At 38.8% G+C, this 144,179-nt stretch overlaps 5 protein-coding genes across 11 annotated transcripts; 1 reads left to right on the top strand and 4 right to left on the bottom strand.

Annotated features, from left to right (window-relative positions):
* Nucleotides 1-8,175: 8,175 nt before the first annotated feature.
* On the top strand, nucleotides 8,176-19,500 carry dixdc1a (DIX domain containing 1a). The gene is made up of 15 exons (XM_062419436.1): nucleotides 8,176-8,198; nucleotides 12,806-12,945; nucleotides 13,050-13,195; nucleotides 13,905-13,994; nucleotides 14,242-14,295; nucleotides 14,396-14,446; nucleotides 15,605-15,709; nucleotides 15,832-15,885; nucleotides 15,978-16,070; nucleotides 16,928-17,005; nucleotides 17,810-17,971; nucleotides 18,112-18,178; nucleotides 18,368-18,476; nucleotides 18,737-18,845; nucleotides 19,103-19,500. Exons 1-15 carry the CDS (start codon nucleotides 8,176-8,178, stop codon nucleotides 19,184-19,186), a joined length of 1,365 nt encoding a protein of 454 aa, XP_062275420.1. The 3' UTR covers nucleotides 19,187-19,500.
* An 820-nt stretch (nucleotides 19,501-20,320) lies between these two features.
* Nucleotides 20,321-22,269, bottom strand: pih1d2 (PIH1 domain containing 2). The gene is made up of 5 exons (XM_062419670.1): nucleotides 22,087-22,269; nucleotides 21,321-21,447; nucleotides 20,998-21,237; nucleotides 20,589-20,863; nucleotides 20,321-20,455 (listed from the first exon to the last, which is right to left on the bottom strand). The coding sequence occupies exons 1-5, from the start codon at nucleotides 22,267-22,269 to the stop codon at nucleotides 20,321-20,323; spliced, it is 960 nt and encodes a 319-aa protein (XP_062275654.1).
* A 909-nt stretch (nucleotides 22,270-23,178) lies between these two features.
* Nucleotides 23,179-34,663, bottom strand: tmprss5 (transmembrane serine protease 5). The gene is made up of 16 exons (XM_062419864.1): nucleotides 34,492-34,663; nucleotides 32,784-33,002; nucleotides 31,652-31,808; nucleotides 30,085-30,220; nucleotides 29,097-29,235; nucleotides 28,397-28,477; nucleotides 27,313-27,426; nucleotides 26,791-26,926; nucleotides 26,432-26,545; nucleotides 26,281-26,324; nucleotides 25,942-26,104; nucleotides 25,612-25,796; nucleotides 24,383-24,481; nucleotides 24,116-24,258; nucleotides 23,821-23,973; nucleotides 23,179-23,187 (listed from the first exon to the last, which is right to left on the bottom strand). The coding sequence occupies exons 1-16, from the start codon at nucleotides 34,661-34,663 to the stop codon at nucleotides 23,179-23,181; spliced, it is 2,064 nt and encodes a 687-aa protein (XP_062275848.1).
* Nucleotides 34,664-38,018: 3,355 nt separating this feature from the next.
* Nucleotides 38,019-59,754, bottom strand: zbtb16b (zinc finger and BTB domain containing 16b). Its single transcript, XM_062419604.1, has 7 exons — nucleotides 59,653-59,754; nucleotides 57,196-58,468; nucleotides 54,553-54,650; nucleotides 52,153-52,239; nucleotides 43,052-43,222; nucleotides 41,767-41,934; nucleotides 38,019-40,835 (listed from the first exon to the last, which is right to left on the bottom strand). Exons 2-7 carry the CDS (start codon nucleotides 58,371-58,373, stop codon nucleotides 40,606-40,608), a joined length of 1,932 nt encoding a protein of 643 aa, XP_062275588.1. The 5' UTR covers nucleotides 58,374-58,468; nucleotides 59,653-59,754; the 3' UTR covers nucleotides 38,019-40,605.
* Nucleotides 59,755-63,576: 3,822 nt separating this feature from the next.
* On the bottom strand, nucleotides 63,577-143,712 carry ncam1b (neural cell adhesion molecule 1b). Of its 7 annotated transcripts, XM_062419714.1 has the most exons (21): nucleotides 143,456-143,712; nucleotides 103,983-104,057; nucleotides 103,052-103,261; nucleotides 101,465-101,608; nucleotides 97,786-97,923; nucleotides 97,304-97,421; nucleotides 95,896-96,056; nucleotides 93,720-93,862; nucleotides 92,514-92,537; nucleotides 85,548-85,577; nucleotides 80,421-80,571; nucleotides 80,030-80,217; nucleotides 79,580-79,676; nucleotides 78,075-78,245; nucleotides 77,464-77,592; nucleotides 74,197-74,321; nucleotides 73,592-73,772; nucleotides 71,093-71,291; nucleotides 69,868-69,984; nucleotides 68,069-69,115; nucleotides 63,577-65,375 (listed from the first exon to the last, which is right to left on the bottom strand). In XM_062419714.1, the coding sequence occupies exons 1-21, from the start codon at nucleotides 143,505-143,507 to the stop codon at nucleotides 65,255-65,257; spliced, it is 3,621 nt and encodes a 1,206-aa protein (XP_062275698.1). In that variant the 5' UTR covers nucleotides 143,508-143,712; the 3' UTR covers nucleotides 63,577-65,254. The 7 variants fall into 7 exon arrangements, with proteins under 7 accessions (XP_062275698.1, XP_062275703.1, XP_062275701.1 ...); XM_062419719.1 differs by lacking the exon at nucleotides 68,069-69,115; XM_062419717.1 differs by lacking the exon at nucleotides 85,548-85,577.
* Between the last annotated feature and the right edge of the window lie 467 nt (nucleotides 143,713-144,179).

Here is a 144,179-nt window from a genome sequence, read left to right as displayed (position 1 = left end):
GGTTCACCATAGACATGTTGGGTAATGTCAGGTTCAGGCAACCTAAAACATCATAAATATCAGACAAAGGAAGACAAGACACAGCGTTAGAGTTATTTACTTGCAAGGACAACGGACAGAGATACGCTCCAGTTACCTCCAACCCGCTCTGAAAGCGTATCTGTCCGAACCCTGTCTTTTTATTCCACAACAAGGGAGTTTCCTAGTTACATTACAGTTGTTGCTCTAACGAGGGGATTTCACACTGAAACAACGTAGTTATGATAATATGTTTGCATATACACATGAACATTCTAGCCATTTCTCGACATCGCCCTGGAAACCAGTTATTATTAGGTTTCGGTCAATATTGCGGTCAGGCTGCAGTTCCTCTTTTGATATTGTGGTTGGGCTGTAGTTCCTCTTTTGATATCGCGGTTGAGTCATCGACCTGCAGTTACGTCAGCCAGGTGTAACTTCCTGAAAAACACTTCAAAACACACACACAACTCTTGCACAAGATAATAACACCTTTAGAAAGTATAAAGACAAAATATGAGATAACATATATACAATTATTCCAACAGGTAATATAAAGAGAAAATGAAAATCCTACCCCAATACCCACATGTAAATCAGAAATGTAAATCAGTCTACAAAAAATGTAATAAAAAACCCAAAGAGGCAGACATATTCTAGATCGGTGTGTCTTCAACAACAATGTTGGCATGTCATCACATGATTCATGCCTTTTTTCCAAAAAAAAAATTAAATTAACATTTATATTATATAGGTCTTTTTTTAATAAAAAATATTTCATGTGCAGTTGGTCGAGTGGTTAGAGCACATGCCATATGCTGCTAAATAAAGGCGTCCATACCATGCCAACAAAATCTTTAAAAAATTAAATAATAATATTTCATGTTATTGACCAAAATTGTAGTTTGTAAATTGAGTAGTTTAACTACAAAAAATGACCCAAAAAGTAGTTGAAATACTTGACGCAGCACAACATATGAATGTAGTTTAACTAACAGCAAGTTACAGCTAATTGTAGTTAAGCTATGTAGTTCAACTACATGTAGTTTAAGTCTCCCCAACACTGCCTCTCCTCTGCTCTTCCTACTCATACTCTATCAGACTCGATCATTTTAGTGGGCCATAATGCAGGATCGCTGAAATTAAATGTCTGATCAGTCTCTGATCCTTCCTGCTCAGACTATCTGACGGGGTAGCGAGCCCTCCCGCTCCACTGTGACTCTCTCTCTCTTCTCTCTCACCGGTAGCTTGACTCTGTCCCTCCGTTGCGGAGCAGCTCTCCCGCATCACTCTCTCTGTCACCTGACTGCAGCTGGATCTCTCTCCTCTCTGACGGAGCTACCAAACTCAACTGTTTCTGTCAAAGATAACGTGTTGTGTCAGGCTTTTATACACGCTAATGGACGTTAACATTAGAGCTGACCTGTTAGGTTACGTTACAAGGCTGTCGGTAAACGTTGGCTGCGCTGTTTCTTACCTTGCTCTACGTTGACTTTACTAGTTCCAGCTTCACCGTCACCACCTTTTTTAAAATATTTGTTTAGAAAATCTCTAAGGCCTCTATTTTCTTTTTCTTCTCTTCTTCTCTTTTCTTTACTTTTCTGAGCACCGGACTTGGGCTGACCGGACATTTTTAGCGTACTGAACTTCAAATGACAACATCAAAGTTTGATCAGTGGCCAAACCATTTTTGTGTTGGGGGGGGGGGGGGGGGGTTTCCTTGACCACTATTTCAAGAGCGATTAGGGAGAAAACAATTAAAAGCTTTTATGTAACTCAAATATTACAATTCTTTTCCACAAATAGGCCTATTTTGAAAAAAATATTCCATAATTTAATGTGGGCCCAGTTCTGGGCCCCCCCCTATCCTGGGCCCGGGACAACAGACCCGTTTGTCCCCCCCTATCGGCGGGCGTGATTGGCTCAACAGTCCGCCAATCATTAGGCTAAAGGCGGATAAAAGTATAAGAATATTTAAACTGCAAGTTTTTAAATGCAAAATTAATGAAGTTATAGTCTATTATTTGTGGGATATGAAACATTTAAATGACAATCAAGAAGTTTGTCTGCATTAAATAGAATATTTAACAAGCATGGCCACTACCTGATACATTTTTACATTTCTTACAACATAAGGTCAGGCTTCATTATACAGAAGTACTAAAAGCTACCCAATTAGCCACATTTTATATTTGCATTGAATCAATCACGAGTACCCAATAATGAATGCTGTAATGCTGCAGGTCACACTGAGAGTCAACAAGTTCATGCAGGTCTCAAAAGACCTTGATACTTTTCTCCAGAGTTGGCAGATCAAACTAGAGCTGAGAAAGAGCAGGAGACTCCCTCAGGGAGACCATGTTGGCCTTTTTCTGCTTGATGTGTGAGTATTTTGCTCTTTAGCCGTGACTAACAAGCAGAAAGTGACTTTGATATTCTGTAGGCTTATTACTGTGAAATTGTTTTGGAGTCTATCAGCTTGCTATAGGTCAAATGCAGTTCACAGGATTAATAACTTAACATTCTTGTATGCATAAACTTAATTCCATAATAACGAGGTGTAATTAGCTGTAATGGTAAACTACATTTTTAAAACAGGGGAAAACAACATGACAAATTAACTTTAGCACAAAAAACTGTTTGCTTGTAACTGTTAAGCATAAAAAGTGGCTGTAGCTTAATACACCTTTGTAGTTGTCAGAATGTACAAAGTCAACAAACTGAGAACAGGTACTGTGAGATTATATATAGAATCAGTGTATGGGCCCCAATGAGGTCCAATACACAAGGTACATGTAAATGTAAACACCACAGTTTGAAAGTTGTTCCAAGTCTCTTTTTAAAGAAAAGGTAATACTTTATCGATCAACAGAGGGGGAAATCACATTATAGCAGTGCAGAAAACAAGGATAAAGATAACAAGTAGAAGTAACAAACACAACAAAATAAAAAGTCAGGTATACTAATGTATACTAGGCTGCATCACCTGACTTGTGGGTTGTAAAAATAGAAAAATGGTGCAAAATATGTGCAGAACTAATGATTCTGGTAGCTATGGGTAATTATTATATGTTATATAGATGATGTAATTAATAAAAAAATAATTACATATGCAATAGTGTTATCTACATGTGTATAGATGCAGTACTATTCAATAGTCCAGAAACCAACCGCACTTCACTAACTTGAAAGAAAAATTGTACATATTTACACATATACACATCCACATACATACATACATGCAGTATATGAATACATACACACACACACACACACACACACACACACACACACACACACAGCTCATATACATAAGACCTAACCCTGCTTCTCCTTCAAATAAAATTAAATGTATACAATTAAATAAAATATTACAATAATCTTAAGGTTTATGGTTCGTTTATGGTTAAAATTACATTTTTAAATTAACATGATAAATATAACAAAAACATGCACTCATTTCCCTCATGTCTAATCTTTGTGCTTCGTGCATGTCTGTACATGTCTGGGCTTGACATTTCTCTGACCCATCTAAAGCAGAAGCACCATGCGCTGCTTAGTTCCCCACATAGTCCTCACCCACATGATCAGCCATCAACCCTGTAAATATCCAAAGGAAACTGGATTAAAATGGTAATTATCAACATAAAGTATAGACTGTATGTGGAAAGATGGAACATTTTGTACCAGCTAACCCAGTATTTATTTAAAAGGCTTTGGCCTAGTTAGAGCACATTGTCAGTTATACAGTATCAGCCAATATTTTAGAGGCACACCTTTAATGAAGAGTAAATGGTAGCCTAATTAGGCCTAGCTGTAATAATGAGTGGTAGTCTAATTGGTTACATGTTCCATATTATCACTGGCTCAGAAGGCGATTGTGTACCCCTTTCATTGGAGAATACGTTTTAATATCCTGTGGGAATCAAAATATTATTTTATCTGCGTATATAAGGTTAATTTGTCTGACTGCCTCTCAGATAGCTTCACCATACAGTTGCATCTAAAGCTAATACCAAATGTTTTAAACAGACAGAGCAGATAGTACATTTTAATGAGGTAATAAGTTAGATAAGGTCTTGGTTTATGTGAAAAGCCGAAGAGGTGGCTATTATTGAATGTTGTTAGTTTCTCCTCATCCGCTTATTTTCAAGATGTTTGATGATTATATGATGGTGGGAGAGAGGAGGGTTTTAGCCAAACTGTCCTCCATCATGGACAACGCCTCTCACCCTCTGCATCAGACTGTGAAGGCCTTAAGCAGCTCCTTCAGCGACAGATTAATACACCCCAAGTGTATTAATTAAGTCTAACCCTAACCCTAACCCTTCCGCAGGTCCTTCATTCCAACTGCAGTCACACTGAACAATGCTGCACTATAGTTGCACTTTAGGGTCCTTTTTTTAGTTTTTAATTTTATTGTTGTATACATCTGTTTTTGTTTGTTTTTTTAGCAATGCATTTTCCCCACTGTGGGATCAATAAATGTATCTTTATCTTTATCTTTATTACTGGCCTGCCAATTTCCTCTGAGACCAATAACTGATCGCAGCCTCTGACAAGAATTAGGAGATTGATCCAAACCAATGTAGAGTTAACAAGATAAACACATAAAACATTTTATTTTGTTTTTTTATTTTCTCACAACATATCAGTGGTTCTTGCAGCTTGTTTGACTCTCTGAAATCTAACCTTATTTGAAGCAATTACAGGATGTCATATACAAGTTCTGATGCTTGGAGAACTGCACTGTTGAAAACAATGTAAAACAACAAGCATGAAAGTTACAGAAAGTTCCTCGAACATCTTATGAGGAAAATATTTTCATTTTATAGAGCATTTAACAGCTCTGTCAAGGAGGTTATGTTAGCTTTCATATTGTAATAGGCAGAATATATTCAAAACATGTTAACAGATTTGAGTGAGATTTGATGGAAAGATTTTGGTCCAGAATATAAATCCTGGTGTAGATCCAGTTTATTTTTTATTTTTTTTACTTTTCACTATCTTTTCAGTAAGTTTTGCACTTAGTTCAATGGGGGAAAAAAATCTGTTTTTAAGAAAACAATAATATACAGGAAGAAAGAGATTTATGGGCTTTGACTGTTTTCTAGGTTCATATTCTTGTTTTTAAACAAAATATATATTTTACTACAGATGTTATTGAATTTCACAATAGTTTATTGTAAAGTGTAGCAGATTTATGATTAGAGTAACTGACTTTGAATCATTTTTCACTCTGTCCACACAAACAAAAAGATAAACAGTTGCCAACTTTTTTCTTAAATTGCATTTGATAACTAAAATGGATTGAATTCCCAGGGACAAAATCTTATCAGTCCACAGTGTTTATCTGTTTGAAGGTCACTGAAATACAGAGAGATTGGTAACTCTTGTTTCAGAGCAGCCACAATAATAATTTACAATCAGAATCCACCTTGACCATGCAGACAATCTGTCCTATTTTAGTAATTCATATGCTTTACAAATTGGCAGAGTACACGCTGCCCCTGTGGCAAACTGACTCTTCTCACCTCCTTGTTCCCTGGAGGTGGAATGACTTTCCCACCACACTTTGAACAGCAAAGTCACTCCCCATATATCATCCTCCATGAACGGAATATTTTCTGCTTAAGACACATTTTGTTTCGCATTCTCAGTTACACATCTTGGTCTGGCACATCTTCATTTTCTGCTTGTTCTATAGCTGAATTTGTCCTTGTCTTTAAAACTTTAAAACTTCAAAGCAGCTCTAAAAAGAGTTTTATATTAGTGTATGAAGGCTGTTAGGGTTAGGATAAAAATGTTCAAGATGATACTAACTTTGCTAAACTGATACAGTAGCCTCACCAGCAGCTCTTACTCATCTTAAGTTTCGTTTGAGTTTAGTAATACATTCCTAATCTTCAAAACCACCAAATACCATATTATTTTTCTTTATATCTTCCTGATAGACCTTATTTTACTGTTCCCAGGAATAAGCATAGTCAAATTTCCCTTTTTCCTGTTTTCACTTTTGCAAATTCAACCATCTCTTCTACAATCAAAGTGCTGGACAGTCGAAGTACTGTTTAACATACAGTATTCATTTTTGGGATCCACAGTGGGTATAATTATAGATTCAGAAAAGGCTACTTGGCATTGGAGGATTCAGGCTGTGTGAGAGCCAAGACCGAAAAAATATAAATGGCACCTGAAAATGGGCCGCCATCAGCAGAGAAAAACGATGCATGTTTAGTAAAAAGGCTACATTAATATTTTATAGAGCTATAGATTCAGAATATACTCTTCACTTCTTTGTGTGGCCTGATGTGGTTTTTGCATTAAAAAAAGTTTGATTGGAAATTCTTAAGATGACATATACCCCTTTTACCTCATCAAAAATCAAGAATCTCTGAATAGGGAAATACTTTTGTTTTTCAAAAGCTAAACCACTGACATGTCTGCTACTCCACTGAAAAGTACATTCTTAGTGTATGTGCACTAGTGGCTTTATGTGATTTTTGGTAACCACAGAGAAACTTTCCACTTTCACCAGATGAATTTGCAAACAGCCTTCTAGTGTAAACTGTGTACATACATCCTTCTGCACAGTGAAGCTCAAACATCCAAGTGAAGTAACAATGAGAAAATCACATTTTTGAGTTAAAGGGGACTTTAATATACACATAATAAACAACATAATAAACACACATTCATGTTTGAACTTTCACATTCAGTGTGGCAGCCTTGCCTTTCCCACAGTACATGCTTTGCAAATGCTGATTTATCTTGGTGGTCTACATACATTTTCAGCTCATTCATGCATGTGTTGATGGTGCTCATACAGAATTTAAGACACTGTAAGATTTCTATGGGCAGAACTGCATGCTGCCACATAGAGACTGTATTTCACATTCTTGCTGATGACACCAACAACATTTCTAACAGCTTAATGACAGTATTCTCAGCCAAAACGCCTTTCAAAAGAGTACTTAACAGTAGCAGCGCATCTCATATAAAACCTTTTGTTTCTGTTCCCTGCTGCTTATATCATGAAAATGACACTATCGAATTTTGGTTTAGTCTGATGGCTTTAATGTTTTTGTGCATTATCTAAAGAATATGTTTTTTTTCTTAGTTTCTTTTATAGTTGCAGTGAAAATGGCTATTCTTTGCACACAGTACACTATGAATAATGTGAAGCGAGCTGTTCTTACAGGCTAATGTGTGAATTCTATCAAAACCATAACCCAGTTGCTTGTTTCTTTGCTAAGATTGTGCAAATATAACATTAACCTTAACCTATCATATGTTTCAGCATGTGTGTTATGCTGTTGTGCAACCCTGTGATTTTGTCAACAAAAAATACCTTTACCTTTACTTATTTCCATGTCTCTTTTGAGTCCATATGTTCAGAATTGTTTCTCATTTCAGCTGCAGTGATATAGAGTACACAAAAAAAGGGGAAGGAAAGGGAAGGAGAAGGAACACATCTCCCTCCTCCTTGTGAAAGGAGAGAGCACAGGGGAAAGGAGGGAGGAGGAATGAAGGACGGGGGGAGGGTAAACACACCCAGACAGAGCCATGTCTGACATCCTCACGCACTGAAAGAAGGAAGGACTGATACAAAGCCAGTGCGACAAAGCAGAAGAGAAAGAGGGAGGGAGGGAGGGCAGAGGGAATAAATGCAAAAAAGGCCGGCAGAGAAGAAAGGGAGAAAAAGATGCACAAGAGCTGCATCAGTTCTTGTCCGCAAGGAACAAAAAACATTGTGTTCTTGAATGGGAGCTGGTGAGCTCAGCCACAAGGCGAGTGCAATGAGAAACCAGGCAGATTTCAGTCGCTGGTGTTACTGAGCACCAATCCTCTCCCCCTCTGTCTCTCCCTGCCAGCTCGGACTGAGCCTTGGTATGATTTGGGGAATGGTTGAGGGCTTTTGTTTGGGATTCGGAGCTTTATGTTTTAGGAATATGCTACTGGAGAGGATTTGAACATGCTGTTATTTCTGATTGAACACAGTGTGCGACGTGGAGACTCCTCTGGTTGCTGCTTTCAGGGTTGCTCCCCTCCCTGCTGCCTCTGGCTGTGTTTGGGCTATGGTCCTGACTGAGAAGCAGGGCATCACCCAGATGCGGGGCTCCGAGTGTGTGGGAGGTTAAGCCTGTAAGCACCAGCATGGGAGCCAAACAGATGAAATGGTAAGATCTGTTTTATTATTATTATTATTTGAACATTACATCAACCCAGGTGGCTGTTTTAGTCAACAATGCATGTGTGCAGCTGTGGCAGAGATACAATATGGGCCTACAGTCAATTCAGCCCAGCAGGAATCTATATCATCTTTATCTGCATATGATGTCTCAATCAAATGCATTTCTCCATAACAACATGCCTTTCATAGCCAAACTGTGCAGTTTATTGTTCAGTGTTTACAGTGCAGTAGGTGTGGGTGTGTCCCTGTGTCTGTGTCTGTGTGAGCAGAGCTGCTATTGCCTAGCAACCATTGTCTCACTTCCATTACCAGCTCTTCCATTTCATGATTCGGACAAAGATTTTACATTTTATTTGAATACCGATGTGTTTTTTCTGCAGTTAGATAAGGTTGTGAACATACTGTATAAAAAAACACCTTTTCCTAGATTTGGTAGCCTATTTGACAGACAAAGCAGTTACAGGCCACTATATTTAACTAACTGCTTTAAATTAAACACTAATTAAAAGGTTACTTCTAGTTGAAAGTATAGACTTTCTATGATGATAAATAGTGGTGAAATAAGTACATACTAATAAGATCCGACATTTAAGTTAAAGTACCAATACCACAATGTAAAAACATAATTTAAAAATGTACTCATTCTGCAGGAAATGGTTGCTGTGGTTGATAGATTATTATACATTACATTATTAGATTACTCATACCGATGACTTTGTGTGTAAGTAGCTTTTTAGTGTTGTGGCTGGTTGAGGTGGAGTTAATTTTAACTATTTTATTTACAGTTTAGTCTAGTGGTTCCCAACCTCGGGTCAGGCCTCTCCAAAGGGTCACAAAATAAATCTGAGAGGTTGAGAGATTGGATGGAAAATAATAAAAACTGGTTTACAGACCCAGTAAAAATCAATAATAACTTGGGTGCTTTGTACGCCTTTCTATATACATCAGAGGTAAGTTATGACACCCAATCCTGCTCTAGCTTTTTTGATCTCAGTGCCCCTTTATCTTTATCCAAGCTCCATAAAGCTCTTCTGTCAATGAATAAAAGAAAGTCACCAGGCTTAACCGGTTTACCTCCAGAATTTTACTTAACCTTCTGACCACAGATAGGACCTCTCTTGCTGGATATGATTATCTCTGCTATTTCAAAGAGTTCAGTCTCTATAAACAATAACACAACCACTATATATTTAAAATTAATTAAATTATGGGCCACTCTCATTACTGAATACCGATATAAAGCTATATGCCAAAGTGCTAGCCTCTTAATTTGAACCATACCTGAATTCTCTAATTCATGAAGCTCAAACTGTTTTTTATCAGGTTATCACTGTGATTCAGAACATCAAATACTAAGAAGTGTCTATCTACCCTTCAATTGTAAACATTGTAAAAACAAGTCCGATGAACTTATGACAGATGTAGAAGCAGATTTACAAGAAAGGAAAACTCTCCTGTTATTGTTTTACTCTCGCATCTCTATTATTCAAATGAATGTGCTCCAAACAACTTTCTTAGCTTAATGATACCTTTACCACCACCTACAGACCACTGGAAAAAACACAATCTTTCAACTTCTGTAGGTTTGTACAGGGGAATAAAAACCCAGACTTAAACTGTCAATTCTCCAAAGACAAGAAGGCAAAGGGGGATATGGTGTACCTAACTTCCACTAATATCATCGGTCATTTGTAGTTTGCCCTGTCTTCAAATGGTTAAATCCTGCTTGTAATGTGTATTGGAGGCCAATAGATGAGAACATGGTGCAGTCTGACAGGTTACCAGATCTGATCTACTCCAACATTTCACTAAAACAATCAAGAAAGAAAGTTCGCTCAATTATTACTGAAGTAATCTCCACCTGGAATCTTGCCGAAAAGCACTGCATAATTATGTCTAACTGGCATCTTCACTCTCCCATTTTTCACGACAATAACCTCCAACTGGGAAGCTAACCAATTTCATTCATTCAATGGAGCAGTAAAGAGGTGCACACTCTCTGTGACATTTATGCTTCTGCAGGCCTTCAAGACATCCAGAAACATTTCAATCTACAATACCTGGCACATCTTTTTCTATCTCCAATTCCTCACAGTCATGTGTACTTAAGGTGTGCCTTGGAACATACCTCTCTCCACACATCTGTTTCATACAGTTCATACACCTCTCCAGCTCCAACCTAAATTGGAAACTAGTCTGGCAGAATACACAACTATCTTCCAGGAACCTCAACCATATCATTTTATTTTCATACACATAACATATTTCACCCCCTGCACACTGCATAAAATGAAAGCTTTACCATCAAACTCCACCCTCTTCACTCAAAATGCAATGGGTACATTTTTTCAAATGGCGTGTGAGTGAGCAGGGGTTATAGAGTTGTGAAAGAGGGTTTCAGAGATGCTATCAAGCATATTGTCCAAAGCAATTCCTCTCTTGCCAGAAGTCATGTTACTTCATGACAGCTCCAACTTGGAACTCTGTGTTAAGCAGAGACATCTGTGGCTAGCTGGGCTAACGGCTGACAAGAGAGTATTAGCTTTTAGATGGAAAGCTCCAAAGCTCTGTCAGTATGCAAATATGACTTCTTGACTTCATAGACAAGCATGGAGCACTGGGCTGCTCTGATCTATCAACTTGTAACCCCAACCCTATAAAATCATGTTTAAATGCCACTTACAAAAGATTTACACAAAAAGGAAAATAATGAAAACAAAATGATGTGCACAAATTTATAAAATATTTTATTTTTATGTTTAACTTTTTTTCCCCATTCTTTGCTCTTTTGCTTTTTATTTTAAACCCTTCAAGCCTCAAACACATTTTTCAATCAAACAACCTTTGAATGTATTTTTAAGGGGTCACAACCCAAAAATATTGGTTTGATCTTTAACAGTGTATCACATTTTATAAAATTATATGTTTTTTTAATGTAAGATTAATCTGCAAAGTATCAAGTAAACTGTCAGATAAATGTAGTGGAGTAAAAAGTATAGTATTTTTTCCTACTTAGTACTTATTTAGTGGTAAGTAGTATTTAGTGGAGTAAATGTACAAAGTTACATTACAGTAGATTATGTTAATCTTTTGCACTGGAGTTCATCTCGTACAAATCCCAGGCCTTAATCTTTGGTTTATGGTCCAAACGTATGTATGTATGTGTACTTCTGGTGCAACAAATCAACAGTGAGCATCCAAAAATATTTTGTGGGAGTTTATTGAACTGTTGCACCCTGAGACAACGATTGAAGGTATCTTGATAATGTCATCATCTGCAATGACAAGATTAGTTGGAAGCAGCTGTTTTGATACCGTTTGGAGAAACACTTTGGGGTAATCACACTAGCATCTGATAAGACGCTCAAGTTCATGTTTTTTTATGTGACCTGGTGCAACTACGCTCTCTGAGAGGCTGGAAGGAAATATCTATCTGAAGTTTCTTAGTGTGGTGAATGTAGTCAGATCATTTTAATGTAATTAAACTCCCTTTAAATTAAAATTTTAATTATATATTTTCTACTTTTTTAAACCTGCTAGCGGCAGCTATATGGATGACTGTTGTCCATTCTACCACTTTGGTCCAGAAATATCTCATAAACTACTGCTGAAATGTGGTACAGATTCCCACAGTGCCCAAATGATATTTCCTGTTGACTTTTGTGATTCACTGACATTTCCTCTGCGTGATCATAGTGTCGGTTGTGATATTAGCTTGTGCTGAGTAACACAATTAGATAAGCAGAAAATCTCATCGGCTACCATCTAAATCTTACTGCTTATGTAAGGGGGGGGGGGGGGGGGGGGGGGGGGGCATGCTTGACTGTGCTAATGCAATCCCTTGGGACATTCTTTGGTCACTTTGGTCAACACTGTTTTATCCCACAGTTAAGTCCACAGTTTATTTTTTCCCATCTTAGTTTTTTAGCCCAAGGAGCAGGATGATGAATTATGATTCTTTATATTCCTTCCCTAAAATAGAGTCTGTTTCCTCAGACTCAGGCTTTTTTCCCCCATATAGACAAAGAGGGAAAAAGAAGGAATCCCCTGCTAAAGGACCATGCATAATGCCATAGGTCACAGGTCAGAATAGCTATATCCTATTTCTGCAAATACAGCAGAGTGAAGATGAACCTCGGGCTGCAGAAGATGCCCTGCGATCACACAAAACACATATTGTTACAAACTGCAAGAAAACCAGTCATTCAGAAAGCGAAGGAGCATTATGTCTTGAAATTATGGCCGGAGGGGAAGCAAACTATGTAAAGAATTTCCTGTGTGAGAATGACAGAGTTGCATACATTCTTGTTCCTTTCTGGAACAGGTTTAAATCTTTCTCTATGGCAGCTCTTTGATGATATTTTACTAGTAAAGTAGCCTGTGATGCACCGCAGTCCTATGGGCATTATGTCTTTAAAAATGGATAAGGTTTAAAATACTTAGCCTCTCCATGGGATTAATTCACGTGTTTGTACTCCTTGGGGAGTTTACAGTCTATATGTCCATTTTATGTAGCAAGGTTTATTTACTGCCGTTCATTTGGCAGAAGATGCAAACACACCCATTCCATCCTGTGCCTACCATCTGTTTCAGTCTCAGCTCAGCCAGTCCTGCTCACTCCCCCAAAGAGGAGTATGTTATCACACAGTCCAGTGACATCCTTAAAGAAGAAACAGTCCATGATCAGTCTGAGGATGACAAATCTGAGCTGACAGAGAAGAAATCTGTCACAGGTTGGTTGGCTGCACATCAACTTTTTTACAGCAAGATTATATGCAATTAATCCCTCTCAAAAACTGCTCATGCCTCATCTCCCCTGTCTCTCTCTCCACCTCAGAGGAGGTATCTCTCTGTGGATTGTGTCCCTCCCTCGGGCATGATGTGCAAGAGGAAGAGAAGTCCTGGGCGGAGCAGCTGGATGCCCACCAGGATCAGCTGGAGAGGGAAATGCAGGAAGCCAGGAGGATGGTGTTCCGCCTTCAGGTAACTGGTAATGACACACTTAAGAAAGAGAGCTGATGTAGGTTGGATAAACCGAAACGTGATCTAATAATTATTTCCATTCCACAGTAACTGAGACATTGTCCTTGTTTTCAAGTAATATAAAAAGACAAAATATTGACAGTTATGGAGTCATCTCTTGTGTTCATGGTTATTTAGTCATGCTAGTGGTGCACACACTGTCTGGTACTTAACATAGATGTGTGATGTGACATACACAATTAATCGTTCCTGCCCAGTACACACTGTCTGTTATGCACTAAATATGTCCAAACACATTACAGTATTTTTGTTAAGCTGATGAGTTCTATCTGTTTGACTTTCTGGGATATGGATTAGTTAGTCACATATTTAATTTTTGAATTATTTACTGATGATTAGTTTTTTTTAGTTTTCTGCTCATACTGTATTATGTATGTGTTAGGGTAGGTGAGAGGAAGAAATGTGTGTATGTGTGTGTATGTGTGTGTGTGTGTGTGTGTGTACTCCTACAGGTTTTTCAATTTGATTCAGTTCAGTTTAGTCATATTCACTGGCCTGATCAACTAAAATGGGACGAATGTTGTGTACCCAAGTATGAAAATACAAAACTGCTGTATTTACAAATACAAATACAGAATGAAGTCTGGCTTCTCTGCCATGTATGTTTAAATATGACTAAGTGTGTGTATCTATATCTGTTTATCTTCAGACTTTACTGCTCAATGGCTCCCTCCCTGAAGAGGACCAGGATGGATCAGTGAGCTTCGGAGATAACCGGGCTAACGCTGAACAGCAGCTGGTACAGTGCCCTCTCTCTGCTAACTCAAGAAAACAACAGTTGTTCGCCACTCTGTGTGAAGTGTCAGTGCCAGCCCTTCTGTTGTGATGATGTTTACAGCTATCACTCATCTTGAGAGTGGCTATTGTAGAGCACAAATGAATCTCTCTGATCTGCTAGCCCGCTGTCATGCAGGCCCGCTTCCTCCTTTGCGTACTGACATTTTTCCATTCTCTAATTACGCTGCTCATACCCTCTCCCTTTGAAGGTTCTAATCCGCAGTCGCCTGGACCAAAGCATGGAGGAAGCCCTTGATCTCAAGGTACAGTAAGTAAATGTAATTAGGTTTTTAAATAGATGAGCTGCAATACAACCGAAGGGTCCCTTTCTCTAATGTCTCTCTTCATTTGTGCCGCTCTTAGAGGGAACTCCTGAGACACAAACAGGAGGCACGCCACATTCAGGCCATCAAGGTAAACCTCTTACTCTAAATGTGTCCTTTGAGTGTAAATTAACATGGATTAAAGGATATAATTCAATATTCCACTTCTGTGCCATCCCAAACTGATGATTCTGCACTTTGTATCATGCACAATATTCTGTATATATTTTAATTTCTTTACAAAGATAATAAAGTTAAGAGTGGATGTATGTTGTCAATAAGGCAGGTGGTTGCAGTTAGAGCCCGGCTCATAACTGGATTTTTGGGGCCGATGCTGATACTGATCATAGGGAGTAAAATAATTCTGATATCAGCCAATAATGTTATATGTCACTGATTCTTGAGGATTTGGATAAAATTGAAAAAAAAAAAAATATTAAGAAATATATACTTATATATTTATAGAACTAATTCCATAGCAATGAAGTAATCTTTCGGTGCAACCTACTGACTTTCTAATTTGTTCTAGTTTTTCCTGTCATCACTTTTTGTCAACATAGTCAGACACAATAAAAAGCTAATTATTCCTATTTATTTGGTCTGATACAGATGGTCTTAACCTCTCTCTTATTGAAATAATAACAAACTTACAGGACCTTGTTTGACCTGATTTCATTTATCAGATGTTCAGAATGGAAAGGGTGTCCTCAGGAATATAACTGACCATAGTTGCCTGATTTTATTGTTTATGTTTTAAATATTTGACAGTGTTGCCAAAACTTGGGACACATTTTTGGCAACCACAAAATTAAAGTAAATAATTGAAAATGAACAGATTTTAGTTTTTAATGCTTTTTTCAATTTACTCTTTCATCTGTTATATATATTATACATTTTAAATAATTTCTTCACAGTTTCATATCAAATGATAATATATTGTCTGAGGACACATGCTTTTGTGGGTACTGGCCTTGCATATAATCAAATAATTTATAGCAGTAGGACTGTGTATGTGGGATATATATACAGTATACAGTATATATATATATATATATATATATATATATATATATATATATATATATATATATATATATATATATATATATATATATATATATACATAGTATATACAGTATATATATATATATATATATATATATATATATCTCGGTTGGGCTCTAGTTGCAGTGTATCTGTATTCAGGTCTTCTCTGGACGTGGCTTTGATCTCCCCTTTTTCTCATTAGGATGCTCTGCAGCAACGCCTGGCAGTGCAGGAGGATGCCGTGCTGCAGCTAAAGCAGGAACTACTGAGGAACAACATGGCCAAAGATCAGCTGGAAGGGGAAAATGTGAGACAAGTGATGATTTCCGTTTGACATGATAAAATATTTGACCTGCTTGACCCACGGTTGCAGTTTATACGAGAGCAATACAACAGTCATATATATCACGCTGATTTATCTGTTTGCAGGTAGAGCTCAAACAGAAGTTGAGTGAACGGAACAAATTACTCAGTGAATATGAGGTATTGTCTTTTATTATTTACACCTCAGTGCTTTCTTCAGATACATGCATGCATATGCAGATTCATATCATCCATCCTTCTTGTCACAATAGCAGCAACTTGGGAGGAAGGACAGAATACTGCAGCAGCAGCAACAAAAGCTTGATGAAGCTCAGCACAAAGCACATGAAGTCAGCTTTGGACGGGTATGAATGAGGATATGATTTAAGTATTTCTATAATATATGTTTGAATGTATATCGTATATTATAATTAAATAAGACTATATCCATAGGGCACTCAGTTACAAAGTGCTTCACATAAGGCAGCAAATTAAAATCAACAAATTGTAATCAAAAGGGAAACTTTGAGGCAACAAAAACACTAACTGGACAGGAATAAAACAGGTCACGCCAGTTCCAGTAATGTAAGGTAAAATAAATGATGACACAATTTAAATAAAATCAATCCAAAACTTGTCTATATAACATATTAATGCATAGGGCTGATGATATTTTTTTGTTATTGTCAACAAATCACAAGAAAATATCAAAACTAACAATGTGTTTGTTCCTCTCTCAATACTGTTTGACTTCCCCAGCCTGTCTGTGACTCTCAGCCCCAGGCTTACTGAGAAAATAAATCTGTAAATACAGGATGTGAAAAAATATATAGTAATTAAGTAGGGGACTATTTTTAGACACATAAAAATACACGTTTGGTGCCTTAGTATTTATAGCAGCAGGATTGTGTATGTGGGATCAATAAACTACAGCCTCCATATTCATGGTGATAAAAGAACATGTCACCCAGTGCAACTGAGCATTGATGTGTTTTTAATGGGTTTTGGACAACAATGAAACTTAATAGCAGAGGGGAATAAGCTTTACAAGGCCATGGCTACACAGGCAATACTTTTTAAAAGAATCAATATATTTATCTTTTCATGTCACTTGTGTATAATAAGAAAATTATAGGTTATTACCAGGCTTATCTTTTAAAACATGAGATTGATTCTTCCAGCTTTGTGTGCATATTTACATGTACTGTTGTCCATTTGACAGTCATTCAGGAGTGAAAGCAGTGGTTACAGTAACTCAGTGACTTCAACATCTCCTCCAGCATTCCAGCACAGTGCTCCAGTATGTAGACATACCCTTTTTATGTCCCGCTTTTGCAATAATACAATAATTTGCTGTTTAATGTGTTGATTTTAATGTTTGATGAACAGAAGCTTATTTCTGCCAAGAAAATAATAAAAAGTAGACCGGGAGGGGGATGCATAATGAAACAAAATACTCAATATTACAGTATGAGCTGCTAAGTCAGAATTATGAGATAATTTATGAACATTTTGATGAACAAAGTTAAAGTTATACTAGGTCAAACGAAAATTGTAATAAGTTAAAATTATGTGATAAATAAAATGTCTGATTTCTAAGTCAAAATCATGAGAGCTTAAGTCAAAATTATAAGATACTAGAACAAATTCATAAAACACTAAATTGAAATAATAAAATATTAATCATAATTGTGACTTACTAGAATTCATAATTCAGTACTTTGCTCCTTTTTTTGTCTTTGATCATTTTTAGCTGTTTTCAAAGCCATCTTGCCCCTTTTGATAGGATGAATAATAGAGGGGAAAATCTGAATACTTTGTAAAAACATGAATCAAAAGTATTAAATTTAAAGTACAAGTCAAAATACTTAGGGAATAAGATGCATAAGATACAAAACAATAAAATCAGTATTTCAGATTTTTGACTTGGTGTGTCACAATTCTATTTCAGTATCTTTCTTCTTCTATAATTCTTTAGGCTCACCATAAGTATTTTTATTTTATCATGTATAACTTTTTTGCTCCCTCTTTTATTGGCGGAAATAGGCTTCCATACTTATTAGCTTGATATGAACTGTATGATCATCCTGATGCTGTGTCATAGGGAGAAGAGCTGCAGCTGGTCAGGGAGGCCCTGCGTAGTTTGAGGGACAGTTTTTCTGGCCACGACCCCCAACATCACACCCTGGACACTCTGGAGCAGGGTGTGTCCAGTCTCATGGACCGCTTACACACTTTTGACACCCAACGCAGACAGGACAAAGGGGTAAATAAGCACACAAAAACACACGAATCATGTCAGAGTACATTTAAAAAGTAGCAACACATCTGTCACCTGATAAATGATGAGTCAACAACAAATGACACTCTCAATTGTTTATCATGAGGAATTGGTTCTTCTTCTAGGAGGAATTTAGATCACCAGGGCGCAGAGCCAACTCGACAGACCGTGACTCCTGGCCACCAAGCTCAAGTGAGACAGACAAAATCCCTGTTTTGTTTAGGATTTGTCATCCTCTGCACCATCTCAAGTCTGCCTGCTAAATCAAATTGTGCTGTTAAGTTACACTGCTATGTAAGAGGGTCATTATTGGCTGTGAATCTAGAGCCATTTTCGACTCTTGTGAAAAACTGTGTTTGCTATTTTCATAATCATTTCCAGAAATGGCACACTCTCACAGCAGCCCGGGGTTGGATACCGCCGTCTACACTAAAGTGCTCTACTTCACTGATCGCTCACTTACTCCGTTTCTTATTAACATCCCAAAAAGGTGAAAATAAAAACACTACATGTTGGATATATAAAACAGTGTATGTATTTGTTCCCTCACTGTAGCATGCATGATTTTTAAGCAAATTGTTGTTTGAGTTAGAGCTGCACACTGAGAGCGCATGGTTGGATTCATGCATGACCAGAGCTATAAATGCTTCAGTGGCTTTGCTGGGTAAATGTTTATCCTAGAAAAACCTAATGTCTGTGTGGGTGTATGTGTGAGTAAATCTGCACATGACTGACTGTGTGCTCTTATAGGCTGGGTGAGGTGACACTGCGAGACTTCAAGGCTGCTGTGGACAGACAAGGCAGTTTTAGATACCACTTCAAGGCCCTCGACCCAGAGTTTGGCACAGTGAAAGAGGAGGTAGGCGTGTAAAATTATAGCCCCTGCTTCTTTTCACATCAGCTTCATGAGGGGGAAATATAAATAGGCAGTTATAGAATATAATATGCTAATAATAGCTCTGCCTGCTCTCTACTTCAAAACACTGCAGGTGTACTGATCTCCGTCCTAGAGAGTTTGATAATACTGAGTAGTCATTTTTAGCTCCCATCCGGACCTTTGTACATTATAGATCTGAGTCTTTCTTGGATATGTAAATGCTGGATGTTGCTGTGCAGGTTTTCAAGGATGGTGCAGTCGTTCCTGGCTGGGAAGGAAAGATTGTAGCGTGGGTGGAGGAGGACCACGGAGAGAGGAGGTAGAATCTGAAAAACCAGAGATCACCACTACAAACCTCAACTGCGCCCACTGAAAATACTTGTGACTCCACAATAAAGAATACTTATAATATAATCAACTGGGACCAATGGCTATAATACAATTTCAATATTTAAAAAAATGTGAATGTTTCATAAAGAATTTGACTTGACACTGGTATCACTTTTTTGAAGGAATGCATATTAGGCATTGTTTGCAACTCTTAATTTAATATGTGGGACTTGGAAATAATGGTCAGTAATGTGATACTTGAAAAAGAAAGTTAAAGGTGATTCACAATAAATAATCCATTATAAGATGTGCTCTAAAAAATCTGTAATAAATGCATTGTATGCAAACCTTAAAAATAAAAAAAGTGTTTACTGACATTTTTCACAAGTTCCAGATTGCCAAATAGTGATGTTTGTTGTTCTGCATCAATTTTGATGTTTTAATAAACATGAAGTATTGCATGAATCATTTTGTTGTCAATTATTCCACAGGCACATGGTAACGACATAGTACACCAGCTCCAAGCCATTACACCTCCACTCATACACCCACACATTAATAACCAAAGCCCACTGATTGCCATTAAAGTCAATTATTATTATTATTTATTATGTTTTGCATTAAGAATTAAATGTGCTGTTGTAGATCAACCAACAGCACAAAGAGACACTGTGACAAATTCATTTCAGAATAACATTCAGGTTTTGGAAATGGACCAGTTCACAGAGGAGCTTGTTTATTGTTATACAGGAAGAGCACGAGTTCCTCCATGTGTTCACAAGGTCTCAGATTTAAGATTGAAGAATTGTAGTTTGTTTTCGTTATTTACTTGAAGGTATTTTTAGTAGCAGAAGTGTCACAAAGAAAGATCAAGGTCCATCTGAAGAAAAGCATGTAGCTCAATATATCACTGCTGGATGTTTCAATAAACTGCATCTAAGGGAGCTACAGTGTGCTGACCTTCATCTTTCTTTGTTACATTGTTTCTTTGGTGCAGTGCCTGTTTGAAGTTTACTGGATGTGCACGTCTATAGTGTGTTTGGATAGTAACAGAAGTGTCATTAGCCTGATCATAGCTGGGGGGCTGAGCTACAGTTTAATTGGCTTTCTGCAAATCAGATGAAATGTCATAAAATATCCACTTTTAAAGTAAGTTTTCGTTTCTTCTTGTTAAATATGGCGGCTGCACTGTCTTCATTTACAGTATTTGGGAACTCCAAAAGCAAAAAGTAGACATCCTCCACTTCCAATAAGACATCGTCCTGTGTAGAAAAATACATTTAACACATTATAACACTCACAATAGTATTTTTTATGACTTCCAACAATGAACAGACACACATTGGACATTCATTATAAACTCTTTTCTGTTCAATAGAGTGTGTATCTGCTAACCTTGGAAATTCTCAGCTGGCACTCTGACATGGAGCTAACCTTTGGCAGCTCTATTGTCAGCTCCACGATGCGAGGAACTCCCGCTGTATCAGTCTTCACCTCCAGCTGGAACTCTGGCTTCTGAGGCTGCTCAAATGTAGTGGAAATGACCTGGATCAAACCCTTCTTTTTGTGCTCCGCAGGTCGAGAGAAAATTTGTGCTGCCGGGTCTTTGTCTTGTTTCTCTGAGCGTAGAGAGGAGATCTGCTGCAGGAGGGCAGCTGACGTTTGACAGACTGTGAAAAGGAACATTATGGATTATTAAAAAATCTGGTAGACGGTGAAAGATGATACACCTGCAGCAGCAAAGAAAAGTAGCTAAAATAAAAAGGACTTAGCAGTTTATCAGGGTATTGGCTTTTTACTCTACCTGTTTCTGGTTGTTTGGCTGTGTTAGGCCTCTGCTGAAACCCAAGGCGGCGGTATAAGTCATCCAGGCTACTTTTTGGGCTATGGCTGATCACGGTGTACTGGTGCGATAACCTGAACCCATGCTGCTGCTGGGCAAGGCTCAGTGCCAGCAGATAAAGCTGGTTCATCTCTGTTTTGTCTCTCTTACTTTCCTGCAGCACTGAGGCGTTTAATGCCACATCCAACACAGCGTACCAGCCTGCAAAACACCAACTTATTTCAATATTGTGTCACACAAAGGGCATTTCTGTAGTTTGTGATACGGGCAGCTTTGTGTTTTACCCTGACCTTTATCTGTGTCTGTTTCCAGTTTTCCTGCACACACAGGTAAAGGCTTGCTGGGATCCTGACATGCAGGCACTCGTTTCCAGCTGCATATGTTAATGTAAAGCAACCCTTTCTGTGGTTCCTGTTGAGGAAACAGATGTAAAAATGTCAAAACAAAAATCACTTTTACAGTATAAACGGATAAAGGTACAATAGCTAGAGATACAGGTGTGAAAACTTTACCATATGTGGTGAAACTCAGATGACAGAAAATCAATTGTAACAGTTTTGGTAATCACTCTATCATTTAAGTAACTGTTTAAGAAATAAATGGCATAAAAATATCATAAACCTTCCTTATGATGGACATATGTCTGTATTGTTGACATATGTATATGTCAACAATACTGCATTTGGTTTTGTGCTTATGAGGTCCTGGTGTTACTCCAGATTCTGATTCTGAACTTAAACACTGTGGTGCTACTAAATGTGGCGGGTCCATATTGATTGATTTTTTTTATTTTGGATGCTGAAATCAGAAATCAGATTACATGATGCTAGAGGATTAATTGCTTGCAGCATCAGTTTAAATGATATTCCACTTTGGGTCTCTGACTTGTTGGGTAACAGAATTTGGTGTAACACCTGTCGTGCACCTAAACAGAACGGGGCCTTCATTCATGAGACACACCTGTGCCCTGGAACTGTGCATGCAGGCATGTGTAGCTTCAGTGAGTTGAACTAGTTAACAGTTAACAAAGTTAAGAGTGACTATACGTACCAGTACGTCAGTGCACAGACAGGAGTGGAGCTCAGGCGGTGCACTATATTCAGCTCCTTCCTTCATCTGTTTCTCAATGAACGTGTGGTAGGCTTCTGGCTCATTCTCACAAAGATCGTCCAGCATGGACACAAACTGATTGACCTGCTGTAAAACATCCCCTGTACTGCCAGTGAAGGACATCTTAAGATGACTGTTAAATCCAACACTATCTTGGCTACTTAGCTGCCTGACAAGAACGCCAAATATCAAGAAAAATAATAAAGTTTGTGAGTTGAAGTTAGAGAGCGAGCCTGTCAACAGTGTTGCTGTTTAAAGAGACGCTAGCATATTAATGTTTGTAAAGCAATAGCACTGAAAATAAGACAAACTAGTGAATTCCTTCTAAATTAAAGTTAGAACTAACGCTGCTTTGCTAATGTTGTCAGTTGCTATGGAAACTAGGTGAATGGAAACGTCACGCATACGCCTCCTAGCGGTGAGGATGAGAACTGCATGTGTATCTTTATCAACATAGTTATTATAGTATTGATGAAACTTTTTTATGATTTAGTAAACTTTATCTGTTTGAAATAATAGAAGGTAACTCTAAATTGAATTTCTAGCTGTATATTACTTAAAAAAGACTACATTTCATATTCAAAGCAAATTTACAGGTATAAAGCCTAACTTCCTGGTGTTAAGGGTCCAACAATACATTGATTCATGTGGAAAATCTTTATAGGACTTGTAACTCCCCCTAGCTCATTTTGTATGTTTTTATTTACTTCTGCAAACTGAAAGATTCATATTTTCACATTCTGTATTTGATCATTCTGTTTTTTTTAATGTCAGTGAAGAAAAAGAAGAAAAAAAAGAAGATCTACAACTCCATAATGACACTGGACAAAGTGTTATAAGAGCCATAATTTATATTTGATACATGAAAAATACAACGTAAAAATGCGTTTTGATGTCTCCAGCCTCCCTTTGTGTATACATGATATAACGGACATTTAGAGTAAAAATATTGACTATTTTAGTATTTAAAAGTTATTTTTATGTTTATGTAATAAGTAGCATCCTCTGCTTGTGGTGCTTCATGATCCTTCGTCAGTAATTCTGCAAAGAGAAATCAAAATGATTAACAATCACTGAACAAGTCCAATTATATTACATTATTCGGTTTCCAATTCCTTACTTGTTAATTCCTTACTGATAATGGTGGGCTATGAAATTAATTAAGGCTCTCTGACATTTTTGACAAAAAAAAATATTGTTATGTTTCAGTTAATTAAAAGAGGCAATATCTCAATTTTAAAATAAAATGACAAGTAATTGCACATTTTACTTGCATAGTAGAAATGCATTATCAGTCAAATATAAACTTTAAAGTATTCATTAGGTTGCAAAATGGCCCCTGTCAGAGTGTTATTTTATATCATAAGATATATTATTATATGTTGATAAATTGTAATGTTGTTGCTGATTGAGGAGGAGCTCATTTTATATACTTTATATACTGTTTGGTTAACATTGCATTACATTTTATTAGGTGAACATATGTTTAGTATGTATCTTGATCTGCAAAATATCAAGAATCTAGCTGTTGGGTGGATGTATTGGCCTAAAAAGCACAATAGTTCCTTCTGAAATGTAGTCGAGTAGAAGTATTAAGTAGCATCAACAGTAAATACTTAAAGAAGTAACTTAAAATTGTACATAGGTGCGGTATCTGAGTAAAAGTGTGTGTACCTCAATCATTTCATAGATCCAGCCCAAGAATTCAGCCACTTTGGTGTATACCCCTGGATGGTTGGGCTCAGCGCAGCCTGTCCCCCAGCTGACGACCCCCACTAGCCTCCATATGTTGTCATCCTGGCAAACCAGAGGACCCCCACTGTCTCCCTGGAGAGGTAAATATAGATGATGAAGGTGACACACTGACCCAGCTTTCATTATGGCAATGTTTCACAGTAAACAGCTCACAGAAGGTAGGATCAATCTTTAAAACGTCGATACAAGGTGCTGTTCAAAACAAGAATCTGACCTGACATGCATCCACTTTTCCTTCTGTGTATCCTGCACAAAGCATCCGCGGCGTGATCTCTCCATTGTACATGCAGGAGCTGTTACACTTCTTTGAGCTTATTATGGGAACCGGTGCCTCTTTCAAGGTATCAGGTGAGTGAACTGAGATAGAAATCACACATGTAAGGGCTGCTCAGTAAATACTCTTGGTACACGCTGTCATGATGTGTGAATGAGACTGGCAGCCGATGTTAATTTGTTTTAGAGCAGTGCAGTAGAGTCTTACCTCCATCAGGCTGTGTGTATCCCCATCCAGAGATCCAGCACTGTGTACCTCCTGGAAGATCATAGTCGTACTGAGGCAAACACACAGGCCGAATTGTGTCTAGTTAAAGGGGGAAAAGGGAGACATAGACATACAGTACTAAGTTATTTTTTTCTGTTTTAGTTTGTCTTGTGATAGATTCACAACTAACTGACTGTTGACTGACTGTTTATGTTGCAAGTGTGCATTTCAATGCTGTGTACAGAATTTGTGCCCTTCGATGTTGTGGTTTCAGAGTGGGATTGTACCATTGCTGTTATGGTGCAACATCGGCAGCATCATGTTTGCATACGTTTGATAGAAAGTGTCAATTACATATTATTGTTCATTGTTGCAGCAGAAATTCCTACTCACGACAGACCTGGAGCCAGCTTCTGTTAGCAAGTTTAAATGTAGCCTTGTTACAACCTAACTTTTTGCCAATTTACAGATGACTTAATTAAAACACAGTGCATCACACAAACTAGCTCATAGAGATGACTTGTTACTAAATATTTACACCTGTCAGCTGCCATGAGTACTGTAGCTGATTTTAATATTGTAAGAGGTTAGGTGGAATATGGTTGACATGTGACAGGTCAGTAGATCAAAATCATGTCAGTGACAGTTGTATACTATCATTTACAAAAATAACACAACATATTTCAAATTGAAAACCATTTTACTAATAACTGTCTGGTTATTAGACTGGTTATTCCTATAAGGTCTGGCAGTTCATTTTGATATTTAGTTTGGCCCCAAAAACTGTTATCTTGGGAAAATACTGCTTTTGATGCTCTAGTGATTTCCTGTTTACATACAGTAGATTGCTTTTGCATTCCTACCACATTCCTAAAATGATGCAACCCATTTAAGTTTAGTAAACTAAAAAACTAAACATTTAGGGATGACTTTACACACAGATAGTAGTGTAGTGAAGGATATTATTATATATATTATAGATAATAGTGAGGGATTTATAAATAACTGGTGCTGCCCAGTCCTGGGAATGATTGCTCATACTTATAAAAAATATTTCTATGCATATACAAGAAGGAGGATAATACTCTTGTGGTGCTCTGTTTGGGGCTTGTTTGCTTAAAAGCGTCAGTACAAGAAAGTAAAGTGCTAAATTGAGGTCATACATTTGGGGATTTCTCTGTTTTAGAGTGCTTTGTTTGCAGAGTTTTCAAGGAGGCTTCCAGACTGACCTGAGAAATTCAGCGGAGTCCGCAGTTTCATCAGGGCTATATCGCTGTCGTGGCTCCTGTGGTTGTAGTTCTTGTTGTAGATGATCTTCTCCACAGCGTATCCCGTGTGCTGAGCCATTTTAGCAGAGCTACGTGTCACAATGCCAGCGTAGACCACCCAGCTAGATACCTGAGGTAGCCTGTAGCTGACATTTGAAGAAAAGAAAGAGGGGACAGGATCACAGAGAATTGTCATCTGTCCTGTGTGGTGCAGCTGTTAATGACTGATTATTCTCCTATGTGAAGTCTGTAACCTCTGACCTTTAGTGCTGAGAAGGTCAGCAGTCTTACTTGTGCACACAATGGGCAGCTGTGATGACCCATTGACTGGTGATGATGGAGCCTCCACAGGTGTGGCGGTTGCTGTAGTAGAGGCTGACCTGCCATGGCCACCTGCCCAGCGTGGCCTCCACTCCCCCGATTATCCTGGGCAGCTTCGCTCTTGTCCCACACTCTACACAGAGATCCATTCATCAAAAAAGAATTGAACTGGTCATAAAGTGCAGCGGAAAAGTGCTGTCATTCACTCTCTGCTATTGAAAACAAGCTTTTTCTCAAGAATGATCTAGAAACTACAGGATTTGGTGTTAGGTGCAAGGACAAACATAAAGTGAAGTTTAATTTGCTTACCAAAACATTGCAAAGCGATAACCTTCCCTGTGATACAGCTCCCCCTAAATGAAAATAAATCGGGTAACTAATGATGCATAATTAATGTGTTAGTAGCCACAGTTTCCTCTGCATCATTATGAATATGATGTCCTCAGACAAATTGCTTTACCTGAACTGCCACATATTTTCCAGATTGCTCTTGTGTTCTGAGGTAATTTGTATGAAGCCATCAGTATAGTTTGGCCCAATATCAGTTAGATTCACTCCTTTATGCTCGGTCAGTCTGTAAGGAGAAAAATATGCAGAATGGCTGGGAGTGAGTATTAAGATAATTCAGACTCATAACGTGTGAAGCAAGATTGTAAATGAGGTATTAGCAGATTGTAAATACGCCAAGCAATCAACCTTGGCAGAGAAGGCTAATATTATACTGTAAGTTAGTAAGTGGGCCCATGAGTTTCAATCTATGTTAGAAGCTAGTGCAACAGGGAGGTGGTATGTGTGATCCTGTAAGGAGTGCAGACACACCTCAGATATCCCAGCTGTCTGCAGACCAGTGTTCCCAGTGAAGAGTTCCACCTCTCGTAGCACACCGGCAGCCAGGTGGGCAGCTTCCCCAGCTGGATCTCCAGGAGGGAGTTCTCCGGGCTGATTCTGTAAAACACTGAACCTGATTGATTGAAAATCCCTCCAGAGTCAAGCTCTCAGTCAAACAGTAATGAACGAGCCTCTTCTAAGAGTGGGAAATGATTAGGAAAAACGACGAGTATCTATGCTAATGTAGTTGGTACAAACAGATCATTATGTGTGATGTTTTCATGTCACTCAATGGGCATCTCTCAAGAGTGAGCAAAAGGCAACAGGAAGCAGCTGTCGAATGATAATTCTGCGACTGGTGAACTCAAAATCACTTCAGAGGTGAACTATGACCCGATGTGATGAATTGCATAACAATGAGCAACCACACAATCCTTCTCTGCTTGTTAATTCATGAAACAATGAAATAAAGCCTGCCTCCAATAAACACCAAAGACGAGAGGTAACACAGACCTTTCCTGGGGTCAGAGATAGAAATCTCCTCTGTCACATTGCAGAAGGACGTCTCCTTAGCGTCTCCAAGTCCCACTGGACTCTGAGAGGAGGAAGGCCTCAGTAGCAGTTTGACTAAATGTGGTAAAGACAAACTGTAGTTAATGAGGCGGTCAATCAGCAGCAAAAACACGTTCACGGTTAATATTTCCAGAATTAGTACACAGAACAGGCAAACGCTGTCTGGTAGAGCAATAAAATATTATGATGCAGAAGAGGAAAGTAATGAAATATTTTCATAGCTGGCAGTGCTGTTGTTTAGGAAAAAAAGAAAAGCTCAACATGATTTATGTATTTGTTTTTTGCCCATTTCCTCTGAGGGTACTGCAGCAATTTATTAGTATACGTCAGCGAAATTTGGGGGCATGTGAGATTAAAACAAGAATGCTCAAAATCAATGCAGCATCAATACAGCAAAGGACAAGATATCCCAACATTTGGTGTGCAGTGCTGCCTGTACGAAGTATCCATTTTGATGTGGTCCTTAAAAATATTTTGATGAGCAGGATCTTCATTTTTGAAGGCACATGCACAAAGCTTTGGTGATGTTGAATGAAAAGTTATGAATTATTTTGCACCCAATAAAGATTTCACTGAAGTACAAATGGGTATAATGTATCATTAAATATTAAAACTAATTTCAATACTTAAATACCAATATGTTAGCAGATATTGGCTTATTGCAGATATATCTGTATCACCAGAAATTGCAGTACCACAAATGACATTCATGATGATTAGTGAAGTTAAGTTTGAGATCATTTAGAAACAGTATCAGTCAGATCACTGATACATTTTTATTAACTGTAAAACAGTCCTCCTCAGACTTCTTTTAGAAACTAATTGAGATAATCAAGAATATATTCATGTGCCTTTCATCTGCAAATATAGTTTTTAAACTCTCAATCAGCCTCAATCGTCAGTATCAGTCAGACTCTGTGTAGAGCAGAACTGACCTGAAAATGCACAGAAGTCAGACTAGTTGTAACTTTGCACATCGGTTTCCAGTCGGTTTAGTCATTCTTTCTCAGACACAATGACTCACCTAGAAACCAGACACCTACAGCTAAGCCTCCCAGGAGTCCAACCGCACACAATGCTGCCAGGAGCCTCACCAACCTGTGAGCTAAATCAATGACAAAAACTGGAATTAATGTTGTCTGATCTCAGATATGAGCTCAGTACAATTATTAAATGTCAACTCTTACATATATAGTACATTGACAAACAGCAGAGAGGAGTAAGTAATAAGCTATATCCTACACATGCACAATACTTTTAACAGTTGAAACAGTGTTGCTGTACTTCTTATCACTGCAGACGGTTTGATTGGCAACACTGGATCTACTAATCTCCCATATTTAGTCTCTATAAGCAGTATATAAACATTTAATATGTTTTTAAATAACACAATGTGATTTTAAGCATATATAAGGACATGTTAAGTGTTTATTAATAATGTATTATTTAAATCTCCTATGAAGACATATTTCATAATATTACGCCTGTGTGTTACCATATTGTCATTCATTATCTGCTTACAACTCCATAATAGTGCAATAAACCATTTAGTAAATGTTTAAATACTGCCTATAAATGCTAAATTGAGGCGCTTAAAGTAAAGGGTTTTGAGGATATCATCTTTATTGTTAGGGTATTATGTTTCTGCAGCATTTTTGCAGTAATAAAGCAAGATTGTTGTTGTAGTCAGAGGTTTAATGCCACTCATCATCACTCAAGCTTACTGTGAGTCGTAGAATGAATCCCTTTTAACCAGCTCTGCACTCCCTTGGCCTCTTCAACTCCTGCTGTTTTCTCTGAGTGAAAAGATTGACTGACAGCCGCCGGGTTCTCAATCACTGATAAAGTGTCTCCATCAAGACTCTGTAAGAATTACAACGGGCATGTCAGACCTCATTCACTCCTTGTTCTTACTGATGAAGTTTTGGCAAGTTTGCTTACTTGGGATAAAAGCTACCTGCTGAGCATCTGCTCCTCAACAACAGAGCGCTTGTCAGGCTCTGTTGGATTTAATTAGAAGCACTGTAATACTGGATATTAGCTGTCACTGACCAGTCCAGATGTATGGAGCTGTCAGAGCTGTAGGTGTATACAGATGTGTCACATCACCAACGTGAATGAGGCATAATTAGCGAGCTGAAACCTCAGCATGTATGTGTTGCATCTTGTTTGATATGTTGCCTGTTACCACTTCTCAGAAATGTTTTATCATTCTGGACTGAAAGTGTGTTTGTTAGGCAAACTCTCTCAAAGAGCAGCTGTTTCCATAAGCAACATATTGAGAGTATTATGTTAATTATAACAAACCTCTCTATAGACAGAAGATGCAGACTTGGTATAATACAATTACAGTACAAAATCCATCTAAATAAAAGCCATACCATCTGCTCTCTTGTATTATTGTAGCACTTAAGTGTAGCTAAACATGTCATTTTAACCACTGGAATTAGCATTAGTGCAAAAGCAAAGTAGAAATGTAGTACAGCTTTACAGAATTAGATCATAAAAGTGCACATGGGGTATAAAAATATTATACATGAAGGGAAACTATTGTGATAACTGCCAGCACTACATGTGTAAACAGCATCTGTTTCTGTAGATTGTGAGGGTGCAAGTGAAGGTGACAATGTGAGACAAGTGTTTTTCTAAGAGGTGCATACAGCAGACAGATGGAGCAAGGTGTAGAGAATATTTAGTGGTCTCGTCTCTTACCATGTTTTCCTTGTGTGCTGTGCTGAGGAAAAGGCAGCGGTGTCCGGGCTCATCTGTAGGCCTGTGCCTGAGGTAGAGAGGTCTGTCCCGCTCACAGTTGGTGCACCATTTAACAGAATGCAACTCTGGATTTTCCCTTCACAAAGAGACAATGAGGTCAGCAGCGGTGCAGAGAATGAGGCTGTTGTTTGTCCAGGGGGGTCATGGGGCCTGTGGAAGCAAGCTGAACCAGGTCTTTGTAGGGGGGGAGCATCTCCAGAGATACCTCCAAGCTGACTATTGAGAGGACACCGGGTGTTGCTAGGTAACACTTTTTACCTGTGCCAAAAGATTGTCCGTTTTCACCCAAGACTCGTTATTACCTGACAGTTTGTAGGTGCTGAGAAAAGGTCATTATTGCAAATTGTTGAAAAGTCTCATATCATGTCAATGCCTGTCATTTGGAATCCAAAGCTATCGTCTCTCAACACTCAAGAACAAAATGAAGTCTGCTCTATCTGCCCGCTGACAGATGAGACTTTCTCTTCTCCCTTCACTTTTTCAGCCAGCACACACACTGTTTCTGTCAAAACATTATTTCTGTATTTCAAATATCCCCCCCCCCCGCAGTTAGTACAGATGCATTGGTGACCTGAGTAGTTCAGAAATGAATGAGTTACTCTTAAAATAGTGAGAATAACTGACAACTCAGACAATGAAGAGTGGGATTTGAAAACAGTGGGAAGAAAGCTTGAACTCAGAGATAGGAGATCAAAGCTTGTCGTCACTTCACTTCTCAGAAGAAACATTGAGATTTTATTGAAAAAGAATAACTAATTTGATTCTTATTTAAGTATCTCCCATATGTGTGGTGTGGGATTAATTAGGAGTCCAGGTGAAGGGAACAACTGCCAGGAAGAAAAATTCCTCCTCATCTGACCGCCAAAGCCAAATCCAAATCCAAGAAATGGCCGGAGATCTATTTGGCTCATCTAACAGGTGTCATATGGAATTATTTAGAAATCAAACACAGAGGAATGAGCATTACAGCAGTGGTGTAATTTGCATGCGATGGGGAAACAGCCGAAATTCATATCACCGGAGTACTGAGGTTAATAATGTTTGATAATATTAGCTTTGTGCTGAATTGTTGTGCTGCAGGGGCAAAGTCAAGTCAAGTCAATTTCATTTATAGAGCGCCAAATCATAATATAAGTTATCTTAGGGCACTTTTCATAAAGAGCAGGTCTAGACTGCAGAAATATCTGCAGAAAGCACCAGGGGGAGAGAGGAGAGAGACGAGAAAGCACAAAACTACAAGAGAGAGAAGATGCTGAGTCAGTAACATGCATTAATGGAACATGAATGCGTACAGATGGAGATGGAAAGGAGGAGAGAGGAGCTCAGTGCCTCCTGGGAAGTCCCCCCGGCAGTCTAGGCCTTGTAGCATAACTAGGAGCTAGTCTAAGCCTGGGTCTACCCAACTATAAACTTTATCAAAAAGGAAAGTTTTAAGCCTGCTCTTAAACGTAGAGTCCCCTCTCTACGTTTACCTGTCCTCCAAACCCAAACTAGAAAAAGGTCTTACAGGAGAGGAGCCTGATAGCTGAAGGCTCTGCCTCCCGTTCTACTTTTACAGACTGTAGGAACCACAAGTAAGCCTGTGTACAGGGAGCGCAGTGTTGTAGTGGGGTAATAGGGTGCTATGAGTTCTTTAAAATATGATGGTGACTCACCATCAAAGGCTTTGTAGATGAGGAGAAGGATTTTACTCATTGAAGAACATAGCTGCTTGTTTGGTAATTCTCACAGGGATTTGATGTCTCCCTCTTCTGGTGACATTAGTATCTGATCAGTTATTCCACAAAATGATTTATTCCTCATGTGTCTTGGATGCATATTTGTTTTCGTGGCATAAGTTATCATATAAACAATGAACCAAGTTAGTTTCACAACAATTTTCTCTTGTTTTCTTTGTTTTGTTTCCTTTTTTTGACAAAATGAACAAAACAACATTGTGAAGCAACATGGTGCTTCATGATTTTTAATACCATCTCCACTTAATCTGGTCCTCAGTTGAAAGGAAGTGTTCATGAATAAGAGGCATTTTACAACCGGTTGCCAGCTTATCAGGTACATCTACAGTGGTTTTAATGAATGCAATCTAATTCAACAGACTATAAATCAAACCTTCATGAAGGTTCAGTATTTAGAGAGGTATTGATTCATCGTGGTCATTTTAGATGCTGCAGTATGGGGGCTTTTTAAGTGTGTTTTATTGTATTTAGCACCGAAACAATTTGTAGATTAATCAATTAGCTGATCAACAGAAAATGAACCAACTACACTTTGATAATCAAGCAAGCGTTTACAAAATTATTCAAGCAAAAATGACAGATGTTCTCTGTTTCCAGCTCAAATGTGGGGATTTGTTTCTTTTCTCTGTTGTATGTCATTATAAAGTGAATATATTTGGGTTTTGTACTGTTGATCAGACAGAGTTACACATTTGAGAATGTAATTTGGGGCTTCTGCTCATTAATCAATAAATGACCACACTTGTGCCTCATGTTGATCTTTTGATCAGAAATGTAAATCTCATCAGTAAATCCCCCCCAACGTGACCACTACAATATCAGTCTGTCACCTTGCATGGGAGGGGGTCGGGGGGGATCACAGACTCCCCAGTGTGAGCTACATTCATTGATTTATTCATGTACCACAGTCTGAGGCTTCACTGTGAGGAGACTGGCTGCTGCCCAGTTTGGAGCTGCATCTATGTCTCTCTGCTCTGAGGGGGAAGCACTCTCCCCGTTTGGTGTAGAGAGATTTGATCATCAGCTCCACTCTTATCTCAGCCATAACTATGTGTGCCTCTTTCAGTGTCCAAACATCAGATGCGGTCTCTCGGTCCCCGCGCATAAATCCCACTGTAGGTTCTAACAACAGAGAAGAGGGAAGCTTCTTTTAGAGCTTGGCGGTTTTGCCTTGATAGTTTTTTGCCAAAGTCCAGCCCACCAAGGCATTTAAAACGGACTCACTGATGTGAGGGATATGAGAGTTTTGCCAGTGATGCTGTTGGCCGCAGTTTTCCAGCAGAGATAGCCATTAAAGGCTGGACTGCCCACAGATCCAGAAAGAGCAGAGTGGAGTGGACCATCCAAATGTAGTGGTTCTCAATGTTTTTTATCTGAAGAACCCCCATAAAACAAGAAACTCTTAATTACACAAACAATCTGTTCATACAAGACTGAGGGGTCCTGGAACTGACAATGTTTATGCTTGGTCTGAAGAGGAGGAGCATGTAGCTCGAAACATCGCTTACCTGGTTATTCCATTAAACCTGTATTTGAAAAGGGAGATACAGTAGGCAGACTTTCTTCTTTCTTTGATACTTTTGATCCTTTTGCACTTTTGTTTCTTTTGGTCTTGGCACCTGGTTTAAGTTTTGTTCTGGGATGTGCATGTCTACCACACACCATTTTCATGGTTTTCATGAGTTGGTTTGATCGTGTTTGAGTGGCAGAAGAAGGACATTTCAACCATTTATTCATTACTTTTTTCCATCTTTTCCCACTTTGCTGCCTGCTTGCTAACTAGTTTTCTTGCACTCTAAATCGCAGCCTGCAATGTTACATCTCAGGTTGATGGAGGTTGGTTGCTGGTAGTGTATTGATTGGTGCAACTATAAATATATTATAGTAACACAGCCCCACACCAATTTGTTAATGTATTGTATTTGTGTGTTATTTGGCAACTGCAGAAGTACATCCAGAGGAAGGAAATCACTATAATGTAAATAAAAAGCTCGCCCCAACATCAAAATGTAAATAAAAGTTGGAAGTTATAATTCCCAGTTTATTGACAGGTGTTTTGATAATGTAGACAATTTACAAGAAATGAATTGAAGTTATAAATATTTCCTGCTGCAGTTATATTTGTAAACAAAGCAATGAAATACAAAATGTTTATTTTTCATTCAAATATTTCTGTTGGATTTTCAGAACATAAATTTGCAAAATGAAAATATTACAGATTTAAGTGACACTAGCCTATACAGAAATATGTGATATCATAAAAGAAGGATGTCCTGTTGTTAGGATCAAGAACCCCACCACACACGTTTAAGATATTAATTAATTAAAACTCCAGCTGCATACCTGATGGTAAAATGCTTAGTTTGATTTCTTCACTATGATTATACATCAAATTATTGAGTTAGAAACAAATGACTGATTGGACCTTTTTAACTTTGCCAGAGCATGGCAGAGGCTGTTGGCCCTGCTTGTGTGCAGTGTCATAACACAGTCATGTTTTGAAGAAGTGAAGCACATTGAAATCTGTCCAGGTCATGATGCAGCAGAGGGTGAGGGCAGAACCCACTGATCTATGCCCCCTCTATCACAACACACACTCTCTCATACACACCAGGCCTCCTCTCATCTGTGCTCCAATGACTGTGCTGATCTGCTGGCTGCCAGTTGAGCTCTGCCTTCTGTAGAGCAGTAAATCCTCTGTGCACGAGCCATGCCTGCAATCTGGGCTGGATGTCAACTGTGGTCGCATACTGCCCTCTGGTGGCCGACTTGAAGACTTTCATTTTAGCATTTGGTGAGAATAACCTTGCAGTGAAGACAAAATATTATCGGAATTCATTTTCTGTAAATATTTAGCAATCCCACATTCACACATAAGTTTGAAGTATAAAATATTATGTTTACTTGCTACTTGACATATAGACATTTACCTCCTTTATCATATGGAACAAGTTGTAGTTATTATTGGAGGCCAGAGTGGATGAAAACACGTGAAAGGTCACAGAAAAGCACCTGTGGCTTTTACAGAGTTGTTATAAATCTTTGACAGCTACTTTAATTAGAACATGTCAGTGTGCTGCTTTCAGTAATTACAAGACACAATATTTGAGACAGGTCTGAACATGAGTATGCCCCTCATCACAGCCACTAACCGGTATACAGTTGTGTCTGTATTGAAAGTGGCAGGATGAATAAATAGCTGTCATGTATGTGTTTGTGTCTTGTCTTGTACAGGCTAATGATAGCGAGTGTGGGTAAGAGCAGAGCTGCTCCCCACCAGATGGTGGGTAATGTGGTTTGCTTTAGCTGCCCACCACGCTCACTCTAATTAAACAGAAGAGATTACATACACTGGCTCCCACTCAATCTGCTCCTCCACTGAGCGTGGCCTTGGACTGAAGGCGGGGTGGAGGGGTGACAGAGGTGATCGTCTGTTTTGTCAGAGTACTCAGAGATCACATATTTGCTACAATGCTGAATTCATTCATCAGTATTGAAATTAAAGTTGGAGAAGGCTTCATACTAGACTGACAACTCAAATGAAAACATTTAAAAGCTTTTCCCACACTTTTTTTTTTTTTAACGACTGCTGTTGATTCTCTAAATACCCTTGAGCAAGGCACTCAACCCCCATCTGCTCTGGCTATAAGTTCAGTGGTGAACAACATCTGATATTGGATCTACTGTAAAGCTCTGAGGTAATGGAGGAACCAGAGAGCTTTGGAAATAGTTATCAAGCAATTAATTAACTGACTGATAAGCATAAAAAAAAAACTGTAAACAGGAATTAAATTGGATCATCCAATTAATATTAATTAGCATTGAATGAATGAATAAACCTGTCATTTATACAGTTATTTAAAACGATGGAAAAATAGATTGATCCTTGATAAATTTTGATTTCACAAATACACAACAGCTGCTGAAGAAGTAATTAAAAAGTGTTTTCTCTTCTTTCATTGCAAGTTTAATTCACAGATTCATCAGCTTCCTTTTCTCTTTGCCTGCTCTCTTATCAGTGAAGAAGCACTCCAGAGTCCTTGTGGTGTAAAACTTTATGTGCAGTCATACCTATCTCATGTTTTTAATCACGTCTCATTTTCTATCACCTAAACTTGGGAATGGTCCACGTTTCTTTGAAGGTGATTGAGATAAATCACATCTTCTGTGTTTACACTACCAACAAGTTCAGGAGTTTGACTTTTGTGGCCTCATCCTGCACCTGCTGTATTCTTCTATATTCCTTATGACAATGGTTCCCAGCAGTTTTGGGTTGACTTCTTTTTAAAGTTTATTTAATGTGTGATCTGTGAGTGATTTTACCTTGTCAATAATCTCTGAAGAGCTAAAACTAAAAAGAAACATTAAAAAACACATAATTTTATGTAGCACAAATCTATTTTTGTCCCTTGTTGATTACCTTGTGAACCCTTAGATTGACTCGGCGACCTTTTGGAGCAGGGTACCAATCCCCAAATTGGGAAACACTGCCTTATGTTTCACTGCTGTATAAACAGTAAAGTGTTCAAGAGCATTCAGGTGACCTGATTAATTTACTGAATCTCATTTTGTGCATCAGCAAGAGTTCTCTTATATTATCTCAATAGCATTTACACATATACTCACAATGTTAAGGCTGTTGTTCGGTGGGAAATGAGTTTAGCAGAGAAAAATTGAATGTAGTCATAAACTGCAGCTATAATGAATCTTAAATTATCCCTGTGGCGAAACTGAGTGAGCTGAAAAAACACAGAGTGCTAGAAAACAAGAGAGTGTGATCATTGCAGAGAGAAACTGTAAACACTGCAGGCTGGAGTTTAACTGATGGGATTGAAGTCATATAGCTAGAAAATAGATTACACAATAAAACACTCGATGTGCTCAGAGGCGACTTTATGGGAATGATGGAAAGCGAAGGAATGTGTTGCATTGGAACGATAACCTGTTCAATCCCAAAGGCATTAGGCAAACATAAAAAGCCAATATCACAAAAATGTACAGTAAATGTTACCAGGACTTATAATTAAGAGGTCTGACTGTGATTCAGCAGTCTCACTTTCACTGTGTGCGGGGAGCATTGGCAGACCTGATAGACTGATCCTTAGCTCCTTCCACATCTGGCCAGCTGTGGCCCTGGCAGGGAGCCATCAGAGGTCATTGCAGAGCCTGGAGTCATTCCAGCTGTTTGCAAGTAGCCCAGATGACACATAAACTCTATAAACAGCTTAAGACTGTGAAGGTTTGTGGCAGGAGCCAATAAACCGGTAAGAGGGATCAGCAGCAATGTCCCTGCGCTGTAAAAGAGAAATGTTGAGGTTGAATCAGGAGTTACACCATACAGCTACCATGGGAAGGGGGTGGGGGGTATTTCTGCAGATCAGAGGGTACATGGAAAGATTGTAGAGTAGCTGAACTAATCCAAATGAACAGAAATTACAATTAAACATTAAAAAAAAAAAAATCTACATATTGAGTCAGCTGTAACATCTGAACACATGTTGTGGCTGAGTGTGTGTGAAAACTAGTTACCAAGTGAGTAATGAGTTTAAATAGCCTAAAGTAAACAGCTAAATGTTTAGAATATAAGGTAAATAGTTCAAATAGAAAGTCTATGAATGTAAAAATAAAATAACAAAATGGTTAAAATAGAAAGCTAAAAGTTGTATAAATGGTAAAAACTTAAACTAGTGAATAAATGATTAAACTTAAAATAACCTAAAAGTAATGAATGAGAAGTTGAAATCATTGCACTTTTATATAATCGGTAGGTCTCGCCTCACTCATACAGACTGAGGACAATCTCCAAATTTTTGTTCTTAAACTGGGTGGAAATAATTAGAAAAAATCCTGCATTGCAGAACCAATCCAAAGGGGGGGGGGGGGGGGGTCCTTGACAAAATGTAAGGGGTATAGCCGTCGTTCAAGCAACTGCTGTGCATTTAGAAATCCTCAGACTTCAGTATGCGGAGATCTCTGATTGTCTGATATCACTAGACCAGTGTTGATGAATAAGTTCTTGTCCTAAAAGTGAGTTCATGATTAAATTAACAGACACCAGAAACAGTCGGCAAATGAGACAGAATGCATAAAATAGTAAATTGTTTTATTCTTTTTTTTTTTTAACCATGCCACCGAACACTGACGCATACAGAGTTGTGCCTGAATCCACACTGAGAAAACACTTTCACACACTGTGTTACAAAGCTGTAATGAAGAGGGATTTTTACTGCACACATGGCAAGAAGAACAACCCTGATTGGATACCAGGTCGAGCTTTGATCTGGCCCTGAGGTAGACAGACATTGACATAATCTAAACAATGCTAATCACATCCTTCTAGGACACATCAAATAAAAGGACATCTGCATTATCACAACATAGAGAGATCAAAGAAAAAACCCTTTTCAAACAAAAGTGCTCTATTTCTTTTGGTCCACCGAGGAAATCCATTTATAGTGCATGTTCATGTAGAATAGATACAGTGAATGTGCGTCCTCATGGCACTGAGTGTTGTTGGCTACTTAAGAGGGCATCGGTAATGCCCGCAGATGCCAAGATTAGTTATACACACTGTTTTCATCCAAAGATCTCAGTCCATTGTCACTTTGAAGGGAACAATTTGAGGCAAGCGTGTACTTTTACATCAAAATTGCTTGGAACTTGCATCAGAGAATCAGCCACTATCACAGTATTTTGCTTCCAGTTGCAATGTTCAGACAAGTGGATCTACATGGCAGTCTATCTTTAACTAAGTAACAATAAACAAACACCCAGAAACAACTACCAATAGCACAGACCCATGTACTCAAGCACATCAAGGCTCTACTTATAAAAGAGGCACAAGGGAGGGATCTTAATCAAATCAGAGACTTATAAAACACACACATTAAGATGTTTCTCAAATAATACCAAATGTAAACAGATAGCAAATTACTGTAATACAAAAATACAACATGTTTAACTCTATAAGGCCTGTGTTAGGCTCACATACGGGAATAACATACCATGACAGTTTGTACATTACAGCTACACTACGACTGACAATAACCTGCTCATAGTGATTCAATGTCAGAATTTTCTTTTCATGTTTTGTAAAAAACAAAAAACAAAAACAACAACTTCTCCATGTTTTCTTCAATTTTCTCCTAGAAAATTCTGATTGGGATTTTATAAGACATCTATATATAGTTAATGATAAAAAACTACACTTAAAAGCCATGTCGAGGCTCTTCGCATTTTTTACATACTGTTTGACCATTTAAATTATGAAGGTGTTTGTTAGAAAATTAAAACTACTCATGACTGAATTTGCAGTAGGTTTTTTTTTCTTTTTTTAAACAAACAGTGAAACGTGTGGAGAGGTAGAGCTCGCTCTACAAGAAATCATCCCAAGAGACACTGACTGCGTGATGATAATCAGCACATATTTGGTAACAAATAAACAACATATAAATAGCAAAACCTATTGCATTGCAAGAGAAACGCAAACTGTGAGCCAGCTACCTCGAAACAAATAACACCCACTGCAAGAAAGACAAGGCAATTAATGAGATCAAGCTTATGAGGTCAAAACGTGGCAGCCATTCAAGTAAAACATGCAGAAAATAAACATGTCCAAAATAAAAACCCAACAGGAGAAAAAAAACAAAAAGTCACAGGAAATAACGAGAGAAAATGTTGCAAAGTTCAGCCAATCAAGCCTTCATGGAATTATTTTCAGCATTTACTGCACAATCAAAGAAGATGACTCAGGTTTCCTGATGGTTTAGCAATCAATAAAAAGGCTCCTGCTACACATACAGGTCAGCAGTGGCAGCCATTGTGGTATTGATTTTTAACCACAGTGGATCCATTACAGATACAGTTATTATCAAAACTGTGTGTGTGTGTGTGTGTGTGTGTGTGTGTGTATGTTTGTGTGCACAAGGACTGAAACAAGTCATCAGGCTACTAAATGTCAACATTTTTTGTAATTTATTCCTCGTTTTTTCAGGGAAAAATGCCAAATTAACAACTATTTTGATAACTGACAAATCATTTTGTGGCAGTTTTTTTTTTAAAGATAGTACCAAATATTCAGTAGTTCTCGCATCTTAAATGTGAATATTTTCTGGTTCCTTTATCCTTGTGTGATAGTAAAGTGAAAAGCTTTGGGCTGTGGACTGTCAGGACAAAACAAAACGTGAGGTTGCATTTTGCATTTTGAGAAGCAATGATGGACATTTTTGCACCACTTTCTGACATTTTTATGGGCCAAACAACTGATCGATTAATCAAGAAAATAATCAACAGATTAATTGATAATGAAAGTGAGTTGCAGCCCTAATTTGCCGCTCTCTTAATGTAAAGTGAATCTCTTTGGGCTGGACTGTTGGTCCACAAAAAACAAGTTATATGAGATGTCATAATGTCACAATGTGACTACTCTTTGACATTTTTCAGACTAAACATTTAATCAATAGTAAAAATAATCAATAATGACAGTAATTGCTTGTTGCAGCCCTAGTATGTACACACATTTGTATCATGCTTACATGTCTTTGTTGTCAGGTAAAAACCTTGTATCTACCAGATTGACAACTTCCCACAATGCATTTTTCAGTTTATCTTAAAAGAAACTAAATTATTATTATTTTTTAACCCATACAGACATTACAAGGTTTTCATCCAACACTGACTTTGTGTGTGCGTGTGTGTGACACTGTGCATGAGGTCCAAGTCCTGCTCAGACGTAACAGACGTACAGGTAAGTCTTTTCTATCCTCCAGTCCGCCGGCACATCCTCTGGTTTGTGGCCCTTCATGTGCTTCTGCATGGCGGCCAGGCTTGGGCAGAAGTCCTGGCAGATGGTGCACTGGTACGGAGACGCTCCGTTGTGAGTGCGCAGGTGCTTGATCATAGCCGAGTAGTCTCTGGACCGCTGGTGACACAGCTTACACTCGAATGGCTTCTCACCTGAAAAATACAACGACACAGCATTAACCTTGTTGACCTGAAGCCAGAGGCCCGCCAGATGAAACAGGATTCACCTGTATTTCAGTCCACTGTACTTGTTGCGGTATTGAGTTTTGTGTGTGTGTGTGTGTGTTTGTGTGTGTGTGTGTGTGTGTGTGTGCGCACTTGCCTGTTCTCTAGAATTAGACCTATATCAGTTTGCCACAGTGTCATCCACCACAAATACAGAGGAGGTTTCTCTCTGACCTCAGTGACATCAAATAACAGTCAATAAAATGTAGCTGAAGAGGAAATTTGACTTGTTTAAATTACTAAGAATTTAATTGAATTGTTTAATAGTAGTTAATATAAAATAATTCAATATAAAGGCATTCAGTGGTTAGGATTTATTCAGTCTAGGTTTAATTAGATTTTAAGGACATTCCTTAAAATGCAGCCTCAATTTACCACAGAAAAAAACAGAAATGTTGACATTGGAAAACTTAACTACCAATTTTTGTCCATTTATGCTTGAAAATATTAAACAATAAATTAATGATCAAAATTGTTGCTAAGATCAATTAATCTACTAATCGTTGCTGCTCAAATTCTACTTTATATTTTACTTACTGTCAACAGTCCCATGAAAACACAAAAACTGTCAATGTTTTCTGACTTTCCTACACTGTGTGTCCATGTCCAATGTTATATTTTCACAAGGCCTCAATAACTTCTTAAACAGCTGAGCTTTGTAGTTTTTCCTCAAATATTAGGAGAAACAAAATTAGGAGATGCACTTGTATTGTGTAGCTGTGGATTAATACACACTCCAGGTGATTACAGCAACAGAATGGTGTACATGGGATTGTCTCAAAGTAAACATCAATGCCCATGTTCATAATAATGAGGTAACATGTCACCCAGTGCGACAATTTCCTCTGACTTCTCTCACCTGTATGTACACGGTAGTGTGTCTCTAGCTGGTGTTTGAGGCTGAACCTCTTCCCACAGCCGTTGCATTCATAAGGCTTCTCTCCTGTGTGTATGCGTTTATGGCCCCTTAGCGTTCCATCGTCTCTGAAACAGCTCCCGCAGAATTCACACTCAAACGGGTGATCGCCTGAAAACACAGTCATGTCACAACAGCAGCCACAACAACACCAACACAACCCATTATCTCATGAGAGGCATTTAAGGCTAACTCTCTCCTTGGCTTGACATGGTATGGTGTATATGTAGCTGCATAGGTCAAGCTGAAACAGAGCCCTCTTTTTGCACATGCATATCAAGCAGGGGAATAATGTGCTCTCAGATGTTGCAAATGTTATGACATGAAGACACTCCTCTTGGCTGTCTGCTAATAGCTAATAAAAGTCCTCTAAGGCATGTGCTGCTCTGTTCTCTATACTGTAGTTAATCTATTTCTCTCCTAGGCTGAGGGTTTGACTCATCTCCAATGACCTATGTGCCTCATTATCTCAGTGTCCACAGCAACAGTCAAGTCAGAGGATACATTGCTCTCCTCATTACAGGCCGATTCTCCCCAATCCCCCACCCCACTGTGGAGCAGATGACATTTACAAAATGTTACTTCCAAGCAGAATGGCATACAAACAAGATACGCTGCCATGGCCAAAACTCCCTTCACTTCTGTCTCTTCACATCAATTATGTATTTCTCCTGTCTAGACATCAAGCCGTCCTGACAGCTGGGAGTGTTATTTAAGGTAAAAGAAGAAAGGGGGACATCTTTTCAGTAAATAGCTCTCCGTCTCCTGCGGCACTAAGACTCACCCTCGGTAGAACACACAGACAAGTCATTTCCATTTGCTTTTCCTTCAATATTTATTTGGGTTTCCTCTATCATTTTGGGTGAACCACACTAGACCTGACAGCTGTGAATTGCAGAAGCCCAAAGGCTGTCTAAGAACCCAAAATATAAACAGGATGAAATTGCCCAAATTATGCACCGGCCATAACGGTACAGTGCTGTCATCAGAGAGGTGAGTCATCTCATAGAGAAGGAAAAAGGGGGATGGGAGAAGATGCATGCAAATCAACTCAAACCTTAAAGCCAATAACCTGAGGAATTTAACCCAAATACAAAAATAAATACAGCTGCTTTTGTCTTCAAAGATGGCTCTGGCTTATCCACGATTTTGACACTACATGTCGATATTAAATGACAGGGGATAACACTATAAACAAGCGTGATGGTGCAAATGGACTGACTCTTACCCGAATGAGAGCGCAAGTGTCGTTTGAGTGTGGTGTGGCTTGGGAAGGGGCGCTCACAGTGGCTACAGATGTAGCTGTGCATGCCTGCATGGACCTCCATGTGCTGCTGCAGGGCCTTCTGGGTCTGGAAGCGCTTTGCACACAGCAGACAGAACACCGCCATGTCAGTCCCTGGAGAATGCACAAGACACAGACGCACAGTTATTTTAGTACCATACACAGAAAGGGCCTTAAGTGGGGAAACTGGGTCACTTCAACTTTTGTGTGAGTCCTCTGAGGGAAAAGCTTCTTTCAAAGAGCAAGTGCCTCTACCTAAACTAACTCCCCTAAAAGCCCAGAGGCACTTTCAACTGTGAGTCTTTATACGTTCTATTTTAAACCATGAAAGTCATTGTTTTCTTTAAGAATTTCCCACACAATGCACAGCATGTCAATCACACAATCAATGGCTCCTTCCTGGTGTGTTAGATGTGTAATTATTCTCTTCATTCCCCATCAGGAGTCAGCTCCAGCCTGTGAAGTCCTCTGTCTCTGTGCTTAAAGAGCGGCTGATAGTAGCTCCACCCCAAATGATGCCTACACTATGCGCTCTGTGCAGAATGTTAAGTAGTGATATCAAGCCATTAAAGGCAGGACTGCAGGAAAAAACACAATCCAGTTTAATCCTGTGTGTGACCTGGCATCTCTTTGGGGCTGCTTTCCTGTTGCACAGAGTGTGGAGAGGAATACAGATAGGGAGTCGCTGGCAGGGTAGTTTAAGTCAAAATGGCTATGTGAAGAAGATACATTGGCTGTCATACAGTCAACACTTGTGTACGCCAGCACTTAAATCCGTTCTGGCATTCTCACCGATGCAAATTCATATGTGTGGTAAAACTGAGGGACTGGTTAATCAGTCGCATTGGACATAATGTGCATGTCCTGGAGAGTAAGGCTTTAATGTGAGATTATGAGGTCCTTATTTCTCTGTCTGCTCAGGTTGCAGATCATTTACAATGCTTGCAGGTCCCATTGCTCCTGACTCAGATTCAATCAGACATCTCCAGCGGAGGATCATTAGTAAACAGAGGACCGTGCCAGCACTTCATTGGAATTCAAGTGGGGTTGCTGTGTCGCATTTAAAATGCAGTCTGATGAGGTCCACTAAATCAAATCATTTGTTACTGTTATTGAAGTGCCTTGAGGCAACTGGCAATTAAATTGGAATTAACGCAGGGAAAGGGATACAGCACACTCATACTAAGAGGGAAGAGTGTCAGACACTTGCTTTAGGTTCAATCAAGTTAACAGACAAGCCTGTTCAAAGTAGAAAGAAAGAGAAACAAATCAAGTAAATTCACAATTTTAAATTAAATTAGATTCAACTTTATTGTCATTGTGCAGAGTACAGGTGAAAAACCCAATGAAATGCAGTTAGCATCCAACCAGAAGTGCAAAAATATAGAATTATTTACAGATGAGTGCAGAGAAAAGTGAGTGCAAAAGTATAAATGATGCTATATCTTCCAATATGTACAGTGACGGGCAATGAAGAGTTTCATTATACAAATGTTAGGTATGTAAATATTTTAAATATGTATATACAGAGGAGAAGTGGACAGAGTTAGAGAATAGGTTGTATACAGCATGTACAGCATATGTACATTTGGTTAAGTATACAGAGTGTAACAGTATATGTTGGTTATACAGCAACATTATTTGAACAGTGTTGAGGTTCAGACTGTGCAAAATATGATTAGTGCAAATTACATGTTCATTAAAGTACTTTAAACATTAATGAGTGCAATGATGGTATTAAAGTGGTGGTGTGGAGTTTAGTAGGGTCACAGCCTCAGGGAAGAAGCTCTTTCTGAGCCTACTGGTGCAGGAGAAGAGGCTCCTGTAACGCCTGCCAGGTGGGAGGAGGGTGAAAAGTCCATGGATGAGAGACATCCTTGATGATGTTTCTCATCCTGCCCAGGCAGTGCTTGTGATTAATCTTCTGGATGGTAAGTAACTGGGTGCTAGTGATGCGTTGGGCAGTTTTCAGCACCTGCTGGAGTGCTTTCTGGTCTGATGCAGAGCAATTGCCAAAGTACACTGAGATGGAGTCCCACGGTAGTCTGGGACAAGTTTTCTTAAGGCTCCATAGGAAGTAAAGGTGCTGTTTTTGACGGAAAAGATTAGGGACCAGGTGAGATCATCAGAAATGTGGATGCCAAGAAACTTGAAGCTTGACAATCACAAAGCATGGCTCCCAAACTGCTGAAGTCCACGATGTGCGCCTTGATCATCTGGGTGTTAAGTGCCATTTTGTTGTCAGCACACCACACAGTCAGATGCTAAACCTCATCCCTGTAGGTCGTCTCATTGTCATCTCTAATCAGACCTACCACCGTGATGTCATCTGCAAACTTGACTAAGGTGTGTGAGCCGTAGACAGGAACGCAGTCATTGATGAACAAGGAATACAGAAGAGGGCTCGGCACGCGGCCTTGTGGTACGCCAGTATTCAGTGTGATAGTGGAGGAGGAGAAGTTGTCTTTTATTTAGAGAGTTTAGAGTCCAGTTGCAGAGGGATGTGCGCATACCAAGCTGGCTAAGCTCAGAGACAAGCTTGGAGTGGATCACAGTGTTAAATGCTGCACTGAAGTCAATGAACAGCATTCTGACTTAATAGTAGTGACTGTCCAGGTGCGTCAGGGCAGAGTGCAGTGCTATGGATCCTCTGTTGAGCTGTTGCAGCGGTAGGCAAACTGGTGTGGGTCCAGTGTAGGAAGCAGACAGGATTTCAAGTGTGAAAGTTTGAGGGATAAATAAAAAATATCCACTGTGTTGTTTTCTAATCCACATGTTAAAATTTGCTCAAACAAAGCAAGACACATTTCACAGATAAGTACAATTTGACAGACACAAAAAGCCTCTTCTTTTGAAATGACCGTGCTCCTTTCTGAACAGTTTTGAAATTTCCCCCCAAAACAGACTAATAGATCATTCGTAATTATTAACAGAATGACGATGGGATCAAAGACATTCCCTGATCTTAACAATCCTACAGAGAGGCGATCCAGTGGAATGAACTGCACCTGTTCACAGGCTTTGGCCTGTGGACTTTGACACAAAGGGCACACAATGAGGTTCAGGCCCTCATTGACCAAACCCATTAGTCATAGGCTCCTCATGCAACTCCTACAATCCCTGCCTTTATGCTGTCACCTAATGACCAAAGACCTTTCTCACCCACGGATCCCAATATTTTAGCTGAAGACAAAAGACCCTCCATTCTCAACGCCTCTGCGCCCTCCCCACTCCCCTTATCCGCTGACCATACAGGAAATCCTTTTACTGTCTAACCAGCTTTACTTTCTGCCTGAGTCATACCTAACTAATGCCTGCTCACAATGTACTGTGCAACAGTGAAGTCTGGATAATGATGTATCTAAAAATGGCTAAAGACATTTAAGAAGCACAAAATGCAGTCTTTGCATGAACTGTGATGTAGATCCTTGATCCACTTTAACTAGTTTCTCTTGCAATATTTGCTGCAGACAGCAGGGGGAGTACTTTCTGTTCCAAAGTGTCCAGACTGGTCACAGTCACTTGACGTGCAGGCAGAGGAGAGCCCTCAACCAACTGAATAACACAGTGTCCAACTTGTAGATACTTCAAAGCTACTTTTTTATTATTTTCTCTCCACACGCTCCTTATTAACAATCATATATATTCAAAATGCATTTCAGTGCCACCTGCACACTTTCTTCTCAAAGTTTAACATCCTGGCTTCTTTGTGAAGGTAAATTGTTACTCCCTGGCACACTCGCAGAAACTCACAGATCTGTAGCCTGATCCTTCTGTCACCAACAATACTGAAAGTTGAGTAAAGAAATATGACAAATATTCTGTCACAGGAATCTCACTCTTGATCTCGGGTTGACACACGATGACAGCAGCTCAACAGTTATTTTCATTTTATTCTGCGCAGCCGAAGCTGAAAATAAAAATAACAAATAATATCTTGAAGTGTAAACAAAAACCTTCGGAGGCAGGGAGGTGTTTGTATGTGTTAGTGGTGGCATTTCGCCTTGATGCGCCCTGATAACTTTTTTAAACAAAAAGGATTTGCAGTTGTAGAGTTTTCCAGTAAGCAGTAAGTGAGTGAAGAGGAGCTTCTTTGTGAGAGAATAAGCCCTAAAGTTGGCTGTCATTGCCCCCTGCTTTCTCACCCTTAACCAGACAATGGGCTTGGGATTTGGGTTTTAAGGCACAGGATGACCCCCTGACCCTTGGCCCTCAATGGGGTAAATACCATGTAATCAATGGTATTCCTCAAAGGCTGGAGAGTTGACTGAGCATTGTGTCTTGTGGGAGAGAGCCTTAACAGTGAGAATAATGATTTACTCTCAGGCAATCCTCCCATGAGCCAGAAAAATATAAACATTTTACTGCGTGCATTACATTATTGAACTGCATGTCACAGTTAGATTAGTAATTGAGAATGGTTTGCAGTTGTTGTGTATTTCAGCATATCTCCACTAAGACGGTGTGTATGCTCATGTGATTTAACAGGTCTGCCTTCATACATCTGCCACTTATTCAGTTCAACTGAGGTGGGAGCCAGCCAGGCTCTCACGCTGCCTAAGAAACAAAACCATGTGTCCAGGCAACCAGATAGGATCATGGTCCTTGTTGGGGTGAAGTGTTCAAGCTAATCCCTTCATTCACAAATAACCGCAGCCTGTTTCTTTTCAAGCCGCAAACAAAAGTTTTCCCACCCTGAGAATCTGGGAGTAAACCCACCGCAAATTGAACAAGAGATTGTATTCAGTGACAACCGCAAATCTGTATAATTTCTTCTGTGTTCATCTTAACTTCAGTGTAGGGAGCCCACCAATTAAACTGATTGATTTGTGAATCATTTCTTTTTATATCTGCTAAATTATATGCAAACAAAACTTCTAATTTTAATGAGTATTTTGCAAACAATTGGCCTTTTCTTAATAAATATTAGCAGAATTTGATCTATTAAGGAGTTTGTTTCAGTAAGTTGTGAATGACAGCCAAGTCAAAGCTTATTGAATCCACTGCTGCTATTGAATGGGAAAAGGGATATAAGGCAGTTAATAATATTACATCATGGGCGATCATGTCTACCAGTTAGAAAATGCGATGTGAAGACATTAACTACAAAATATGTCCTAAGGCCTTGCTCAGCGTATATACAGTGATCTGCTGGCTCAATGATTCACCTAGTTAAACATACACAGTCATGCAGGCTACATTATGTGCTAGACCTCACATGACCCTGTGCATTCATGCTCCTACTGTATGCGTTCATGTAGACAGCTCCCTATAAATGTGACGGCTCTAGAGGCACGCACGCACGCGCACACACACACACACAAACACACACACTAGAGTACCTTAAACAACCCCGGGTGTTCATCAGTAGACTGCTAATCTACCTGAGTGAGGAACAACCGACTCAATAATTAATGCAACAAGAGATACGTTGCTCGTGTTTAACCACCATTCCATGGACCGGTTCATTGAGGTCACGCTCGGTTTCAGCCGCTTCGATTCCTAGAATGTTTACAATATTTTGTATATCTTACTGTATTTCACTCCATGTGAAGTGACAGTGGCTCAGCAGAGCTTTGTGTATCATGACAGTCAGTGCAAATAAATACTGGGGGGCACAATGGCCAAATGGAGCGCCATTCATTTCAGTTTAAGGCTTGTATGAATTACAACTGGGTATTAAACAAGAGGGTGCAGTGTGATGACGGACATGCAATTAGGCAAGCTAAAAGGTCTGCTTTAAGAGGGTTGCATTATAAAGCCCAGGCTTTATCTGAATGGACTACAGCACTGTTTAATTAGGGCTCGGACAGAAGGTAATATTATTCACTTGATGAAGCAGCCTATAATGTGTGGAAACAGTGCAGCTGCTGTGTGTACACAAAGCCAGCACTCTTATGGCCTTTGCCTTTAAGGCAAGGTGGCAAAATGGTCAGCCAGCATGGTTTGAAGCATATACATTTGATATCTGTGTGTGCTGTAGATAAGCTTCAGTCTTGGGTTTTCCAAAAATTGAAAGCTTGGTGCCCCAGAGCTTCGACTTGCTCTGATGAAACAAACCCCTTTGTTGTGAGAGCAGTTCGGAGACAGATCCATTCTTTTATTTTGGGCACTGGCAAGTAGGTCAGAGGAGACTATGACAGTGCTGTAGTGAGGAGTAAACAGCAGCACATGATGTTGTTTTCCTCTCACTCCTGGCATCCAACACCAACAGCAATCCTCTTGCCTTCAGGAAGTCCTCACATACCCCCGACCCCCATCCCTTCCCACAGTCCACTCCGCCCCCAACTCCCCCACCCTCCCCTTCTCTCTTTGATCTCAAACTTCAGCAACCCACGGCCGTTCACCTCTGACATATCAAAATGGCTAAAGAGAGTTTCAATGTAAACTAGTCTTGCAGCCAGTGTTACCAAATTGCTTCAGAGTAAGGTCTTCCAAAAGTAGTATTATTTTCCCTCCAGAGGAGGTGGACAGCAGTGTTGCAGCTGCTGAGGTCTGACAAGTGTTAATCTGCTAAGAGGAAACTCATTTGGCTCACTGGTTATGCCACATGGCAAATTAATGCTGTGGCTGTACCATCGGCACTGAACACTAAAAGGCCACCATGTGTTTTAGTAGAAGTAAAATACAGGTGATAGTTATTACATTTAAATCTTTGCATGGAGTTGGAGAAATGTCATTATTTCCTCACATAACCTTGACACAACTGATTAAATTACTTGTAGCTCATGTCATAGCCTGTGAAGGCTACAATAAAAGTCACTAAAAAATAAGGTTCATGCGTCACAGCAGACTAAGCTGAGACCATGACAAAACGAGAGAGTAATGCCCTCCTGTACCCTGCACTGGATACACTGCCAAGCTGAAACTGAGCTCTGGGTGTTTACAACTCGGGGAGATGAGGGTAGAAACTTCTGGGCATCGTTAACACCCCTCCATGTCCACGTCCATTAACTATTCATACTGTGTGTGCCAGCTGGAGTTACAGTTACATGCCAATGCTCCTGAGAGGGTTATCACCTTTCTCTGACAGTTGCAGAAAAGGTGTGGACTCAGACACTGTCAGGCATATGTACCGTGTGACAACACAGCTTTTTTTTTCATGGTTAGAGGTTTGAGTCGAACACTGGTTCTTAAAGGGTAGGATCACAATTTTTCAAAGTGTGTCATAAGATTACTCTATTAACTCCACAGGGACACTGCAGGCACTTGTGTGGACATTTGAAACAGGTTTTGCTTGCTTTAATCATTCCTCCTGTCCACACACAAAATATCCCTTCAATGTTAGTGACGGAGGACTAAAGCTGCAGTCCTCCTGCGCAAAACTGTATTCAAAAGTTTATCTGACGTTAATATCAGGCTTCAGCTGTCTAATTTTTTTTCTTTTTTGTTATTATCCTGCACTGCAGCTCAACTGGGAAACACTGTCCACAGAGAAAAAGAGATAACTTTATTCTAAAAATACTTTAGAAGATATCCACTTGACATACTTGCACAGAACGGTACTTTACTAATAAAGTTGTTAGCAATTTTTAAAATTAATTTAGTCTTTAGATCAGTACTACGTTGCTTGGTTGGTTACCAGCCTGTTGTTATTATGTTATTATATGTCACTGAAGCATTTTTTTTGCTAAAGCTTTCTTTCAGTTATCAGGTGTTAAACACTTCACAGGAGGGGTCATTCCTTATTAATCGAAGAGCTTGAAACACAAATCATATTAGCAGAGATTATACACAGACCTTAAACTACTTATTTTAACGTTGGCACACATCCAGACAACCACAAGAGGTCTTTATATTCATGTTTATGAATGATTACTGATACATTGATGTATACTGGTTTATGTGAGCTTGTGTGGTGGGATTTAGCATGGTTTTTTTTTTACATGTTTTTTTTTTTTTTTTTAACATGTTTTTATTATATTTTATGTATAATATGTTCAAGTCTGCAAGTGGTCTGTTTCACCTGACCCCAAGAAAAATGTTCACTCTGATTATAAATTAAGTTGTTGTTGCATTCATTATTTATAACCTGTGATGAAGTCATTACTGAGAACTTACAAACTCTTTATAGGTCTGCTTTAATTATAAGGTGACAACAAAAGTAATAATAGCAGTAATAGTAGTAGTAAATAATACTAATAGAAGCAATACTCTTACAGTAGTACCATTAATAGTACCAATACTGATTTATTTGCCTTGGCTTTTTAAAAATTATTATAGATTTTATTAATGGGTTAATGCTTCCTTTTTTTCTATACTGCCCTGTCTGTCTATATCTGTCTGTCTGTCTTTCTTTCTATCTCCTTGTTCTTTTATCCTTCATGTAAGGCCCTTTGTAACCTTAATTTTGGAAATCACTATATAAATAACATTTTCTTGCTACTAATAATATAGAAGTTTGAGTTTTAGACATTTTTTTGAAAAATGAAAATGACTTCAGCTCCTCAGGCAGGTTTTTTTCCTAAATTCTAAAGAGCCCAAATTGAAATCTCTAAATCCCCGTCCAGGTTTGTACAGCCAAGAGAACACAACTTTTTACGAAAACAAAATTTGGATTCATTCTGATGCCAACTGTTAATGCCACACATATTCTGTACAAGAAAAGGCAGTGATATACATTTTCTTCATCTGAAATCAATGCAAAAGACAAAAGGTGTTCATCTTGTTGTTGACTGTGTGAGTGTGAGGTAAATAATTCCACAGCCGGACGTGAGGATAGTATGTCTGTGAAACTGTAATGCTGGCACTCTAAAGCTACGGCTGTAACAAAGTGGCATGCAGTGCGTCTGGATGCCAAGAGATATTAGTGAGTGATATTATCAACAGAGAGGTGGGAGGCCACCTCCCTGTTGATAAATTATGGAGCATCATGACAGGAACAGTTTAACCCAGCCAGCATGACGAGCAAGTTAAGACCCACGATCACAAGTCCAGTAGTCACAGCTTGTTCAACAGCTCAATGCATGCTGCCCAGGTTAAACGTGTGCATGTGCGTGTGTGTGTAAGGAGTGTTAATGCATGCATACATGTTTGTAAAATACCTGTGTGTGTTTGCCTGTGGGCTTCCAGAGCATCCTCTGAGGAGAATGTTGCTCCACACTGATCACACACCAGCGCCTCTGCAGGAGCTGTAGATAAAATCAAATTTATAAGACGGTATCTTGATCAGACAGTTAACACAAACATGTGTGTTTTGTAATTGCATAGTATGTCAGTTAATCTAGCATTTAAAGAAACACTGGGGGGGAGGGAGGGGGCAACAAGAGAGGAACAAAGGCACCCTATTTCAAAAGTCACCAAAGAGCTTCGCTTGTCACACACTTGTGCTTTTCAGGTGTTAACGCAAGGAAGCAAATGCACACAGTACAATGGAGCGGAGGAAACCGCCATAAAAACACAACTCAGGACAAACAAAGGCACCAGACAGGGTGCAACAGCCCTTCTTCTTGACAAAAAAGAGCTGAGCTGAAGAGTTTTATTTACCGTGCCCTGTTATCAGTCTCTGAACAGTGAGCAGACTGTCTGCCTGAGAGGCCACAGAAGGACTGGGTGTTCTCTCTACAGCAGACGCTTCCTGCCTGCGGCACATCCCTTTATCAAAAAAGCACTTCAGAGTCAACACCCCAAATCCCATCGCATACACTGTAACTACAGTTCCCAGTTCACCTTTGGAATGCCCTTGTCTATTCTGATGAAGACATGAAAGACACAAGTATGCATACTGCTTGCAGAAATGCTCATCCTTGTTCTGCACTCACCTCACACCTGCACAGACAGACACATAGGACAGATATGCATGCACACACACACACACATTCTCTCACACAGTCACACACGCGCGCGCACACACACACACACACACACACACACAGCTGTTTGGATGTGGGTTGGCTCTCACAGAGATGTAAATCGGTTGCAGATCCATACTGGCCCAGGGCTCATTCACTGATCTATTTTCTGCTCAGCTGGCTTTAAATGAAGTTAAAATGACTCATTAAAACACCCACAAGCTTTGGGAACTCTGAGCGCTACAGCCTAAATGTGGTCCTCTTTCAACTCTTATGATGCCTCTATACACAGACACTGTGCCACTGTTCCCAGTGTTGCACACAAATAACAAAAAAAGCCCCAATCTGTTCATTTCTGAAAACAACAATTTTTGAAAACAAACTGTTACTGTTTTGGAACGGCGCATTTTGTTACACGGAGCAAAAATAAAACTTGGTAGAGAGTAGTTTATATAGTGGTAACACTACAGCAGTGTTTTAGATCCTGATGTTGTGTGACGCTGTCCAGTGTGGTGTGTTGTGTTGTGTGAGATTGTGTGATAAGGGAAGAAGAGAACATAGTGCATTGTCTTGTGCAGTCAAAGGCACGGAGTGTGCTCTCATCCATAAACCATCAAACTGTCTCCAGACGCGGCTGCAATCGTCCTCCATCAAAACACTTTGTCTGGCATACCAAAATAAGAGCCAGCATCGAGCTGAATACCAAATCAGCCCATTAGAGCAGTGGAGCACTCGCTCCTTAGCAACCAGCGGGATCTAAGGCTGCTATACCGAAATACACAGTGACAAAGAAATGAGATCCACATCTCTTTTTTGTAGTATTATGGGTTGACACATTGGGATGTTGAGAGTTTATGCAAAAAATTCAAATTAGGTTAAAGGTACTGCTGTTGTAGATGTCACTGCCAATTGAAAATCAAAGCGTGTTGTCGAGGTCTGAGAGCAATCCAAGACAGTGTGTGTGGTTTTAGGGTTATTCAGGGGGTATACAAGAGCCAAAAGGGACGACTCAGGTGAAGTGCTTTGTAAGTTTAAAGAAGCAGATTCTCTCTCATCTGTCAGCAGGATGTCATTCCCGAACAATCCTCAGAGAAACAGGCAGACAGGACAGGGACCTCGCCTTGTCTATACACATTTTCCAACTGAGGTTTCTGTTTCTGTTTTAGTTTCATTTTTAGTCCCTGATCCCCCCCCCCCCTGCTCCTCTTTCTCTATTTTGGATAAAGTAGCTGGGAGAGCAGTCAGGTCTGATTAAGTCTGCATTTGGGTACAGTGTGTTCCTGGACACACATCTGCGAGCGAGCCATCACACACGCTTCGGAACACTGGCAGAACACCCAGGCCTGCCGGCAGCTGATGATGTCATCACTCAGAAGGGGCAGAGCTGGCGAGCTGCCAGTGTCTCTCCGAAAAAACACAGAAACGATTCAATGGAGAGAGACTAGAGAGAGACAGAGAGGAGAAGAGAGGAGAGGGAGGGAGAGGTACACAGACCTAAGCATGGAAAAGAAAGCATGATCCAAGTATTCGGAGCAGCACTAACTGGTAGGAGGAGGGGTTGTAGTATGAACAGGTGCATTTGAAAGGCCGACTATCAAGAGACTTCATAAGCACTGAATACTGTGAGATGAGAGTGTGTGAGTTACTAAGTACCTGTGTGAGACAGCATGTGCATCCTTAGACGCATGCTGTCCTGGAAGTGTTTGCCACAGTATTCGCAGCCATGGCCCTTCTCCTCATTATGCAGCCTCCTGTGGAAAGACAAACACTAATGTGAGCGCGTTAACAGCGAGAAGAACACAGGCAGCACACTTCTGATAATAAAACTATCTAATTTCTGCGCCTTTTCTGTAAGGTCTCCCAAACCCAGAAGCATCATTGTCCTCGTAACAAGAGGAGCATGTTTTAATTCCGGCAAGAATCCCTCGCTGAATGCAACATCATTAGTGTAAGAGGCCCTTGGAGTTGTGAATCACAACGCATGAATGCTAAAAGAACACAGACAATAGGATATCTGGCTAATTTCAGAGTGCAGACATACGCGTGCCTCCACCCGCCAGCAATGCAAGACACTGGGCGCACACACACACACACACACTCACGCACACACACAACAAATACATGCACACAAACTCACATCCTACCGTAACATGCACGCACGCACGCACGCACACACACACACACACACACACACACACACACACACGCTTCTCCTGTAACAGCAATGAAAAGGAGAAAAGAAGATGATTCGCTCAAGCTCAGCCGGCAGCAAAACCTATCATATCATATCACAGACATTCAAGCATGCAAGGCATCTGTACTGTTATCCTTATATCACCCCGCTAACAGCAGAGCAAATGGCCTAAAAAGACTCCTGTTAAACACACTCTGTGGTCAACATAAATTAGTCCTGAATTGTACTTTAACACACATGAAACCAGTGACCAACATTCAAATATTAATGGAATAAATCATTTTGGAACTGCCTGCACAGGAGGTTGATTTGATTTGACTGAATTTGATGACGACAATTTACTTGAACATTTATTTGAGACTTGAAAAGCTTCTATTTTGAGAATCCCGATTGCCCGGCAGTGTAAGGTGTGAACTATGATGTCCTTACTGCCTGTCATCTGTCTTTCTCTCTGCAAAATGTCCTTTTTTCTCTCCACTATTAACTATTTAATAAAAGTAAAAAATACCACAAATACTAAAAAAGCTCTCTTCCTAAAAAGTATCATTTTAATAATAATTTTAATGATACTGACATGTCGGAATAAAAACATTCTCCAAAATGCTGACTTTCCCCTCTATAAAGAATATTATTTATATTAGAGGTTTCAGCATTTTGTCTGCCAAAAAGATACGTTTACAGGATAAACGTGGCCATTAAACATTCCCTAAAATAGTTTAATCTCGTATCGACCATTTTATAGCATCGCCTTCCAAAACTTTGGAAAACAATTTATACATTTCAATTTATACATTTTAAAAAAAGAAATTAAGAAAATAAAAAGTTGTTGTTTTGTTTTTTTAATCTGTTGAATTTCTAAACTTTTCAATACTAAAGCAGAGCCAGGAGATCGTCCTCTAACAACACTACAAAATGTCAATCTGCACAGCAGGTGTATGCTCAGTGACCTGGTTACAGACCTACAGCAACTATTACATCCTCAAGCAATGCCACCAATGCAGCTCTTGCAACCTGTGGACATCAACCTGTCTCCATGAGTGAGCAACGCGCATCACTAAATATCCCACAGGAAGCTTTGTTTCACCAGGCGGTTTCTCAACTCACAACTCTGGAGTGGCACGAGGCTGAAATGTCAGTCACAGGCGTGGATGGGGAGAAAAGGCTGGAGGTTGATGCTGAGATAGTAATCACGGGTTAGCATATTAGGATTGGGGACTCACAGATTGTCTTGTTGCTAATGATTAGTGATGAGTCAAACAGTGCCAAGCACGCACAATTAGAAACATCTGCAATCAAGTTAATGAGAGTTGTCATTGAGCTAGTTGCTAAGTTTTTGCGTGCAGTGACAAAATATGAATTGACAAGCTTATAAATAAAGGGAAAAGTAAACAAAAACAACAGAAGCAGAAGTTATCTATCATCTAGCTGAAGCGTCCAGCCTGGTCCCTGCTGAGCGGTTCCTCTCTGCTGCTGCAGAGGAATGCATATCAAATAGGCTGAGAGACAGCCTGTTGTGTGAGGCACACTTCTGCACAAGTAATCAAACAGAATTTAGAAAAATAAGGCTTTGTAAATAACAGCGTTATGCGACACCAAGGCCTCTTTATATCAAATCCCTCACAAAGACCCGATTCAAAACTTCCCAAGACATCTCACTGTTAAGACATGAGTGCAGGTGTCCCTGAGAAGAAATTAACATATTTGCTGTTGCTCCCTCCAGCTTTTAACTCTCATCACAGTACAAGAAAGAACATCCTAAAAACCAAGAGACAGTTCAATTTAAGAGACACATGCTTTTCTTGAAAGCATAATTAACTACTTAGCTAATATTCAACATACAACACACACGCACCTGCACATCCCTCACATATTTTATCAGACATGAGACGTGTTTGTCAGTAAAAATGTTGAGCATCGAATGCAGCAGGGGTTTTTTTTGGTTTTTTTCCAGCAAAATGTTACTGAGACTAAAATTGAGGCTCCTTAACCTGTAATTGGATTTTGTACTTTAATTTGATAATATAGCATAGTAAAATAGATTTCAAATATAATACAAGAAAATGTTAAAAATGCGTATTTGCTGGATGTTTCGTGCGTCTTACCTGTGCTGCTCCATGGCCTGTCTGCTGTGCAGCTGAAGCCCACATTCACCACAACACTGCTGGCTTTGAGCCTGGCTCTCGTGCCTCATCCCGGCTGCAAACTGGCCCAGCCTGCTGAGGAGCTCCCTATGCAGCAAGCCTTGGTGCAGCAGGCCGCTGTAGGCCCTCGGGTCAAGTGGCACACCCAGGGACGGGGTCACTGACACAGACACTGGCATCATCCCCTCCCCTGTGTGGTTGGAGGGCACAGAGTATATGGAGGCCAGATGTTTCTCAGCAATCCCGGGGAAAGAGTCAAGACTGTTTCCCAACACTTGTGCTCCGTCCTCCGGGCCTGTGTGCAGCTCTCGGGCGCTGGTGATCACGCTGCTTCTCAGAGGTGTACCCGGGCCTTCGTCTCTGGGCTGATCTGACATGCAGCTTCCATCCCCTGCACTGGAGGACCTGCCCTCACAGCCGTTGGCATCATCCACCTGCATGCTCTCTGACTTTATACTTCTGGCAGGATCCAGGGATGAGGCCTGGGATAACTCTGCACTGGGGTGCTGAGGCTGCTGGGAACTCTCCATGTTGACCTCTGTGTCCAGCTTGGGGCTTGATTCAGGAGCCGCGTCCCGCTCTACACCGGGAGAGCTCCTCTCCGTCATGTGGTACAGCGCCAGGTGGTGTAGGGCAGTGGGAGTGGTGCGGATGGGTCCATCCTGTATGGAATGCTTCTTGGACATCAACATGTGCCTCCAGTGCCTGGCCCGGCTGTGGTCACTGTGGTCTCCGGAGCTGTGATTCCTCACCGACACCTCCTCGCTCTCCTCGGCCTGGATGGTCTCCAGCACCTTCAGACACTGCTCCTCCAGGTACTCTATCTCCAGGATCTCAGCAGCATACAGCAGGTCATCCAGATCCTCCGCTGTGGCCTGGAGGGAGGCGGTGTAGGCGTACTCTAGGATCTGCTGGAAGGTTTTGGGGGACAGGAAGTCCAGTGCGTAGCGCAGGCTGCTGCGGTGGAACAAGATCTCGAACATTTTGCTGGTGCAGGCCAGGACGGTGCGATGCGCCGGGAACTCCTGGCCGTCCACCGTGATGATGACATCACACAAGGTGCCGGTCAGACGCATCTGATTGGCCTTCTGCAGAAGCGTGCTGGGGTGAGTGGGATTGTGGAGCTGGAGCACACCCATGTTTGTCAGATCCGTATCCACTCGCACCTTTGCTGATCCCACGCATGAGGTGTGGCTTTCCTGCCTGCTTCACTTGCCTTCAGCTGGTTGTAGGTCTGTGGGTGGATGGAGGGTAGAGGGTCATTAGTGCCTGCCTTACTCACAGTGTGATTTAAAAGGCAGTTAATTACACCCCAATGTACACTTGAACTAATGGTCAATCAATGAAATATTTTTTAAAAGCACTCAAACCACAAATATCAAATCATTTCATGAAATGTAAAGCTTTAAGTGATGTCTTCTGAGGTTTTTATTTCATGCAGCCTACATGTTTGTTTTTTCGAATTAAGGAGCAAACAGCAAACAACAGGTCGATAAGCGCAAAGCAACAGTTTCCATTGCAGGTGATTAGTCTGAGGTCTCGTTGAGAGCGGTCACGTCGCTGTAATAACGTCTGCATACTGAGAGGTGACGGTTCAATTTATCAAGCTCCTCACACACGCACACTCTCTCTCTCTCTCTCACACGCACACACATCGATGCCCTCAACAGGTAGGCTTGCTATTAACAGACGCCTTGCAGGGCTGATTAGTTAATTTAAGCTGCGCACGTTCATGATTAGATGTGTTAAAGACAATTAAGCCGCTCTGGCTGAAAATACCCCAAATAAGTTATCAAACTATCAAATTGATGAAAGCGTGAAAATGAAGCGCATTCCAAGCTCGGATGCGGGGTTTTTTCACTACATATAAGAGCGTAAATGGTAATCAGGATGATGATTAGGCTCTATATAATCTTTATTGTTGCAGGACCACTCAGCAGCACCTCGAGTGATGCTGGCGGGCTGCATCCTCAACTATCCGCAACATCAGAGCGCATCAGGTGCAGACGCACAAATCCACCTTTAATATCCTGACACATTGCGACAAATGAATGCCCACAACACGTGTTATTTACTGCCTGCACGCTGTTAGAGGAGACGCGTCCCGCCACAAAACAAAAGAGCCAATTTATCCAAAATAGTCACAAGAATGTGACGGTGAACTGAACAAGCTGCGATCCAGTCTGAGCTCAATCAAGTTTATAAAAATCCCAAATCAGGCTGCGGGCAAACTTGGGTGCATTTCAACATGTCTATTGTAAATGGAAAATTATAATAACCCGTCATCAAACTGGTATTTATCTCTAATTAATTATCACAATTAGTCTGAGGATGAAAAGTAGTTGATCGGAGCAGAAATGTCTGACAGAAAATATGAGCAGAGATGAGAAAAGTAGAGACTGTCACAGCTTCTCTTACCTCTTGTTTTCTAACGTCCTCCGCTGATTATCCAGGCAACATCATGGTTACACATTTCACAGTACCCGCTCCAAACTCAGTCCTGCTCCGAGTAAGCAAATCATCACCCGGGCAAGACAGTGAAGCCCACAGGGGGAAAGCGAAACTTCCGGATACCTCTTTCAAAATAAGACTTAAAAAAAAAAAAACACGTGTTGAAAGGTTGAACAGAGATTGAGGAGTGATTTAGCCCATATATGAAGTGAAATAAGCTATAAAATAAATGAAGTAAGCGATTTGAGGGAGGATGAGGTGAGTGGGCGATCCCTCCAATCCATCCCCTAGTAGCAAAGAGAGTGCTGGAGCAGAGGGAATATTAAGTTGAATATGTAAGTCCAGTCCTCATTGATCCTTTATCTGATGGAGGTTCGTGTAAGTTAAAATCTATGACCCCGGCCATGGCTCTGAAATATCAGTAGCCTAACTGTGCTATGTATTGATAAATCCATGGCGCTATCCATGGTGCTAAAGTAGCAGACGGATTTGTAATTGTGTCTTTTCTTCTCAGTCCTCTGTTTCTGTAAGTTCTGTCTTAAATCTATAATATTATCGTAACTATGTACTATAAACACTCAATTCAATACTTCAGTGTACCCTGTAATCTATAGGTTAGTGTCACCTTCATGATCAAAATGACAAATAGCACCATGTAGTCGTGGAAGAGCAAGTGGATGATAGAGAAACACTGCTATTTGTAAATGTTCCTATAATAATTCTATAATACTTCTACGATCATTCAGTCACTGCTGCTGAAAATAAGACCAAGCCCCCTCTAATTAAATAGTTTAGGGAACACATGACTACAGACATTTTTACTATAGATGTTTGGTGTAACCTTTGAGTGGAGCAGGTGATATGACACACCTACATCGTGCTCAGCTGCCACAGTTACATACGTCATGGTAAAGTTTATACCGTTAAAACTACAGTGTGGTTTGAAAAATAGTTGCTTAGTCCACGTGTGGTTAAAACAAATTGATCTACACAAAATATGCAGAATATGTATTTAGAGTAATAGCAGTTCTATTACATCAAAATTGCAATTATAATGTCAAGATTAAGCCTATATGATGGTCCTGCAGCCCCTGGGTAAGGATTGGGCCACCCCCTCTTGTACAAATCACCTACTGATTATGTTGCAACCAAAATTAAGGATTTACAGCTGAGTGTTTTTAAATCACGATGCCTGATGTTGCCAATTAACCCAGTTCAATGAGGATAACAGACTAGTCAAAATACATCAGTCAATAATATTAATTTTATACTGATATGCTGTTGTAGTGTTTGTGCTGGATGATTAGCTTCTGGCAGAATATTTCTGCAATGAAAGGTTAGTTGTGACAATATGTACCTTTTCCGAATTCTATGTGATCAAATCTGTATTAACAAATCCTAAAGGATGCACGAGCGTAACAGATCATGTTAAAAATAGTTAAATCTTCTTTGGCGAAGGTTTAATGAATCACACTTTGACACCTTTTGTCAAATCTCTAACTTGGGATTCATCCTAAAACTCTTTTGTGTTACTCATCTTCATTTTGTTTTACTACATACAAGTTTACTAGGCTGAAACTGAAAATTCAGTTTTAACTCACCAATAGTTTCAGGTTTAACATGTTTCACATTTATTCCAATTTATTAGCTCTGTCAGTTGCAAAGCACTTTTACAAAACCTATCTAGAAACTAAAAATGATACCAATTATGGAAACCAAAACTATTGAGAAATAAACTGAAATGGGACACATTTTTCTTTAGAGTCACCAAAAATGTGGGTGGGCATTCTTGGTGTGCAAGCAACTCTGAACAAGTGGGGGGAGGGGAGCATGAGTGATGTAACTCAGATTTGTAACAGAATACTTAAATGCTACAACTGGACTCCTACTTCCCATCTGCTATTATCGTAGTTATTATTGTTAGGTGTTAGGACCCTTGACAGGATTTTTGAAATATGGATGCTCTGGCATCCTGGTGGTCCCAGTGGTTTAAAAAAAAAAACACTGATCGTGTGGTTCAAATCTGTCTGGCACTTTTGTCGCAGCTCACTCCTCTCTCTTTGTTTCCTGTCAGCTCTCTACACTCTCTATTAAAGGCCAAAAATATCGGAGTGAAAAGAGAAATGAGTCCACCTACTGCACCTTTCACTTAAAGTAAATTTGTTAAATTGTTTTGCTGTATGTTTTATTTTTTTGTGAAAGTCTAAATTACTGAATTCTTGTGAGTGAATATTGTTGGTTACAAAAACGTATTAAATGTATTCAGTGAGAGATTTTGATCCAACCCACCTGTCAATAAGAATTTCTGGTCTCCAAGACTCAGTAAGTAACCTGAATCTTTTAATCAATAGACAGAAAATTATTTGCCAACTATTTTGATAATCAATGAACTATTTAATTTCATTGTTTAAGAAAAAATACTAACATTTGCTGGTGCCAGTTTATTAAATGTGAATATTTCGATTTTTTTTGGGCATCTGTGGTATTTAACTGAATATCTTTGAGTTGTTTTTCACAATGACTCTGACATTTTAAAGACCAAATGATTAATACAGAAATTAAAAACTGATTGATAGATAATGAAAATAATTGATTTGCAGCCCTAGAATCACCCTTAACATATCAATTGTGTAGGGGGTAAAGTCCATGTCTGCGAAAACCTCAAATTTCCAGAAAACATTGACACTGAGCACATGATCTCGGTGTCCTCGGTTGTTGCCAAGTCTCTGTATGGCTGTTGTACTGCACATCTATCAAGTCTTCATCTAAACCACTTGTTGTTGTTGTTATTTTTACCGTTTTGCTTGGAAGGCCACATGAACTAACATCCGGTATGACGGTGTCTGCCTGCTGTTGACTTGACCGGCTGCAGATCATCGCCGGGGCGACGTCACGGCTCTGAATGATCGCCCTCTGCTCCTAGTCTCTCCATCAGAGCTGCAATCAGAGACATCTACAGGGCATCTCAACTACTGACAGCCTATGAGGTTAGGACCAGTTTGTCGCCCTGGAATAAGAAGCAGAAACTGATTAATTCAGCGGGTATAAAGGTCAAATCAGTTTGCATTTATTATGCCACTGAATAGAGAGAGGGGGGCGGGGGGGATAAAATTGGGTAAGAGTGAAACAGGATGCCATGCCGGGTCACTGCTGGCCGCGGTGGTTGTTGACACTCTGTTGACACAGCACCGGTGTGCGGGCTCATGTCACATCAGGGCTGAAAATATCAAACCCTCACTGGCACGTAGTATTTTGACATCCAAGCCTGGAAGTATTAACTTTACTCCAGCACAAACATGCCTTATGTAACACGTGTTTATTTTCTCTCCTGTCTATCTGAACAAGTAGCCCAGGGAATTTCCAGCCCCACTGTAACCTGTTTGCTCTGTAACCTTTCTGTAAATAGTCCTGTGTGTCCATGACATGGCGAAAACAAAAGAGGGAACCCATAAATAAGTATGTACTGCCATCTAGTGTTTAAAATATGTCATTACATGCTTTGAATCTAAGACAGGACAGTTGGTTTGAGAAAAAAAGGAGTAATTGAGACTAATGACAAAATGGGCCAGGACAAAATTAGATTCGGAAACCATTTTTTATTCTGTAAATGGGTTAGCACTCAGACTGTACACAACAGATATTTTCTGAGTTTGACCCAATAAAACCAAAAGGAGCATCCAGAGACAAGGGAGCAGGGTGGTCTTGTAACAGTTGTGGAGTACAAGGTGAGTAAAGCTTGTTTTTTTTTGTTAAGATGCACCTTAAATCTGTTTTCAGTTCTCTTGACACTACATCTGTTATCTAAAGCTTTTAGAAAATACATTTGTTCTCCTTTTTCAGGTCGACCACCCTGCTTCCCGCCAATGGTGTCCTGAACTTATCAAGCAGTCCCTCTTGGTGAGTTTTTTTTTTTTTTTTTTTTAATACAAAAGACAAAAACTGAAAAAAGAAAATTCAAAAGCCACATTACAGAACACTTGAATAACAACTGGGGAGAGAAATAAAAACAATGTGTAGTTTATGCCAGAACCAGCCCCAAAGACACTCAAATCTTAAATCAATATGAGAGCGATTTGCCCCAAACAGACACAGGCACATCTATCTGCCCTGTAGTTATACGTAATGAGGTACTGACTGAATTCATGCCAAGGCTCAAAACACCTTCCTTCACTATAGCTGGCAATATATAGTGCTGTGACCCGAGACGGACAGTTTAATACACTACACGTGTTATAATGACCACATTAGTCCATTTATTGTACTTTTCTTCTAATAATACAATTTTTTTTTTTTTTTTTAAAGGTATCAGCTAAAGCTCTCACGACAAAGCTATGCAGATTATCATAGAAACTGATGACAGGACAATCTACTGACACACAAGCACAGTGCACAAGCCTGCAGGCAGGAATTGAAAATAAATCTTTGTAGTTTTTAAATAGTACAAAAACGCTTTTTAGAGTTTTTATTTATTTTTTTGCTTAAAAAGCACAACTCAAAGTATGAAGCCAGACCTTTGATCTGCTTAAATGTGAGGAAGAAATGATAGCTTTCATAGTTGTTGCCCTCAAACAAATAGGTGGTGTATATTTAGCTCAAGATCAGATGACATTCGCTTGATTCACGGTTCTTCAACCCTTGGCTAAGAATCAGCAGTTCTGCTGGCATTTTTTGTCTTTCTGTGAATGTTTGTGTTCAATGAGTTGCCTTTTTTTTCTTTCTTTTTTCACTAAATACATTTTTAATGATGAACATTTTTAAGTAACATTGTGGTAAGGCAGTGACAGAGTATATTTGATCATATAATGAGCCAAATCAGATCTAATCGTGCACACTGTCGAGGTGTTGTTGGATTCTCTGTCACTCTTTCCTCCTGCAGCTGGCTGTGGGTTAATCCTGTATTTTAATAACCATAACAAATATGGTTATAATCCAAACACTGAACTTGGGCCTGTGTTTAATCACTGCCAGCATAACTGTGAGAGATTAAACATCCCTGTAACAGACAATAAACCTTGTTAACAGAACTTCACAACCACTTGCAGGTCATACATGCAGAACAAGCTATTTAATGGGACAAGCCCAAAAACTAAGAACTCAAACAAAAAAAATGCAAACAGTTTTACATTTGAACAGTCGAACATGAAAATAAGAAAAATAATTTCTATATATATATGTATATATATATTTAGTCTTTTTTTTGTTGTTTTACATTTCTCATAATAATCCAATGTTTGTGTGCAACCGCAATTCAAACTATAAGCACAGTAAAAGTAATTTCATATATTCACCAAGCGATCGTTATATTAAGAGATTGTTCTTAATTATCGTGACTGGTTAAATAAAACAATAAAAAAATAAAATAAATCTCTTATGAGCTAAAGATAAACTCCTCGGGTGTAGTAAACATTTCATGAATGAAACCACAGTCGTAGTGCGCTCTAACCAATCAACAAGTGTGTGTTGTTTTGAATATGTAGTTAAGGGCACTGGAAATCAAAACTCTTGCAGTGTTTCTCTCGCTTTTGCTGCTGCAAAATGTTTTGGATCAGGCTGGGGTTCCCCCGGCCCATCATGCTTTGCTCTCGTTGGTATTTGTCTGTATGACACTGTTGCGTTCTGCAGCGATCTCCGTTAGGGCGTTTGTTAATCCTGCCTCCTCCATTTTGCCTTTCTCATCAGAAAAAATGCTCCTGAAATGGAAAAGGGGGATGGAAAATTGCAAAATTAGAAATGTGTTCATCTGTGGAAAGAAAATACAAAATCAGTTTGGTTGAACATAATGTTAACCATTTATTCTTAATGACATCTTCACCCAATATGTAAGAAGACACTACGTATGTAGATGTTTTCTTGCATATTTCTTCACCACCTTTACAACAGTCAGATAAAATTCAACAGACAGATAATGACGTACCATATAATTCTTCCTGTATCAGACTAGCTTTTCTAATCTACAAACTATTTAGAAAATATTGTTGAATCAGTTTAGTTCAACTTCAAAGAGACTATGATCAGACAGTGAATGAGCCCATGGTTGGTGTTGTGTGATATCAACGTTCATGTGAGAGCAGTGAAGCAGTTTGTACATCCTGCCTGCAGCTCCTCTCCTCTCTTCAGAGCAGGAAAACACCGTCTAGTCTCTGCTTGTTCTCTTTAGTAGAGCTGCAGAGTTGGTGAGGATTTAGGCAACACTCAGAAGCATATAAACTACTGCCTGAGTAAGAGACAAAACATTTTTCATTAAAATGAAGCCCATTTCAGACATCGAATACATAACATGGCTGCCTTTACCTGTCTTAAAGTGACGGCTCTTTGTCATTCAGACAGATGTAAGTGTTCGTTACAGCTTTATTTAGACATGACAGGACCTCTGAGCCACCATGCTTATTTGACACCGGGGACCAGATGCATAAATCTCTGTGTAGATTCATGACTAAAACTGTGTGAACGCATTATTTTTGTCACATTTATAAAACCATGTGTACTCTTATGCGTATGCCTGTTTTAAAAAATCTCAGTCATTGAGGAACTGGGCGCATGTGCACAAGCCCTAAACCCTAAACAAGCCATATCATATTATGTATAGTTTATTCTTTATATTTTGCTATTTTAGTATGTATAGTTTGTTTTTCTTATATTCTTATTCTTTATATCCTTATACTATATGTTGTTATTGTCACTGTATCGTCACTATGTGTCTTTGTAATGCTGCTGCTACACTGTAATTTCCCAGCTTGGGATCAATAAAGTATATCTATCTATCTATCTATCTATCTATCTATCTATCTATCTATCTATCTATCTATCTATCTATCTATCTATCTATCTATCTATCTATCTATCTATCTATCTATCTATCAGTTCGCCGCCTGCTCCAGCAGTATGTTCACCTGTCAATGAACCAACAGGAAAGAAGAAGTGCTGTTTCACTGATTGTGTTGCATTAGCAAACAGCTGTCATGACGTGTGACCTTACACATGGATGTGAGGCTCTTTATAACATCCACATCAATAATTAATCACATGGACGTGTAAACCATCATCGACAGTGATAACTCAGAAATGTAATCAATGATTACTTTTTCATATCTAAACTGACTTAACAAGATAAAAAAAGAATATTAACAGCAAAATAAAATGTGGACTCCTATGTAAATTCAAAGAATACTAAAGTAACTCATGCAAAAGTAACTAATCAATGTTATAAATGCACCTTTTAATTGGCATTTTATGAATCTGTATGCTGCTGGTTATCAACCTAAACAAACCTTAACAATGTTTTACTAAAATATTCTCTCTCACCTTTTAACTCACCTCCACCTGATCACTTAAACCTCAGATCAGTTTAGAAAAAATACATGTACGCCTCGTCTGCGTGAATTCTGCACATTCTGTATTTATAACTACCAGTTCATGTGTGGGAAAAGGCGTACGCATGGTTTTTGTGTGTTCGCATTGTTTATGCATGTGGCCCCAGATGAACAAGAAGGAGTGGTGGCATCGCTGAGTTTTATCAAGGAGGAAGATGTTTTCTATTCTCTCACAAAATCAAGTTGCATTTTGCTGCTGAAACCTCAACTAATGACTAACATCATTCATAATTTATTAGAAAGTGAATTCTGCTGCTTGTTTCATATTTGTCTGACAGTGACCAATTATAGAATGACAATAAGTTAATTGTAATTGTTTTTTTCTTGATATTCAATATTTCATCACAAAGTTGCATGAGAGATAATAAAAAATATAGAGAGGGAGACTTTTGTTGTTTTTGCCCCACAACATGAAGGACATTTTTATAGATAGATCTAACATGAGTTTTTTTTAAATTGCCTCATTTCAGTGTTTCCTGGTTTATTGATGACAAATGATAAATTCATGCTGTTGTGCTCTTTAAAAGGAGGAACAAGACATGCATTCAGTCTATCTCTCTATTTTTAACTTGGTGCTGCTGACGCCTTAATGTTACTCAGATGGCATTCAAATCTGTGCAGTGATGGATGTTTAAAAGAAATCTAACTATGTCCAATCAAGCAAGATTGTCGTTGTGACTTTTAACCTTATTCAGTCACCGACATGTAAAATTGCCGGCACATCTGTATAATGTCTGAAAGGGGCTCAATTATTCTCGTGAGGAATGTTGTAAAAGTAAAAACCCCGAAAATGGAGAGCTGTCACACACACACAAGCATAAAAACAGGACACATCACTCCTCTATCACGATCCACAACATATTACTAATTGTCCCAATGTCATTACCACAATTTACCATTACAATATTTCATATTGTGTGGTCAATGGCAAGATGCGGTGGTGAATGAATGGGCATACAAGATACACACACACACACACTCACACACAGATAAACCTCTAGAGGGAGCCGTACTCATCGTTGACAGGAGGAGCAGTCTTGGCCAGAGTCTCTGATGCCTCCAGAACTGGGTCTGAGGGGGGGAGGTCTGCTCCATCACCGTTGGGCAGAGAGGGGGCAGAGGGTGGACTGTCTAATCTAATGAGGTATTCGGTGGACAGAGAGGGTCTTTCTGTCCCGTTAGTCAGCTCTAAATTGAAATCATTTTTGGGCCCCATGTTAGTGAGGAAGTCATACTTGTCTGACGGGAGATCATTCGAGAGCGGGGCCTCAACACTAGCAGGGGCAGGAGATGAAAAAAAAGGGGTGGCAGGTAGAGGACAGGGGACGCCTGCAACTAGAGGAGTAGTATCTTTGGCAGTAGATATGTTTGTGTCCACATTTTGGTCAGCAGGTTTGGTAATATCAAAGGCAGTAAGGCTGCACCCACTGAGATATGGGGCAGTGGTTTTTAAATCATGGTCTAGTTTTGGAGTGGCAGTGGTTGCTATAGTGGAGGCAGTTTGTGCTGGTGTGCTGATCTCTAAGGCTGCAGTGTCTGGCTGCGTGGGAAGCTTGGTGACCGGCGGGCTCGGAGCAGGTTTCTTGGTGGTTACCGTGGGGGAGGGAGCAGGGGAAGATGCAGCGAGTGGCGATACAGGGGGGCTACCTTTAGCTTTCAAAGCTGCAAGTTTAGGAGAGTGTCTACGCTTAGGTGGAATTGGCGTACCAGATTTTTGAGATTCAGTCTGTTCAAGACTGAAAGGAGGAGAGGAAATTTTCTCCTGCTCTTCCGGGGAGTTACTTCCTCTTTGTTCTACTAACGGGGCCATTTTAGCTTCGACGGCGGAGGTGGAGATGAGGGGAGTCGGCGGGGCCGTGTTTGACTCTGGGGTCGGCGCTGGGGCCGATATGGGGCTGGGTGAGGGGTCGTTGGCCGGGGTAGACAGGCTACAAGTGAGGGTAGTGGTCTCGCTAGAGGGGCTGTCCTGAGCGGGGTCAATTGTTGCAGTGGCTGTGTCAGAGTTGGTGGCTACGGAGGAGAGGGTGTCCAGTGCCAGAGCAGCAGTGTAAGCCGCCAGCCTGAGAGAAGCAGGGAGAGAACAGAGACACACAGACTAGACACCAGGGTGACTGTGACAGAGGAAGGGTGGCTCGGACGAGCATGCAGAGGGATTAGTTTGATTTAAAAATTCACACAAACAGACAAAGCAACTTAAAAACAGCAACTATTAAGCCTAGTGAGAAAAAGAGAAAGAAAATAGGGCGTCATGCTGTGAGTGAAGGATACATCCCATACACACACCAACATGGAGTACACTGACTAGGAAAACTAATGTACTAAAAAGCACCAGTCTTCCTGCAGAAAACTACAGCACCACGCAGAACCACCTATGAGGGTTAAACAGTACCAGTGACAATCTCATGTAATCTAATATTTCCAGGCTGCTGATATGAGAGATGGCTTGCTGAGGTTGTCAAATGACCTTATATGAGTTGACCACACTCAAGAGGACAAAAGTCTTTCTGTGTCTTTGACTGGTATTGCTTCAACCTTGATATAATGAGACAGAAAATCTCCAAAGGCTGGAGAGTAAACACAAAGTGCAGTAATCCCTCTGAAAGGGAATAAAAACAAAGCAACACAGTTCAGTGGACTCCACTCAAGAATGACCTGAACTTTTCAAATAAATCAAATTAGTGTATAACTGAGGGCCAAATTTTGTCCTGTTGAAAAACACGGTAATTATTCTTTGAAGTGGAGTGCAAAGTACAACAGCTAAAAAGACTTGAGCAGTAAAAAGGCTGTGTGCTGTATGCCAGCGTTCACTCACTCTGGCTCTGTGAGAGGTGTGGTTTCACTGGGCTCTGTCGGTCCTGCTGCGTTATGATTGGCTGTGCACTCGTCCTCTGTTCTGACTTCCACTATTGGCTCTTTGGACTCATCATTCCTGCAGGACAGAAACACAAATATCATGAGTAAAATGGCAACGGATCAAATTATCTCTCTTCTCTGACATGTTGTGCAATAAGAGAAAGTGATATAGACGCAGAAGAGTAGACAATATTCCATCCCAATCACAGTCTGAATATTAAAGGCTCACTCGTGCGTATTTTAGTGAAATGTAGCAGAAACCAATGCAGCTCCCCACTCAAATTGATTATTGTGCACACAAGGGCATTTGTTCCAATGCTTCACTTAAACCCAGCATCTTTCATTTTTCAAGTGAAGGAGAAATCCCCTCTTAAAACTAAAACATCTCATTTATGGGATCATTTTATTGATTTGTGTATTTGTGGATACTGGCAGAGCCGACTATAATGCACTGCAGTTACACAAAGCACAAATCTGTTTTTCTTGATTGAAACCCTTCGTCAGTTACTGCTTGCTCTCCTCACCTAAACAGAAATCTTTGGTTAGCAAAAAAATTGTAGATATTTTTTTAGGTTGTGAGACCTTCTGAAAAATATCCCAAGTCACTTAATAAAGTAAAAGCTCGTCTGATTAGGCAACATGTAAACAACAAAAAGATAAATTAAAAACAACTTGAGCAGTCTGAGCAGATGCAACATCACAGATTGAGTACTCGTCACAGTGCAAAGATTACCATATGGTGTTTTTTACTAAAATGATTTGCCAAAGTCTACCAAAAATTTTTTTTTTATCATTCTCTTTTCAAATTGCAAATATTTAAACTTGGATTAATATGCTTAACAAGCTCATAACATGATTATCATATAAAGTTGATATGGTGAACATGTCAACAAACGGTTGCCTATTTATACATCCAGCAGATACAGAGCATTAAGATTAAGTCATGTTACAGTCTGTGAAGCGAATGGAAGTCCAACTTTTGAACTCTGCCAACTCCTGATGGAAATGTCTCTCTCTTCAGCTCCACTATACTCACCAGCTTTGTGTGTTGTTTTTAAACTCAAATATTGTCATATTACCGTGTAACCCTGCAAGCATGCCCCCTCTGACACATTACTCACAGTCATCTGATACATTTTTTATGAAGATATATTGATTAGAGCAGTGTAGTCTCTGATACTTACATGAAGATGGTCTTGCCCTCTTCTATGTTGTGTCCTTTGGTCCCCGTGCCTGACTTGCCACAGAGGCACATGATGAGGCCACATTTGTTGACAAAGTAACAGGTGACATCCACGGCCAGCAGCAGGAGTACAAACACTACAACAAGGATCCCCGCCCAGAGCATGGTGCCCATGGGGAGCGCTGACTCTTCGCCCAGATCTGCCAGACAGGAGACAAGAGACGAAGCGCTGAACAACTGTAGCAAAACAAAGTTTAATAGAGATGACCACAAACAACTAAATCAAATGCTACGGTAACTACAAATAGTTTCATAAAATAGAAACTACTCACCTGCGATGAGCACTGACACGTTCTAGTAGTTTGAGAGAAAATTTAAATGCAGTGTATTTGACTTGTGTTCAATCATCTATATGTATTTAATTTCATTATTAATGTCAGGGAATTTGTATGCAACCCACTCACTGTCCTTAAAAAAATCCAAAACATTTAATTATATACAACCCGTTTATTTGGTATTAGAAATAAGAGCAAACCAAAGCTTACAATAATTTGCGATTTACCCAGAAATGATATTTTGCAGAGGAAACAAAAACAAAAAAATGTGCAGCTTTTTCAAATATTACAAAATGCTGTGATGCATCTTCAGTGTTTGTCTAAAAATCCCTTTTTAATTATAGTTGAATGCAGAACTTTCTAAAAAAAATGCCCTTTTTTATAGATAAAGATAGATACCAACAATGCTAGAGAATCAAACACAGCCGAGTAAAGCACCCTCCAATTATAAATGTAGAAAACATAGTTAGATTTTTTTTTTTGAAAGACATTGCATACACATTTACACGCACGAAAAAAATATCTGGACATTTATCTTAGTAGTAACTAAGAAGTTTCATTATACCGATATAATTACAAACACTTTTCAGTTAGGTGTTTCTGTTCTCAATAATGTAAACGTTAATGTTGTAACTCTGTATACATGATTTTGTGAGCAGTGTAACAATATAATACGATGTTTATGTAAACAAACATGTCCAGCACTCCAGAAATCACTCAGTATTCTATGTAAAACACTATTCTTCTTTTTAATATAACCTCATTTCATTTCAACTATAGTTCATTACTGTAAACTGGTACTCGTCTCTGTCTAGTGCTGATGACTGGCTGTGCTAATGCTGAGCAGAGTAAATCTGTGGGAGACGGAGGATTTTCACTGCCTTTGGTTCAGCGCGTCTGTCTGGTTGGTCTGTTCTGAAGCTACACAGCACCCTTTTCTCACCCATAACAGAGACATGTCTGTCATGGACAAAGTCTGTTTTTTAAGGAGTGAAAGCGTCCAGAGAGACAGCCATGCCAGAGAAAGGCGAGTTCTCCTCTACAGTTATGGTGCGAATTCCTCCCCCGCCCCCCTTTCCCCTGCCTGCGAAACTATGCGAGCAGGAATACAGTGATGAGGGACAAGATGAGTGATGCCAAAGTGCATGTCACAGATGAACAGCCCTGAGTGGCTGGATGGGGGGGACAGCACAACCCCGATCACACCAAAATGCACACAGGTCGGGACGGAAATGTTCACGTGGTCCATCACACCAATGTCCAGGACCAGGCAAGAGAGCAGGAACATTGAGAGAGGGATAAAGAGAAAGGGACAGAATACAGGACGAGGGGTGGGAGGGAGGGGGAGAATGAAGGGAAACAAAGAGGAAAAAAAGAGAAGGGTGGGAAAAAACAGAGGAAAAGAGAAAGTGAAAATGTGTTTGAAAACCAAAAGTGAAAAAAAAAAGAACAGATTTTTCATATCGAGGGAGAAAAAAAAAATACAGCAACACATCAAAGCAAAAGCAAAGCACAGAGGGGGGGGGACTACACCATGTTGACTAGATGGTGACTCAGTGGTGGGTGAGTGGGAAATGCTTTAGATTGGAAAATGAATTAGAAAATTAAAGCGAGAGGAAGACATAATGGTCTGCTGCGATGTTTCAGCAAAGCACTCTGTAGTGTCTAGTATCATCTAAAGGGTATCTGACAAGCTGTGTGGTTTTTCAACGATTAGTTAAAAAAAAAAAAAAAAAAAGAACTTCAGCTGCAGTCAAGACATTGAGGTATAAGTTAATCAGTGGTTATCAAGGCTGCTTCCATACAGGCACATAACTTCTATTTTAACAGTAAACAAAGCTAAAGAAAACGGCAATCATTCACAGGAAATCATTTCATCCTCTGTGGAAACTGCCTGTCCCAGTTCTGTGAGAGCAAACTCAAGCTCATTTAGCAAGGGCTGTCAAAACTTTAAAGTGAGAAAATTCAGCCGGAAAATCATTTTTGGCTCATCGCTGTCCAGGAAATCTTTTTTTTTCCTCCTGAAGATTTATTTAGTTGTCAGTCACCTTTCAGTGCTCGAGAGGTAAAAATAGACCGTGATGTTCTGGTTGTGAGCTTTGAGTTTGGCTACTCCGTTTTCTGGCTGTTTAGTTGCAGTGTGAGTGACCTGAGGGGAGGGGTACCTGGGATGGCTGCTGGCTCTGTGGACGTCCTGAAGGACATGGTTGCTGGCTTGGACTTGCCCTTCTCATTCTCTGCCACCACGTAGACATTGTACTCTGTGTCCCACTCCAACCCGCTCAGAAACACATGCTCGCTGCCACCGGGCAACCGGATTTCTGGTTTCCAGTCTGGCGCTTGTATCTAAAGACACACAGATACATTCACGTGAACATGAAATTAGACTACAACTTAACTTTTACATGAAGATAATGTATGTAGCTTTTGTTTTTAGAATCACCATTAGGACTGCTACTAACAATCATATTCATTACAGCCAATTAATGATTAATTGTTTAGCAAAGAAAAAGTCACAAAATACTAATCAAGTGATGTCTTCAAATATCTTGTTTCATCCAAGCAATGAAAACCAAAATATCTTCAGTTTACAATCATAAAATACTCAAGAAAACAAGCAAATATTCATTTTTGAGACGCTAGAAGCACATCGCTTTTGGCATTTTTGCTTGAAAAAATTACTTCAATGATTTATAATCACTAAGATAGTTTTTAATTAGTTTTCTGTCGGCTCTAATTCTATCGTGTCAGCTCTAATCGTCATACTCACTGGCTTATAACGGACAAGATAATGTAAAATGGCCGAGCCGCCGTCATCCTGCTTGATCCAGCTGACTTTGAGGGAGTTGCCTTTCGGTTGAAGTGCTCCTTCAAGCTTAGGAGGATTGGGATTTCCTGCAGGCACACAAGAGCAATCAGAGGTTCTTTAAAGGCTCGTTTAAACGATGGCAAGAGAGCTAGCGGGTTAATTTATCAGGAGAAGCAGAGGCTGTTCTGTGAGTTCACCTTTAGAATTGTAAAACAAAAGGGAAAAAAAAAAAACCTTGATTAGAAATTAAAGTAAAAGTCCACAGTTTGAAACTTACTCAAGATGGTCAAGTCGGACCAATTACCAAACGTCACACAGTTACATGCTTATCTGATTCAGTCTGTGAGTTACTGAGTGAAATTCAGTTGGCATAAAAACTGCTGACCGACATTGTCTGTGTAACTTTGGGCAAACAGTTATTTTTCATTGACTCAAAACTTAACTGTATAAAATACAGGTCTGCCTGCAAAGATCACACTTAACATTCATCAAAGAACAGGTGGACAATGAGGTTCAGTGTTAGATGACTTGCTCTAGAAATTATGTGTGACAAAAGTTAATCAGATGGTAAGAACAACAAGGATTTGCATTTTGTGGTTATTGTTTATATTCTGACTTGTGGTATTTCTTGCCTTCATAAACCTGATTAAACTGGTCCTCGCCTGAAATGAATGGAACTCTTGCCAAGATTAAACATGATGAACATTATGGAAGATACAATGCATAGGGTTAGCTGTCGCTCTCAGCATGAATACTTAAAGCTCTTGATTGAGAACCAGAGCAAACTGCTGGAAGGAGCAGTTTTTGCAGGTAGGTGGGAGGACATTGATTATGATTCTTTTGTGATTAAAGGAAACTGAGGTTATAACACACTTGATTTATAGAAACATATCCTAGAAGCAAGAGGGGTGACATCTCTCAGGTAGTGAGCTGTCAATACTATCCAAGTGATGGTGATATTAAACACAGACTGACTGTTCTGTATTACCATCAGGACAGCTCTGGCTCTCTCTCATTCACGCTGCTGAAGCAAATGTCTACATGACTGATTAATAGGTTTGAGGTAGACGTCTATTACGTGGCTGCATATAAGCAATTAACGTGGTGTTAATTTGTGGGATTCTCTCTTCTTTCAAATATGTGCAACATCAAGTTACCTTCTGCAGAGCGGATGGGATCATCAGCACCATGCAAGACAAATAACAGTCACATGAATTGCACACATGTGAGTGGTTGAAAGGAAAGGGGAAGATGGATGTGAAAAATATGAGAGACAACAGAGCACACATATGAGTATGGGAGAAAAAATGGCATGGAGGCAAACTAAAACATCACATAAAAGCTTATTATACTATTAAACACGAGCTGAGCACAGATGGATTTCTTCTGTGTACATTACTACTTGAAAAGGGCAGCAGACATCTCACAGCTTCATCTTCTTCACTTTAGACACTTTTTTTTAATTTACAAGGCAACTGATTCATCAATGCTTATGGGCGTAATCCAAATCTAAACTTTCCCAAAATTACACCATGGGGGGAATGTGCAGCTTTTGAAATGCAGAAAATGTGACTTTGATTCATCATACTGTTATTTAAGCCAATTAGTTTACAAGCTGCAAATCACATTGATATTAATATTCATAATTGGATAAATCAGATGTAAGTAAAATCTACATGTAACAAACACAGAGGAGTTTGCATTGATGATCAGACCACACAAGGTCACAGCTTCTAGACAAAAAATATACACATTTTGCTAAGCTGTAAAGTTACTACAAATGCAACTAATTAGCAGAGGTGATTGGGGTTATCCTGCGGGGATAGAAAACTCTACAGCAGGAAAAACTAATCGTCATCCTCACTACAGAACAAACCTGTGTCTTCAGAGAAAAAATGAAAAATTCCGTCTAGGGACAAAAGAAAAGTTATCAGGCAATCAGCATCAGTTGTCTTTACAAATGACTGCCTGGATCTCTGTAATAACATTTCACTGAGTTCAGCAAGAATCATTTCTGCCAAGACTGCACCAGAAAAGCAAGAGAGGGAAAAACATTTTACTCAATAATGGCTGCATTTATGATTAGGATGAGATAGAGCCAAGTGTACGTGAAACAGAAACACTGCTTTCAAGAAGGCAGCCTGAAGTGAAAATCATTTAAAAATGATATTTCATGGAAACATTGCTGCAAAATTTTATCTAGTTATTCTAATTAGACAGACATCAAACATTATTTCTTCACAGTGAGACTTTTAAAAATAAATAAATCATTTTTAATTTCAAAACAGACACTGATTTATTGACTTTGCCATGGCTTTGATTTTGATCATGTGCGTGATTATGTTATGAATCCTAAACAGTCGAGACAGTCAGATCAAATAGAGATGAGGCACTTACTTTTGTGGCCTGATGGACACAACAGATTCAGCAAATGGAAAAAAATGGATGATTAAAATTATAAAATGAAAATATGCGGAGATGATTAGCATGAAGACAAAACTGAATCATGTCAAACAATAAAAATAGGATCATTTTTGAGTCGACAGGCACATTTAATATGAAGCCAACAGGGGGTAGCAGGGTCTCCTCCTAAAACAGACATCACCAACCAACAGAGGGAGCTAAAAACTAAACAATAAAATCAAGACTCACTGCAAGCATCTCTTTTATAGAAGCAAGAAATCCCTTTCATATTCAAATTCATGGTTTTGCAAGCACATTATGACATAATGAGCCTAATAAATAACTGTGAAACGGTGGATTTTAAATGGTCGTGCAATTGGATCCAGTGTGTGCTGAAATGAGGGTAATTTGAAATGTAAAATAGCAAGATGCTGTTAAACCAAATGTACTTAATGACAAAAATGTTTTCTGAATTCTTAGATTTAAAATGTCCATTCATGGAAAAACTAAATCAACAGAACAAAGAGGTCAGTGAGTCAGTTCCTGTTGTCAGTATTACTCCCGGACAAACAAAAACACTTGACAAAGGACAGACTGAGACTGCCAGAAGCTTTTGTGACATCGTCCAAACAGCTTCCGTGCTGACTTGAGTGTTGTTGTCCTGCAACTGAGTAACTCTACAACTCTCTGATTAGTTTTTATGGATCAGTGATGGACAAGCACTTCTGACTCCAAGAGATAGAGGAAAAGGTTTTTGGGCAAGCTTAAAAGAGAGTGATAAAAGCTCTACTGTGAGCAGTGAACTCTGCGACACGGGAAACTTACGGACGGGCTCGGTCTTGAAGAACTCAGCGGGGCTGCTTTCGCCTTCACCCTTGCCGTTGATGGCTGACATCTTCACTTCGTACCTGGTCTCTGGATTCAGGCCTTTGATTGTCACCTCGCCGATGGAGCCTGTTACAATATCAGAGGCAGTGCAATCCCTGTTGAGAACACCTTCATAATTTTGATGAGCAGTAAAACAAACACGTCTCCTGTTCCAACAATACATGCATAATTAATCTCATCAGGTAAACACTGATTAGCTCAGCTCTGATTTCATTTCAACAATGTTTAAACAACAGATTAATCTATTTAGAGATGGTCTAAAAGGTCTAAAACCAGACACACAGAAACAATAGTTGTCAGCTGTTTCCCAGTCATCATCATACAGTGTTAATTTGAATGTGGCTGTAATCGAATATATTAGTTAAGGATTGGGATTATTTTCTATATCAAATTATTTCTTATCTATTGTGTAAGTCCATATAACAAAAGTGTTAAAATGTGTATTAATCACTGTAATTTCAACTTTTAGTGAATTTAAGTAAGTAAAAAAAAAAACACTACTTTTTTCTTGCCCAAAAGTTTCAGTTTCCGTTTACTTGTTGTCGTACCATCTTCGACCTCAAAAACTTTATGTGCCCAGTGGCCCCGGCCATGCGTCCTCCACTCAGCTTTGTATTTCAGGATAGGAACACCTCCGGTGGATTCGGGCTCCTCAAACTGCATCTGTGCTGTCGTTGAGAATGGTTTCACCTCACTGACGGATGGAGATGATGGCACCTCTGATAAAGGGAAGAAGTGAAGTGTGATAACAAAAACTGTAAAATTGCAGCATGCCGACACATTCAGAATCTATTGTTTCATTATAATAATCGACTGAGCTCACAGCTCCTAATAGTATGAAAATGCATTTCAACACAGCTAAATCTTTGGAGGGAATCTATGCTTTGTGACACTAATGCTGTTTTTCTATCTCAAAATGATGCATACTCCTGACATTATTTCACAAAATAAGAATGAATGTTGGATTTAAACACAGATATGACTGAATGGTTGAAGTATCAGCTGACTCCTCCAGTACAGAACAGGGAACAGCTTTGGACTCAAAGAACAAAAACTTTGAGAGATTTTGATATTGATAAACGTTTAAATTTATATGGACTCAAACACCTCGCAGTCATCCAAGCACAACTTCAGGTTTCAATATAATGGATATATCCTAAAATTGTGGCCAACCTGTTATAGAAAAAATAAAAACTGAGCAGACTACGCCTCTAAATTCTGGATTTGTGTAGAAAATATCGAACCTACAGTGTACTCAATTAATTAATGATTAAGTTTTCCTTTACATTCCCCTCATAATGATTAAGAATCAAAACAACCTTGTTTTGGTTCACATACCACTGCACTCCCATCTTTTAGAGAAAATTACATTTAAACCTACTGAGCTCGGCAATACACGAGTCCTGGTGGCTGTTAATAAATTCACATGCTCTGGTGTGAGCACAGTTTTAAATTGAAGGCATACTGTAATTACTGTGGTTGCCCATGTTGTGCTCTGAGTGAAGAATGTGGTGTTTTCACTTCATTTACTTCAGATTGTGGCTTAAGAGTGGCATTATCTCTCTGCTCTCTGTTCCATTTGTCTAATGTTGTGGTGAGTATACAGTCTCTAGTATCCACTGCTGCTAAGTAGATGTTATAATAAAATCATGTAACTGTTTTAAATAGTCTTTTACCTAAAACACAGACAAATTATTATTGTTTGCAGTTTTTTCAACTTGCACCAAAAGAAATCTTTAGGGCTATTGTATTGTATAAACAACCAGAGGGAAGAGACATTTCATCTAAATTTAACATACATCTAAACAAAAACTGAAAAAAGTCTCTCTCATTAATTTAAATAGAATTTATGTGCTTCAATGAAATATATCATAACTATATATCATTCATTTATCACTAAAGGGCTGTGTTTGAAGGCATACTCGAAAATGTACGCACTATAAAAAGACATCAATAGTCATTTGATTCATTTTGATGTTGCTGCAACATCAGACACACACACACTGTAGATGCAGAACAGCACAGCACTGTGAATCACTGCATGATTACTGACCGGCTTGAATGAGGATTAACTCCTTGGACTCTGTGCCCATCTCATTTGAAGCAGTGCAGTTATAGCTCCCAAAATCATTTTCAGACTCAGGGGTTATCTAGGGGAGGAGGACAAAAAAATAAAGCAGAAAACATAAAAAGGGCAGGGTTCCAAAACAGATGAACAAACATGTGTGTCAAACACTCTGAAAGTGACCCTTTTGTTTGTCCATTAGAGTAGCCTATTTTTATTTGTTGCCGTGAGCTTTCCTGGCACTGAATTATTAATCAGATTTTTTTTCCACAATAGTACTGAAAGAAACCCCTTCGCTTCAAGTCTAAGATCATGAAATCTTGATGACACAGAGTGTGTGTGTGTGTGTGTATGCGTGTGCACGTGAATGAACTCTGTAATGTGCACATTTATTTTATAGACTGTAAATCATGGTTTGACGTGTATGTGTGTGTTTACCTGCATGTAACTGGCTAATGGAGATCTGAAGATCTTGATATTGGTTGTATTTGAGTTGGGTAGCTGCAGTCCATCTCTCAGCCACACAATAGACACTTCACTGGGATGAGCTTTGACCTCACAGCTCATGTTGACAGCATTTCCTTCCCAGGTATACACTGCCACTGCACCGTGGATCTTAGGGGGATCTAGAGGGAAAAAATGCAACTTCTTTCCAAAACATTTTAGATTTGGTGATTGTAACACTATCTCGCAACCTTTTGAATAAAAATGAATACACAAGCTTCACATAAGCAGGAAACACCTTTGTAGTTTAATAAATAAGGTAGATGACATATTGCTGTTGTAATATAGCATATATATTTATATTAAGAGGGACAGATATACTTACAGCGGACCTCCAGGTATGCTGACTGCTCATCCTCTCCAATGGCACTACGTGCTGAGCAGAGGTACTGGCCAGCGTCAGTATACTTGACATACTTCAGAGTGAGGGAGGACACACGAGCATCACTCCTCACCACCACATTTCCATCCGGACTCTAAATGAGCAGAAAATGACTAGGTTTAGGGGAAAATGGAAATAACATTCACTATTTTCTGTAGCCATATTGCACATTTACATAAACAAAGCACAAGACAGCAGAGGGATGCGTAACCTGAAAAAAAAAACTTAAGAAAGCCTGCCTTTCATGAGCAGTATAAACATTAATGAAAAAGGCACACACTGCTCTGTAAGGACGTGGAAACATAAGGACACATTTGACAGTACAGGGGAGCTTATCAATAATTGATGACAGAAGGCACTGGAAACCATCTAGAGCTTTTCACACTGAGGGCTTAGCAACTTATGAAATATGCTGATGCATGACGCTAGACAGCAGAGCATTACCTGACATGACACGCATGCACTTTTACACTGATGGCACTCTGAGTTTAGTGTCATTTTTTTGTAAAATTACATTTCAAATGGTTTGTCATGGATATGAACCCACATGCAGCACATGCCCCAGTTTCAGTGATGAAGAGCACATGTCAAGTCAGCTAGCATTTGAAAACAGGGAAATAAAAACAGACAGCTGGCTAATGAGATGTTTAAATGACCTTCCCACTCTAGAGGTACCTGGTTTCATTAACTTGATATGTAGAGTTACAACATCCTCCAATTCTGTGTGGTGGTTGGTATGTCATGTGACACTAAACTGTCGGGGTGTTACATTTCAGACAGACAGAATTTCTCCACCAGGATATTACAAATGAAAACATTTATTAAGTTCCCATCACTGAAGATTTGGGTGAAGAATACCTAAACACTTTCATTAGGCTGCTAATGATAGAACATATCACCCGTATTCTAGACAGTTCTCATCATTTCCTCTCAGTATCACAAACTCAGTAAGTCTCAAAATAATTTAAATTTTGTAGCTTAATATATGGATTTGGGACATGAAAGTGTTATTATACAGCAGTCTTTTAGACAGTAAGCTTTGGTGTTTTTTGCGAATTGTTCCTTTTATAAGGTGCTGCAGAACTGAATATCTAAGCAGCTCTTTTGGTAGCTTGCGTGGCTTTGAGCCAAGCTGCAGGCAAAACAATGGCAAGGATGCTTTTACACATATTGAATTAGGGCCCAGTCTGGGCAGCCATGTAAGAGAAACCCTTGTTAGTTTGTATTCAAATTCAACAGACAAAGCATGTCTGGGGCATTCATTATGCATAACGGGTAGCAGGATCAGGGAGACACTTACATAACACACTACCCTTTTATTTTGACCCCTGTGCAGAAAATATTCTCTCTCGACCGCTGGATTACAGCTTCTGCCTCCTGCATCTGTGCAGCATGCCACACATTGTAAGCCATGACGTCCAAATTAGTCCATCACATTTAATATTGATTCTTTTTAAATTTACAATGTTGGACTGCAGCTACACAACTCCATATATGAAGCCCCTGATGAATATTATCATTAACTAGCAGGGGGGGAAATTTTTTTCAACGCAATCCAATGCAATATTGCAGTTCGTTAATGTTTCATAATGATGGATTTTCAGAATAATGCATAATACATTTATTCACACATACTGTGTGAGTGGTACAAAAACACTTAACATGTCTATGTGAAAAGCAGGTATAAAACAGGTGCAGGGAGAAAACATAAAAGACTAAGAGACAGGAGACTGTTCCTCATAAGCTCCTCTAATAAATCAAACCAAACTGACAGCAGAGCTCTCAAACAGCTTCTTTAGCAGCAGAGAGAAACACTGCTTGAACATCGGAGCATAAAACTGAGAAGACACTGAGGACATGTTAAACTCATGTCTCACCAAATCTTAACTGGCCAAGCATACAAATGTACCTTTGCCTGAATGTACCTTAACTTCCACAGTTTGTCAAATGAACACTCAGCAGCCCATGCATTCACAACAAACATGCTCAGCATGCTCATATTCCTCTCCTGTGCAGTTTATAATATATCCTGCAGAGACACACTGATCAATTCAGAGTGCAGGTGGACCTTCACACCATATAATTATGTCAGAGAGTGAAAATGATTATTGCCAGCTCCATTAATGTAAACCAATCCATTCACATTCTGCAACCACAAATGTGCTGCAAATTTAATGCTCAGATGAAATGTTTATGCTTTCCTGTGTATGTTTTCCCATTCTGGGGAAAAGTATCTCCTGCACGGGATTATCTGTATTCTTATTGAAAAACTAAGACACTTAGGGAACTAATGTATTATGCACTGTTTAGGTTTTGAAACAGTAGGATCAAGTGAATAATAATCCATTTGTTGTTAAAATGGTATATTTTACCCATAAATTCACAGGAAACATGTTTAGCAAACATAAGCGATACATTCCAAATTACTTCAACAGCTTATTATTGCTGGTGCACAAAAATGATAGTGCAACCGTGTGTAAATCACAGTTTACACTGGCACTGATTTATTGGCCAAACATCGGTATGAGCCAGTATTCGTCTTGTTGACTGCCATGGGCCTATCAACAATTACCGATGGCAGCAGAAGTGAAAGAAAATGTTGGCCATGTGGGAGTACGTCAGTGTCTCTGAGAAAGATCAAGGATATGCAGTTTGTAAGAAAGTTCCACGCTTCCAGTGACATTTCAAGAGGAGCAACTAAAAGCAAGAGTTTTAACACATCAAATCTCATCGGCCATCTAAAAAGCAGACTTATGACGCACGTATTCATAGAACCGGAGTTACATCTTACTATTTACCTGAAAGCCAATTTTTAAAAAAAATGGAGGGAAGAACTAGACACCAAGAAAGCACAAATCACCACCAGCAAAACTCAGTCCTTGGTAACCACAGCACTTGAGAAACATTTAATTTGTGTCTCAAAAAAATAATTTTTGTTTTACTCTGTAAGTAGTGAAAACTTCTTCTCATAGAGTAGGTAGTTATTCGCAGGCTAAAAAGGCTTTTGACAAAAAGAATCTTATCTTGTGAAAGAAGATTACATTAAAGGTTGTTTTCATAAACTAGTTCAATTGAATTTGTGCTCATTCAAAGATTGTGTGATGGAGGGCTGAAATAATTTAGGACAGGAGGTTTTTTTGTTTCGTTTTTTTTATAATGAAGATTTCTTTGTTTCCCCAGCACAAAAGGGAAAAAACATATCAGAATGGGCATCAGCTATCAGCCAAATTGTTAATTTAAGGACCAGGGGACCCGCAGAACCCAGAGATATACTTTTTGTCATATCTCACAGGTGCTGTATTCTATCATTCCAATTGTTTATGACAATGAATGTCAATCAATTTGTTCGTTAAGACTTCAAATCATTGTTTTCTGTTTCTGTTTTAATTAGTGCTTTTTTTTTAAAAATACCAGTGTATTGAGATCCTGGAGGACCCTGGTTTAAAAGCACCCAATTCGGCCTATACAGTTTTAATAGATGGAACTACTTAGTGTGTTCATGTTTGTAATGATACCTCATTTTAAGTATTACACACTGTTGGGGGAACGTTAGGGGGACTCTGTCACTCATTTTGAAGGAGACAGACATAGCAGACACAGATTACATCATGTGCTCTGTCAACGACCCTCAATTTTCATTTTACCCAATATGCAAACTAAATAATTTTCCTAAAATATAATAACGTTTTTTTCCAGATGATATGAATTACATAACTAATAAATGTTTTGAGAAGAATTACATTTTGCTATGTCAGTTGTTTCTTACAGTAGTTTATTCTTTGGCTCCCCCGGGACCACAGTCGGTAGTCCCTGTATGTAAAATATGTTAAGTATGTCGGTAGGATGAGGATTAAACATCAGCATCAGCCCAAAATGTCACAATTGGTTTACACACACACTTGGTAATTATTGTCGGCATGTGCTTGATGAGCAAAGTTCTCGCCCCCAGTTGTGGGTAGTAATGAGGATTTTCATTATAAACGTTCTGTAATCACAGGTGTCATTAATGAATGGATGTGAGCTGTCATTCTCAAAACACGATTACAGAGGTGAGTAAAAAAGGAAAAGACCATTTTTCTTGATGTGCAGTGCTTCCTGCAATTGGACAATAAATGGAAAGGCTATTTTAAGAACTGATAGTCTAAAATACTCATCAACTTCCTGTCAAATGGTACGGAGGTATAAATAATGTCGGCAACCCAAATGTTTGATCTTGCAGTTGAAACAGTGACTTTAAGCATCCGTCAGCTGATGAGCTGATTGAAAATTGACGAGTACTGGAGCAAAAAATTCTGTTGATCTGAAAGCTAAAGATAAATCTGTATCAGCTCTGAACTCAAGACATATGGTGCTCTCATCACTAATTTTAGAAATTACAAAGTGTTTTTTCTCACTTATTTTCACACATATGTAAAACACATATTCAAAAGTGAAGTACGTTGGAGAAAAGCTTATGTGGGCAGCTCTTTTTCTTTGGCCAATTTTCACTTTCTTTCAGAAATAGTCCCTGGCTATGATGCTCTGGGCTGCTGCACAAAGACTTCTTACATTTTCATGTACATACACATTCAGTCGTCTTTTGTTCAACGAATTAAAACTGTATTTTCTAATGTCAAAACTAAATAATAAAGTTATAATCCAAATTTGGCAGACGACTGAGTGAGATATGGAGATGTGGGTGGAAGGACAAAGAGAGTATTTACCTCTTCATGAAATTGCATGACATAACAGAGTCATGCATCAAATATGTGAAAATGTATATCAACAAAAACTGATAATAAAAAAAGTCAGATTTGTTCAAGCTGTGGATTGATTTATGTTCTAGCAGGCTAGGTGAAAAGCATGGGGAAAAAAGTTTAGGTAAGTTATAGAATGTAAAGTTTATGCAAACAACACTTTGCACAGAAAGAATGCGCTGGCCTGTTTGACCACTGCATTTTCTCAGTGTTTAGACTGTCCCTGACCGTGATTTGTTCATGAATTTGGATCTGCATCCATCCAGGATTGAATTACACTCCTGTGACATGAAAGATGGATGGGTGTAGGAAAAAAGTTGTGCATTTAGAATACCTTGTGCTGCTCGGGACGAGTCCATGATGCCTGTAGAGAACAGAGACAGAACAACAAACAAAAGGCAAAGCAATTCTTATAGAGTAATCCTTATCCCGGCAAAGCTGGGATGCTGCACACTGCATGCAATTATTAAGTGTCCAGTTTATTTTCTGTACATCTACAGTGCCTGAGCTCAAGATCTGGAGATATAATACAGGGTATGCTGTGGATTCTCCAAATAGAGGAGCTTGTTAAGTGACAACAAAGGTTTTATTTTAAAAGATAAATATTTTTTAGGATCTCTCTGGTGTGACATTTTCTATACCGCACACTGTAACAATACTGTTTATAAGCCCAAAAGAAATATGTCTGTTGCCATCATAGTAGCACAAATGCTTACAGATAAGAATTATTTATTGTTGGTTCATTATTTATCACTGGTTTTATTGGTTTATTGGTATTATTGGTTTGTCACGAAGAGGTGACTCCACAACTCTGCAACAACAGAGATATGTCAGCCGCTTGGGTGAAAGTACGACAGCAATTATCGATTCACAATCTATTTTTGAGGAGCGTCAGGCCACAGGCAATAAAGAGAATATAACACCCAATAAACAAAATTTACTATAGGGCCGTTGTGTTTATTTGTGCATTCCTAAATCAGGAAATAACAGCTAGTATCCTGATCAATCAATCTGAGCAACATTTCCACGGTTTTTCAATAAGCAATGAGGGCTTTGAAAGAATTAATTTTGTTTCTACACTCCATGTGAGACCTGGAATAAACCTTTGCTTACATGTGGCGGGATTTAAGTCTAATTTTGCAAGTCAGATATGCTGCTCTGAATGTTAACAAAAAACTCTACTACAAATTCAGATTATTCATTGTTATGCTCTAATTGTATTCCAAGGCTGAATGAAGCAAAAAATGTTATTTGCATTAATTCATGAATTGTTGAAGAGTCTCATTCATCTAGAAAAAATGCTGGCAGTGTTTTATCGTCAGTGGATCTTTAGAAATCTGCAGGCATGGTAGCTTGAAATATATTTATTTTCTGTATTATGTGAATGGTTGCACTAAAGATTTATCAATTCACCAAACCTGTATTATTTGAATGTTGATAACTAGGGGGTTATTATCCAATGTTGTAATTTACCATCTCTCCATACAATCATGTAGTGACAAATTCTCATGAGGGCACTGGAGCATAGTCCTTTAACAGTCTCTTGTGTAGTCAATTTAAAAGAAATATACATTGTGACCAAATGTCTTACTTGGATTTATATAAATTTAACATGTGATCATGTTATCTTAAGTCATTAAGGAAAATAAAATTGAAATAATGGGTTATTATAATAAGTAATAGGTAAACAAATAAGAACTAAGACATAATTATCACAATCTTGATTTCCCACTGAATACACAATTATATAACATCATGATTTGAAATCAACTTCTCTGGATAACAAACAATCCTTTGAACTGCACCAGACAACATGCAATGTCAATTTAAATGACAATGACACTACAAAGCCCCAACTAAACATGACAAAAAGCTTTTTGAAAAGCATGCTCTATGGATTTCAGGATGCTTAGGAGAAAATGTTAAGCATGACAATGGGATGTGATGGCCCACATAGTGAAAAAGTGTTGAAGCGTAACAGGCGAAATGATAAACAGCTATTTCATCAGGTGCAACAGAAAGAAAATGTCAAGTAAATGAAAGCAATCTGCTGGAATAATTGTCAAACAAAACACTGAATCAAACCATCAATGAATTCACATCTAAAGTCGCCCCCATATTATCCTCTCACAAAAACTGCAGAAAGCTTATAAATAGCACAAAGAACATATGGTGCGTTTGCATTCATCTACCTGATATCAATGACAAACCTGCCTCACCATTTACTATAAAAATGAGCAGGAGGATGGTAAAACACTCATTAGGCAAATCATATGCAAAGCTTACAGCGTGAGTGTAATTTCAAATGTTCTTAAAAGCATAGTAAGTCCTCTACTGTCACAGCAAAACACGCTGTGTGCTCTACATCAGTACAAACAGCAGTTGGCTGTGTAACACCATGATGCTGTGGAGAAAGCGGTAGCCCAATTAAAACAGGCAACCTAATAGTCTGGAACATCACAACCTCATCTACACACACTTGTCTGCAGCGCTGCCTCTGCAGTAAGTGAGCCGACAAGTATCACTGTCGTATCTGTGACAGGTGTTTGTTTAAGACAAAAGGACAATGAACAAGAGCAAATGCGAGAGCGCAAAACGGAAGACACCATAACACAATCACTACTCCGAACAATCGTGCAGAACAATATGGTGACGGTTCCCTTGGGACTTATCATTTCTCCAGCTCATTGTTATTCTCTTCCATCGAGAATTATCCTCTCTCTTTGTTCTGACATGAATAGTAAAGTCAGCATGAAGAGGGTAATACAGAGAGGAGACATACCAACACAAATTCACTAAAACTAACATAAATGTACTGAACCATAACTGTGTTCCATTCACTGGGTAGCGTCTGGCTGAAACTGCTGATTGTGCATATCGTCATCGTCCTGTGTCATTAACCGCTGAGCCCAGGAACTCTTGCCAGTACATCACAGACAGGCGTTTTAGTGAAGAAACCCCACTACAGAACTAGCAGGCGTGCTGTTTGGAGAAAACAATGCTCTGTCTGTGTTGGCTTGAAACACTTTAAGCGTGCCTCTGTTTCTGAATTCCTGCCTAAACTGCTGCTACACAACTTTTCTTTAAGCATCTCATTAGTAATAAAATAATCATGAATTTCTTTTCTCAACTCTTTAATTTCTAATTAGTAATCTGGATGTACGGTAGACACGCCCTGTGGTGATTTGAAAAAGCAAATTTGTGTCCTAAAACTTATTTATTACATAAAAAACACAAAACAGAGAAATTAAGTGCTAAAATCCCATCAACTACAATCTTTAATGTGCTTTTAAATTGTATAATTAGTCCTATTTTGCTACAACTTTCCTCTATATAGCTCACAATAATCCAGATAATTGCAGCTGGAAAACTCTGTGCATCAAGCTGAATGTTTAATATGTATTCAAATAAGCCAAACATTCATTATGTAGATAATGTACAAAGCATGGATAAATGCTTCATTTACATTTTCAGTTATTAAACAGACACACTTATCTAGAGTGACTTGCAGCAAATGCATTCAAAGGACTGAAACAACCGAATACCTCACGTAAATATGATGAAAGTTACAGTAATAAATAAACACTTAACTTTAATAGACGTATAAACAAAAACAAAACTATCCCAAGATAAGTGCCTATTTGAATTTGAAACATAACTAACTCACATGTACAACCTTTTTCTCAATATATTCCTTTGATCCTGCCTTTTTTATGTATTGTACCACTGCTTCTCTATTGTAGGATACAGTAATCTCCCTCAATCCTCCAACTGCACCTTTCACTCACGATTATCGGACAATGCCTCTTTCTGCCGAGACTGCAGATTCTGTGTAGGAGGCTATTCAAAACGAATTAGTTTCTCCTCGTCTTAACCTTTAAAACTTAAAACCACAGTACAATAAGTCAAACGAAGCCAGACAAAGCCATCAAATACAACAATGAATGGCTAATCTGTCCCAGAAGATCAGATGTAACATGGGTGGCTTTAGTTTCTTGCATGATTTTTTTTAAAAACTGAATCTAAAAGTTTTTTTTAAATCTTGATATTTTTGCTCAAATATCACATCTCAATATTTGGAGCTAAAGAGATGGTCTCTTCAATCTGCTGCTTCATAAATATCATAGAAAACGGAAGATAACCTAATTAAAACCTTGACCTTTGGCATTCTTTTCCCTCTTATTTTGACATGTCTAATAGTATCTCTACTGTAATCGAGAAACTGAAAATGAAATGATAATGTATATCTTATTTTTAATCCTAACAGGATTGATTCCTTGGATGATTTAATAGCAGTAAGCCACAACAACAAACAAATAAATAAATACTGAGGATTTTTCAAAGTTTGTATCTTTCTAATTATATTTTGACTATTGAACCAGAAAGAGACACTATAGTCTTTCTCAACTGCAACATGTTGACTGATACACTGCTGCAGTGGTGTAACGGCTACTTGATGTGTTATTATAGATTAAAGGTGATCAAATGACTTATTTACCAAAATGTAAATGTAGTCCTTTAACAGTCTCTTGTGTAGTCAGGGCAGATAAACTTAGTGTCACTAAAGTTTATAACATTGAAGAGGACATTATTATTTCTGGAGCAGTAGCCCATAACTTACAAGAGAAATTGAATTTTGTGAAATTAAAACTAATGACTAGCAAACTATTAAACCCTGCTGGGATTTTTCACATTACTCTCATAATCCTCCTCTTGTGTGCAACTGAATTTCAAATCTGAAAACAAACAGCAGGTTTACTGTGTGAGAGAAAAAAAAAAGGGTTATTCTGTTTTGAACAGTACGCATGATGCTATAAACAATCTTTAGAGAAAAAATGAAAGAACTGATCAACTAGGGAGCCAAAGAACTGAAAACACATTCACGTAAACAGCTAATTAATTCAGTCTACTCATCACCACCCACGCATCTAAAATGGCACAGCATAGATCTCTACTCTGTTTTCTGACCAATTTAAAAATCACACACTAATATAATAAAGAAAATTTAGTCATTTAACAGTCAGGTGTCCATATGAACAGTGAAAGTTTCCTTGCTGTAATCATTCCTCCTGTTCATACTAGCTATTTAAAGATCCTCTTCAAATGTGCTTTCAATGGAAGTGATGGGGGCCAAAATCCACAGTGTGTCCACACATTTTGTGCAAAAATGTATTCAAAAGTTTATCTGAAGCTTTTATGAGGCTTCAGCAGTCTGAGTTAGTCACATGAAGTGGATATCTGCTACATATACAGCCTTTATAGCATCAAATTCCCTCTTTTTGTTTCCCCGTTGAGCTGCGGTGGAAATATAGTAACAAAAAGAGGAACTTTGACACTAAGAAGACTGTTACACTGAAAAATATCTACTTGATTTGACTCATTTATTGGCTTCAGATAAACATTTTAAGGAACACTGTTGCACAGAAAGAGGCTTGTAGAATGTGGCACCCCATCACTTACATTGTAAATGCATTATGAAGGGATCTTCTAATGGACAATATGAACGGAGGGAATGATTACAGCTAAAAAAAAATATTTAAATGTTCACTTGGAAACAAACTATTGTAATAAAAATTTGTGAATCCGTCCCTTTGTGCAAACATGCTGCAATGGAGCTACAGCTGCATTTATTTAAATGTACCGTGTCAACCCCAAATGAATGTTGTTTCGTTTTTTACACCCATCCTAGATGAAATACAGCTGTTATGATGATTACGGATAGCATGACAGACGGACATCAGATGAACAAACAGAACAAGACAATTAAACAATTAGCAGCCATTTCCTCATGCATGCATTATAGCCCCACCATGACAATCAGTTCCCTTGTTGAAAATCAGAACTATAAAGGAGAATATGAGCGATGCAGTCTTTTCTGCATCCTCTCTTACTAAACACTATAGTGATTCGGTAAGGCTGCTAATCATTTCTTTGAAGACAGCTGTGAAGAGATGGCTACAGATCACTGAGCGTACTGCAGACTAGAGTGCAAAATACTCCACCACGGCACAGCTGTGCATCACGTGATGCGTACCATGTGACATGCCATAATGCTGCATGTCAACAGGACAACAGTGCAGAGAATGTGTGGCTAATGTTCTTTTGTAATAACATAAAGCCTTTGTGTGTTATTCATGTCCTCAGAGCCAATCTTCACACCTATAATAAAAATAACCAGGGAATGTTTTTATGAGTTATAACGGGGAGACTGGAGGATGAAGAGGTATAGAGTATTCCTCTACACCTCTAATGAGTCCCTCCACATCCGTTATGACAGTTCCCAGACCTCAGAAGAAGACAACCTGTCACTGACAAAAGAAGAAGGAGAGCTACAGCAGCTGGGAGGTATATTCTGTAAAAAAAATTAAAATTAAAATAAAAAAAGCTGTCTCTCTCAGGGCATCCTCACTGTATAACAGGAGGTGTAAACTGTTACTGGGTGGTGCGCCCATGCGTGTCAGAGCACCTCACCATGATGGGTGTGTGGGCTTACAAAGAAAAAAATAGGCATCTTGTGACGTGCGTCATTCCATATGGTGGTAGCGTGTTTTGCACTCGACGTAATGCTCCACTCAAAATCTATTTGAGATAATCATACACTCAACCCGACAGGCTTCACAGGTAGCTACAAAAAAAAAGCCAATACTTTGTTCTCCACACAGCACAGTGGCTTTATTCTGCTTGAATTTGTATTGGTTACAATTGAGACCAAAAGGGACCCGTTTTCACATTGTCCATAAAAACTAAAAGCTCTTCTTATAGTATAATCTTCACCAAATTCACAAATTTACCAAAATACAGCTGAGTAAAGTGTGCAGGGTTGAGTGATTTTAAGAGGAGCATCACTTTAAGAGATCTTGCTTTTACACTCAATTTGTGATAATGAAAAAAAATGTTTTCAATCTACATTATTATGGTGATGACAGACTGAGCTGGGTTTGAATCCAGGCAACCTCATGCTGTGATGGAAAGTTTGAAATGTTCAGGTAACAGCGACACAGAAATGGCATCTTCCCATTTATTATGTCATTCACCTTATTTTCATCTGATCTCATGAGATAAGCTCCACACACTTTCTATCACAAGATCAGTGAAGTTTCCAGGTTATACTGGGAAAGCATGCAACAGTCAAATCAATTTCATGAACTCTAATGAGATCATTCCTTGGGGTTTTCAGGAAACAGCTGGGAAATCTTCAATGAAAGGGGATTATTTGATTTTAGCAGGGGGTTTTGTCAAATCTGGAGGCATACTTTGCAACACTATTCCAGCACATTTCTGTGCCACACGGATTTCATACCTGATAGATCCTGTTTAGATGTGCCTGTAGGAAGAAAATGTAGTGCATGTAATGGACTGGCTCCAAAATTACTCCATAACCTACAGTATATCTCTGAAGTGTTTCCCCACTCATTACCTCTCAACTGTAGCAAGACACTAAGACCTTGAACAACCAGGTCACGTGGGCAATAGATGTACGAGAATACCAATCAGGTATTCATTGTTTTTGATGGTTTCTGATGGTGCATGGATTATTGCAGAAGACATTACCAAGGAAACATACAGTAGTATCAAGGATGTAATGGTAGTTAACCATTGCAGTGCCAAAACAAATTTAAAAGATGATAGCAATTAATCCACGATAAAAAAAAAAATAGATTATGACATTACTGTATAATTTTGAATATTTTCAATCACTAGCATGAGCAGAGAAATGGTAACGGTGATTGAAAATGCCAAATCAACACTTGATCATTCAAGTGCTCATTCTAGCAAACACAAGAAGCAAAAAGAGTTTAATTATTGCCTAAAATTGCATGCTTATTTTGGGAATGTTATAATTGGGTTTCTAATGTTGATTTTTTTGACATTTGGGAAAACTCCAGTCAAATTTGAGTGTACTCCACATTACTGGTTGAGTACTGAGCTAATTACATGAGATCCACTGGGCCATCTCGAAGGAGCTGCTAATTTAGGAAGAATTATCAGCATAACAGAAGCCTTGCTTAGAGTGTTTCACAATTAAACTGCAAAAGTCTCCCACCTGCATGTGATCAATATACCTCTTGAATTTAAGTTAAAGGTATTCAATTCCTTTCCTTAAGACCTTGGTGTCCTGCAGGCTTTTGTTCCTCCCAGGTGGTTAATAGGTACTGTGTCCTGATTTGTCATCAGGTATTAATGTTTTATTGAGTATACTATTGTAAAAAATGAGAAAGAAATTCACTTTTTTATTTTGCTCGTTTTGTATAACTTCTGCACTGATGTCAAACCACAACTTAGGGAGCAATGACCAATTTGCACATTTCTCCAGTGTCTGCTACCTTCTTAAACAGACTTAAAATTAGTGGTAAGAATCAGTGTGTAGTGTAGGGCAACAGTGGTGCAATTAATAGGTGCCAGGTGAGGAAAAATGTTGCAGGACACCGGAACTCAAGGACCAAAACTGAGTACCCAGTTAAATATGTATCTACCACAGCAATCCACACATCTGTACATGTTTTACCTGCTCTCCTTCAGTGAAGACATCCCCACCGTAGCTCCAGCTGATGGTGGGAGTCGGATCTCCTGAAGCCTCGCAAGTCAGAGTTACCTGCTCCTCCATCTCTGAAGTGCTTTGGTTTACAATGTATGTGATCTTAGGCTTGACTGTAAAACACAAACACAAAGTCATCACAACAGCACTGGCATAACAAGACAGCCAGTTGGTTTGGGAGAACAAGTACAATGAGTAAAACAGCAAAGGATTTGGGATGAGTTCAAAGGAAGGATGAAGATGCACAACTTGACAGGTGAGGGGGATTTTTATAGCAGCAAAACTGTATTTAAGCTTTCCCATTCCCAGCAGCTGCAAACTTGTGTGAATCCCAACTTAATTCATGTTATAATTTATTTAGCCTATCTCAAAGGATCCGGCCTTTATTTTTGTTTACATTGAAACGACCTGTCACTTTACAATACACCTGAGCTACCCTGAAAACACAGCAGGGTGCCACAAGTGTGACATGAGCAGAGCTAAGGAAATTAAAGAGCTACTTCTGAAGCTTGCAGCTGTGCATGCACTCTCATCTTTTTATTCCACCCTATGAACGATGATCACATGGATTAAGCAACACCTAAACACAGAAGTATCCAGTATAATGAATATTTTACAATATTCAGCATACAAAAGCAATTTCAAACATATATTAAATGCTGTTATCTTGACTAATAGTCATTACAAGAACAAAGGAACAGCTGTCTTGACATTTTGTTATTTCTAAATAAAACATATTTGAAAATGCAACAGTTTGTAGGCCTATTTACAGCTAATCTGCAGGATTGGGACCATAGCTAATTATCATTGTTGTATCAGCTATATAAACCCTCAGACATTTCTGATTCTTCGTGAAAACACTGGAATCACTTTCTAGCACACAGCGTAGTGAGAGAGTGAACCTTGAAACAAGCACAAACAAATGAACAGTTGCCAGCAGTTTCAATAATAGTAACCGCACTGATGTTGTGTGTCAGCATTATAGTAAGAAGAGTTGCTTCCAGCATTGTTGCAGGTGCACCACAGCTCTAAAAAGTGTCTGCATAACAAATGCATCTGAATTTCAGTATTTCGGTCATGGTGAAGATGAAGAGAAGAGATAAAACAAATTCAGCCCAAACTTCTCTGCCACTACAGCTCCAAACATCTCTATATAGAACATATTTTCTTTAGAGGTATTCGACTCTCAAACTATTTGCTTTACTTATTTCAATGTACTTCTATTAAAAAAGTTCCTGAAAACTACTTTTTACAATCAGATATTTGAATCAAAATCTGACAACATTTATGCAGTTGTTTAACTCTGTTGCCCGGCTACAGTCAATCCAGTTGATCAAATCAGACACACAGACGTGTTTGGATGAAGCAGATGAGGTTTTGAGCTTTAAACTATTAAATCAATGATATCCAACGATGTTTTTTTCCCCCAAACATTATCTTTCCTTGTTGCTTATTAAGTCATTGTATAGTCAATATTATAGAAAAATACCCAATACTTAAAATACTACCAAGTCTTAATGCTGAGTGTGCACGGTATAAATATCCCATCAGACACTACTGACAGGTACTCAATACTTAAGATCTGAGAATCAGGGGCAAAAGTGGTGGAAATCCACTTTAACAGCTTTCATATTCAGAGGTGGGAGCTCACGAGGAGATTTGATTGCAGATTTTTCAACTTTGATATAAGGTGAAATCTAGGCGAGTAAACTGCACCAACAATCTCACTAAATCTCTCTAAATGTTAATGGCAAATCTCACCCTGAATTTCCTTTTCGTTTCATTTTTCTTTGATTTATTTGCCTATTCCTTAAGGATCTGTCAACTTGCACTGTCATTGTGATTGAAATTACAGTAGTTGTTAGATGACAAAGTAAAGACAAAAATGAAAATACTTTTAAGAGTTCAGATGTGCTCTTCCCACTTGGCTTGTTCTCTAAATCCTTAAGATCCTTCTTTACATGAAACAATTACAACCCACACTGAAACAACACCTCATCTTGTATCCTTTAGAAAACAGACACATAACCATACTATTGTTCTTCCCCCACCTACATACTGCAATACTTCAATCCCACACACTTGGAACATTTCATATTGTCACTTTAGTTCATGTGTATATAGTATAGAAAACACTCCTCCTCACCGAATACTCTCAGACTGAGCTCCTGATCAGTTTCCCCAGCCTTGTTCTTGGCAATGCAGGTGTACTCTCCCTCATCCAGCTTGGTAACATCCATTATTGACATTTCAGACCCATCTTCATTAAAGCTGTACTTCTCTCCTGCCTCGAGAACCACTTGGTTCCTGTAGGGAAGAAAAATGTTGAACATATCATAAACTACACCATGTTACAAGCTGTTCTTCAAAGAGAACTTAATGACACTTGAGTTTCTAAAAACATGTTCTGGTTTCTAAATGGTTCAATGAATTAGTGAAAGGATCAAGTGATGAAGTACAAGGATAAAGAAAAAACAGTAGTGGTGAAAGTGGAAAATTTCAGAGATGAAAATCTTCTCAGAACATGCGTGTAATATTCAGTGATAATGTTTTTCTATTGTCACATTTTTGACATTTGATGTTAAGAGTTCATTTTAAGAAATGGCTCATATTTTCATTTTGTCCTAGTGGAGTATAAACTGTTTGTCAGCATTGCCAGGAATATAGAAAATATAATGTTCTCTTCCCTTTTTTACAATCACTTATTTGGAGTTTTAATACAGCTTTCAACAAAGTGCAGGCACTGTCTTTGATATCTTTGAAGTGCACAGATGTGAACTGCACAAGTATAAAAAGGTGATTTCAAGGGCCACAAAATTCTGAAAACCAAGGCCAACAGTAGCTCTGAGGCTGTTTGCACTTTGTGTCCCCAAATTCGAATTGTCTACAAAAGTAGCTGCTCTCTTGGAAACGAGATGAACAGGAACAGTTTAACAAAGCAGGATCCTATCAATGGCTCTATTCAGACACAGAACAATGTAGCTATTGATGACACTGTAGTTATCAGGTTTCAGTGTTTACATGCACCTTTGATACCCTGTGATTAAGTATCCTATTGCAATGAATAAACCAGTCAGCAATATCCTTGAGTGTCACTAGCCTTCAGTTGAATGGTGGCAAACTGTTTCACCAATGCAACACTACCTCACTAATGCACAACAACCTTCTACAAATCTACAAACACACAGTCATTGGAAAATTAAAGTTGAATAATGCATGTAAAGTGACTTGGTTTTTTTGTTGCTTATGTGCATCAGCATTCACGTTATCATTATTATTATTACTATTATTATTATTATTATTATTGTTGTTATTACTACTATCATAGGAGTCAAGTCAGGCATCTTAATTGGATTTCTCATATAGACTTTGTATTTTGAAAGGGTTCGGCCCTACAGTAGTTTATTTGAGTAAGAACTGACATCTTTCTCTCCATGTTTGCAATGAGGTTTACATATTAAATCAACTGATTTATAGTTTACAATTCTTAGGCAATATGGTGGCATCTGACATGTGTTGCTGCAAATGTTGAATGTATACCAGCAGGGTTTTACCTTGTCCAGGTCACCATGGGTTCAGGATAGCCATCGACAGCACAAGTCAGCATGGCAGACTGCCCGACATCTGCTGTGGCATTCACCTCTGACTGCCATACCCTGATGGTCGGCAGCACTGAGAGGCACAGAGAGATAGGTGAATAACACAAATAGGTAGATAGATGCAGTACATGCATAGCTAGTTACGGAGATATACAGAAGGAGGGAAAATAGAAACAGAAGCGGTGACAAATTCAGAACACTTATTTTGGGCACTCATTTACTAGGCTCAGAAGTTGCAGGAAACAGACTTCTCATTAGCATAGATCATCTTTGATACATGGTTGCTCATGGCAACTGTTTCCATATTGGTGCTGAGCCTGGTCGCCTCTAAGGATCCACAGCTTATTTAAGCTTCATGGGACACCTGCCACACAAAAACATACACACAGGAACAAAAAGGAATAGGGAGTAGTGCAATGGGAGAGAAGGGTGCTTACCGTTTACAACGACCTTGATGACCCGCAGATCAATCTCACCGCGAGCCATGAGGCGACCCTCGCAGGTGTATGAGCCCTCATCTGTCTTCTTTATGCCACGGATCTGAAGGTGATTGTTGTTCAGCACCTTAAACCGAACTGAAAGGAAGCAGATGATAAATGCATCATCAGGTGCCTTGTATGTTACAAGTCACTCACTTCAAATTTTTGATGCGAAACAGCTCAATGCAGCATTCAATACGATCAGGGTTAGCTTGATTTCCGTCTTATTTAACTGGTAGGCAGTTTTTTATCAGCCTGGGTGCATATCATAAACTCACGATATTGAATAGGGTATTCCTCAAGGAAGCATTCTCTGCCCAATTTTGTTTTCATTACACATGCCCCTACTAAGAAACATTATTAAACATCACCATGACAATTACCATTTTTTATGTCAATGATATATCTCTGTCTCAGTAAATGACCCCAATGTACTGCATGCTCTCATGTAGGGCTGGGCGATTATGGCAAAAATCTAAATCACGATTAATTGAACTATTAACCTCGATTACGATTAATGAACGATGAACGCATTTTCACAGTTTCTTTTGTTTTGTATTTTACACTGCCCTCACACAATATTTTGTGATATTTTCGCACCAGAGTATCTTTAGGGAGTGAAAATAATGTTTTAAGGTGTGATGCTGTGGTTAATGTCTAGTTTAGGCACAAAACCCACTTGATTAGAACTATGAAAAGATCATGGTTTGGGTTAAAATGATCACTGGAGACAAGTTTTCAAATTCCTTAAAGATATGCAACCTTTACTGTCATGGCAACAGTGAACACCACGATTAATTGACATGAGCAAGATTAAGTTGATTAGAGTTTCTAAATGTCGGTTTCGATTATTTTTCGATTAATTGCCCGGCCCTACTCTCATGCCTGTCTCACTGATATTAATGTATGGAAGCGTAAAAAACTAAATGAGGAGAAAACTGATTTTCTTTTAATAGGACAGAAAGCAATGAGAGGAAAACTGCACTCAGTGCTTGGTGGTCTCAGCAAACAGATCAAACATACACAAACATATGAGTGATTTTAGATTCTGATTTAAATTTGAATTCTCATTTTAACAAAGTCATTAAAACATCCTTTTTTCATCTTAGGAATATTGCTAAAGTCAAAGTTTGTCAGTCATTTTTTTTAGCTCAAAAACATGCTAAAATACTCATTCATGCTTTTATTTCTAGCTGTTCAGACTATTGTAATTCCATTTTTACTGGATTACTTAAAGAGTCTACAAGAAACCTCAGCTAGCTCAGACTTCTGCAGCCAGACTTTTAACTGAAACAAAGATATTGGATCCAGTACCATATTGCTTAACCCTGCGCTGTAGGGCTGTCACAATAACTACATTGTAATACTGTGCAACAGAAAAGCCAACTGCAGTGGATGGCAAGCAAATGCCACAAGTTTGACTTTTTTCAGGGTGGCTAAACAGCGCAGTATGTAGTATTAGCGCCCTGTTTTTGTGTGAAAATCAAGGTACATTAGTCTGATTATGTGTCGGCCAAATGCAGTAGCAGCTTTAAATCGTGTTTTGGCAAGAAACGTTGGCCAACAGCCAAGTCCCCTTAAAACTGAGATTCATGAATCTTGCAAAATGTTATTTATTATTTTCTATCTATTGTTGTCCATGTTGTTTTAATCTTGCTACGTGAAACATGTTGTTTGGCTGCATGTTTGTATGAAAGGTGTTATATGAACCACGTTGAGTTTAGCTGCTGTGGTCACGTGGAGGATGTAATGGAACGCAATAAATATAGAGAGGAAAATTGTTGTCTGAATTAGCTGTCAACAACAAACTGATTTCATCACGGACATCTTTGTATCATTATTACAATTTTCATGTCGAATTTATGTATTTCTTATTGCAATCAACTTGTCTCAGGAATATGCAATATTTTTCTCAGTCTGGGGTGTACTTTTGAAAAAAAAAAAAAAAAAAAAAAAAAAAAAAAACATTACAGAAAATACACACCTTTTATTTGGCACAGATTATATGTTATTTCCACCCTGTCAAATTCATATCTGTGAAAATGTCCAATCCTGTGCCAGTAGGAGAGAAATACGGCCAAAGCTCACGACATATCCCTCAGTTTGAGATGAAATGTAAAATGAATAAATTTAACAGTGTGGTAATTCAAAATACTATTACAGCCCACACATGGGCTTGTGTTATTATTTTCTTGTGACAATACACGCTACCATATTGTTCAGTGTCAAGGGTGAATAACAGAGCATCAAATGTATTTTTCAAATTCAAAATCAAATTAATTTTTCCTTTCAAAGCACAGAATAAACCCAGGAGAAGAATGACAACAAAAGCAGGTCATGAAAGTTTCAAGTCACAAAACACTAGTAAATCTGCATATCCATTACAGCTTGTCATTAGGGGATGTATGCATTGTGGATGTATTTGGACTATGCAGTCTTGTAGTATGTAATTTATGTCAATTACAGTTGCATAAAATGACTATAATTTCCAGTTTGGCTTTTAGTTTGGACTTTCCATTTAAAATATGCTTTATGTTGATGCTGTTTTTGTTATTCATGATCAGGCGTATTACTTTGTTACATTGATTAACAAACCCAAGACTATTTCTTGCTTTCAAAAGCAGCACATGGAACACAAAGTACTGAGTCTGAATGAAACCTGATGACAGGGTATTGACCATCTTTTGAACATGATAGATTTTTTTATAGATATTTAATGCAAATCATTGTGACAACCACTGTAAAATTAAACAAAGGGCGTTTAAAATTATTCATAAGTAGCAGTTGGAGATGACAAAGTCTAGTGTATAAGTCACACCTTTAACGTGATTTTTTGTCATTGAAAAGTGGGGTGCGTCTTATACACTTGTGCATCCTATACACCAGTAAGATACAGGGGGAGGTTGGATCTTCATTTGATTATAGATATGTAAAAGGCCATCCACAATGAGAACAATAACTATAACTATAACAATAAACATAACGATGTGAGCATCCACATGTCTGAACTGTAATGTCCAGTAAACAGCGGCCAAGCACTGGCTGCACGCTCCAGCTGTATCAGCAGCTGATGAAAACAGATAGGCTATTGATGACCCATTACTGCTGTATGTTGTACAGAAAAAGAAAAAAGAAAACCAGGCGAGTTCACAGGCGGGTGCTGATTCAGTGTGTTGTTCAGAAATATAGTACAATATTTGCACACAGCGACAGCTCTGATGTTTTTGGGACTCGAGTGAGCATACAGCTACACATTGTATTAATGTTATTGTATGTAAAGTAACGTGTTCTTTTAAAAGTTTAAATTCTAACACAAACCCAGACTGAGTTAATATACCGGTCCAGTTCAGTTAAGCAAATCATTACCGGGACCATTAAACATTAACCCGGCACACTGTTTCAGGTGTAATATGTGTGTTTTGATTGTGTTTCAAATAAAAGTAGACTGAAAATGTTTTGGAGTAACTTCTATAAACGTATGTGTTTATAGAAGACCCCCCAAAATTGACTACGTCTTATACACCAGTGCGACTTTTACACTGGATTTTACGGCAAGTTAAAAACAGATAATGGAGACCTGCCTTACAAGTGAGTGAAATGAAAATATGATCAATATGCTGTCTCCAGAGAATCTCACCGTCTTTTTCCATTTGTATTCTTGTTCCTTTGTATTTCCAGAGGACTGTGGGTGGAGGTGAGCTGACCACATCACAGATTATGTTGGCGTTGTCTCCTTCAGTAAACTCTTGTGGTGAAGGTGCATTTGTGAAGGTGATTTTTTCTGGAATAAAAAAGTGAAACACATTATTTACTCAGTGGTCTTAAAAGTCTCATCCAAAATGTCTTTGTTCTTAGTTTGATTGTTAGATACTGTAGAAATATAACTCAATCAGTATTATATTTGTATTTTCGTATATTTGTTTTAAATGTCCCTCCAGATGCATAGGGATATCTTCAAAAGAAAGTTCTTAAATTTTACTAATCCCTTAATTTCCATGTAAATAATGTACATTTCTCATTTTGAATAATTTCTAAAAGCCGATGCCAAATAAAAATAATTACATAAGTATTACATAAACTATTCAACTTCCTCGAACCTCAGTAAGGAGGTTATCTTTACCTCAACTTGTTTCTCAGGCAGCGGTTAAACCAGATTCATGATTAATCTAATCAAGTTCCTCTAACTCACTGTTTATTCTTAAATTATCAGCTCTGACACATTTCCAATTTACTGCAGATTAGATTTCAAATTTTTTACACTTATTTATTGGTAGGATTACATGGCATGGTATGAAGCACTACCTTACCTCAGGCTAACTTAACTCCACTGTGTATCAAGGGGTAACGTACGATAAGAAGTCATTTATAGCCATATGTTTTCATATTTTCTCATTTTGCACATTTACATTTTTGTGAACTACTTCTGTAGTCTCAGGTGCAGCAGCTGTAAAAGTTAGCATAAAATTTCACACACAAAGAAAACAACAGCTTTAAAAAGATTCAATTAAAGCTGTAATACTCATTTTCTGCAGGTCGAACGCTTGATGAAATTGCAGTTGTTATTATTCTCTTTTCCTGCAGGGGGTGACATTGTGACAGAAGGTGGCATGTGTACACTAATTGGTCTGACAATGACACTAGCTTGCTTAGTGTGACTGTGAGTTTGAGAATTTGCTCCATGAGGTTCTACACACTGTATATTAAAATGGTTTCATTTTCTTTTTGTAAAATCCAGTTTTAAAAATTTGCTGAGCCAATCCGAATACTGTCCATGCTCCTAAGAGACTACAAACAGCTAAATGAAACCTTTTTTTTTTTTTTGCAACCAAAATTGTAAATGGATTTTTATATGCGATAATTTACATGGTTGGCCACTTGAAATGATTACCTAAAATAAGCATTGAAACAAACTGAAAAGTTCTGTTTGGAAAATCAAAAGATTTCATCTCTGACGGACATTTGCTGATGCTCGGCATTCATGGAAAATAAAAACCATTACTCACAAGAACTGCACAACAGACAGGATCATTAAGCAGCCCTCTAATGGTCTTCCGACCGTTTATTGAACTGATGAAAAATCCATCCTCACTTGAAAAGAAAATGAGTGATGTGTTGCCCTTGAGCAGTCAATAAAATACTACGAGTTCTATAAAACAAGATTTTTTTTCTTCTCTGTTCATGCCACTCAATAATTTTGAGTGTGTAAGGTGAGGAAAATACTTACGGAATATTTTCACTTTGACAGTTGACTCCGCTTGCTGATCTCCAGTGGTAGCGACACACTTGTATGTCCCTGCATTTTCAGTCCCAGCTTTATACAGCGTGAGAGTGGAAGATGACTCATCGTTACGGGTTACTGTTATGTCTGGTCTGTTAGGTTCTATCCTGTCCCCGCTCGGTCCATACCAGTCTATGTGCTTGGCGACGCCTACAACTGAGAGAACAATAAAGAACAAAAGAAAACAGTTATCTATGACAGCACCTACTCTTATAGATAAGCTAAGTCAACCGGTGCCCACAGACTCAATACTGCAGGTTGTTCATACTACTGCATGTACAGAAGCCTGATTTTTGTGCCAGGGGTTCCCAACACCCGGTTTGCGGACTGTTATCAGATCCCAGAACATACTATGAATAAAAAAATATGAATAATAATTATATCTCTTTACAGATATCATAGACTGTTTTGGCAGCAATTACCTTGAACATGGCACAATCCCTGCTACATTTTTCCTCATGACTCCTGTCACACCTCCAATGACAATACACAGATTTATAATAAAGTAGGTCATCAGTAAGCAAGTCCATCATAACCACCTTTCAGCACTCAATACATGAAATATGTGTGAGGCCACTATCTGACTGTTGCTAAGGGTCTGTCTATATTTTTAAATTAGGTAACAATGTAATATAGTTTTATATTAACTTTTGTTTTTATACTCGCCCACTTTCTCTTGTGTGTCTCTCACCTGAACCAAAGCTTACAGGATTTGTGAGACATGTAAACTCATAAAAACAGGCTGACTTCTTCTAGTGTCCGTACTGACGCTGGTGTGGTGATTGATTACGCTCCATGTTAGCAAACATGGTGGTGAAATTTTCAATTTGATGGTTTAAAATGAAAAAAGTGTGGTATTTCATTCACATTAACTTACCTTCACACATGAAGAATTTGGACTCTCCAAGACTAATTTCACCGTGGCTGGGTATGATCTGCACTTCCAGTGAACCTAGAACGAAAAAAATAATACAAAACAAAATAAGAAACTGGGCACTGAGGCACTGCTACCAATACCAAATACCAATATTTTAAAAACTGTAATATTTTTTGTAGAAAACTACACTGGTTCCGTGTCCATCCTCATACAGTCATACAGGAATGTGTACTTAACTCTGAGGACAGATGATTATTTTTACACAATGAACACTTGACTGATGGTCAAGTACCTCCAAAAAGCATAAAAATCAAGGCACACAGGTTTAGAAAACTGAAATTAAACTGTTGAAACCCAACATTTGTAATTTCACAGTAAGTTCACAGCAAACAGAATTTTATATCTTTTTAACTATTTGATCCTGACGGTCGTTTTGTGAAGTCAACTGTCTAATTTTGGTTAAACAGTTTGAGCAAGTTATTAAAAAGACATACAGCTCATGATTGCAGGTGGGCAAGGTGTCAACATTTTAGTGGCTACAATTTTGTCTGTATGTGGCGACCAAACATGTTAGTATATAAATAATATAGACAAGTAACAAATTAAAGTTGTAAGGTGTTGGGCCACCAGAACAGCTTCAATGCACCTTGGTATTAATTCTACAAGTCTCTTGCCTCTCTTAACTCTTCTAAAAGATATTCCCTCATTTGGTGTTTTGATGAGCACCGTCTAAAACGTCAGCTCAAAATCTCACATAGGTGTTCTATTAGATTGAGTTCTGGTGACTGCAAAAGGCCATAGCATATTATTCATATCATATTCAGAGTCATCAAACCATTCAGTGACCCATTGTGCCCTCTGGATGGGGGCATTGTCATCCTGGAGGAGACCACTCCCATCAAGTACTGTTTCATTACAGGATAAAGATGATCACTCAGAACAACTTTGTGTTGATTTGCAGTGACTCTTCCCTCTAAGTGGACCCAAATCATGCCAGCAAAATGCCCCCCCCCCCAAACCACACACATACACACACACACACACACACACACAAAGCATAACAGAGGCACCGGATCCCCTCACTGTAGGGGTCAAGCATTCAGACCTGTACTGGTTTTTCCTTCAATTTGTCACCCGTCTGTATATTTTCACTGCCTCTGAAAAGGCAGCACAGCAACTCAGTGGGAAGCTCTGCCCATACACATCAAGAAACTGTCTATGCCAGTTATGACTTTAGCAGCCTTATTATCAGAAAGATGGACTTTTTCTATTCCTCTTTTGCCTGCAGTCTTTCAATCCTTTCAAGAGAAATAACATCAAACCAGCGCTGCAATTATTCAGTTAACATTCAGCAGCTGGTAAGAACCAATGCTCTGTGGCCAATGTACCTTGAGAGAAATTATATTTAAGATGCTTCAAAATTTCTCACACATCCTGCTGTCTGTCAAGCAAGATAAATGCAGTGTGTATGTCAGTGAAAGCCTGCGCTTCATCAAAGGCTGGGTGAAAAAGACAAATTTCTGTTATTCGACATGGACAGACAGAAGTATGGCCTGAAACACTTCTGGGCTTAATTAGAACAAAGCTTCACTTGTTTCCTGCAGAAACCTCTCAAGGGGGCAGTCAAGGGTTCCTGCAGTGGGCTAAGAAGTGTGACTAAATGGGCCCAAAATCCAGCTCTATATTAGGCATGAGCAAGGATGTGCGAATGTGTATGTGGAACCATCTTTGATTGAGTGCACACACACATACACACACTGTGGGTCAGGGTAGGAGTGAGGACACTGTTTTTAAGTGATGCAGGAAAAGATGATGACGATGTCCTGCGAAGATGGGTTGAATAAGCAAAACAATTTCTGTAACATCAACACATGATGTGTTGAAGTAATGACTGATACATTTCGATCACAGTGGTTTAAACTAAATTATGTTCATCAAAAAGTGACACCACCTCAAATGTGACAACTGCTGGGCTGTAACAACAAACATTTATGGTCCTTATTGGCCGCTGCTATGTTTAAACTAGCAAGAAATAGCTAGAAATGAGAATCTGGAATGAAAATGAAAAATAATTCAACCTCGGGCTGCATAACATGGTGCTACAGATGAAGCCACTAGAAATTTCCCCTGTTTCCGTGATGGCTCCTTGGCCGCCCCTTGATAGGTCCTTGACTGGCCGATAATGGAAGCAGGGGGGAAATGCGATGATGTGTCAATGAGGCCCCGACTGGAAACGCCCCTAAACTGCCTGAGTGAAAACCATTTGCAATGCTTCATTTGTCCACGGGGAGGCGCAGGTATTAGTGCAGGAGACCCGAGTTAGTTTTACACACTAATATAACTTGTATTTACTTCTATTCTTCTTCATAAAGTAGCCTTATACTATATGTTGTTGTTATTGTCACTGTATCGTCACTATGTGTCTGTGTAATGCTGCTGCTACACTATAATTTCCCAGCTTGGGATCAATAACGTATATCTATCTATCTATCTATCTAATGAAGGGTGCAATATAGTTTAATCCATTAGAAGGATGCAATTGAAGCTGCTGTGCGCCGGTAAAACACAACACAGCCGATCAATTAACAAAACGCACTATGATTAAAAAGTGCAAGCTTGTTATTCTGAGTCATGCCTGTGTAGTATGCAGTACTACATACTAAAAAAGACTCTAGTAAAAGCAGACGTCCTGATTCAACTCTTTACGCCAGTAAAAGTAAGACTTAGTTTAATGACTTAGAAGTCGCCAAATGACTTACTTTAACGAATTTCGTTAGTTTATATAATGCAGATTTGTAAAATATTACTTTTATGAAGGTCACAGTCACCGACAATAAACTTAGCATTTCATAATTGTGGTAGCAGCGGTGCAGCAGATGTAATGCAGTCCACGCAGCACGCTGGATGCAAACTAATATTAAGCCTTTAGCCTTTTCATTATAATGTCCATGGACATAAACTGAGTTAATTCATTAGAAGGATGCAATTGAAGATACCGTACATTTTACAGGACCTCTGACAAATCATTGTCACTGTCAAACCAAGAAATAGCCCATGTGACATAGTGATTCAAAACAGGACGCGCTATTTACAGTAATACATAGTATTTCAATGGACGGTGTAAATAATGTAAATAATGTCACGACTATTTTACTACATATTTCTTACTATTATTGTTCTTATAGTTTTTTGTTTGTTCGTTTGTTTTTTTGTATTTATTATTTATTGTTCTTTATTCTTTTCTTATTGCTGCTATTATATTCTGACACTGATACTGGGTGTCCGTTATCCGGTAATTACAAAGTCAAAAGTCAAAATGAAATGAAATGAATGACGTTGGCGCACAACGGGTTATGAATGGAGGGGGATCTCCCACTCGAGGCACCCCCCGAAACGTCACTTTCTCGTAGCCAATCGTAAGCCCTGTTGAGACCGACTGGTTTACACAATCCTTCTCCTGTCGGATTACCTCCGAAATCATCATCCAGCGTGTCATTGTCAAAAGAAAGTAAAATAGATACAACTTTGAACTCGCTTGAGAAAACACGTCTCTGTCCGTGCAGCTAACATTAACCTCAGCTCCAGTGAGTCTGTTCAATACTTTTATTTTATTGGCAATATGTTATAAAACATAATTGTTAAAATAATTTGATCATAATGAGAGCAGGCGTAATAGAGCCGTGGGAGGAAAAATTCAAAGGATTCACAGTTTGCCATGAGACATGCACAGGTGTGGGGGGAGGGGGGCATTCGCTTTGAAAGACAATGGAACAGGCTCCCAACCATCCCCCCAAACCCATCATCACCCCGCCAAATCCGCACCCCTTCTCAGAAAGTACTGTAGTTGCAACGGCCATGAACACTCTTGCGTGATTTGTGTGGCAATGGAACCAAATAGCCCATTAAGCCCAAACAAAAAGTTAAGCAATGATAATGCTAATAAAGTGGATGGGCTTACCTGACTTACAGCATGCACTGAATAGACCGGGGTTGGCTTGCACATTTTTCAACAATTCTACAATTCACAAATTAGCAGACGCTGAACTACTCATTCTCAGCTTTAGCACACTGGCATAATTTGTGTGAGAATATTCAAACCAGCATCAAATGAAAGGATAATCATCCTTTAAATTACTTGTTTTTTACGTTTGTTTTCTAATTTCTCACTGTCAAATGTTTATTTTAATATAAATAAAGCTGTGTTGCCTTGTCTTGCCTTGCCTAAAATCAAATACAGTTGTTTACGTTTTTCCATTTCGTATAATTGATCTGAGCCTAAAATTGAAATATGAAAAGCAATTTTTCTTTCTTTTTTGTGTTAGATTCAAAACAAATAACAAAATAGGTAGGCTCAGGTAGGTCAGTAGGCTATTTAATTTTTTGATTTGAAAATGTGTTCCGATTTTTTGCAGTATGAACTCTTGCCAAATCCTGTCACGCATACGTTGTTTCTCTTTCTAGCACAGACATCCCATTCATTTTCCTTTCTTCACTGCTAAACAATAAAAACACTTTTAAAATACTCTACAGGCAAACACACTTCCTGTTAACCAAGAGAACATCATTAAACACATATTAAACTAATGGCACATAGCAGAGAACCATAGAATTATCGGTCAAGATTTGATTTCCATCATATAACAACCTGAAGGTTGTAAATTCAGTTATTTTCGGGTCGTATGCATTTAACTTAACAAAGTTATGAAAATGCAGCAGAGTTTTTCCGCTGAAAACATTGTCAATAAGTAACTGCTACTGCAAAGACTCGAACCCAGGTCTCCCGCACTAATGACGGACACGCTGCCCGTTACGTCACCGCTCCGGTCCTACGTTGTAATGTGTCTAACTGACAAACTTACGCTTGTATGCATTCACTGAGGAAAAATTATGAAAATATAATACAACTTTCCCGCCAGAAATGTCTTTAGAACAAACATAAGATATGAAACCTTTCTAAATTCGCCCTTTTCTGTTGGCGTGGAAGATGAATACCCGCCATGTTTTCACGTTGTTATAGGCTACGTCTAGGGTGCAAATAGACACTCCGCATTTTTTATTCAAGATAGTCATGTATCTGTGTCTGCAAATTGTTTGCTCAGTCATGGTCTTCCTTGAAATTTAAAATATTTTTTCTAAGTTGTGGTGCGTGCATATAAAAAGTCAGTGGGTTATGTTAGGTAGTAAGTAAGTTTACTGGTTCGGATGACCAGTAAAAATTCATAGAATATGTGGGCTATTCTGTGACAGAAGCGCCATCACCTGGTCATACCCTGTATTACAATGAATAGGTGGGTTTACAGGAAAAGATAGACACGCCCAGGAGAAGGAGGGGGTTGCTGAGTCGGCTGGCAGCCGGCTGGGAGTCAGCTGCCATTCAGCTGGCTTTCAGCTTGAATGGGAACTTTCAAGGGGCTTCATCTGTAACTCTATCATGCATGTTAAAAACAGCACATGTTGCATTTATTTACTGTGGTAAAATTGGCAATATAATTGGTTAAAGACTTTGACTGTATGTAAAGATGGACTCGATGACAAATCCCCAAAAGTGAAGCCAAAACATCTCAATCCCCCCCTGGTGGCTGGCTGCAGTATAGGTCCCCTCAATGTTAGCAAACAGGACATGAGCCAAACTAGAAAAAATTAAAGTACACATTAAAAAAAGATTTCCCAAATATGATTTCTGTCATTTTAAGTAGTTCTTATCACGCTGATGTTTGTCTAACTGCTCCGCTTTCTGATAAGTTTGTTTTTATTAATTATGTGACGATATAAAAAAAGGGATGTGGCATCATGATTGACAGCTGAGCAGACTCTGGCTCCAAATGACATCACACAAGCAAGATGGCAGCTCCCAGAAAGGAGATATGTTTGCTTCACTTTTGCGTAGCGGCAGCAAGTAAACACACATAATCCATATCTATATACAGTCAATGTTGAAACAAGTTTAACTACAATGAGTGTAGCCAAAAAAGTCAAAGACATCACAGTAAGACCCACAAGACAATAGTTACTGATATTGGAACGACTAAACCAAAAAAACAGCTTGGAAAGCCTTTGATCACATTAAATCCATCTTTAGTACATTTTCACTAACTCTCTATCTTTATGTCTCTTGTATTAATGTCACTGTTAATGAATGAAGGAACAGGGACAAGATTCCACTGAAACTGGTAAGTGGATTTAAACTGCTATCTAGAGAATGTGTTGGTCGCTTGTACTGATTTAAAATATGATTTTTCTTATCCGCAGATCAAAATATCAATTTCCCTCATCAATAGCGAACAGAAGAACCTTTGTATTAACATTTAAATACACCAAATAATGTTTGCTGCAGCTTCCATGAATTAATATTAAGTCAGCGTTTAGAGAATTATGTGAATCCATCACAGCTGCAGTGTACCGTAGAAACTAAAAGAAGGGTCTGAAAATAAGTCTCTGCTGTCAGTTTTTCCTTAAATGAGTCAAAACTAAGCACAGTACTGCATCTTTAATTGGATGCTTGACAATAATTCAGTCGCTTTAAACTTTTATTCTTAAATTAACTAAATGTTGTCTTACTTTCGTCAGCAGGTTTTGATGCTCAAAGTGAAAGAACGTGAAATCCAAGCATCAATAACACTTGTTTTGTTTTCATATGAACTACTAACTAAAACAATGTTATGCTAATTTTATGGATAAAGATTTTGTTTTAATTGGGTAGAGAAAATAAATATAGTTGGTATTCATTTAGTCAAACAAACATGCAATTCATTTGCAAAGGAGACATGATGATGATTATTCAAGTCGTTTTGAACAGCCTATTATCACATTCAGTGTCTGAAAGAGTTTTACACCAGCAGCAGTTCCTAACCTACCCAATGCTATGCAAGCAGTCAAGAAAAACTCCTCAAAAATGTTAATTACATCAAAAAATGTGTGAAATTATAAATGAAAATGGTAACATTCATTACAAAGACAAAACGCAAACATGAGATTATTATTCAACATTCATGTACTTAAAGTCCAGTTGAGTTAGCTCTATGAATTAAGTGCAAGGACTAGTCCAGTATGACCTCTTCATATTGCTCCAGATTAAAAGGGGCAACATAGTTGGGGTAGCAGTAGAGGACATAGGAGACGTTGGGTGGTTGGTTAATTTTACATACTGAATGAAATGCTGTAGCTGGCTTCTGTGAGCATTTACTTTGTTCTGGCGTCTGAAAGCAAAAACACATTTTCTTCAGACGCTTATTCTCTTTGACATTCTTGCTGGGAGGAGGCCCAGATGGTACAGTCAAAATGTTAGTTCAGGATTTACTGTAGCCTTTGTAACATGAAAGAAAAAGGCTGAGGCCACAGAACTGTGCCAAAATATACTAAATGCTTAGTGTAGCATTATGTTTGAGGAGCAAATTAAATGTAACAATCAGTTATATGTGATATTATACACTTAGTTGCCTGTTTAATAAGTAGATCTGGCTAAAACTAAAGCAGTCAAATACAGCAGCAGCACTGCTATAAATCCTATAATCATGAAGGCTGTTTGGTTTTTGTTTCCACCCCGAAATACCAACGCAGGCAGACTAAATATAACACCTCCCAGTATAAAACAATCCAATAAACAGCATGAATGGACTCACAACATTAGGGTCTAACTGTAGGGAGGGTTTATTGCAGGGAGAGGAACAGGTAAATTGATAAAGGTGTTAACATGAGGAAAAAAACCCTCTTCTATTATGATAGGCACTGACATTTTTAGTGAGTGTTATAACATCCCAAACTTTTATCTATCCAGATCAATTGTGTGCATGGCATTAATGTCATGGAGTCAGCAAATAGAGAGCCAGATTATAAAATCTGTCAGTGTACTTTACAACGCTGCGTTTTCTGTATGAAAACCAATAATGCAAAACTGTTCTCATAACCTCCGAGCAAGCTGACATTCGGGAGGATGCTGGTTCAACGGGGAATTTCCGTCATGATCCCCCATCCCTCTTTTTTTTCTCGCTCACTAATTTCTTTTCCTCCTTATTCTGTAGAATACAAGAGCAACACACCTACTCAGTCTGGGAGCTTTCCAAATTTAATTATTCTTTGGCCCAAACACTAATTGGTTCTCTGAGATCGAAGCCGTGGCTTCTCGTTGCAGATAGTCATGAACAAGACAGTGTAATTGCTCTCCAACCAACAGCTCACTTTTCATATATTAAAGAGGCTAACAAGCTACTGTAGCTCTAGTCTAGTTTAAGGGGCAGAAAACTCTTTCAAAGCAGCGGGTGGCCAAATTACATGAAGCAACTGCCTGTCCTAGAAATTTAATCTGAATGTGAATCCCTAGTGACCAATCCATTTTAAACCCAAGTAGGCCTGAAACTGCACGGAAATGAAGGAGAAGTTAAAAGGAGTGCAGAGAATAAAAGGATGGCGTATTTCAAGAGTATGCTTCAGCAGTTTAGAGTTGCGCTATAATGCTGTCACGCTCACAATGGAGCAAGAGATAAGGTCATTTTTGATCAATGCATTCTTCCCTCAAAACCTAATGACTACCGTACCCACAATGCAACACGAGCACCGCCATTTGCGTTGGAGACTTGAGTGTGTTATCCTGACAGTGGCTAATGAGACAAGCAGAGATATGTGATGTTTAAATGTGAAGATGCGCTGATTGCATTTTTCTTGGCTGGTTTTGATTTTCCTGCTAATAATGAGTTTGGCAGATTCTGATTTTTTTCATTTCCTTTATTTCTAAGAGCTATAATTGACGGCACACACAAACATTTTTGAAACTTTTCTCTAATGGAAAATTGAAATTCAATCATATGTTCATTAACTACTTAAATAACTGGCATTTTTCTTCTTGACGTTGGGCATGTTTTCACCGGTGTCTGATTAAGTTAGCTGTTCCAAATGTTTTCAAGGTTGTTTTTCCACGGCTTATTTTGGACTTCAAGTTATAACAAATTGAAAATTCAGGCTGAAGAACTTCCACACCAACGACATGCTGTGTGTACCGCAACTGCTGCTGCTATGCGCGACATGCGTGTACAAATATGTGATACTGTAAACTTGGCGGCTACAGTTAATGGTTTTGGTTTTAATAATAATAATAATAATAATAATAATAATAATGCATTTTATTTAAAGGCACCTTTCAAAGCATTCAAGGACACCTTACAAGACACACATAAAACAACAACAAAAGTACATCAAACAATATGAATCAGCTAACATTGATGTGGAAGTTAAGTATACATTTTAAAAAGATAAACAAATATGAATGTGACTACATAATGGCATAGTACAATGGATAAACAAGAATGTGATTACATAGTCAGTGTGAGACAGAGTATGAATAAATAAAAATACATGATACTGTAAACTTAGCATCTACAGTTTATGGTTTAAGTTTTGTTTAGCTTATTGTTGTTGGGTTTTCTGTTTGTGTGTGTGTGTGTGTGTGTGTGTGTGTGTGTGTGTGTGTGTGTGTGTGTGTGTGTGTGTGTGTGTGTTGTTTTATTTATTTGTGTACAGCACCTTGTTTCAGCTGTGGTTGTTTTAAAGTGCTTTATAAATAAAGTTGAGTTGAGTGGAGTGTGTGTAGGGTATAAGGCATAGGAGGGTACAGACTGCCTTTGTTTGTAGTCTTACATCAGTAATGTGAAAAACCCCTGGACATGTTGTCTTGAGTTTTTGATGAACACAGAGTCCATGTTCTTTATATGAGTGCATTAAATTCCTTTTGTTATGTGCCCAGTACAAACACCAAACCACATGGGAAACCCCCCCGCCCCCCTCTGAATATTTAATGCAACATTCTCCAGTTTGTTCTATTTTGTTAGATTGAAAACTTCATTCAAGAGTCATTATTAAACTGCTCTGTTACTTTTGTGACAGGAACTCAGAAAAAACTACTATAAGCACATAATTCGCCTGGAGGTGGAACAGTGCTCAATCAAAGACGATTCAAAGTATGACTGTTGAAGTAAGTATAAAAAAACTAGAACAAGGACTTAAATTAGGAAGAGGAAAGATGGCCCGGAGAGCATCAGAAGGTGCTATGTACCACTAATTGGCAAACCTGACCATAGGCTTATAAAGCTTGCATACAAACAGGGGTAACATGCCCAAACCTGTCTTAAGTTTCCTAGCTGTTACGGACCCTCAAAACTAGACTGGTTGAGAGACCTACACAGAAATAAACAATTCAAGTAGATAAGAGTGACCTAGTTCTGAGAAAACATGCAATCTCCCCGCAGTTAAACTTGACATTCCATATTAAAATGCCTCCTCCACAGATTTAAAACCACTGAGCCAAAATGAAGGGGAAAAAAATACAGTCCACTCCCCATCAAAATTAACTAACACAACAAAGACCCACAATACTGTAAATGAAACCAGGAATGTGGAGGCTAACATGCAAAGGCGTCTTAAAAGAATTTCAGCGATAGCGAGAAAAGACCAAATGGAGACTGGAGACTGACCGCAAAACATCCACAGACGAGTTATGGCTCTGAATAAGTTTAGATTCCATTTCACACCAATTATTTTTCTCTAAAGAAATAAGTCAAGAAAACAAAGACATACTGACTAAAAACCAAGGAGGATAATTAGATTTGATAATCTCTGCCTTTCAGGCATTGCCAACCATGGATGCAGAATATGTTTGGAACCTCTCGATTTACTGCCAACAAATGGATGAGGGAAGCCGGTCTGTCCCAAAATCTGAGCAGCAATTTAAGTCTCATTTACAATCACGCACTGTGCTTGGGCTGAAAATGACTTGACAGATGACATATGAGCAGAGAATCATGGTTCGCCTAAATGTTACCACAGTACCAAGAGAAATACCAATAAATCACCGGCAATAACTCGAGTTGTTGGTCTATTTTTAATTTTTTTTTTTAACAAAACAGAAAAGCAGAAGGCAAATTTGAATGTAATAAAGGAGCTGTGCCTCTGACTATAACGGTTCATTTAGCGTGTAACGTCATATTTGGATGCAGGGTAAAAATGACTACAGCTGACAGCTTGCAGTGTCAATAATTCATGCATCTGTAGGTCAACGAAATGTTAGTGTTTGTACTCTTTGAGCAGTCTCCTTAAAATTATAACAGCACAGAGTAAAAATACTACATTATTATTCATGTGAATCATATTATCACATATTTTCTGCTACTTCTAATGTGGCAAAACATAATATCACATACAGTTTATTTGAACTATAGTTTAAGACCAGAAATGGCCGCCACTGTTCCTAATTCACACTGTATCGTAGTCCTGTGTCGCTATTTAAGGGGCATGTTCATGATTTCTTCAGCACAGCCATAAGGCATTGTACTACTTAATACCAGTACATGCACATTTGCTTGCACGTGACTGTGTAGTGACTGTGGCTGCTGTGGTAGAAGGTTATTTCATGAATGAAAATGATGTACATTGATGTCCTTGGGGCAACAGTAATCAGTGGTTGCAGTTGGAGATGCTTAAACAGCCTTATGTAGCCCTAAACCTATCCTTTCTAGCTTGGGTTGTCTCTTAAATGTGAGTTCCCTACAGGAATACACTGGTGTTCACACAGTTATGTTGAAAGTAACTGATAAGATGTGAAGCACAAGGACACACCGCCACAGATAAGAATTTATGCAGAGCCTGGCCTCTTTCCTCCAGCCTCTGTAGTTATCTTAGAACAACACCTCGGGTGCTCTGCTATTGGATGTAGTAGTAAGCCTCGACCCAAGCCGTGACTCGCTTCACTTGCTGTGTGGGATTATGCTCATTATCTATTCTGCCAGCGTAAAACACACACACACACACACCCATGCACACACACAAAACTACTTAAACTATAAACCTGCCAAATTGACAGTCACAGTCATGAACTTTAGCTTTACTATCTGTAATTTAAAACAAACAGGAAAAAATCTGATCTGTCCTTCAGGATGGGCGCGCTAGCCAGTAGGCCTGGAGTCACCGGGCACCTTGTGATACATTACTAACACAATATTTTTGCCCAAGGTAAAAGCATTATGTCAAAACAGTGGGGGCTTCGGTGATGTGTGTTACATCATTCACAACAAAGTTAACTACCTGTGTTACCGAAAGCAAAGCAGAATTGCATTTTGTTTTTTGGGTTGTTTTTTTGTTTTTTTTACATAGCAGGACTCAAAGAAAGTTTTATAGACAGCTGAGATGAAAAGCTATGTGCTAAAATGAAGGAAAACCGAGCCTTTAAACACACAACACGAACACACAGTCTTTAACTGGTAGTGGCTCAACTGCCGGAAAGAAACATTTCAGAGTTCAAACGTCTGCAGGAAAGGGAGGAAGAAGGTAGCTCTTCTTCTGTAATATATAATTCAAAAGCTACTGAAAAGGGACTAGGATATACAACAGGGTCTAAAAATCTGAGACCATATTGAAAATCTCTAATATTTTCACATAAAACCCGATCAGAACGTTTGAGGATTGCACTGTTTCTAGATCAGCAATCAAATTTCAGCAAATTTGTGGCATTGACCAACTTAACTTTCCTTGAGTTGTATCCGTTCAATTGAAGCGTTCGGGTGACGCTCAGGTGGATCAGCTGCACCGAAATGTCTCCATCTTGACCAAGGAGAAGTGCCACTCCATTCTTCAGAGACAAGCTGCACCCTCTGGTTTGCATCTTTGTGGAGAAGGACTCATACTGCAGCAGGATAAAGACTCCAAACAAACTACATGACAACCAAAGAAGACCAAGGACCCCTGGCTGTCATGGACTTTCCTCCACAGTCACATGACCTCGACCCCACTGAACAGCTAAGGGTGACAATTGAAGACCGAGAAATCCGAGCATCCTGGGACATCAAAAGAAGCTCTTTGGAGCACTGTCAAATCCTGCTGGGATAACACGGGTCATCACACACAGGTTTTGCACAAACATGTGGAGTCCATGCCAGCTTGAGTGCATGCCGTCTTTAAAGCTAAAGGGTGGACACAACAAATACTAAGATATTCTGATATTCAAGTGCATTTTTCAAAGATTCAACTTAGAAAAAGGTTGTGTTACATTAAAATAGTATTACAGTTGAAACAAATGTAAAATAGAAGTATATTGACTAGTGGTCTCAGACTTTGGGACCTCACTGTATCAGGATGTTGTTATTTTGTCCCCACACCCACTACCCAATGCATGGTGCTGAGTCATTATCACACACATACACATCTGAAATAAACAAACATTTGCTCTTACACACTTTGCTCTTTAAAAAATGGTCTATTATATTCTGCAGAAGCCCATATTCAGGTGTTTTGGTTTACCTTTTCATTCTCCTAGGACAGCAGTATAATAATAATAATTAACAAACAAGAAATGAAAAACGAAGCTTCAAATGCAGAAAACAAACACAGCATTCAAATTGCAATCTTTTTTGAAAGTGACAATGCACACCCAAAGTGGTCTCGCATTCAGGGCTCACTAGTTTTAAGGAACAAGTGAGTATTTGCTTGCTGCTCATGCCTCTCAACCACAGTTATACTCTCCTCTACCGGTTGCTATGGAAACGTGTTTCCCGGCTACCCTCTCCCATATTTTGAAATCACTGCTCTCGCTTTCTCCCCCACCCCCATCCCCATCCCCATCCCCATCCCCATCCACCCCTCTCTCTCTCTCTCTCTCTCTCTCTTATACGGCTGTCTGATTGGATGTAGCAGTGCAACCTGGTGAGCAGTGATTATATACATAGAAGAAGCCGTCAAAACACTGCGCACTGCAACTTAAACTCATCACCGTGACTTTGGAGATTTAGTGGATGTTGATTTAGTTCATGGTACAGTACAGTGTTTCTTACATCTGCACCAACTGCACATATACAGTAAATTATTGTTCCAAACTAACAATTCAACCTTGTGTACAATATTACTCTGTGAAACCCCGTGATGTTTAAAGAGCAAATCTTAACAATTCATTTGAGGCTCAGCTGGTGCTTCCCTTATTATAGCCACAAGCTGAGGCATCAATATCTGCCAGGCTTTAGACACTTGGGGCATTTCATTCGCATTACTTTTTAACCATAATGAAACTGCATTACAGATGGTGAGCAGATCACACTTAATCTCTGTGCATTAGCTTTAAAAGAAATGGTAATGTGCCAACCCAAAAGGAGCTATCAATAGAGAGAAACTGCCTGGTTTCAAATCATTACTATTTCAGCGATTTATGTAAAAAAATGACCCTTTTAAAAACTAAATCATCATCCCAAATCTTTTCTTCTGTGACATTTACAACACTCAATGAGGCTTAAAACGTAATTCATATGTACTTGAATCCTTTTTATTAGTTATAAATGATTAATTGCATCTGAAAATTAAGATATTCTGCAATCACAGTCTGGAGATTAAAGGATTTGTTTTGTGGCAACAGAATATTACATGTGAGAAAAAGAGGGTGTAAAATATCTCTTGAAATGCTGACGTAATGGTCATATTTATGAGTTATATAATAGGGCAGCGCACATTAAAGTAAGAGGCCGAGGCAGCAGAAGCTGAGCTGCCACAGTAGAGATGATTCAGCCTCCAATCTGTTGTTTAAGAGTGGCTGTTCGAAAGGTGTTTGGCTCTGATACTGAAGCATCATAAATTTTTTATGCCTTGTTCCTCATATTGTCATAAACCAAAAAGATTATTTTATTCCAATGTACTTAATTTTATTCCTGATTCATGAATATCAAAATACATTCTTGAAAAATTGCATGATCAAATATACGAATACTACAAATATAAAAACACATTAATTCAACTGAAACCAATAAAAAACTTTCCTGACAGCATTTTTTAAAACTTGAAAGTTGAACCCCTGCTCGTTGATCACTGCAGCATTAAGAGGCCTAATGGAAAATTACTTTTTCATTTAATAGGCCACTGACTAAACTTGTTTTTGATACCTTTATGCACACATATATACCATGCACCACTTCCAGTACACAGTCTTTTTTCAGCACAGATCCAACCTTGATAAATGTGACATTAGTACCATTTAAGAATAAAAAAAACAGTCATCAGCATTTTAAGGATATACCCTGGTGTTTTGTTGTTATTTTTCAGGATATTGGACACCACGATTCTTCTCTAGCTGAGAACTGAATTATGGTGGATAACTACAAAATGCATAACTTGAGTCTATTGCAAAGCAGCGCTGCATTCACAAGCTAAATTCAGATTAAGAAAGTTATTTTTCCAGCCTACGCAGTTGCACATGAGTGCACCATTCTGCCACACTTTTCAAACACTTAGCACTTTCACAGACCACTGAGAAGATCAAATAATTCATCCAAAACATAGAAAATGTTTGGCCTTAGGCAAATCTGTTTGGGTAGGCTTCTTAATATATTTTATATACGGGAAGCACTGACAGTGTGAGGCATGCACATCTAAAAAAAACAGGTGGAGCAAAAAACAAACAAACCAAACCTTCATATATGAGAAACACTACAATGTTGCAATAACATCCTTTACGTAACATGACTCAAACTGAAGCAAAGATATGAGTAAAAATGAACTCTCTCCAATGAGTGCACGCCTTTCTGAGCTACATTGCTTGTCTCCTCTTCGTTGAAGATAAGCCACGACTCAATGAGCGACAGTGCACCCCACTTCAGCAGCCAAACAGAATCCGCTCTCATTCAGGCAATTTAGTGTGAGTGCCCTTCAGCATCTGCCTCAGCTGTGCACCACACAACAAAAGCCCAGGGAGGCAGAGAGCTGAGCGTCTGTGGCCCATCATGCCACGCTGTGTTCTCCTGTAATGAGTCAGTATTTAGAAAGGCTGAAAACAAGGCCAGAGGAAAATGGAGATAGTGCTGGCAGGGACACTTAAAATACAGGGAAGTTGGGGGGGGCTGCTGGAAAATCAAAGCAAGTGATTAATCGTGGCATTTTAAATAGTTGTGACAATTCGGCGAGCGCAAACCAAACCTACCATAATCCATGGTAAACATGTTTTGTCACCTATGAGACACATATCCGATGCTGTGTGAAATAATAATTACGCCAACATCCCATTTTGATTTATATCTATCTTAGGGGCTCCAGTTGAGCTGTACAACCTGTGCTGAGGAAAGAGAGAACAGTCTGTCCCGAAGTCTTAAAAAAAAGAAAAAAAGAAAGAGAGACATGTATAATCAGTGAGATGGAAAGATTCTTGGAGGCTGAATTCTGGGATCTGTGCAAAGATTTTTTTATATTTTCGGCTCAGATCCTGTGTGGCAACTACATACAAAGAATAGGGGGTCTGTGTGGCATAAACAATGACTGAAATGTTAACATCTCTGCGAACACAATGAATCACCACAGACTGTCACAAAAAAACACAGTCATTCTTCCAGATTAATCACTACAGGGGTTCCAGTGGCTTCCCTGTTAGCACTAGTCACGACACATTCCCATGAAAAAAGAGAAAAAAGGGGCCACAAAGAGACCGTCTCCGCTGCTACAAGCGAGAAAGCTATTAAAGTTTTTACAGAAAAATAACTCACTGATGTGAGCAGAATTTCATGCATCTCTAATGATTACTCTACCAACAAAGAAGCAAAAAAACAGGGGACAGAGGAGGGCAGGAGGGCAAAAGAGAGAGGGAGAGAGAGAGAGGGAGCCACAATGACCACTCAGCCACAAGCTGCCTGGGACTACACAGAGCCCCGAAGCCTGGCACATGCACACAGCGCTCTCTGTGTGTCCATTCAGAAGGCAGACAAGCTGGGACGAGCCGGATAAGCCTGCCTGTGACTCCACCAGGAAGAGGATCAATAGGAGGGAATGCACCATTTCAGATACAGCCAGACAGAGCCAGGGGCAGGGCAAGAGAGGCAGAGCAAGCACTTGAGTACTCATTATGTTGTGTAAGATGACACAGCGTGTGCAAGCCACTTCTGGAGTAATCTATGAATGGAGGACGACGACGACGCAGACCCATTAGAGATTAGAGCAGGCCACACAGTAATTGGATTAATGGCACTAATGAAAATACAAAGTGGCATAAGCATGTCTCCCATCAAGGTTACGGAGCTGAGAAAAAAAAAAATCTTGTGAGCAGCACACCACACGTTGCAGGTAAAGAAAGCCCAAACTTATCCCATGACCAGAGAAATGTTGGACAATGTTCACCATGGTCATCTCTTTTCCCTCGCTCGCTGGCATGGAAACAGTTGGCTGCAGCTGGGCATTTGGACATCGCCCACCAGCAGTCAATCACACACTGATGTCCCGCCTCTCATACTAACAGAGTCTGGAGTTAACACCTGCCAAGTATCAAATGCCAGTAAAAAATGTGTCTATGCCAATAAATAAGCAAGGGTCATCCACCACAGCGGCCAAGGCGATGATGATGATGATGCCTCTGCTGGTCTTTTTTTTCCTGGTCTTCAGATTACGATGCTGTGACTACAACACACTTTCTCTCTAACCGTAAGCCAATTAAATCAAAGCACAACAATGGCTGTGCATCAAACAGGCCTCTGATTAGATGCCAATCATGCTTCTGGCTGCACAACAAAACTGCTAAACTGCTATTTCCCCAATTGCCTGAATGCAATGATGATCTATCCTATCACTGGTTTACAGATAACAGCCAGTATGATTAAGGTCTGAACCCACGCTCGAGGCTCTATTAGGCTGCACAGTCGGGGTTTGAGCTAATGTGTGCATGCTAACAATGAGCTCACAGTGACCAGGCTGTTTATCATACTCACAATCTTAGTTTAACATGTTAACTTTTTTTTTTTTTTTAATAATTTTTCCAATACATACGCAGGCCTTTTTATCATATATGTTTAAAAAGTAATATAAACAATCAGAAACATTGGAGCTAATTAGCACAAAACACAGATTGCAGCTGAGACTGTGGAAAATAAATTAGTTTTGAAGGTATTTGGTCGTAACCAACGTGACACCAGATGAAAAGTAAAGGCTACCATCAAAGTCAGTAGAATTCATTCTGTGGGGAACATTAATGTCTGTATGTTAGGGGTGTAACGATATCTCGTGCCACAAGATCTCACGAGATTAAAACATGCAGATATTTCTCGTCGAGGTGAATTTTGTCTCGCGAAGCAATATTAAGGGTGTGCACCAAAAAAACAAAAAAAAGATTGGTTTTCTATCGCTCATTTGCACGTCATGTCTTCTTTTTATAATGTCACGTGTGGATCATTAACCTTGTTACAGCTTCTACCTGCTGAGAAGATCTCAGTCAGCAGTAGATGAGAGGAGCAGCGGTAGGTTGACCTCAGGTCTCTACACTGAAAGCCTGAGGTAGGAGGAGCAGGGAAACTAGTGCAGCTATGGGAGCCTAATGATGGAAAAAGTAAAATGAGTCACACTACCAAAATTATAACACCATTTTTATGTTGTTCTACTTGTGTATGTGTGTGATATAGGATTTGTGCAATATACTTTTATTTCTGTTTTTTATTAGCAATATTTTATAATTTGACTCTTTATCTCATTTATATTTATATACTAGGATTGTTTCTATTCTTTATAATTCACTTTTTAGTATTTGTGATTGTATATAATTTAGGTATTTATGGTTTTTATTTCCATAAATACCAAAATGATCTATCTATAAAATACCTATCTATATGCAAGCACTGTACCTTTTACAGTGCTTGCATATTGCATACTGCGTATGATAATTCATACTTAGAAAGTAGAACTGAAGTGATTCATTATCAGATGATTAGTTAAAACATTTCAAAATGCATCTGCATTATTTTGCATTTTGTGACTTTCAAATAAAAGAACATATTTCCTCATTGAAGTTTTCTTAAAAATAGTGTTAAAATCTTGTCTCGTCTCGATCTCGTGAACCTCATATCGTGTCTCGTCTCGTCTCGTGAGCTGAGTGTATCGTCACACCCCTACTGTATGTATAAAATTTCAAGGCAATCCATCTGAAAACTGTTGAGAAATTTCAGTCTCGGCAAAAGTCACAAACTGACTGATCCGACAGGCGGACTCACTGCCATCCCTCGAGATGTTCCTGTTACCTGCAGTATGAGTACTGGTGGCACAATTTAGTGAAGAAGTAAAATAACACCTGCCTTGCCTTGGTAGCCAAGTGGTTAAGGTGGGATGCTACATAACAGCAGCGTCCCTGGTTCGATTCCGGCAAGGGACCTTTGCTGCAGGTCATTCCCCTCTCCGTTTCCTGTTGACCTCTCTGCCATGTACTGACAGATAAAGGCAAAAAAGCCCAAAAATAAATCTAAAAAAAGTACCAAACGGCCAGGAAATATCTTTATTAGGCTCCATCTGATAATGCTGAAGAAAATGTTCTTTAATGATAGTTTTGTTTTGATTATGCTGAATTGAAAGAACAAACATTAATTTAGTTTTGCCACTATAAAGCTGATTTATTTTATACTTGAACCTTTTTTACACTTTGTATTGTGGTTCTCTGCAGTATGAGAAAGCAACTCTCTCGGAAAAAACTCATTTTCATCAGAATTGGTGTCACAATTTAGTCAATAAGTACAAAGGCCAAAATATATATATATAGGCTCCATCTGATAATGCTGAAGAAAATGTTCTTTAATGATAATGTTTTGTTTTGATGATATTGAATTTAAAGAATTAATTCAATTTTGCTACTATAAATTCTCCATTTATACCTGCAACTTTTCCATACTTTCTCTTTTGGTTATTACTGAAGCACATAACGGCCCAACGTACTGGTCCTACTATATTAATGGACTGTTATTAATTTCAAAACACCAAATAACACTGAAAATAATTCCCTTATGTTACGTCTGTCCAATAATGTGATTTAACCTTATAGACCTCACAGCTACACAATATTTTCTCATCTTAAACAGTCAATATGCACTAGATCTCCAGCCACCAGACAACAGTGACTGTGTTACCTTCAATTAATTCTTTTTGATATGGACGTGCACTACCGCTCCATGCTGAAAAATCGTCCGCTGGCTGTCTAAGCTATTTCAAAATAATACCTTTGATCATAACACAACATGCTCCACTAAGAGCTCATTTGTTTTATCCTCTTAAAAATGACTAAGACTTTATAAGTCCCTGAGGGGGGAAATTTGTCCTTTGAATGTGACCCATCCTAACTATTTAGCAGCACTGGGCACCCACAATTTAGAGTCTGAGGGAGAGTGTGGGGAGGTGTGTGGGGGTAACTCCAGTTTTGAGATGAGCACCTTGGTCAGGGGCAGTAGTAGAAATATCATAATAACTAAAGAGCATGTCTCTGGGGTACGAGGACACCGGAGGGAAACCATGCAGGCACGGGGTGAACATGCAAACTCCACACAGAAAAGGCCCGATTCGAATACTGAGTTCAAACCCTGTTGCTGTAAGCCTCAAGTGTCAACAGTATTCACAGCAATGCTAAGGGAAATCTGATGTAATGAATAAGACTGATAGCTTTGTGATGTAATATTTATGCTCAGGGTTATGCTTTCAATTCTTATTTCAGACTCTTTTGGGACTGATTTTCAACACAGCATGTCAGATTTCTTTAATATGTGGGAAAAGCTTTACTGTATATAGTCCTTCTGACAAGGGTATGCTTGGTACTCTGGTAACATGTTTTCATTTTATTCAAGGCCATCCTGATGTCCCTCATTAATCCACGCCACATCTAATTGTGCTAAGCCATAACAGCAGACCATTTGCATTCTTTAGCAACAGCGCTGTACTCTTCCAAAAAGTTTTCCGGTTTCGGACTAATTAGAGGTGCTGTTGACAAGCTAGATGAGGTTGGGTAACACAAGGCAAACTTTTTTTCGACAAAACTGCTCTGACTCAGTCGTGCCCCGCTGAGAATACCAATAACAAAGTTGCCCCCCCTTATTCAGATTGACACTTGTGGAAACACATTTGTGAGCTTCAGACTCCTTCAGAGAGCGACTAGTATGATTAGTGTGCTGTATGCTACACAGTGGCCAAATGTTCTCATGTATTTTTATTTTTCCCCTCATAGAAAGTAGCAAAACAATGAGACATTAATCCCATCATGCACCGAGCAATGAACAAAGACTATGGCCAGGTTGCCAGCCTATTAAACCGCTAACATACAGACAAGTGCATAAAGATCAACATTTATCTTCTATGGGTTATTTAACGTTTCCAACTTAGAGTGTCTGAATTGTCTGAGAAACCATAGCACCCAGAGGAAACCCATCTGTCTTTGTGCGGGCTGCTAATGCTAATGAGGATAAAGTATAAGCAGGAGGGCAGATCAGGCACGCCTCGGTCAGTCTGCATTAAGAAAGTATGTTGTTTTGTGTTATCTTTCTATCTTTTTCTTTCTTTCTTTCTTTCTCGAGTCTATAACACAAAAGCTGTGATTTAATCATTTGGCACTTTTGGTGAGACAACAAACTAATACTCAGACTAGACAAGCAACGACTCATAAACAACCTGTTACTACACCTGCTCAGAAAATCTGTCGGTGTCTGCTGTTTGCATGTCGTATTAGGTGTTCCTCTTCTCTGTATAAACTTAATGCAGTAAAGCACACTAACAATAAGATGTCATTTAAATGCACTACATCATAACACATAGTAATTTGCATGAAATGGCAACAAAAGAGGAATTGGACGACTTTGTTTGTTTTTCATTCATGAAAAAAAACAACAATAAGGGAGGCTTGATCCCACATTCCCATCATGTCCCTGATATAGCTGTCAGCACAAAAAGAGCAAGGAAAGCCCAAGGTTGTGTTTTGCATTCTCTAAGACAGACTTGGTTTGGCAATGGTCTGTCTTCACAACGGCTCTACTGAGGGCGACAGATGGCACAGAGGCACCTTATGACACAACATGAGCCTCCACACACACACACACACACACACACCTTATTGACCAATCAGAGACCAGATAGTAAAAATAGACACCAGGACAGGGCTAGCCTCCAGAGATTTCACTACTCTATTCCTCAGGGCTACAATCTCCGGAGACATCTGCAGAGAGAGGGAGGACTATCGTCATTAATCTAGCCACTTACAAAACAAGGTTGTGATGAATAAGAGTAGGTTAATGCATTTTTTCCCCTCCCGATTTTCTGCTTTCTGATTACAAAGATAACAGGACTCTGAATGTGTGTCAGTTTCAGCTAATTGGTCTGGACTAATATTTCATTATAAGTAGATCATTCGAGGGCCATATTTACCATCAATGGTTTTCAGGTATTATACGGCAGAAAATAACATTAGGTATGGTTCATTTTATGATATGTTGCAATAATGTGTCATGATTTTGCTAGATTTCTTTTCTTTTCTTGATGGAGCTCATTTGTTTGATTTGATGATAACCAGCGAGCTGATTCATTCAAAGTTCATTGGATGTTCTGTTATGAACCCTGTGAGCTGAGATGCACAGCTAGAATAAATGTGTTGCCACGAATCTGTGAAATTCACGAGTTGAGACATTCAAGTCATCTGAGAATGTTAAGTATTTTCAGAAATTCATCCTTTATTAAAATAAACTACTAGGACACTGCATTTTAAAGAGGTTTTCTCTTACAAGCATCATCTGTGCACAAAGTCTAAAATGCAAATTTTACAAGGATGTTACATGGAATGCAACCATGTGGTATAATTTAAGCATACCGAAGTAGCCAAAAGCACATAATACAGAGCCTAAATGCAGCAGGGATATTACAAACATTTATTAAACATAGACTAAACAAAAGACTTCTCAACTCTAGTTTAGTATTGCTCTAGATTTTAATGTTACTATTCTTTTTTTAATTTTATTTTGCCAGCTACATGACAGGTGACAAGAGATCACTTTGAGACAGTAATTGTGCCTCAGCCCCACAGCATGCTAGTATTGGTGGAGAAGATGTCACCCGATCACTCTAAATATCCAGAACCTGAGGCTGCTCTAAGATGAAGTCCTCCAATCACAACGTCTCACGCTACAAAAGGATTTCAACATGGTATTCCTCCAAGCCAAGTTCCTAATTATGTTCTATGAGAAAATTAGCTGGAGAACTGGGTTGCGTATTTTGTACAACACATCACAATAATGACTAGATAATAATATCAAGTCAAAAGAATTGAACAGTTGATAATTTACTTGATAATCTACTTATTTCCAAAATCTTAAAATACAACCTCAAATATGTTGTTCTGTTCCACAACCAAAGGTTATTCCGTTTACTGTCATAAAGACACCAGGAAATATTCACATTTAAGAAGCTGGAACCAGAGAAATGTTCCTCTTTTCTTATAAAATAAAACATGACTAAAAACAATGAATCAATTACCAAAATTGTAATGTCGGTCAATTGACTAATCAATTAATCGCTTCATTGTTGCAGCGCTACGAAAATGTGAACATGACCACACTTGGCAGCACTAACAGCCCCCCTTAAACCTAAGAGGGAATTACCATTTAATACAGAAAGTTACAGTGAGAAACAACTTGAGCCCGACCGATATATCAGTCAAATATTTTTTTATTGGTGAATATGTTGTCTGATATGTGCCGATATTTTAAAGTTATATAAGCAGCATTTTATGTATACTTGATCATTTTTCTTAATTCAAGTTTAATATGCATGTTTTTTTTTTGTTCTGTTTTTTTAATTGATAGCTAATTATAATCATTACATTTCCAGTGTAGTTTACTGTTTCAGTGCACTGATGTAATTTTACACAATAAAGTTTATTGTTAAACTGTAAACTATCACGGCCTCCATTATTTATTTTTGTATTGTTTGACCACATTTGAGGGATCATTGCTAAAAAAAATGTGTGTTAATATTCTGTACATATAACATTATCAGCCAGTATATCAATATCTGAATTTTTTTGCTCCCTAAAATCAGTATCAGTAACCATTCCCATGATATTTACATGCATGTCTTAAATAAAGATGTTTTCTGATCTGAAATAATGCAAGCAAATGTAGTCCATGTCTGCTGTGGTAGATATGAAAGAAAGAAATAATCCTGAATAGTAAGGATAAGTAATGCAACAATAACTGACATTGGTGGTTGCTTATTTATTGGATTTGACGTTCCCATAATATCAATATACCAGAAACACAATATGGTGCAGTAAGAAAGACAAATGTTCTGAATGCAGCAACAGCTGATGTCAAATATCCTTATTGCTCCAGCAAGGTGGCTTTCATCCACTAGTGAATCAGGGGTCTGACCCTGTTCAGTCAAAATGTGTTTTAACTGTGTGATATTGGAGCCAGTCAGGCAGAGAAAGCCTCCGAGTGCTGTCACAGGATGGAGAACAGCCCTTTACAGGCACACACCCTCTCCCCGCTAATGGTGACTGTTGTGAAGAAATCTCCGGTGGGAGTTGGTAGACAAGTAAACAATATGCCATTGAGAATACAGGGGCTGATTACTGTTTTCTAACAGCATACATGCCTGCGTTTTTTTCCCCCACAGTGAAAAACATTTGTACTAATGTTCAATTATTGAAGGATGCAAATATTACTTTGCCAAATGTGTTTTCCTTATGTCAAAACGCCTCTAAGCTTTAAAATGTAGCTTGAAAAAGATGATGCCAAAAAGGAGCTGTGACACAAACAGCACAATGACTATTTTGACCCCAAACGTGGAAATGAATCTACGTGAACTGCTTCAAAATACAAGTTTGTAAAAGTGAGTTAATACTGCTAGTATTAAGAAATCATGCCACTATTATCGCTGGATAGCAGCAGTTTACACTGATGGTTCATCCAAAGTCATTTCTGCAGCCGTCTCCAATAAAGGATACTCTGTCCCTACAATGGCTTGGTCGGTATGACTGGTGATGTGAGATAGTTTTAATTGCTTCAGAGGGCCTGTCATCTGCCTTTGCACTCTATGGCATTCATGGAAAAGATGCACGATGGGGTTCATGACACATCCGGCTTCTGTTGGCACAGACAGCAAGACGGCTTCCAGGCAGTGGAGAGGCAGTCAATGAATCATTCTGAGACTAGATCTTTCAGAAAGGAGCGTGAGAGACATGGGTTAGAAAAAAAATGCAAAGCATAAAATGTACACCAAAAAAGTTTCGTTCAAAAAGATATACATTACATATTTTTTTTACTCTCCTCCCTTTTAAGGTGATAAAATGTAAAATAATATTCATAATTATGTTTTCATTAGTGTATAATTACCTAAAAATAAGATTTGTTGTATTTTTCTTATTACAATTAGTTTTTTTTTATCTACATAGAGAGCGGGTCCTCTTCCATGGAGGTCGCAATGTTTCTACAGTAGCCCAGAATGGACAAACACTGGAGCCTTTTCATGTTTTTCACAAGTTTCACAGCCATTGTAAATTCCTCTATACACTTGAAAAAGGAGGCTGTATTAATTTGGTTGTAATCTGCAGCCTCACCACTAAATGTCATTAAATCTTACATACTGGTCCTTTAATAAAAACCAGTCAAAGTCTTGGGTTGGCCTACATGACAGTAAAAATCCTACCATTATGTATTCACATCATGTGTTTAAGTCAGATTTGTAACCTTGTATCTCCACCCTTGTCCTTCCTCTCCTTTTATCTTCTCACTCTCCATTACACACTCTTAACCGTGAATGGGGATCATTAAGATTTTAGCAATCCAAGTGTCAAATGGCACTGTCTATGAATACTGAGATCCAAAGAACTAATCCAAAGGAATGGTATCAATTTAATGTCTGTATGTTTCATTCATTCAACCTGGGATTTAAGATCTGCCTATTCAATTAAGTATGGGATTTGTCATACCAATTGTCTTAGGGGTAAAAAAAAAGATTCTGTAACTTATCTTCTCTGTATCCAAATCTACTCTTTAGTGATTAAAGTAGGAGTACAGGGGGAAAAAAGATAATAGAGGATAATAGCCTTTACCTGTATCAATCAGATCAGTTCATGAAATGTGAGACCATCATAATTAGCAATTCAGTAATTAATAATCGTAATCACACATTTAACGATTATGAGGATAATATGAGGACTGTTTTGCTGTAACTGTGCACCTTCGTTGTAACATCATATCAGTGTGAATGAACTAATGCTACAGAAAAAGCCACAGTGGGTTTATATTTTATTTTGTGCACTTTTTTAATATCATAATAATCATCACTTGACTATTTGTGAGCTCCACATACTTCTAAAACCATAAATATTAAGATGATATACCCAACTTGGTAATATAATGTTAAAAAAAAAACATTTAAGATATTTATCACTTCATTGTGATTAGAATATTTTTGTCAGATTGGTCATAATTCATTGTTGTTATTTAACCCCATGATAAAACAGAAACAGTGTCCCATCTCTGAGAAAGTAGTAGCTTTTTGAGAAAGGTCCTTCTTCATGCTAACCCTGCTGTTCACTTGGGGCTTCTACAGACAGACATGTTCACCCATGTGCTTCACCGGTAGGACATAAGGGTACGATGCATGGCAGGTTGAAAGGTATCTCTCCGTGTTGCACCTCCACTGGACAGGCACCCCAATCAACCAGTAAGTGCAGACAGCAACATGGAAAAAGATCCTCCCCAGCCTTCCCCCCCTGTAAACATGCTAATTGTGTTTGGTGGAATGCCCGAAGAAGCGGGAGATAAAACTGCCTGGATTTTTTCGAGATCTTCAGTATTTTGGGCCTCTGGGATATTTGTTGGTGCCAGGATTTGAATTCACTGCCATCTCTGTCGGTTACTGGAGCCAAAAACTGGCCAACATGGCAGAGTCTGATTGGAGCTAAGGTGTGTTAAGCAAGCAGTGAGAGCTAGAGACTCCCTATTAAGTCATTATATCCGCAGTCACCCTGCTGAGAACTTTGGTCACTTGTAAGCAAAGGTGAAGTCCGACTTTGTCCGCTGATGAGAGTTTGACAGCTTTGCTTTGTGTCGTTGTTCAGAGAATCACAACATAATTAGCAAGGATGCCGATGTCACCAAACACTGTGCCTTGATATCCTGTCCGTGCGTATCATACACAGTAAAGGTGACAAGTCAACCCTTGTCAGAGTCCAACGCCAGCACTAACTGTGCTTGAGCTAATGCCAACATTGCAAACGCAGCTTGTGTTTACAAGGCAAGACTGCAACAGCGGCCCTCCACCCCCCCCCCCCCCCCCCCCACACACACACACACACACACACCCCATACTCACATACCCTCAAACACAATAACACATGAAACACTGTCATAATACTAAAAATAACACATTCCCATCATGACCCTTTAACCATGGCTAACCCAGCCAACTATTCGACACGTGGGTGAATCTGTTTGGCAAAAGGCTAGAAATATATTCCAGCCCCAGAGAATAGGCTTTCAAGGGGGATTTACAAGGCTATAAATTAGAGCTGGGCAATATATCGATATTATATCGATATCGTGATATCTTGTCTGATATCTTAGAATTTGGATATCATAATATCGTGATACGGTAGTGTTGTCTTTTCCTGGTTTTAAAGGCTGCATTACAGTAAAATGGTGTAATTTTCTGAACTTTCCATACTGTCCTAGCTGCTATTATTTGCTTTTACCCACTTTGTCATTTTATCCAAATTACTGATGATTATTTATCAAAAATCTCATTGTGTAAATATTTTGTGAAAGCACCAATAGTCATCCCTACAATATTTTTGCAATATCGATATTGAGGTATTTCGTAAAATATATTGTGATATTTGAGTTTATCTATATCACCCAGCTCTACTATAAACACACAGAAGTCAGTAAACACCACAAAAACGGAAATGCAGGTTTGTACCGGTCACCAAGCCTGTCAATATCCACAGCCTTCAGTATTTCAAGACAAATCCTCTTCACACCTCCACCAGCCTATCACTGAGGAGTTAACTGTAGTACTCCAGTGACCTCTGACTCAAAGATGGACTGTAATCCCATCGAATCTTCCAGCTGAACCTCCTGTACAGTGGTGTTTTTTCTGCTGCTCAATCCAGAGTGCTCAATCCAGAATCCAGCTCTCTGTAATATTGCTTTGTTGGTGTTAGTAATTCAGCACTCTCACTGAAAACACCTCAAAATTATCACCCCTAGCCTCTTGAAATTCTTCCTAGCCCCAGGTCTGTTGTTGCAAATGATTGGTCGAGGAGTCGGTGTATAAAAGGAGATGGGATCTAGAGTATTTAGTGTGAATCTGTGTGTGTGTGTGTGTGTGTGTGTGTGTGTGTGTGTGTGTGTGTGTGTGTGTGTGTGTGTGTGTGTGTGTGTGTGTTTTACGCCCTCCTGGTGAAGCTACTCTCTGTGGAGAAAAAAAAAAGGCTGTCGTGACTCCATGCGTATTAGAGGAATTACACAGCTGTCCAGTTAGCGGCTACACATAACTCAGTGTTAAGAGGACTTGTGGAAAGAGAAAGGGGGAAGATACATAAAAAAAAGAAATGTCACAATGTCACAATCTGTTATAAGGGCAACAGCAACAGTAGTATTTTTCCACTTATTGCAGAGTGCAAGCTGTACCGAGGCAAATGTCGGTAAGAGGTGGTGTAATGTCCCAACTGTTACTCATTCATTATTCATTGGGATCATTCACCACAAGCCTGCATGTGCTGTCCAAATAAAAAAGGTCAAAGTCAATGTTAAGATCTCAGATTGCACTGGGTCAAAATTATCACCTTGGTGTGATGTTCAAATACAAAAAAGAAAATTGTCTAAAATAAAATGAGAATTAATGATAAAACAAAGTAAAATAATCACTGTGTGACTCATCAGCTACTGAAATAGAGAGTTATATATAGAGAGAGTTCTGAAAGTAAAGCACATTTTATGGACAACTGTAATTAAAATTTCCTTCATGAAAGCTGTGACTAATTACGTTTGTTGACAGGTTTTTTTTTCCATGATGATGACGAGATGGCCCCCATGTCATTAAACACTTACTGTGACTGTATCAACACGCAATATCGTTGATGAAAAACATAACACTAAATGTAGTTTAAAAAATAAAAACGTTGCCAAAATCTCTCTTTACTTTCGTTGACAGTAGGGCTGAACGATATATCGCTGTTTTATGTACATATGAACGTGCAAGATATTAACATCGCAAAAAGCAACGATATAGACAATATCAAATGAAATATCACTTGTTTGAATCACAGTCACATCATATATCGTATAGATATCAACATTCTTCAGTATCGAGATATGATAATTTGTCCATATCATGCAGCCCTAGTGGACAGAACTAAATATTAGGGGAGGCGTAGACTGAGCAGCAGCAGCAGCAGCGAGTGCTCTGTCTGTGCATCTACACTGGCAGGTGTAGTGTTGGGTATACGTCACCCATGTGTTGAAAACGCTCAGAGCCCAGTACACAATGTAGTGTAGTCACAAACATAAAATGGAGGAAAATAGACTAAAATAGACTCCAGGTCACATTTACGTGTCACAATGACAAATGAAACACGAGCCTTCACACGGCTCATGCAGACAGCTTTATGGATTAAAATAGAAGCTTATAATGTTTCCTTATCATGGTTGTTCATCTAGCATACCTTGCTTTGTTTTGCCTTTAATATTGAAGAGATGTGAACTAGCTTGTTAGACCTTATGTCATTAATAAATCCAAGTTTTTTCTTTTCTTCTTAACACTGACCTCAGATCTCTTTGCTTTAGTTTTACTTACTAAGCTTTTAATGCAAGCAGATTGTTGTGTTTGCATTACTCTTTTCAATCATATTAGGCTTTTATTTCTGTAGTTCAGAACATAAAGGTCAGTTAGTCATGTTTGGACTTTGGGCAACCAAAAAGTTGGTTTCCAAAACGTTTTATTGTCTATACAGCTCATTGTTTAAAAAATAGTTTTGGGCCCCAGTTGTTGGATTGTGTTGGTTCAAAATAAAAATGCAAATCAGAACATATTTCAGGTCCTGATGTATTCTTTAAATTGAAACCATCAGACACATTCTACAAAACTGCGTTCTTAATTATTCAAACTGTGTTTCTCATCAGATGATGATAAAATCAAATCTTATGTAAAACAAGTTAAAATGATAAAAACATTATTGGTTTTGGCTCAACTAGACTGACTGAAATGTTCAATATAATCTGATGTTTAAAAAAAAGACTAATGTTTAAAAACAGCATCTTATAAAACTATACTAAACCATTGTATATCTATAGAATACCATTATATTTAAAAGAATTAGCCTATATTTTCGCTACACATCAAAACCAGTGCCATGTTATAGGTTTCTTTCTATCTTTGGACAAGTCTGTTACATCATTTTAGATTAAACTGCATGAATAAGGATGAAATGAGGTTAATTCCCCTCCCCAGTGATAGAAATAAACTATTTTTTTCTTCTCCTTCTAGTACTCCAAAACTCATAATACCAGAACAGACATTTATTCTTACAATATGCTCAACTCAAGAATAACGTGACACTTAGCTGCCTGATCCTTGTAGCTTTGGGCTAATAAATTAATTAAAAAAAGAGAACACTTCTTATATCTGGGATTGCTGTGCAAGGTTACGTACAAAAACCCTCAAATTGGATTTGAATGCAATGAACTGTCTTCCACTGCTGTGCATTACAAGACAGACAAAACTCTTGAGTGTAAAACGCTAAATGGGTCAAAATATACTTTAGTGACTGTATCAGTGGGAATCACTGACATCATTTCGAAGTGGATCCTGCACGTTGAGGGGATCAGAAACTGCTACAGCCTGCTACAGCTCCTCTGGAGATAGTGCCTTCTTACTGTGATCTAATTAGAGATTAAAAATAACAGCTTTCTACTGAATGAGTGTCACTTCAATACTTTAATGATAGGATTTTTTTCTCCATAATAATATTAACGCATGTCATCATTTTGTGAGAAACCGAGGTATCTCTAAGATTCCAGGCAATGACTAAGCCTGTAAAGGGGTATAATGTTAGAAAGGGTGAAACACTATGTTGACTGCATAAAAAGGAAGCCCGAGGCGTAGCAACCTGAATTTTCCCTGCTCCGTGCATAGAGATGCATCCTATAGTGTTTCAATAATGAATGTACCATGATGTGCATGGGTGCGTGAGAAGACACACACGGCTTCCCTTCACACTACATAAAAGAAGTTGAAAGCTAAATCCTAGCCAACAGCGTATTGCTTTATCACAGTAAGATGAGACACTTATTTACGTAAATCAGACGTACTGTAAGCTCGCTGTCAGGAGTTCTGAGTTGATAAGACGCATCTGTACCTCTTGTAAATTAGGAAACAGTCCATCTCAGTGTGGATAGTGACATTGTAAACTAATTTCCTGTTTCAATGGCCACATAAGCCACAGACAATTCTGTGATGACTTAGTTTAGGTCACAAGAGTCCTGTGCTTTCCCCACTTTTCTTACTGCCAAGTAAGACACGAAAAGGCAAAAAGGGAGCCAAGAGGTGCTCTCTGTTCATAACAGCCTGAACAAAAAGAGAAAAACAGTCTTTATTTGCAAATGAATAGCCTGGTGAGAGGAGGTGATGCATTCTGCCAAGTGCAACAAGCATTTACATAGCGGTAGATGACTGGTCTAGGAGAAAATGAGAATCTAAAAAGGAAATACTCACACTAAAATAGCTAAAAGCTGTTTTCATCAAGCAGAGGGAGCTGGTTGCCCAAACGTAGCTTCAGAATGAAGGATAAACTCAGATGTTTACAAACAGGCAATTATAAACATTTCCTGCCTATAGAATCACTTGAGTGCTTAAGAAATACAATCAGTATGTCAAGCCTATTTCCAGCAGACAACTGCAGGATTAATGAAACTTTTGACAGTGTGTAACACCCCCATCACAGTTTCCTTTACTCAGACAAAGAAAAAGCTTCAGAGAGAAGTCACATAATGCCTAAAGGTGCCAATCTAAGGTTACAAGTCCACAGGGATCCTCTGTTCAAAGTGCTGGCCTCTTTCTTTTTTTTATTTGATGAATGACAAGGACACACTGTTCTAATTTCCTAATAGCGCTGAGATCTGAGCATGTTTTCAATTTTCAGAGCAGCAGGCTTAGTATGAAGGTAGTAAGACTGCAATCTTTAGCTAAAATGAAATACGTTAAACATGTTTTTTCCAAGGCCCGTTTTCAGCCAGGTCTCTGTTGAACCTGATTGGTACATTCTGAAATTATAATTGGTTATTACGAATTCCTAAAACTACTTTATATCTGAAGCCTAACAGGAAATGAAATAAAGGATGGTACCACTACAGAGGCTAGTTAAAAAGCAGCTACTGAGCCGACAGTCTGTGCCTCTACTGTGAGCGAGCCCTCAGGAAAGACTGTTTATGTTCCTCTCACAGTGCTTCACAGGGTCACGTGCACGTGTAATGTCATCTTTTTAGCGTCCTAAGGCAACACATCTCCTCTCAACTCTCTCAGACCTGGATCTGTCTGATCTACTCCCCATCACCACAGAGCCAAGTAGTCCTGGCTGGAACAAAATCACGGCCTCTTTCTCTTCTCCTCCCTGATACTGGGTGAAAAACCTTTAGGTGCGAATTTTTAAAAAATGATTTGAAAAGGATATGAGGGGCTTTAAAGTAAATGTGCATCTAAAGTGTGGGGAATGGCTATGTCACTGACTTTTTTAGGGTTAAGAAGACATATGAATCTGTTAAAATTACTAGTCTGAGTAAATAAAATACCTAAAATACACATGGCTGACAGTGGTTTCACCCAATCCATATGTGGCTTCATTTTGAAACGAATTATTGTGCAATAAACATCCTCTAAAGTTTAGCAACAGCTTGCCAGTAGCCACCATGTTGTTGGCAGTTTCTTTTATTTGAGATGACAAAACAGAAAAATCACAGAAAATTGAGGTGAAACGATAGACTAGACCGAGCACTTTACCTGCTTTGGCTAGATTTCCCTAATGGATCTTTCTCCAAAGGTGAATGTGTCTGTCTGATATTAATGTGATTTGGCATAATACTCCTGCTAGACACTGGATGAAGGCCAGTTTGGGTTAGCAAAGACTGCAAAGCTGTTGCAGCTGCTTTATAAAAGATTCATTCTGCTTCCAATACTGACAGATTTGCTTTCTTTGGTGTTTTTTATTCCAAAGTTAAACAATGTTTAACATTTCTGGTTGAATAAAGGACACTGTAGCAGCGCTGTGGCTCACCAAGACATGATCATATGTAGTGCTGACAAGAAAAATTGATTGACAGAAAATTAAATTGATGATAATGCTGATAATCAAGTCATCTTCTGAGTAATATGCTGAGCACAAATGTCAAATATTTGCTGGTATAAGCGTCTCAAATTGAAGAAATTAAAAATGTCCCCTGTTTTTTTTATGTTCATCTTTATGTTTTATATGTTTATATCATATTAAAATCCAACTTTTGGTTTTGCTGCTGCATCACTAGCTGCCAAAAGAAGAAATATAAAGAAATCAACATGTGCAAAGACGCAATATGACTAGACAGGCCTCTTCCACAATTAAAACAAAATCAATCAATCAACAAATCAAAAGAGATTAATATAGAAGTAAATTAATCATTAGTCACAGTCCTAATTAAATGTATTTTCCCTGTAGTCTCACTGAAAGGGATGACCATGTTGAGCTGTGATATTATGGGGGGGGGTTTAGGGACACACTGTCATGCTCACTGCACTCACTCGAGCTATTGTGTAAACTGGCTGGCTGAGGTCATGCAGGCACCTGAAGAGAAAACTGCATTAAAAAATAAAAAAAAAAGAGGATCTGCTGTGTCTTTTTTTTGGGAGGGGGTAAGAGAATCTAATTTGGTGCACTGCCCAAATTAATTTTAAATATGGGAAACACTGCTGGGCGGCTCACAATGTGCACACACTACTCTGAAATAATCGCTTCATCAAGTTGAAGCTAGTGGACTTTCGGTCGTTGCTTTTGGCAGTGTTGATTACGATCCTCGTGAAGCTAAGTCAGACGTAAAGAGGTCTGGAGCCGTTTGTAAAGTCGGCCTGCAGTCAGCCGCGCTTCCATCTTGCTTTGTAAATGGAGCAGCACGGAGCTACGTCATCATTTCCACATGATCTGGTCGATGATGTAACACAGGCTCAGTCAAACAATCCTACTGTTAACCGGAGAGCCATAAATATCCCCCGTTCGAAGGAGCCATATGGTGAGATGCGGACGGAGCTGCAATCCATTCATCGAAGCCCACAGGTTGAGGACATTTAGCACTCGTCTTATCTTGCCTGGTCCTGCTTCATTTCCATCCCTTTGATTGTTGGAGGCCATATTTCATTTTCTGCCAGAAACGCAGTCTTGAAAAATATCCCGTATTCCAGTTATCAGTTTGAAGAGGATCAATTAATAATTATGTCAAGAGGCTCAACAGGCCCATTGAGCATGCAGCAGGCAGAAGGGAAAAAAGGAAGAGGAACGATGGCTAATCCGTGCTCAATCTCAGTTCAGTCATAAATACTGAAACCACGCCATATAACCATCTATAAAAAGATTAGGACTCTCTTTGATTCGCATTCAACTATTCAAGATTTAAAAGCCACATTTAGATAAAAAAGCACTATTTATGACATTTGTGTGCACGACATACACACTAGAAAAAGTAGATTAAATAAAAGGAAACGCTGTAATTTTAGCTTCAGTGATGCAGCGTGAGAGTCGTAGTTGACACAATACGAGATCAGAATAGAGACGTTTACTGATGCTACGGTAATGATTGGACTTTATTAAATGGGACTGAAGCCAAAACCAGATTCTAAATTACCTTCTTCCTTTTTCCTTATTCAATCCACTGAGTGTAGCAATATTAGCACACCGCAAATATAGTGTACATCGTTTATTGGCATTTTGATAATTTATTAATCGTCTCAGTTGTTTTTTCAAGCAATAATGACAAATATTTGATGGTTTCAGCTTCTCAAATGTTTTTCGTTTTCATATATAAAAAAAATTACTTTATAACTTAACATTTTAGACGTTTAGTGAGACAAAAAAACATCACAGTAGCCTCAGAGATTGTGAATGCCATTTTTTCATTATTTTTAAACTTAATTAATCAATTGGGTGATAAGAAGATGTTTCTAAAAACCCTAAAAATAGGTTATTATTACATCCACTGATATTTTTCAAAAACAAAATTTCCCACTTACGACATAACTTGGTCACAATTCAGAAAAAGAAACTAATTTAAGGCCTCCTAATGAAAAAAGGTTTGTTAGTGCTATGCGTTTATCAAACTCAAATGTCAATATCAGCCTCAAAATTTCATATATGCAAAAATTAACGGAATATCTTAACATTTTAGACGTTTAGTGAGACAAAAAAGCATTACAGTCAGGCCTGTCACATTAACTACTAACTACTAAATAAGGGCGATAAATGATATTATTGTCATTTGAAGACCAGTTTTATGCCACAATTGCATTACATGATAGGATGATGGTTCAAATACCATACTTACCTATTTGGGAGGTGCCAGGGAGAATTTTGAGTCGTCAGGAACCATTTTTATATGTTGGGTGAGTGTGATGCTCACAAAGAGAAAGGATTTAATGAATTAAATACTTCATATACACATCAGTCCTTTTCTGTCTTAAAAAAAACTATTTACGACCACCACAGCAGCAAAACTTAGAGAGACTCAGCAGCCAAAAAATTCTCCGCTCTCAGTTGAGTAGAAGTTTAGAGCCCGACTGATATATCAGTCAGCCGATATTATCGGTCGGCCGATATTGGTCTATCACAGATCAGTATCGGCGTATATGTTGTCCAATATATTTTTTAAGTTATACAGGCAGCATTAAATGTATATTTGATCCTTTTTCTTAATTCAAATAATTCAAGGCATTACTTTGGCCTCCAGCACCACTGTAAGGAACCTAGGAGTTATATTTGATCAGGATCCATCCTTCAATTCCCACATAAAACAAATTTCAAGGACTGCTTTTTTTCATCTGCGTAATATTACAAAAATCAGACACATCCTGTCTCAAAATGACGCTGAAAAACTAGTCCATGCATTTGTTACTTCTAGATTGGATTATTGTAATTCATTATTATCAGGCTGCCCCAACAAGTCTCCAAAGACTCTCCAGCTGGTCCAGAATGCAGCTGCACGCGTTCTGACAAAAACTAGAAAGAGAGATCATATTACTCCCATTTTAGCTACACTGCATTGGCCCCCTGTAAAATCTAGAATAGAATTCAAAACCCTTCTCTTCACTTTCATAGCTCTTAATGGTCAGGCTCCATCATATCTTAAAGAGCTCATAATACCTTATGCACCTACCAGAACTCTTCGCTTCCAGCATGCAGGCCTACTTGTGGTTCCTAGTATCTCCAAAAGTAGAATGGGAGGCAGAGTCTTCAGTTATCAGGCTCCTCTCCTGTGGAACCATCTTCCAGATTGGGTCCAGGGGGCAGACATCCTCTCTACATTTAAGAGTAGGCTTAAAACTTTCCTTATTGATAAAGCTTATAGTTAGGGCCGGCCAGGCTTGTCTTGGACCAGCCCCTAGTTTATGCTGCTATAGGCTTAGACTGCCGGGGGACTCCCATGATGCACTGAGCTCCTCTCTCCTCCTCCCTCTCTCTCTCTATCCATCCATCTATATCCCACACATTCATGAACTATTAATGCATTCAATAACATAAACTTCTTCCCCGGAGTTGTCTGTGCTTTTCTCGTCTCACAGGTAATCCGGGGCTGTAGACGTCGGGATGACAGATTCCTGTCCCGGACCTACTAGCTTCAATGTTGATTTTCAATGTGCTTCTCTCTCTTATCCTTCCTCTTTCTCCTCTCTCCTCTCTACCCCAACCGTTCGAGGCAGATAGCCGCCCACTTTGAGCCTGGTTCTGCCGGAGGTTTATTCCGGTTAAAAGGGAGTTTTTTTCTTACCACTGTCGCCAAGTGCTTGTTCATGTGGGAATGTTGGGTCTCTTTAAAATTAAACCTGACGAGTACGGTTTAGACCTGCTCCATGTGTAAAGTGCCTTGAGATTACTTTTGTTGTGATTTGGCGCTATATAAATAAAGATTGATTGATTGATTGATTAAATATATCTGTGCATGTTTTTATGTTATTCAGTTTAGTTAGTTAAAGTTATTTATAATTATTTAAGTGTAATTTACTGTTTCAGTGTACTGTTGTAATTTTAAACAATATAGTTTATTGTTTAACTGTAAAATGTCATGCCTTTGTTACATATCTTGTGTCTGATAACTACATTTAAGGGATCAATGCGAAAAATGTATGTTTATGTATATATTCTTTATACATAAAACTATCGGCTGACATGTCCATATCGGAATTTTTTTATTCCTTAATATCGGTATTGGCATCGGCCCCAAAAGTCCAGTATCGGTCAGGCCCTAGCTGAGATTGTCACTACAATGAGAATAAGTGGTCCACTTTAAAAGTCGGTCCACCTTAAGTGAGCCCTGGCCAGGCTAGGCTAACCCATTGTTGCTAACTTCAGGGCTAACCCCTTTCACTTCAATCAGCAGGTGGGAAACACATATGACCTTGGCTCGGGTCTTGAGGAGGTCATAGCTTTGATTCACATACAGATAACCAGAACTGCTGACTTCATGCTCTGGTCGCTCACGCAAACATGTTTACTCTATCTCTCTCTTTCTTTCTTTCTTTCTTTCTCAACCAAACACTGCCTACACACCTCTCTTCTGTAAACAAACATGCATGTAAACACAATGGGCATGATCGAAGTCAGCAAAAATGATCAAGGTCATGTTCATGTATTGTACGATAAGTCAATAGCGTAATTATCGTGACAGTAGCCTCGGACATGTTGTGAATGCCATTTTTTCACGATTTTTTACGATGAATCGATTGGGTGATAAGAAGAAGATATATCTAAAGGACATCATAACATCCAATGATATTTTTCAACTACAAAATGTCCCATTTAGCACATAGCTTGGTCACAATTCTGGAGAAGAAATCATTTAAACCATCCAATGAAAAAGGTTTGTTCGTGCTATTTGTTTATAAAACTAAGTATCCATCGGTCTGTACTTTAACTATCTGGCTAATAAATGTATGCACAAGACTGTTCGTTTGGAGTAACTCAAGTCACACATATAATACTTCTAGCGTCTGCTGTTCCAACGAGGTTATAAGTGACACAACAACTTCAAAAAGATGCTCTGTTTTTGCTTTCAAACCTAATTTAACAAGATCTCCTAAAGTTGTTCACAAGCGGCTCATGATTTACCACGCTGTATTACAACCTCCTTTTTATAGGCTTGTGTTTGAGTGTTTGGTAGTACACAAATGTCACACACATGAAACGATGGCGTAAGAAAGAAACAAGAAAAATAATCAGTCATGAAGCTCTTGAAAAGCTCTACTCCCCAATAAAGATAACATGAATTGTATTAGCATTACAATGCAGTGAGGGCTCCACTCCCTCTGCGTTTTGCTCTCCTGCATGAGGAACACCCGTGCACATATTGGATTGTACATAAAGGATTAAAAGGCTATCCCACAAAAACCCTGTGCTGTGAGTATAGCTCAGAGTGATACGCAGACCCATAAGCCCTCACATGCCAAATTACTGAATTTAATTTTTTTTAAAGGGGCGTGCTGAGGTTATCAAAAATGTAATATAACACAAATCTCACTCAATTAGACTTACATAACAACACTTTTTTTTTTAAACCAATTTAGAGGATCTGATTTCAAAGCCTTTATCATGGTATGAGATTACATAACAGATGATTGAGAGTAGAAGTTGTGCTTGCTGTGTGCTTTTAGTGAGCACGAAACACCAAATAAATCATCACTGTCCCTGAAAGACCCGTGATAGACTTTATGCAAGCATGCACCCAATTACAGGTACCCCCTCCTCAACGCCATCATGGCACCTCCACCACACATTGACAGGTACACTACAAAGTGGTTTGTTTTTGCACAATGTACCTTTAACACTGTGACTCAGCCATGGAGGCTGTATGTGGAGCCCAGCATCACCTTCCAGATCAACAACAAACACGTCCCATCCGAGCATGGCCAACACCAACACGACAGTAAATGAAAAATAAAAAATTAAATTAAAAAAAAAGGAAAAAGAGAAGAACATAATAAATGTTCTCGCCACATTAACATTCACACAATGCACACATCCTTACTTCAGCATATTTAAAAGGCTCGCCCCTCTGAAGCATGTTTTATTTAATGCACAATGACGCTAAGTCAGCTTGCAGGGTGGTCACGCAAAGAGCAGCGGTTTTATATAGCCCCACTGTGAGTTGACCAGGGGAAATAGTACCCAAACACACTGGCAGCAGAGCAGCCTGTATACTAGTTCAAAAAAACACCAAGCTCGCCAGTAAGCTAATTAGCAGCAGTCGCAGCACCGTTACCGCTGCACCTACTTAACAGGAGTGCCTGCGGGCGGAGGGAGAGGGGAGACCAGGAGGCGAGTGTGTGCCTTCTGCGGTCCTGACCACTATTAGCAGCTATTAGGATGAGCAAAATATTATAGGATGAAATATAAGCTGTAAAAGCTTTCGAGGGGGGAAAAAAGCGTATAGTTAATGGTGAATGTGAGATGTTCTTACCTGCACAGCCCACAAGAAGCAAGGCTAGAAAAATATCCCTTGACTGGACCATCGCAACTCCCGAGTAACGTGAACGTTAAACGGCGTAGCTAACGTTTTAATCTCTGCTCGGTCCCTTACAGTGTTGCCGTCGGGTTTCCTACCTCTCTTAGTAACTGTTCATCCTAATCTTTTTTTTTTCTCTCTTTCTTTTTCTGAGCTGGTCGGTGGTGACTGTCAGTAGCGGGGTCGTTGATGACAGGCAGCGGCCAGAGATTAGCGGTGATGAGCGCCAGTGCACTGTTCAAAGTCTGACTGACAAGCAGAGCCTTCTCACACACGTGGATTAATCCGCACAAACGGAATAATGGACCTGCTGTTAAATAGTGCGCTGGTCTCAAAGGAAACCAGAGTCCGATGGGGAACCCCCCCTCCTCTCCTTTACAGACACAATAATATAAAAACAATACAGCTCAAATATTTTCATTTATTTACAAAAACACATTAAAATACATTTTGAATGAAAGATTTGAATTTAAAACCAAAACAACAACAAAAAAATGGATACCCTACTCTTTATGCTGTCAACACAACATGAGGAAAAAATTGGCTTTTCCCACGACAATATGCAGTGCAAGTAATAATACATTTGAAATGAAGCACCCCTTATGAAGATTTTATACTCTGTAACATAATGCTCTATAATTGGTTGTAAATAATTTACTAAAGCTTTTTAATCAGTCGT

Source organism: Scomber scombrus, chromosome 5 (assembly GCF_963691925.1).
Source record: "Scomber scombrus chromosome 5, fScoSco1.1, whole genome shotgun sequence".
NCBI classification, from domain to species: Eukaryota; Metazoa; Chordata; class Actinopteri; order Scombriformes; family Scombridae; genus Scomber; species Scomber scombrus.
This window is presented reverse-complemented; position numbering and strand designations above follow the sequence as displayed.

What these genes read in the sequence shown, in the direction of transcription:
- dixdc1a (XM_062419436.1), top strand. Translation starts at nt 8,176, where the DNA reads ATGGGAGCCAAACAGATGAAATG. An exon ending in ATGAAGTCAGCTTTGGACGG is followed by an intron (nt 16,071 to 16,927) that starts GTATGAATGAGG and finishes TCCATTTGACAG; the next exon opens with TCATTCAGGAGTGAAAGCAG. An exon ending in CTCCTGGCCACCAAGCTCAA is followed by an intron (nt 18,179 to 18,367) that starts GTGAGACAGACA and finishes AATCATTTCCAG; the next exon opens with AAATGGCACACTCTCACAGC.
- pih1d2 (XM_062419670.1), bottom strand. Translation starts at nt 22,269, where the DNA reads ATGTCCTTCACTGGCAGTACAGGGGATGTTTTACAGCAGGTCAATCAG. An exon ending in GTCTGTGCACTGACGTACTG is followed by an intron (nt 21,448 to 22,086) that starts GTACGTATAGTC and finishes TTTCCTCAACAG; the next exon opens with GAACCACAGAAAGGGTTGCT. An exon ending in AGCCAAACAACCAGAAACAG is followed by an intron (nt 20,864 to 20,997) that starts GTAGAGTAAAAA and finishes TCCTTTTCACAG; the next exon opens with TCTGTCAAACGTCAGCTGCC.
- tmprss5 (XM_062419864.1), bottom strand. Translation starts at nt 34,663, where the DNA reads ATGAAAGTCTTCAAGTCGGCCACCAGAGGGCAGTATGCGACCACAGTT. An exon ending in AGCTATCAGGCTCCTCTCCT is followed by an intron (nt 30,221 to 31,651) that starts GTAAGACCTTTT and finishes CTCTTTGTGAAG; the next exon opens with GGAAAATCCAGAGTTGCATT. An exon ending in TGTAGGTGTCTGGTTTCTAG is followed by an intron (nt 27,427 to 28,396) that starts GTGAGTCATTGT and finishes TACCACATTTAG; the next exon opens with TCAAACTGCTACTGAGGCCT.
- zbtb16b (XM_062419604.1), bottom strand. Translation starts at nt 58,373, where the DNA reads ATGGGTGTGCTCCAGCTCCACAATCCCACTCACCCCAGCACGCTTCTG. An exon ending in CAGGCCATGGAGCAGCACAG is followed by an intron (nt 54,651 to 57,195) that starts GTAAGACGCACG and finishes GTCTTTCCACAG; the next exon opens with GAGGCTGCATAATGAGGAGA. An exon ending in CCACAGGCAAACACACACAG is followed by an intron (nt 43,223 to 52,152) that starts GTATTTTACAAA and finishes TGCATTCTCCAG; the next exon opens with GGACTGACATGGCGGTGTTC.
- ncam1b (XM_062419714.1), bottom strand. Translation starts at nt 143,507, where the DNA reads ATGGTCCAGTCAAGGGATATTTTTCTAGCCTTGCTTCTTGTGGGCTGT. An exon ending in CATCAAGGTCGTTGTAAACG is followed by an intron (nt 97,422 to 97,785) that starts GTAAGCACCCTT and finishes TGTGCCTCTCAG; the next exon opens with TGCTGCCGACCATCAGGGTA. An exon ending in AGAGCCAGCAGCCATCCCAG is followed by an intron (nt 71,292 to 73,591) that starts GTACCCCTCCCC and finishes CCTGTCTGGCAG; the next exon opens with ATCTGGGCGAAGAGTCAGCG.